This window comes from Amphiura filiformis, chromosome 2, assembly GCF_039555335.1.
Source record: "Amphiura filiformis chromosome 2, Afil_fr2py, whole genome shotgun sequence".
NCBI classification, from domain to species: Eukaryota; Metazoa; Echinodermata; class Ophiuroidea; order Amphilepidida; family Amphiuridae; genus Amphiura; species Amphiura filiformis.
The window spans coordinates 53990385-54134563 of record NC_092629.1 but is presented as its reverse complement, the minus strand read 5'-3'; the positions used below and the strand labels follow the sequence as shown (position 1 = coordinate 54134563).

Below are 144179 nucleotides of genomic sequence, written 5' to 3'. Positions count from 1 at the left end.
TAAGACTAGGTTACATAATTGGCTATATCTTCACTTGTATACCTACGGCATACTTGTGTCATTCTATTTTCAAAATTGTACAAATTTTATTGTTACACCCTGTATGTGTGTATTTGGGGCGTGAGTTTCTAGCAAAGATTCTATTTCTACGATCTCCATCAAATTTGGTTATTTTTTACTCAAAAGAAAAGGTCCCTGTGCAATTTAAGCCGAAATATCAATGTAAATTAAAAATAAATCAACTGGCTAGTTTGGACGTTTAACCTGAATTTCTATGGGGAACTTAATGTTTGAAATACGATACACAGCGTCATCATCCCTATATCTTCGTGTCAAAATTGCCATGATAGTACGGCGAATCTTCTCGTTTTTCAATAGCTATGCATGGCGATTTTGTTCGAGATAGGCCGAGCGACTCAGGATAAGCATACCATTTACACCATACGACTATCATATTTTCTATTCTACACATTATTACGATTTGTGCATGCTCTAGTACCCCATATGATGTTGCTATTACAAGAAAATTCGATTTGTGTTCAGGTAAAACCCAGATTTTGCTTTTAATACACTACCTTGAAATTAAATACACTAATTAGCGGTCATTGCTGTGTGATGTGGATATATCACTAGAGGAAGTTTTGGATGAGAAAATGGACATTTTGATGAGAAACGGCCAAAATGATGAGAATTTAATTTTCTCATTCTTTTGGATGAGAAAATAATAATGTTTATTTTGAGCGGTGATTAGCAATTCTCACCAGTTTTAATAAGACAATAATGATTGACACACACACCAGGAAGTTTCTCATCCAAAAGAATGAGACAATTTAAAGTCTCACCATTTTTGCCGTTTCTCATCAAAATGTCCGTTTTCTCATCCAAAACTTCTTCTAGTGTATTTTATTGCATTTTATAAGTAACGATTTTTAAATCGTAAATAAAAATTGTGATATATTTAATTTTGAGAATTTACAATTATATAAAGGAACACTTTTTAACCCATTCACCTAAGATCCAGGTGCTTGTATAGAATATTCAATCACCGTGTCTATAACACAATGCATATGTAAACTTTCTTTATCTGTGTCAATAATAGAGTATTGATTTCAATAGAATTGAATACATTTTGAGTTTGTACTTTACCAGTGAGCGATCTAGCTATCGATTTCTAGCCAATCAGATAGGACTCCTTTTCTTGCGTTTGGTGAAATTCCAATCGCCCGTCGCTCACCAACGGAGTATGGAGCTGTATGGAAAAATATTTATAATATAGGGTGTTGACACTGTGCGATATTATGTCAATATTGCTCCGTGGACCTGACAAACACAACGAATGTTGATGTAGGTGTAAATTTGGACATCAGGTTTGAAAACATTTTGACAATTCATCTTTTTGACCTTTTCACCTCTGTGTGTGTGTGGGGTGGTGTGGGGTGGGTGATACGCAGTTTACACAGTTTATAAAAACTATGCATATCAACAGGAGTTGTATGGAGTGGAAAATATGAATTTTATATGATGATAGTTATGCATTCTGGGGATTTGGAGATATATCAATTTAAGACTAAAATGTTAGTCAGTAAGTAAGTAAATAAGTAAGTTAGATAGACCAATATCGGCTGATAGCATTTCATGGTTCAGCAAAAATATTCAAAACAACAGGTGTTGTATGGAGTTGAAATTATTCGCATTCTATTTTTGTTTATATCTATTCCAAAATACGGCATCAGGCTTTTACCAACAGCGTTACCTTTTCACCTCTCAGTCTCCCCATGTGTGCGTGTATTCGACACGCTGAATACCATTTCATTTAAAATAGAGTCAGCTTTAATTTCTACTAAGCTTCATATTTCAAATATTGCACATTATGTTTATGGGGCCAAAAGATGGCGTGATCCTACACTATGAATTTTTTACACTGAAAATCACACTGATATCTGAAATGAACACTGAAAATTTAACACAATGAACAGCACCACTGAAAATAACACTGAAATAGTTCTTTTGTTATTCTGTATGCAAATAACCATTATCCAACCACACTGAAAAATGGACTGAAACTCCTCTGAAAATTATTGGCCAGTCATTAATCCCACTGAAATGGATTTAATCCCACTGAAATGGATTTAATCCCACTGAAATGATCTGGCATTTTCTGGAAATTAGTGCCCTGTATCATTGCTCATTATAGCAGACAATAGCCACTTGATATACCACTAAAAAATACACTGAAATACCACTGAAAACAATTTCAGTCTAACAATTTCTTTTGTTTTGATGATTTTCAGTGTTACTCTGTCATTTTCAGTGTGATTTTCAGTGTAAAAATTTCATAGTGCTAACACGTCTGGTTATCAAATTATTCAGTGAAAAGGTTATATCTGAATTTTGCAGTTGCTAATTGATACAATAACATTAAAACATCAATTGGCACCTGTCAATTTCATAAATGACCTATTCACTGATTAATCGGATTACCAGGCAGAATCTTCAATGCATTGTTCAATTGTCCTTTACCAGTAGACTTCGGTTGTATATAAACTGCTCAAATAAAGAAAGTCCGCAGTCATGTAACCCGTTCTACATCAAAACCTGATCTTGTTATGACAATTTGATTGATAAAGGCGTGTGCAGAATTTTGTTAGCTCAATTTGATACCAAATTTGCTACCCAAAACTCTAAATTCACAGAGATTGATACCTGTATATGAAATTTGGTGCATTTTCAAAAGTTGCAAATTAAAAACGGAGCACGCGGATCTGTAGGTGAATAGCAGAGTACGACCATTAACATAGCCCGAAACAACCGCTAGGTCATATCGATCGCATCGTGCCCTTGTATTCATCAGTAAAGCACTGTAACAATCCATGCGTTTTAAATTAACAATTGAATAAAGCGCGCACTTCGGATAGTCGACATGGGTTCATCGTGGGCAAACAAGCTTGACCACATTGCCACGCTAAGCAATTTCGACCGCGTGTATCGTTTTGATTTGCAACTTTTGAAAATGCACCAAATGCCATAAACTGGTATCACTCCTTGTTACTGTTGAGTGTTTGGTAGTAAATTTGGTATCAAATTAGAGCTAACAAGATCCCGCACACGACCGTATCAATCAAATTGCCATAACAAGATCAGGTTTTGAAGTAGGACGAGTTACATGACTGCGGACTTTCTTTATTTGAGCAGTTTATAAATGCGCTTTTATAAATGCGCACGTGACCAGATGGCCAGCGCCATATTTGCATTACATCACTGTCAATCACTGAAATGGCGACCACTGAAGGAGTGGCTACAGTTGTGACCTTGTTTCGTGGCTAGCACTGGCAAGGAACATTGGCTGGAGGTTCGATGCTATAAATTTGCAAGGATAAATCATGGATATCAAAGGATCATGATTATTGCACAGCACCCCCATGTACAAACACAGCTAATGTTTATTTATTTATTTTTATTTATTTATTTATTTATTTATTTATTTATTTATTTATTTATTTATTTATTTATTTATTTATTTATTTATTTATTTATTTATTTATTTATTTATTCGACGAAAAACGAAAACCCTGTTCTATTTTGAACAAATTGGGAAACAAATTTTTCCTGTACAAATGAATGCCGACCCCAAATTTCGGAAATTTCAGGAAAATTTTTTTTTGTATTTTCTCAAATTGAAATTTATTTACAGATTTATGTGATTTTTTGGGTTATTTAAAAATTTCTTAAAAAAATACCAACCGACCGACCGACCCTACTTGAAAGGTCCGTTCGCCCGTACAACAGGGTTTCTCTCTTTCTCGCCTTACTTATAATCTTATAAATATTATTTGTCCCCCCTTCCCCCAACCCACCCCTCCCCCCTTTTACACTCATAAATTAATTGTTTTTTTGCTAACTTTCCCCTTCCGTGTAAAGTAAAACTTTATAAGCCGGTTGAATCAAACTGAACAAAATTGACGTATACAATTACAATATACCATGACAATAATGTGTATGACGAGATCTAACTTACTAGCTGAATAAACCTCAAACCATGCATCACATACGTGATTGTACGTCGTATTGTCATATAACGTATGAGCGTGATGTATAGTATACGAGTCTTCCTCAACATCTTCCAGCCGGGATGATTAGATCATGTACAGTCATCTACGTGTTTATACTCTAAATTGTACGTCAAAGGGTGACAAAGGGTGTACAGATTACCGATTTAGCACGGGGACACAAAAGGTGCTTAAAACACATTTTGAATTTGTTTTTTGTCCATTTGCGAGCAAATGAGTAAGTTAGAATTGAGGAGGTCGGGCGGGGACATCTAGCCTATTAGTTTGAGAGGGTCATTATACCGAAAAGGGCTAAAGTTATAGTTTCCTCAATTTACGTTATAATTAGAGTTAAAATTAGGGTCAGAGTTATGTTCATTGGCGGCGCTACGGGGGGATACTTATCTTGACTCCCAAATAAATAAATCCATGACCCCTTCCTTCCGAAGAAAATGACAGCCCCTAAGTTCCCTACGTGCAAACATTATCAAATAACATCATCGGCAGCTACCCAGTTCTGACCTTAATGCCAGTAAGAATCACATTTCGTCATCAATATGGCCAATTGCCACGCCCATTTAGCACGGAAATAATGAAATATAACTTTTTAAATCAGCTATATCTAGCTTTTCCGTCATACATTTTTTTTGTCCGTAATGGAAAATCCAAATAAAGAGTTTATGTTTCGGGTCAAATTATTTTGCCCTTTGCAATCAATGCCACTATTTTGCAAAACCAATTTTCCTTGTAACCTGTCATTTTCGCCTATACTTTTGCGTGTGGAATTTGTGCACATCCGGGTACCTTACATCGTTGAACACGGTATGGCGACTTGTAGATGTCACGTGCGCATTTATAAATGCGCATTTATATATACCCGAAGTCCACTGTTTACCCAAACTTTACGTCTAAGAAAATGTTATGTTCTTTGTGTATTATTATGCCTTGAAAGCCTCTTGTATGCAAAAGAGCGTTGATTAATTGGTTTACACACTGAATTCGGCTTAAATCATGCGCATGATTTTGTTTGCTGTTACAATGCGATCAAATCCAAAAAACAAAACAAAACAAAAAAAATCATGGCACAAAAAGAGCTGAAGCAAAGAGACATGAAACCAAACAACAACATAACCTAATTTGATCCACTCTTAGTCGGAATTGAGAGACTACCCATGGACTACTATTACTCCGTACATTTAATTATTGATGTTGAATCCACAGGTCTCTTGTGTAATTGGTGGCAAAGTTATGAAACTTTCATTTATCAGGTTTTTTTTTCAGTTTTTTAATTGTTTTTTCTCCTAAATGTGTGCCTCAGTTTCATTACTCTTTCATTTGACACCACTTTGGGGGTCATACTTTCAGAACATTTCGAGATATGAAAATGACCCAAAATATGAGTATTGACACGGGTCTTATTGAGGATTATCACTCACGGTTGGGAACTTATTTTTAGTATATTCTTTACTGGTTCCTCTTTCATTTGACACCGCCCGCATTGGCATACCTTCTGGGCATTTAGAGACATGTCAATTTAAGACTAAAATGCTAGTCAGTAAGTAAATAAATAAGTAAGTTAGATAGACTAATATGGGCTGATACCATTTCGTTTTTTCTGCAAAAATATTCAAATAACAGGTGTTCTATGGAGTTGACAATATTCGCATTCTATTTTTGTTTTTATATACCTCATCCAAAATACTGCATCAGGCTTTTTCCAACAGCGTTACATTTTTGCCTCTCAGTCTCCCTGTGTGTGTGGGATACGCCGTTTAAGTTTCTGGGCCAAAAAGATAGCTTCTTTAAAAGGGCATTTCGTGATCCACAGCACCATCCCCCACTTTTTTCAAAAAAGTTGAGATTTTTATACCACTGGAAACCTATGTCTAAATAATGTTTATGTACAAAAAACTTCTTGCAGATTAATTCGTTTAACCCTAACACCCATAGATACCACAAAATACTACGATGAAAACCACTGCGCATGAGTGAATCCCGGGGTCTGCGATGACGCAATCACCCTGAGTGTTAAATGCTCACGGAATCGTAGCTTTGCTCCAAAGCCAACCTATTTTCCATCCAATTGAAAGAAAAATGAAAAACCATGCCATATGCCCTCTGACACTAATAGTAAAGACCAGCTCTAGGAAGGAGAAAACCCCCAAGCAGGGCTTGACCAACATGTCTTTGGACCTTGAATCGGTCATCTTGTCTGTAGAGGAGGAACCGGGCCTCTTAACTGAAGACCACATTACACTTATTGGTCGTCTTGCGCAAATACCTGCACTAACCAGTCTATCGTTCACAGTTTTCCTGGTTACAGGTGCGTATATGGACCTCAGCCTTTCTGTTTGTAGCCGAGATGCAGACTTCGTGCGGCCATTGCAGCAAAGTCTCAGGAGAGATCGGTCTTCCCTGGCGGTTGTCTTTCGAGGCAGACCTGACCTTGGTCTAGGTGCAGTAGTTCCGGTCTCTCGACGTCTCTTCAAAATTTTAGAGACGGCACCTTGTTCAATTCCTAAAGCGGCACCAATATCCTTCTGTTTGTAACCGCGATTACGTAAGTCAATGACGCGGACGTATAAATCTGCGCTCATCTAGTAGCCTATGATCAAAAATATCGTATGCAACAGTCAGATGCAGCAAAGTAAAGCTGGTTTCTTCACACCGTAATACAAAAGCCAATGTAACCTTATGAATCATATCGCTAAAATAACTGCGAAAAGGATGCCCGATGGTTCATTGGTCAGGCATAAGAAACCATTGTCCTACATTAGGTATTGTGTGATATGGAATGGCAGTGATGTATCGGACTTTTTGTTGGACTCGGACTTGGCTCGGACTCGGACACAAAAAGACTCGGCTCGGACTCGGACACAAAAGGACTCGAAGCCGAGTCCGATCCGAGTCCAGTCCAATTAAATCCATGTAAAATGTGAAATGATTATCTACACACAATAGATCTCAGATTTGTTGACTTCACTTATTTTGCCATTTTCCAAAATAATGGGGGGGGGGGGGCTGTCAAATCTGTGATCTGTCGTATTCTAATATCCACCAAATTATTTAGATTTATCTGTCACTTAGCAGAATCATATTATTCTTATCATTAAAGAAATAATTGATAATTAATTAAATGCATAATATTTGGAATATATAGAAATATCTAAGAGTTCTTTCATGGAACTTTCCAATCCATTTAACTTCTGAAAGAGAGAAAAATGCACATTGGACCATACTCTGTAAATTGGTACTCATCCATACAGGGCTATAGGATGTCTGATATACACTGTGCCTGTAGTTTGTGTGTGCTCACTACTCACTACACATTTGTATGGGACAAATTTTAAAAGATGTTTAGAATTAAAGGAAATACAATTTCTGATAGCATTATTATTTATTATGACAATTAAGATAACGATGATGACAATGATGATAACGATGATGATGATGATGATGATGATGATGTTATTTTTCTTTAATGTATTTGAATACATTGCAATTCATTTACATGTATGCTGCACGCAGCCTAGTGACACTTCTCTAGTCCCTGGTTGCCAGAACTGAGAGTTTATATGTAGTGTGTCACACACACACCCCCACCCACGGTTGAGCGGCTAAAATAAATTCTTTGAAGGACATGATAATAGGAGGTAAGTAGCAGGATTCTGGGTCGCAATTATTTGTGCGACATTTGGCCTTATGTATATACTTCAATTTTAAAAATTAGCGGAGTAAATATTACAATTGTACCTGTGGAATATGTCAACATAAATCAGAATTGGCCATTTAGGGCCAAATGCTAGTAAATTAATTTCCGGAAACACCTTACACCCGGGATACTAATTATTGTATACCGGGAAATACGTAAAACATTTCCAATACTAGTAAATTACTGGTTACATACTGGTTGGGCAGTACTTAGAAATATTTTTAATGTTTGTTTTTTACAAGCCAGCAGGTTTCCATAATTCCCTATTAAATAATTTCAACAAATTTTAGAAAATGGCATGCGCACTCAGCCAAAGTATATATAATTATATTTCTCTAATCCGTGAGTGTGTGTGTCTTTGATTACCATTATGTCCATTTAATACAGATTCCCATAGTTAATATTTTCGAGGGAAACAAAAAAGCAACCAACAATACAAACAAACAAACAATAAAAAAACAACCAAGTATTTTAAGAAGTAAAACATTTCGCTTTGTTGTGGTATTATTTATTCTATAAACGGTATATGTGTGTGCAAATTGAGGGCGCTATATTTTATATATAATGTAGCCCAATAATATAGGTTATTCCTAACATTTCATGACAAAAAGTCTTCTAAATATTTCGTTGTTATTTGTTACTCTTTTGAGATCATTCAAAAAGATTGAAATATTATATATATTATTCATTTACCCCTGTATTACCTTATGTGCCCTCCAGTCACTTGTGGTCAAATCCAAAATACATTTACATCTTAAAATGTGTGGGTATACGAGGTATTGCTGGTCGAAGCAGCCAAAAAACTAGATTTTCATTATATTATTGAAAAATAACACTTTGGTGTTTTGCAACGGTTCATTCTACAAATCATATACTTTGAAAACTTCCTTAATTTATTGTTGTTAATGAGTTATATGTACGTTTTACAAAAGTGTTGTTCTTTCAGCCCTCTTTACAACTCAAGAACCACAGGACCTACAAAAGTAAATCCGTGATATTTGAATTCTTCTACACGCTATAAATTAAGGAATGCAATTTTTTATGCTTCGACCAACAATACATCGTATACCCTTAAACAGCTGTACTAAAACGAATTTGGCTGATTCCGTTTAGATGTATGTGAGCGCATGTTAAAACATTACCAAATTTAAGGAATAGTAACGTTACCAACGGGCAAGGCGGAACTGGCCCCCGTGAGATGTTTCCCCCCTCCCCTTCTTGCCTTACTCTGTGGGGCCACCTTTAAGATTTTAGATTTTTCTATTTATACTTAGAGCCCATTTTTGACTATTTTTTCTATAAGTTTTCTCCTTGAATGTTGCATTATCCCCCATGCCCCCTCCCCGCCACGCCTTTGCCCACCCATGAAAAAAGTGCTGGCTAAGTCACTTGAAATATGCCAAAAATCAGGTATGAAAAAATTAACCAAATTCATTTAATAAGATCATACATTATGGCTTAAAATATCAAGCTTCAACAACGATACCTTTGTGTAAGATACACAGTCTGCAAGTTTGTAAAAATTATGCAAAACAACAGGTGTTGTATGGAGTTCAAAATATTCGAATTCTATTTTTGTCTGATATAGTCGTAAATACTGCATCAGACTATTCACTAATGCGTGTGTCAGTTTACCAGTATGCAAAATAAAATCAGCTTTAATATGTATTGGTATGTAAAGAAACCCTTAATCATTAGCTTTAAGGGTAGAGACAATAGAAATTTTTACCAAAGTAACATATTCTTGTTTATACCATGATATTGTTGTATCTCAATACTATCACAACTTCAGCTGTGTAACTTACCTAAAAAGTAGTTCTTTTAATTAAAAATACAATAAATAAAATCACTCTGCGCTTGTAGTACTGACCAGACTATAGTAATATTTTTTTTCTTCTGTGCACACGATACAATATTATGCAATACTAGCAGCTAATATTAATCACGCTTCAGTGGCAAGTACCTCTAACTGGTATTGAAATTTGTCTTGTCCGGGGGGCGCTCAGTGGCGTTATTTTCTAGGGTCTATGGTGAAGGTGACTGATGCGTAGTAGGCCTATGTAGGGCTGTAAAAAACATGTTCAGTGATTTCATCCGGAGAATGTAGAAATCCATGAATCAGCAAAATTTAGATTTTAGCACCTTGCCCAGCACCTTTGTTAGTTTCGATGTGCAAACATTAAGCCCTGTATTAAAGACAAAATAAGTTATTTTACATGAATCTGTAATTTCTCTACTCAGTAGAGAAATTAGCTACATGCATTTGAACGGGGCTTCAACTTTATCAATAGGGCCTACTGCTGCTTTCCTCGGTTCTTGCCAAAACGTTTTAAAATATCTAATGACAATTTTAATGATTTATCCTTCACTTTTCGGCATTTTATATACAATTTAAATTTGTTTTACCATTTTATACTTTCGCTGATATCACTGAATAACTCATAAATATCACCCAGAACACATGGTTTGCCATCCACCACCGTACCCCTCTCCCCCACCCCCACACACACTTTTTTCCATTGGATCTATCGTCATCCTATTTCAGACGCTTTTATTGTTTCATTTACAACTTTTATTAATGATATTTATCACTAATGATGTTGCCGAATAGTCTTTTGAGATTAGTAGGCCTCATTCTCATATAATTGAAGTGCTCCCCCGAATAGCAAGATAATGGCATGCTTATGCTTAGTTTTGACATGTAAGAATACAAAATGATTTCGTGAGTTCTTAATGGGGAGTTATAAGCTCCATTGCAAAGTGAAAGCAGAGCGAGGTGTGTGGATGTGAGGGGCGTGTGTTGTGTTTATGGGGGAGGGGTGGGTGATAACAGCTGCCTGGTATCATTCAACATTTCACTGTTACCATGGTTACGGCTTGACATTTGAAGGCAGCGGGACATAGGATGCTCTCAGGAAAAACTTTTACCACCTGATGAACAATCTCAAATGCTCTACTTTGCACCAACATGACAGTATAGATTAGGCCCATGAAAGTCAATTCCGAGTTTATCGTCACTTTTTTTCCAGGTTGGTGAGGTGACTTTTTCATTTTCATTATTTCATCAGATCTCATTATTGACCTAAAATGCGTGTTGATTTAAAGCCAAACTCATACATTTGATTTATAAACATGTTTTTTATATGGGTTAGGACTAGAAAAGTTAGAAAAGAGCCTGGTTTTGCATCCAAGTTATGAATATATGTTTTACAAACGAAAATATATGTTTCCAATTGCTAAAACTGGTGAAAACACTGATACTTTGGAAATAATGAATTATTTATTAGGCATTTTGAAAATTTGACGCGGGTATTTTTGGTTTCCAAAAAGTGCGGCGGGCGGAATCGACTTTCACACGCCTTATAGGAAATATATTCCATCAGTTAATGGTTTTATAGTTTATTATTTCGGTTTACCAAAAATGAAGAAATAATATAAGTAATAACTGTAAAAAATGGTTTATGTCCAGTTGCAGCCAAAATAATGGGATAAATTAAAAAATAAAACGCACTATACTATATCTTGGAGCTGTACATAGCGATATTCCTAAACCAACAAACCTACGGTATAACTCACGATAATAAACTCTCTTTTTTCCCATTCATTTATCTAATGTAAATAACAAAGAGACGCTTATTATAGGGCCTACGCCAGACTGAGCACAGCTGTTGCAAAATTGATCAAGGTCCAGGTGGTGGTCGCTGTGCATTCTCTAAATTCAGTAAATTGCCATAGTCAACCGTGTAATTGAATGGGATTATTTTGAAATTTTAAAACGCTTGAAATATCACAAACAAATAGGCCTATGTTAATAAATAATATAAATACATGCTAAAACTGTTGGGGTTCGATAATGAACCCCACAAAACTAACTGAGTATATGGAAAATACCATACGGCCGGGCGGTTTCACAAGTTGCCGGCTCTATCATGCCACTCGCCGCCTGTCAAGATCCAAAAACTTCTGAACACATTACCACAGACATTATACAGTAGGATCAAGGACGTTGGTTCGAATCAATTGTTTAAAATCAATCAATATATATATGGGAAAGAATCAGAATTCCAATACGCTCAGTGCATTCTGTCAGAATCGGAAAGGACAACATATTGACACGTTGTAACTAGGTGTTAACGTATGACTGGTGGAGTGCGCAATTTTGCAATATTTTCGCCATTTTACAATATACAAATATGCTCATAAGTTTGCCAATAGCAAAGATCAAGGATCTGGAATAAGTCATAGTTGAACCGGAATATATTTGCCAACTATGTTCTACGTTGGAGGTAAGTTCATAATGTTCTTCATAGCAAGAACAGTAAAAGCACTGGCAAAAATGCAACTTTTTACTAAAACGCCATATTCCGCGATAGTCCATATTTACATGACTTTGGCGAACACTTTTGGTTCTTGTTTAAATTCTACCGATAGCACAGTCGATCTAATGTTATCTGCGGTTAGAGGACAGTTTAGAGAACTCGTTTGGCTGGTTGTTTGGTTAAAAAACAACATAATTTTTAAAATATCGGGATTCAAGCAGGCGACCCGCATGCTGTGCAAAAGACGTTACAAATTGTCAATGAAAGAGCTTATAAATTAAAATCACGGACATTAAGCTCCACAATAGCCATCTACATTCCAAGCGGAAACGCTTTTCAGAAACATACCCATCTTTTTTCAGCAATCGCTGAAACCTAAATATGCAATTCCAGGCGATTTGTAAAAATAGCGTCAGCATATTTGACTATGAACTTGGGACACCGAAACAAATGCTTGCATTGGTGCCAGACCTATTATAATGATACGATAATTAGGCCCCCAATATTGGCTTTCATTTTAACCATTATTTATTGAACTGAGATTTTTACTTTTTGAGAAATTAATGAATTTATCGAAAAACTTTTCGGAGATCGTCACCTTACCAGCTTCACCCCTTAATGAATTAAAACAATTATTTCAATCAGCTCACAGAAATGTACCGTTTTTTACTCCATGCATGAACATCAAACATAATTCCCTAATGATAACTTTAAATTAACAACTTTATTTATGGAACAGGCTTTACAGGTCAGCTTATGTGCTTAAAGTCGGGACTTCTTTTGCTATACTTGCAATTACTTACTTTTTCTTGTTTATTTTAAGATGATTTTATGATGATTAATGATGATTTATGATTTTAAGGTATTATGTTTCTAACTTTCTAGCTTCTCGCTTCTTTTTATTTATAACACACATAATTTCTTATAGTGTGATAAAAGGTAGCCCTGAAAAGAGCTGTTTGGTTTGAAGTGAGTTCTCTGTGCGGCTCTACCCTCTACATGGTTGCCTCCTTGACAAATACACGTTTCAGCCCTGGTCCTCATTGCATCAATTGCATTATGCCGGGTACTTGCGAATGCAGCGCAGCAGCAATACGGTTACGAAGATCTTGGAGGCTAACTGGTGGTCTTCGCTCATAGACATTGCTTTGGATTTTGACCCAATGGAAGAAACCAAGTGGCGGAAGGTCTGGTGATCTTGCAGGCCACTCCACATCTTGACCTATCCCAAGCCCTTTGTGTGGAAACAGCTCCTGAAGCCGACTCTGACTCGGATGGTGCGATGGGGTGAAACATAACCGCTCCCCATTCAAGTCACTGTCAAAAACACAGAGCCAATCAAGGTGTTGTTGCCAACCATAACAGCAAAAATCCTCACTTTCCGACGATCGATTGGCCTATTTTCAAATTTGAAAATTATATTCAATTGATCTGATTGACCCACCCTTGGAAATTTAAATCTGTTAGATATCATGAATTGACGTCGATTACACTAGTGAATGCGTCACTATGTCATTATCTTTCCATGTTATTAAGGGAAGGGGTATGGACGTATGGACAGTATTTATTGTGTGACATTAGAGCACATCAGACATTTCGAATTGCATTCTGAATACGAAGAATGTCATTCTGATATCAAATAATTTTGATTTTTGAAATTCGCAATGTAATACACATTTTATGGCAAATCATTAAAATTGATATTTTTGATATTTAACAGTACTTGAAGTAAACTTTATAAATCTGATGATTTATACTTAAAAAGTGTATGTAGGTGGGATGAAAAGCCAACGATCAATTGAAAATGTTGACCTTTCGTATTGAAGATTTTTTTCTCCCAAAACACCAAAAAAAAAAAGGTCTTTTGGGAAAATAAATCCATATCTCCAATATAAAAGGTCAAAATTTTCAATTGATCGTCGGCGTTTCCTCCCAGCTACATACACTTTAAGAATATATCATTAGATTTCTAAAATTTATTTCGAGGACTGTTATATATCAAAATTTGAAAAATATCAAATTTTAATAATTTGTCATAAAATTTGTATTATATCGTGAATTTCAAAAATGAAAATTATTTGATATCAGAAAGACATGCTTCGTATTCAGAATGCAATCGATACGTCTGAGGTGCTCGCATGTCCCACAAAAAATACTGTCGAAACGCCATAAACGCTCATTCTAGATCCCTTAACAATGTGTTTCATTTCAATCATTTAAATCTCCGTGGACAGAGTGAATAAAACCGGGTATATTTTTTTATAAAGGCATATCTTCAAAAGTTGTGAGCCGATTGAAAAAAAAGTGTAATTTTAAAGAAAAGGTGAACAATGATGGCGTTGTTTAAGGGATAATCACTGGTATAATGGCATTAAAACATCGGAAAAAGCGTAACAAATAGCAAGGAAACTTTCAAAACAATTTTTATCAAGAAATTTAAGAAATAACTTATATTTATTTGGCTAAATTAAATTTAAAATAAATGTAAATAACGCCCTCAATTTGCACACATGTTTACAGTTTCTGGAATAAAAATTACCATAAAAAAACAGAAAAAGAATCAATAAGTTCATAAAGAAAATTTATCTTTAAAATAGCTAAAAATATATGTATATATTAGTGCGATAGCTGTTGGTAATGTCCAGGTCTTAATGTTTTATTAGACAATATAATAAATGACCACATCAAACAACGTGGATTAATTTTTTTTCATGCCAAAATATATTTAATCAACTTTTTAGAAATTGGAGAAAAAGAGGGTTCATTTTTTTATGGGATACCCTGTATTACGTTCATACTTTGCTTTATTTCAAAGGAGAAACAACATGTAGGCTGTCCTTTTCGACCCATCTCCCCATAACTATTATTTGTTCTCAAATAAAGAGACAAAGACGCATTTTAAAGACACATTTATTTCTTTATTTCCATGATTCCCAGTTGTTTATTATTTGTCTTGATGTACGTATACTGACGAATGCTGATTGATGTGAACTGCGGTAAAGTAATTCGCTTAGTGCGAATAGCGACCGTGGTAAAGCGGTTTCGACACTTTGAGAATTGGATAACTATAAACTTCCCTTGCATACACTTGGAGACATATTTTCGTGAAAAATCTTTGTCTGGTTAAAAAATCTCACAGATTTATCCCTGATTTATCGACCGATCACAGATTCTCCTAGTAATAGTGATACAGTTATTATGACATCATACGTAAATAATGACAAACTATCACCATCAACACGATCAAAATTTGAATTTAAAATGTGCTTAGTTGCTAATACAATTACCACTTCCAGCAAACACAAAACGTTTAAAAAAAGAAAATGTTTATTATTGATGAGATTCATCAGGATCGTTCAAAGTCAAATTAAATAAATAAGTTCTGGTACAGATCCAATAGAAATGAAAGTACTCACTAGATATATTTCAGTTCCTATCAGGAACCTTGTTCACTCTGCAATGACTGTAGTGTTTCTAGATATCGGCAGTCCTTAGTGACTGTGATGGTGTTGAAACATTGGTAGGTTGCAGTTTTGAACAAGGACGAGGGGGCATACAAATTGCACAGAATCTATATATGACCAGCTCATCTCAAAACGGCAACCTACAAATGTGGCAACTAAAATTTGAGTGATCCTGCGTGCCACCTTGACTTTGTCACCAAACAGTCACCTTCCATAGTGGTAAATGTATTAAACTGGTATTTGGAGCATATTTTAAACAGATTAATTGAGATAAGAAAAGCACACTTGTCAATATGCCTTTTGTTTGAAGAAAATCGGATAATACGGTTTTCAAAATATATCAATTTATATTTTCTTTATATCTTATTGTTTTAATCAATAATCAATAAAGTTAATGAGCTAAAATGACTGGAGAAGATCATTATCATATAATTTTTGCCAATTCTTTGCTAAAAATCCATGAATAAACGTTCAGGGTACTTTTACTTGTAATTTGCATATTTGCATAATTAATGAACTAAGTTGCATAAATGCAAATTAATATGCAAATTAGGGCGGCTTCACTATATAATACATTACAACATATTAGAAACACTTTGACCAAGTTTCAAGGCAAAAGTATGGAAAATAAAAGTACCTTGAACATTTATGCATGGGTTTATTAGCAAAATATTGTCAAAAATTACATATTAATGAGCTTTTTTAGTCCTTATAGCTCATTAACTATATTGCTTATTGACAAAAACAATAGGATACAAAGAAAATATAAACTGGTGCATTATGTAAACCGTATTTCCGATTTGCTCCAAACAATAGCATATTGATCAGTGTACTTTACCCCACTCAACTAATATTTTTAAAACATGTTCCAAGCATTTCCTAATTTCTAGAAAATGCCTCCAATACCACCTTAAGATCGCGGGCAGCGATCGCCCTCGATAAGTTTCACCTCACACATGGTCAGAATTTTATCGTCACCAGGAATAGTTACACTGACTTCTGTGGTCAATTGGGTCTTCTTACAATTCTTTGTGATCACATCGGAGTTTGTATCATCTGCGGTTACTGTATTGCATTCATTATTCATCGAGATGCCACCGTTAGTCTCCTTCTTAATATTTATCACTGCTCCTGCCAGTCTCTCGCCTAAACGTAAATAATATTAAATATTTGTTACTCAGCTAAACAACAACAACAACAACAAAAGAAAAGAAAAACAAAAAACGACTGTTCAGTGCAACTATCAATGATCACTACGGCACTGATTAATTGTTGTGTGAAAAATCGGAAAAATTATGTGTGAACAACAGCTTTAAGTATCAGAATCATTATACATGTTTTGAGTAGATTCTCATTGGATTTTGGGAAAAAAAGAATTAGGTTTCTATGTCATTTTCTACTATATAGTCCGGCTGTTGGCCATATTAATCTTGTTTTTGGTGTATTTTAAGCAATATCAATCAAAAACAAAACCTACACATTTCCAATATTGTCTATTTCTTGTGTCTCTAATTCTACGCGTTGTGAGTTTGGTAAGAAAAGGCTACTAAAAAGTAATACCTGACTCTCGTGTCCTCTACTTACCACAGCAATCCTTGCGGTTATAAATGACCACTCCTGCCAAGCATTTAGCCTCAGCTAGTGTTATCTTCCACCACGGATTACTTTCTAGTCCTGTGATTACATCAAAAGAGCAAACGAAATAAAATAACATGATATCGTTCTATATGGTTATGCAAGTACGAAGGAGAATTGGTATTTAAAATGTCAGTAACCAAGCAGTTGTCCAAATGACACAACAGCAAAATGCACTGACATGGAACACCTTCCTGGACCAAAATTCACATCCCAACAGATTTCTTTTGTTGGGTTCCAATCATTCGCCTGTGAATGTGGTCCCGGAAGCTGTTCCGTGTCAGTGCATTTTACTGTTGTGTCAGTTGGACTACTGCTTGGTAACTGACATGTGTTTAGAGAAGAGTATTGAAGTTATCCCGTGTGTATTTTTTGTTCATTTTTATGGAGAGGATTTTAAGATATGACCTTGTGAAAAATTATAAGTTTCTTTTTGAGGCCAGTTTACATTCATGGAAAATTAAAGGAATATGCTGGCCGAAAAATCGAGGACGGAGTAGGTGCTGCGACGAAATAAAGACACAGGGTTCTAAAATCCTAATGAACATGCAAATTCAAAACTGCAGTTTGCTCGATCACATGGTCTATTAATTTGTACATGCGGTACGTACATTTCCTAACAGTTTTAAACCATCATTGATATTATTTATGTCGCCTAAAATTCCTGGCTTTACATTTGATTTGTTCGGGTTTTGAGATTTTTAACCCAGTTCCCATTTTCTCCCTTTTATGAAACTTACCTGTAAATGTACACCTGGTGCTCCAGAAATTCCCATTGGTAATGCCATTGATAGCACGAGAAGCATACCCGTACGCTTTAGTACTACTCTGTGTAGCAGTGGCTCCGGTCAAATCAATATCTGTCGGATATAAGTAACGTAACATCCATTAGATCTCATATGGCAACTTTTTATTCTAATGGCTGAGAGCAGTGGCGTATCCAGGTTTTCGGAACCGGGCAGGGGGGGTGGGTGGGGGAGTTGGGGTTGGAGTGATGCGTGCACAACTTGTAAATGTACCGAGGAAATAATATTTTTTCCGACGGAAGCTGTGAATTGTTGACCCAAATTTTTTTGCCCAGTGCGGGCCTCAAAAAATCTAAAAAGTGGGGTGGGGGACCAAACTTTTTCCAACAAATTGTATAGTGTTTTTACGTTTATATCAACATCCGTCAATGTGCTAACGTTAACAGCCAAAAAGGAAGAGTCTTATCCACAATTTGAAGTATATTAGCGACATGTTCTTTAATTCTCGCGTCTCACAATACAATGCGCCGCCAGCGGTTACTCTTGGCAGTCAAAATTTTGACTCCAGAGTCGACATCGCCGTTCCAGCTTCTATTGAATTTTAATGATCCTGTATTGTATTCGTATTACGCGGGCTTTGGATGTCGACATTTTCCCATGAAGCACTGCGTATTTTGGCTTTGACATCGCGAACAGGTGCAGAGCGGCTATTATTTATTCCACTACCTAAGAACGGACATTTGAAAGAGTGCGCCAATCAACGGACCATCTGTCGGACAATGCATGTGTAGATATCACATCACATGTCTTTTGACCTTCTGTCGAGCTCGGCAATGTTTTTTTTTATGAATTCTGATGCATAAATTAATTATTCAAATCCAAAAGATATGCCAAGATTGAGAAAGATTATGTGGTTTTATTTATATTTTTAATATATTTCTCAAGCCGCCTGCTGCTTTGTAAGATCATGAGGGTCTTAGTGAACAAGCTTTATAGTCTTCGTGGTCCAGTAGCTTGAAAATGCAATGGTTACCAATATATTTTTTTATTATTTGCTTGTTATATGTTTGTTTGTCTTTCAGGAAAACATTACGCAGTCGCTTAGTATTATTTATAGGTAGGTAGAGCCATTTGAATAGAGCTCATTTGGTACACAAAGTATACATTACTATTCGCCGGGTAGAAGTGATGATGTAACAGGGTTAACTTCTATAGCATTAGATGAATATATACAATTATCGCCCTGCACTACAAGCACTGCGTTGTGTTTAGCGATATATTCAACAACAAAAATTATATTCATCTATGGTAGTTTATCCTGTTACATCATCACTTCTACGACGAATTGTGATTGTTGACATTTTGACCAAAACACATGTGTATTTATGATTTGCCAAAAAGAAACTTACAGAATAATGCCTAAAAGTATCATTTTTGAATCATTTTGTCATAAACACGATTTTCCACGATGAAAGACACGCGTAACAATCTTAAATAATAATACAGAATTGTGATGTAAAATTCCGTACAGAGGGTATTGAATACGACGTGACGTCTCTCATGACAGAGTCACTATCATTCAAATAAAAGTCTGGCCCCCATAAGGTAACAATAAAACATGTGTTAGGTCTGAATGGGCGCGGAATCGATCTAGAGACCTGTCTCTCTGTCATCTTAAGCAACAGGGTGTCCCAGAGTGAACCATACCGGGAAAGTTGAATTTTGTTAGGTATGAATAGCATTTTTATCAGTCGTATTGTTTTGAATTCTAAATATTAGAATATATAATATGTTTAGCTTTCTTAGGAATTTAAGATTTTCAAAATCGAATGTTTCTAAAAAAGTTACAACATGTTGCGAATGTTGTTTGAAAATATGTAAAATTAATAACCGTTCAGCACAAAGTTATTTGGAAAAAATGTTTTGCAGCTATTTTTGTAATATATCGATTTACTTATGAAGTTACGAAGCAACCCTTGCATGTATGGTATAAAGGATTTGTTAAGTTTGAGTCACCTTATGCTATTCCTTCTCAGTTTTAAAAAGAATTATTGCGTGTGTGTGAGTTTCATTATTGACTTGCTATTCGCTGGCGAAGTTGTGTAATAATTGGATTAATTACCATAGCAATAGATGAAAACTATTTTTGAATATACCGCACTGCACTGGTACGTTCAGGCGCTACCTCTGCATTGAGCCATATCATGCTGATCACTCGCACCTGTAAGATTAGTATCTTTGAAAAGACAGGTATTGTATTCAATCTATGATTTGGAGACATACACAGGTGATGATTACAACCTGCTTGTAGTGCAGCGCTATATATTCAGAATTGTTTTCGCCTATTGCTATTGTAGTTAATCCAATTTATTACGTCACTTCGCCAGCGTATAAAAATATAGAGACGATTAGTCCTCAGTATCACAGCATGTCCATATGTGACTCCTCGGCACAACTGAGCCCGGATGTCGCCAGTGCCACTATTGAGATATGCTCCATCGAACTTAACAATAAACAATAGGAAACAAAGGATTTATTGACTGTTTTATTGATTTTTCACTACTTAAATGTCAAGTACTATAGACATGATATACATCATTTTAAAGCTAATTTCAAGCAGAATATTTTGGTTGAATATCTCAAAAATGATGATTGGCGACTTCAAGGCTCAGTTGTGCCGAGGGGTCACATATTTGCAAACCCACAGCTACGTAACGGTGAGGATTAAAGTTGCAGCAAGGTTTCTTAGAGCAAGTTATATGCGGTAAAAATTGTGGTAAAAAAAGTATGTTTTCAGCAAAATCGGGATTAATATTGTCATTTAATCCAATATCAAAATTAGTCAGTATTTTAAGCTCTACATCTGTGCCAAATTTGGTGTATTTCCTATGACAAATGGATGGTTTCTACTTTATATTGTAAAGTACAACCGGGCGATAGTGATAAAGCAGCAATGTCTTATGAAGCATTTTCGCTGTAAATTACACACATGCAGTTTTTGTCAGTTTCAACAATATCAATATCACGTCAAAACGAATCAAGTTTTTTCAATGCATGTATTAACACAATAAATAGGTGACATGTATGTCTTTGTATTTCACGTACTAAAATTAAAAACACTGTTGATTTTTTTGTTCAAACACGGTATAGATCATTCTGGGACACCCTGTTTCTTAGAACTGTCCTCCAACAGGGCTGGTATTTCAATTGTTTACCGTTCCGGTTAGTTTATTTCATAAACTTCATAAATTCGCCTAATAATACAATAAAACAGGAAATCGGTTTGAATGGTTGTGGAATCGAACTAAGTTGGTTTATTGTATTGTCATAATTCGAATATGGACATGTAGGAAGGTATCTCTAGAAGCCTTTTCGCCAACAAAAAATGGAACTTTGTTGAAAATAACATGTACGAAATAATAGTCTACGAGGCTGTGAAATCAGGTAGAATTTTCTGTATTGACGAGGTTCAACATGCCTTCGTGGCATTCTGAAGTTGCCAATATCTAGCATAATTCTTATTTCATGGCTCTGTAAATACCTCCACTAGAGGATTAGAAAATCAATCAACACGGACTGCTCGAAATGACCTCCCTCCAAGAACGTGCGTGGGCTAAAATGCATCGCTACGTGTACAAGCCTATTCAAATAATTGAATACATGAATCCAAAACCCACCCAAGTCCATGGGAAGTGATTTTGAGAAAAAAAAAAACCTGTGTATCATTTTAATTCCTTCAGTTAGATTTACCTGGTCAATATGGTAAGGTGTACGTGCAAATGGGTGGGATAAACTGTATTAGGTATGACGATTAGCATTTCAGGGACTTCGTGGGGTTCATTTTAAATTCTGGACTTGGGTGGTTTTTTGAATCATATACAAAGACAATAATGTTGGAATGAGATTACCACTAGTAAGATAATACAAAATAAAGCACACAGTTATGTATGATGTTGATAAGCATTCTGCCATGTAATATAAACCACACACTTTCCTTTATTAAACCCATTTTATTCTTCAAAAGTCACTCTCCAGCAATGAATGTGTTGCAAGTGGACTTTTATACATACTGGATTTCAATCAATGTGTTACAAGACTCAAATTATGGACTTGGGTTGATTCTTTCATACATGCTATTTTTCACATGCTCAATAGACACAGAGAATGAATTTGAGTTGTTCTTCCATATATATGACAGACCTATGTATAGCAACACTTTCCCATGCTTAACTCAATTTGGCCAAAGCATGGACTTGGGTGGCTTTTGTATTCATATATTCAATTTGCTATCTGCTAACAATTGGGCATGCAGCGCAAACCTATCCGCACTTGGATTGTAACGTCCACATACATCTCCCCAAATTCCATAGGGTGAAGGAAATTGTTAATAACCAAACAACTAATCCCCGATTTTTAAATGCAGGAGGAAACCGGAGAGCCCAGAGAAAAACCTGCGAGCATGGAATCGGGATAAACTAAGTGCACATACACTCTAAATTACAGGGATTTTTAAAAATAAGCTTACCCATTTATAAATTATATTATGTGTATAGGTAAGCTTATACAGCAGAAGCACAGACTTGATTTGATTTGAGTTGATTTATTGATAATCCAAGAAAACATACTTACAATAGCAGAAAAAAGCTAAAGAAATTAAATACAAAATACAAATAGTCAACAGGGTCCCTGGCGGATTCCCTAATAGCGAACTAAATCACTTTGAAGTGGGTCTCCAATAACCCCGTTGACGAAAAAGAAAGATATTATATATAAGAAAACGCGATTAAAAAAAACCCGCACACACAACATATTACTGATAAAGGTACATACAACTACGCATTTTGCGCGAAAAAGAAAACAAACTAAAAACAATTTCATTGGAGACATCATTTTGTTAGGTGGACCATAACCTCGGCGATTGAAGATAATGTTCACATTGGGCCTTCATGCACAACAATGTAAGCTTTTTCATGGAAGTTATATTCACTGACATTGGCAATTACAGCATCTGGGATGCCATTCTGAAAAACAAATTCGTCCATATCACTTCATTCATTCGCTCGCCACCACACGAAATCGCAAAAGAAAGATGGCGGCTGAGCAGTCCAGGAAAACGTTTCGATTTGATCACGTGTACGCACCATCGCGTTGTGATTGGTTTAATGTTTAAATCTTTCGAAAGATTAAAAAATAGATTTTCTTTTTCCCGATCCCAAAGAAAATTTAAATCAAACCCGCGTAAAATAAATCTTAAAGACTTAAAAATTTTCAAGTCTCAACTTAGATTCAAATTTTAAGTCTTTCTAATTTAGAGTGTAGGCCTAGAGTTATTGGGCACGGCCGAGGCTTGAACATGTACATGTAGATAATAAACCTAACTTACAAGTTTGTGATCTCCCTTCTAATACGACCAAGGTGAAACACGCATACACGTAAAGCAACTTCATTGTGTGTCTGGTTGTCCGTATCCAGTAACTGGCTATGGTTTTAAGGAAAAAACAACAGAAATTCTTGTGTTTAAAATACCTGTAGAAATCCTACAGAAAATTCTACTTTTTAATATACACAGAATGCTTGTTATATCTAGAGTACTAATTAAGCCCGCTTAAACAACAAAAATCGGGAATTTTTTTGTTTGTCAAATACCTACTGACATTCAGTGCTATATGTTTGCTTCAACAATTTTATTATTGTTTTTCTGAAAATCACATTCATAATGTACGAGTATTATTTGTTGGGAGATAAGTGCATTATTTTGTCTAATTTATCGAGCAACACGTAATACGCGTTCATTAACCTATTTCATGCATGAGAAGAAAAAACACGTGATTTTTGCTGTATATATAACAAAATTATCACTAAAAATGTTAGAAAATACAAGCAACGATAATGAACGCGTCAGAAAGCACTGGGCGTAGTACGCGGGATGTGCGCCCGTGCAAGTTATAAACAATCAATACATGGTTTGGATTTTTCTAACGCTTGCTCTGATTGGTTATCTCTATCTAAAAGTGTATGAAAACTGCATAACTGTACCAATGTTAATATAGTTAATTCTTTTATATTACAAATGTATCCAACAAACTCATATGACTTTGAGTGTTCTTATTGTTTACCGTCTTCTATATCTCCACAACTCGCGATTCCCTGCTCTCCGATAGTTGTACATCTCAGACATAATATTATATAGTAAAAACATTTATACAACATAACCTACTTGGTTTTATAAAACTGATTGCAAAAAATGAAATTATTTTAAAATTACACCAAGCCAAATTTGCCACATCAACAATATGCCTTTCGCATGTTGCACCCAAACTAATATTTACATGTTATTTATCATTACAAAAAGTACAAAAAAGGTATACACATTTTAAATATCTCGGCGGCCAGCACCCCAAATTGGGCTGGGAAGTGGCAAGAAGGGGCAGGACCTGCCAGTGGATGCTTCTCACCCTTGGCTTCTCCATTATTATACTAGCTAATAATAGGGTTGGGCGAATCTGAACTTTTTTTACAAAACTAATTTAAAACGAGTTGTTTCTATGGCCAAATTTAGCGTAGAACACAAATCCGTCAAAATGTTTGACCTCCGATGACGTTTGACCCCCCTACTATTCAAAAATTCAAAATGGCTGCCAAAATGACATCTTTTTGCTTGTTTGTGCCATATTTTAATAGATACATAGCTTCAATGTGTCTTGTTTTATATTTTTGGGGTTGAGGAACACAAATGTGACACTTTTGAGATGATTATCTGTACCCTGTACAAGTTCCGTCGCCAAAAATTCATAATGGCTGCCAAAATGACGTCATTTTGCTTGTAATAGCTTATTTTAGTAGATACATGACTTCAAATAAGTCTTTTTTATATGTTTTTGGACTTGGGAGCACAACTTTGACACTTATAAGAAGAACTTGAGTACCCTGTACGAGTTATCAGTTGCCAGAAATTCAAAATGGCCGCCAAAATGATGCCATTTTGCATGCAATAGCACATTTTGACAGATACATGGCTACAAATAGGGGAGCACAAATTAGACACTTCTAACATAATTAGCAGTACCATGCACGAATTATGAGTTGCCAGCATTAAATATCATCCAATTTTGTTGAAGAAAACTGCTGAAATCTACTTCTCTAAGGAGTAGCAATATAAACAGGATTAGTTCACGTGTGTTTACATGATATGTCATTGCATTTGTAATTTCTAGTAACTGTGAGCAACCTGCATTTTGTATTTTACACTAGGATATTTTTCAACAAAGCATCAATATCTGCTAACAAGTTTGATTCTGGTTTCACAGCATTTTGAATGGATTGTCTTAGTTCTTTGCACGAAAATTTCACTACTTTTGACAATGCGAACATCATATTTAGGAAATTTTGCTTCATATTCTAGATTTTTCAGAGGAGCAAATTCCATCTTAGCTTCATTAATTTCTACCGCTCTTGACTCATCGCTTTGAAAGAATGCATTTTAGACTATCTCTCCAACGTATCAATCACCTCGTCAAGTACTACTGCCCCATAAAGTCTGATTTGGACTGGCTATCTTCTGCAACTCATCTTTGATTTGTTTCATTTCGATGTTCAGGTAACTTTCGTTCAAAAAATTAACGTACCCCAGCCCAATTCCGTTCACTTTTGTCGACATGGCTGCCTCTATTATCTATGCCCAGGAGATCCATCAATGGGAAAATGAAAGCACCAATCGGCTGAGAAAAGATCTCAATGCAGGAACGTGGACACCGTCTGCCAAAACTAACTTATTTGAGTTGATATCAACGACAGCATCAAAGAAGTCTATGATGGATACTGCCGACGACACGTGAATTCCTTTGCAATCTCAGCAATCCCACCAAATCTGCTGTGAACCCTTTGAAGCCAGTATTGTCGACACATTTGTGTCTCCATCCATGAAGTTTATTCATTGTAGAGGGATATGGAGTGAGCTGCATGACTTGGAGATAGTAGCTTCGAAATCGCAATAAGGGCCAATGTATGGACACTAGATCCAGGTGAGGTGAACACCTATGGCAGTTTCTGAGACTTTATCAGCTGCATGATCTGCGCATTGTAGCAAGTGGTGGGTCTACGTCGATCAGTTAAACCCGTCAGACATTCAAAACACTTATTAGCAATGCTGATAAACGTCAAAAATGGAAATGCGGGCAAGAAGTTCTGAGAGTGTTTCAGATGTTAAGGAGATGTAGTCCAATTACCCGCAGACGGTTAACATATCAATGCGACTAACCCTCGTGTAGAAAGCAGAACTGAAAATGAAGAAACTTGCTAGAACCATGAAACTTCTATATGCATGAAAGGTCCATCCTGTGACACAGGATTCTATGAATTTGCTGGGTTTGTGAAGGCCACGCATCTGTCAAAAAACAGTGGAGCTGTGTTAAAGAAACCTGTTCCCTGGAAACAGAGTGATTGGTGAAAGAAACACCATTATTGGAGAAAGCAGCGCAAGAAGATATATTGCGGAGAAAGCAGTGCAAGAAGACAAGTGATAGGAGCAAGCAGCATCATTTTTGTGTGAGGATTTCATACGCAAGGATATTTATAAACGCAAGAGTACACTGGACATCGCAGATTTTCGCAGGACAAGTGAATAAGGATATATTACATCAGTCATCCAGAACATTAACATTGCAAGAACTCTAGGATCACCAACAAGAAGACCGCTGGTTAAGTACTGATAGAATAAAACTGTGATTGTGTGATTTTAGTGTATATTGTTGTTATATGTACCAAGCATACTTTATTTTCAATTAAAGACTTAGATTTTGTTAGCTTAATCAAACAGTGTATTTGTGTTGTGCATTCGTGTGAGTTCGGGTAAAAGGTGATTTTGGCCTTGAGTCAGTACGACTCGTAACACATGCCATGTAAACATATGTAAACTAATCCTGCTTATATTTCTACTCCTTAAGAGTAGATTTCAACAGTTTTCTTCATCAAAATTGGATGATATTCAGTGCTGGCAACTCATAATTCGTATATGATACTGCTAATTATGTTCAAAGTAATCCGCTACATCAAAGACATATTTGTATCCATGCACCTGTTAATATAAGCTATTACAAGCAAAATGACGTCATTTTGGCGAACATTTTGAATTTCTGGCAACTGATAACTCGTACAGGGTACTCCAAATCTTCTTATAAGTGTCAAAGCTCACAAATCCAAAAACATATCAAAAGACTTATTTGAAGCCATGTATCTATTAAAATATGCGATTACAAGCAAAATGACGTCATTTTGGCAGCCATTTTGAATTTCTGGCGACTGAACTTGTACAGGGTACAAATAATCATCTCAAAAGTGTCAAATTTGTGTTCCTCAACCCCATAAATATAAGACACATTGAAGCTATGTATCTATTAAAATATGGCACAAATAAGCAAAAAGATGGCATTTTGGCAGCCATTTTAAATTTTTGAATAGTAGGGGGTCAAACGTCATCGGAGGTCAACAATTTTGGCGTGTTCTACGACAAATTTTGCCATAGAAACAACTCGTTTAAAAAAATGATGGTGATTCGCCCAACCCTACTAGTAATAATCAATGTACTAGGATCCATCGCAAGACACAAGGTAGGCTATTGAACATCATTTATACAAATTACACCTACCTGCTTGTCCTGTTTGAGATACTTGAAAAACTCTGGTTGTCTCGGCATGAAGTGACTGATATCAAAAATTTACTTTGATTATATAATCATAATTCAAATCGACAGGTGTTTTGTTTGGAGTTGAAAATATAAGTATTCATAATCAGTTTTGGTTTTATCTATATTTCAAAATACTGCATCAAGCTTTTTTAAACAATGGTACCTTTTCAGTTTGTAAATTATTCAAAACAACAGGTGTTGGAGTTGTATATTATTGTTTTATCTTTTCCAAAATACTGCATTTTTTGATGACGCTGCTATAATGGTGAGCATGCAGAATGCGCTCAACAGCCGAATAGCTGGAGTTGAAAATATGAGTATGTATATTTTTGCTTTATCTTTTCCAAAATACTGCACTTTTTGATAATGCTGCTATAATGATGCAGAATACGTTCAACAGCCAAATAGCATGTTATCCCTGCAAACACAAAACGTTTTCGACATTATTCACAAAAGATTAGAAAAGGTTTCCTGAAAACGTTTAAATGTCGGTTTATATAATGCGTATAAAATGGTATGAAAGTTTACATGACATTCTAAAACATTTTTCGAAAACCTTCTACAAAATATTTCAAAAATGATAATATTTAAGTGTGTGCGAATCCTTTGGTAAAAACGTTTTGAAATGTTTTCATTACCTTTATAAAAATCCGACATTTATGTTAATAAAACTTTTTACCAAAACTATAACTCAGAATGTATCCAGTTTAAAGCGTTTTAAAAACGTTTTGTGTTTGCTGGGAAGCTGTTAAGGGAAGGGGTATGAACGTTTGGACAGTATTTATTGTGGGATATTAGAGCAAAAATTGATATTTTTGATATTTAACAGTACTCGAAGTAAATTTTATAAATCTGATGATTTATACTTAAAGTGTATGTAGGTGGGATGAAAAGCCGACGATCAATTGAAAATTTTGACTTTTCGTATTGAAGATATGGATTTTTTTTCCAAAACACCAAAAAATATTAGGTCTTTTTGGGAAAAAAGTCCATATCTTCAATATGAAAGGTCAAAATTTTCAATTGATCGTCGGCTTTTCCTCCCAGCTACATACACTTTAAGAATACATCATTAGATTTATAAAATTTACTTCGAGGACTGTTATATATCAAAAATGTGAAAAATATCATATTTTAATAATTTGTCATAAAATTTGTATTATATCGTGAATTTCAAAAATGAAAATTATTTGATATCAGAAAGACATTCTTCGTATTCAGAATGCAATTTGATATGTCTGATGTGCTCTCATGTCCACACAAAAAATACTGTCCAAACGCTCAAAACGCTCATTTCAGATCCCTTAAGTTACTTCGAATATCATAAATATATGGAAAGAAGTTCTGTAATAAATATTATGCGACCGGCGGGTTTATACACGCATTTGCGATATGAAGAGCTTAGTTGCAACAGCCCTTAAATCCACGTTTTGACTTCTTGAGAATTTTGTAAATGTAAGGCCTTTTGCAGCTAAACAAATTTACCCCTTTTCTAGAAACCACCTTTGCAATCAGATTTGAGCACATTTGAATATATGAATACAAATCCTACCCAAGTCCATACTAAATTGAGTTAAGTATGGGAAATTGTTGCTATATATATAGGCCTAAATGTATGAAAGAACAACTCAAATTCATCCTCTGTGTCTATTGAGCATGTGAAAAATAGCATCTATGAAAGAACCACCCAGTTCCAGGATTTGAGTCTTGTAACACATTGATTGAAATCCAGTATGTATAAAAGTCCACTTGTAACACATTCATTGCTGGAGAGTGACTAAAAAAAAAAAAAATGGGTTTAATAAAGGAAAGTGTGTGGTTTATATTACATGGCAGAATGCTTAGCAACATTATACATACCTGTGTGCTTTATTTTGTATTATCTTACTAGTGGTAATTTCATTCCATCATCATCATCATCAGTCGGTTGCGGAGCAGGCGACTACAAGCTTTCTCCAACTAATGCGATCTTGGGCAAGCGAAACAATTTTGTTTGGCTGCAGCATCCCTTCAGTATCTCCCAGGAGGTGCTGGACATACTGTAAGTACAGTATGCGCGGCCGTCCCGGTTTCCTCTTCCCATGTGGTGGAATATAAAGCGCATATTCTTTCACAGGCTCGCAATCTTCAAGACGCAGTATATGGCCGAGAAAATTGAGTTGATGAATCTTGACTCTGGCAACCAGTGGAGTGGTGTTGGTCAGGTTGTAGATGAATCCGATCCACACGCTTGATGTTTTGATTCAAAAAACCACCCAAGTCCAGCATTTAAAATGAACCCCACGAAGTCTCTGAAATGCTAAATGTCATACCTAATACTAGTGTATAGTCACCAGAGGGGGTTCCCATACACCCAGTGCTTTTTTTCTAACTTACATTTTTGTAATCATGAAGGTGTCTAGTAAATGAATTTTGATGTTCCCAAAATTAAATATTGTCCCATGGGGTTCATTTGGCAGCTATCTTGGATTCCGACAAAATTCAATTAAATTGACATATAACTTCAACTTCAGGTGAGACTAGTGCTGAATTTCGACAAAAATAGGAAAATATCTGGTAACACTGTATAAACAGATGTTTTTTCTCCAAGCTCAAATGCCTATTTTTTTTATAAGACCAACGTATCATCTCAACATGATGAGGTCGATGTTTCATTTTCACATCTTTATTTTAGGAGTGGATGCCATTGTATTTTGGTATTTTTAAGACTTGTAAAAAGCTGAAAACTATTCACATCTTACAATTAAACCCCAATTTTGGCAACACCCATATGGGTTTAGAACAACACTGACCATAATAACTGATCAAATTTGATATGAAATTAACTTTCTTTCTAAAAATTGTTCCTTGAAAGGGTGAAGTTTCATTTTTACATCATCTAACTTAAGGTGAGACTTGTGCTGAATTTCAAAAAAAATATATAAATGTCTGGTAACACTGTATATACAGATGTGTTTTCCCCAAGCTCAAATGTAACTTTTTCATAAGACCAATGTATCATCTCAACATGCTGTGGTCGATGTTGAAATCGGAGCACTACCATATGGTTTATGAGCTATACAAAGTTGGTATATTTTCATACTTTGAAAAAATTGAAAAACACCCATATTTCAAATAAATGGTATAACCCACCCTGACATCTGTTGATTATTTTTATAGTTTCAATGCGGCATCTAAGGTTTGACCTATTCATACCTTATAAAGAAAACATTATATATTAGTAACACCGACTTCAAAACTTGACAATTTGATTGCTGAAGAATGCAAAAATTGTAAAAATAGGCCTAAAATAGAAATTTGGCTGTTACCATGGGTCTTTTTATCTTTTCAGTTTCCGTAACTCTATTGTTCAGATACGAAAACGCAAGGGATTCAGTAAGTTTACTGTAATCTGACTTCATTGTTAACTCTGAAGTACCAATCAGATTATTTCAATAGAGGTAATTGCCTGTGTCAATAAAGCCCATAAAGGCTGGAGATAAAATAGTATTGAACACCGGTGTCCGACCGCTGTTTTAATGGTCTAGCGCCCTCTCGTGTTTGAGTGATAAATTGATTCACATTATTATGACAAAATGCAAATCCGAATGAAAAGGTCCACTTTTTTCTGTAAAAACGTTGAAAATAAGCCCTTCAATCACAAAAGGTCCGCTTATGAGCCTGTCGCGCCCCATTGCACTTGTGCAGGGCCACAGTGTCGCCCTTCCCTCGTATCAATGTCTATCTCCCTATTTTGCTTCCTCCTGCCCCCCCCCTGATCAGTCTCCCCACTCCCTCCCCGTCCCCGGTCCCTACTCTCTCCTCTCGAGTTCTTCTCTTTCTAGTCTTTCCGTCTCTCCCTCTCCTCTCTTTCTTCCTCACCCCCTCCCACTCTCGCTTGTTCAGTCTCAACTTAAGTAACTCCCTCCCTCCCTCCCCCTCGCGAAATTTATCAGTATGATCCATGACTGAAAATAAGCTCTGCAAAAATAAACATTTAAAATAAACCCGAGTCTTGCATATAGGCCTAACCAATTATCAGATTAGCTTGCCATGAATAGAATACATTATCTTTGCTCCAATGCAAATTCTTTTGTATTGCATTTCAATATAAAACATGATTACCAAATCACCACTTGTACGCGCCTCATTGGGATATTTTAGACGCTCGTTTCATCGCCAATATGAAAGACTTTTGCTTATAACTTGGCAACATGGTTAGTATATATTTCAATGCAAGACTTTTTTACGAGGCACTTACGTCTAGGCGTAAGTACATATACACCAAACACAAGTCAATTGAAGCCGTACAATTTACCGCGAATTTAGGACCGTAAAATTTAGACTCTTCTTTTGTCTAGATTGGCACCCAACCGCACATCTCAAGGTTTTATGTAAAAAATCAATATAACTTACAAAACGAAAACTGAAATTCACGAGCTTCAAATTTTCAGTAACTAACAAAAGGCTAGAATAAAAGATTGGTCATACCTGGGAGACTACCACTTCAGAATAACAATGACTTACAAAAACTATTACGGATACGGAAACAGAAACTGAAAAGATAAAACGACGGCATGGCAACGGGGATATTTTTCCGAAATATATCCCTTGTGTGTTAGTTTGAGGTCTAGGTCCATCAAATATGAAAGTATAAAGAAAATTTATTTTTTGACCGTGGCAACTCTATTCTCAATAATAACAGATAGTTCCTCCTAAAACTACTTTACGAAGTTTACGACTCTGAATGATTTTCATAGATTCTTCGTGGTTGGTATTTTGTCATTCTTTAGACCAAACTTGAACACTTTATCGGAGAATGTACCTGATAGTTAAGACTTTTAGGTTTTTTGCACTTTTTAGCTCATGTTTGACCGTTTTCATCAAAGCTTACCCCTTTGAAAGTTGCATTCCCACCCTACCCCTCCATCACCTTTGCCCATCCTCTGAAAAAGTGCTGGCTAAGCCACTGCAAATATGCCAAAAATCGTAACCAATTTCATTTTAAAAGATCGTGCATTATGGCTCAAATATCAAGCTTTGAAAACGTTTCCTCTGTTTGTTATATACACAGTTTACCAGTTTGTAAAAATTATTTAAACAAACAGGTGTTGTATGGAGTTGGAAATATTTTATTTCTGTTTTTATCTATTCCAAAACGCTGTAGGCTTTTCTCAACAGCGTTACCTTTCATCCTCTGTATGTATGCGTGTTAGATACGCAGTTTGCCATTATATTTAAGATAAAATTAATTTGAATATTAAATAAATTTAAAATAGAATTTTAATTTCTACTAAGCTTCATATCCCAAGTATTCCACATTATACACGAGTGAATGATACGGTTTGACCCTAAAAAATTGCAACAAAAGGTTGTTAAACAGATTTTGGTACTATGGGACCTCAGGAATAACACAAAAATGTTTTAAAAAATCGGGCAACTTGAAATTGATTTTCCAAGATGGCGTCCAAAATGGCCGCCAAAACAATCCTAAAATTAATATTATTTATTTTTCACAACAGAGTTGCAATTTTGGTCCAAAAGATAGCTTCTTTACTCTGTTGTTCAATCGTGTTTTTAGTTATTGGTACGCTCCACAGAGGTCGGTATACACAAGAGTCGCATTGGTGTACATGTTCACGTAACCGCCTCAACTCATTTGCATAATTTTGGAGGTGGGCTGATCGTATTCTGATTCGTCGAACACCTAATTTGCATAGTTTTTGAGGTTTCCATATTTGGGTTTACCTAATTAATTATGAATGACCCAGACATTGTTTACATCATGACGTCATAGAGCTTGTTACTCGTCCGATTCGAAACACGAAAATCATGTGCACTTTTCTGTCCATTAATGTTATATCATGAAAAATATATTTTATATATTATATAAGGAAAATATTCAAACCGATGACCCCATGTTAACAATGGCTAGATATGCTGTATTAATTCAGGAAAGGTCCGACGATTTGTCCGCCATTTTTTCCTTCAGATTTTGAGGTAATTTAGTTGACTTGCTTACCAGTCGTTTTCGTTATCCTAACTACAGGTTGCATAATTGGAAAGTGAACTTCGACGTACGTGATGCGAAAAAGTCTTGCTGTACTTTTTTTGATTCATTTACATGCATGTTTCAGCCGTGACGGTTACGTTTGCGGCCACGCAGCGGTATACAGATAAGCTCATCTAGGTTTTAATAAAGTAAAACATCTTTGGTACGCTCTCTGATAAACAGAATTGAGCGTAACTAAACGCACCAAAATCTAAACGCCACATGCGGAATGATCTTATTCAGCTTGATTTTGATATATTTTGTTACAAAAAAAGAAATCCTTTCGTATTTTCCACTCTTTTGGTCCTCATCCTCATTTCGGTCCTCATTTTATGGTGGTTTTTTTTGTATGTGTGTGAGTGTGCAGGAGGTATATTGTGGGGTACTTTTAAGTATAAGTCTACGTTGTGGGCGTATTTCGACTTTGTGGGGGTACCCCCACAATCAGAGGATGCACTACCCAGCACTCAACTGGGGTCAACTTGCGGTTAGCACAGCTGTGTGAGTGAACATGACACCACGTACTGCTTGCCCACTGCATAGACGTGCATGGTTCAAATTCGAATTTGGACTGATATATTTACAATAAAAACACATTCAAAATGTTGGTCGATTTCACATTTTATCAGAAGGTGTGATTTATCCTTTGCGCATACATCACTTTTGTTCTGAAAGTAATAATGACACACACATAATTCTAAAACAACATCATTTGCACAGAATTCAATGGGATTTGAAAAGTAAAGTGGCAGTTGAAACTCTCGTGATAACACTTCTACAGTGCATGATGGGGCTTCCTTAAATCATCCTCTGCCCCACAATGAAGACATCTGCAAATGGCATTTTAGGGCCTTAAGAGGGGGTAGGGTAGGTCTTAAATATACCACCAGAGTGACACACTGTACATGCCACCATCTGCCATTATGGGAATATCAACACACAGTTTCGTACCCCCACAATGTATGTTCATACCTATTTATACCCCCACAATGTCATGTTGTACCAAAAAACATACAACATACACGAACCCTATGGGGGTACCCCCACCATGTAGCTCTTGCGGGTAGGGGTGTGTGTCTGTGTTTTTGTTTTTGTTTTTTTTTGTTCAAATACAATGTGTTAATTTCTTTCAAAGTATAGAAAGTATATATTTATGTAAAATGTCCACTGTTTGTCTTTAATACACGGCTTTCGGCTTAACTACCAGCATGCTATGTTAGCACATCTATGATGAAAGAAAGACTATAAACTATAAAATTAGACTATAAAATTTAATTGTCACCAATATAATTTCTTTTTGTTTATTTACTTCCTTGCTTGTCTGTCTTTCAGGAAAATATCCCTTTGTGAGGCAGGTAGAGTCATTTAAGTAGAAATATGTTAAGGACACATCCCCTAAGTTGCTAAAATATTAGATAGGTCTACGTGAGGTAATACTAACCAACACTATAATGTATGCATTGCTTTGGCATACGTTTGCTTGTAAGCAGTGGCGTAACGAGGGCTGGTAGCGCCCGGGGCAAGAAACAAAACTGGCGCCCCTATCCCCCCCCCCCCCCCGAGAATATCTTAGATGCGGGCAGTGGCGTAGCTAGTGGCTAAGGATACAGAATCTCCCCATTTTTTGAAACAATTGCGCGCGGAGCGGACGAACTTTTGGACAAATAAGGCCAAAACACTAATTAATTTTGGTTACTAGAGTTGAATATCGGTCTTAAAATGTTATTTCAATTGATTTTGTGCTGAAATACGCGCGAAGCGCTTGAAAATTTTGACTATTATCGCTTGGAGGGGCGCAGAATCGATGCTGAATTGGTCAATTTGGCGCCCCCTAAGTGTAGCGCCGGGGCATGTTGCCCCCCTCTGCCCCCGTAGTTACGCCACTGCTTTTAAGTGGCAAGTGTATCAAACAACTTGATCTTTCCAATTACCGATTTATCTTTTCGTGTAATTGTGATGTGGGTGCGGGTGTGTAGGTTGGATGCGGGGGATGTGTGATAGATAGGCTACTCAGTTAAACAGTTTAAAAAAATTTCAAAACAACAGGTGTTGTATGGACACCATTCGCATTCTATTTTTGTCTATTTCTAAATACTGCATAAGACTTTTCACCCCTGTGTGTATGCGTGCGTTAGATACTCAGTTAACTATTAATTTTTATTTATTATCTTTACCCAGGGTATGCCTAAAGCTGTTCTAACCAATGCCCTGCAATATACAAAGTTAAAACAATTTTACCATAATAACTTTTACACAGCTGAAATAACTGCAAATATATTCATATCTGTTAATTTATAACATATGAATTTGTAAGCACGCTATAAGCAAAGTCATTGTTCATTGAATTTACAACCGTATGACAAAACACAGGCGAAACGTGTAACATTTCGCACAAGATTTGCAATTTAAAGAGAATTGATCATTGCTCATTGAAATGAAGCTATTATGTTGACAATATATTTGTGCTCTTTCATTCAATGACATAAAATCTGAAAATATTGTAAGGATCACTTGAGGTTTTGACTTTTAAACCTACATTTTGGTCAGAAACTGTGACTGAATAGGTCGTTTTCAACAAATTTACTACATTCGCCTTGCTATAAATATTGAATTGTGCTATCTGTTGACGTATTAAAAAAGGTGTTTTTAGGGGTATGTGTTAGCTTTCGTTCGATATAAAAAAAATCTGATTGGAAGGAACACTTGAGGGTTGGACAAAAACCAATCAGAGGTGCCTATTTTCCACTATTCGCCAGCTAGAAGCACAAACAACTCTTATGGTGGATGCCGTGCACTCAACCGAGTAGTGTAAAAAAATACAGTATAGAGACAATTCACTGCTTGTTTGGAAGCTCTTGGACGAAATTGTGTGCTCAGATGTATCGAGGTGGAAACTGTGTATATATGCGTTTATAAGAGAATCGCTTTGTAGCCAAACCTTTCCATATGGTTAATATAAGTACTTCTATTATACATGCACCCGTCACAACAAAATTAAGAGGAGCGCATCATTTATACAGATTGGTGCAGATCTATTTGTACCTTATCTTGACATGTGAAGAGCTCATTTGACAAATCACAACTTAATCATACAATAACGAGACATTGACCTACGATAAACTATAGATAAATGAAAACAATGGGCACGAACACGACGTCAACTTATCTTTAAATCGACATCCATGGCTGAAGACCTAGTGTTTACATTACAATTTATAGTATAGACCCCAGGAATGAATTATTCCTATTTTTTGCTTACGTGTCAAAAGAAATAAGTATCATAATCTCGTTTATTAATAACTGTCCCTCGGGAGTCCCTCAGTAACTCTGTCCAAACAAATACGAATTGCGAAACTATAGGCTCAATGTTATGATAAATTCTATTGTACTGCTTAAAGGCCCATTCATCGATGTAAAATAGCAGGCAATGTTAACACTACTATAAAGGTTCCAACATCTAAATTTTGATGATTTTTGCGATCCTCCGGATACGTAAATCACTTAACAGGCCTTTAAACAACATTAATACGATGCACTTGTTTTAATATTTGTGTTTATTTGTTGTATCTGCGCATCAAACTTCTATTTCGATAAACCGTATATGATGAGGTCAAAGTTCAACAAAATAATTTGTACTTTGCTTATCTGGTTGGTTATCAGTCTACCTGTTAGATCGTTTCGTCATACGTAGCAATATACTATGGAGGTGAGTTGTAACTATACATTTTATACTCTGATTTAATAAGTTGATGTTACATTATGTAAAGGGATTCAGCCCGAGTCTTATTTTTAAACATTTTAACATCTTACTTCCGCTTTATTTATCCAAAATAGATCAAGGTGTTTTGTTTCAAATGTTTTAGAAGAACTCTGTACATTTATGTCATTACGAAATTTGTATTGTTACTACTTGGAATATGTTCTGTTTTAGTAGAATAATTATAGCATATACCGTTTGTGGTGTGATCAAGTAAAATCGGTCTAGCCCTACCACATGGCATTTCTTTAACAAGCTATATACTATGCATGCAAAATTAAGAGAACTGCTAAACTCAGAGACCGCTCACCCCGAGAGGTCACATGCCCAGCAAACACAAAACGTTTTCGACATCATTCGCAAAAGGTTATAAAAGGTTGTCAGAAAATGTTTAAATGTCGGGTTATATAAAGGGTATATTAAGAGTATAAAACGGTTTCATAACCTTAAAAAATATTTTTTGATAATCTACTGCTCAGCAAACAAAAATGTTTTACAGAACACGTTTCAATGTCGGGTTATATAAAGGGTATAAAAACGTTTTGATAATATTCCAAAAACATTCATGAAAACTTGATACAAAACATTCTAAACAGAATGTTATTTTGGGGTTGATAAAAATATTTTGCGAAAAATGTTTGCCCAAAATATTTGCAATAACGTTTTAAAAACGTTTTCATGACCTTTATATAACCCGACATTTAATGTTATTAAAATGTTTTGAAAAAAACATTTTAAGAACATTTCTGTGTTTGCTGGGTTCAAATATTTTAACATAATGTTATTTAAGTATTGACAAATCATTTGGCAAAAATGTTTGCAAAAATAGTTTACAATAAAATTTTTTGAAAACATTTAAAAATATTGTTGTAGTGTGTTTTCATACAAAACGTTTTAAAACGTTATCATGACATTTGTATAACCCGACATTTTAAAGTTATTAAAACGTTTTTACCTAAACCAAAAGCCAAAATATAACTTATATAAAACGTTTTTAAAACGTGTTTGTGTTTGGTGGGTGGTTGTTCAGTTCTCAGGATCGTGTCTTGAGTATAATAGTTTTAAAGCTGTTCTAACCAATGCCGTGCAATATACATGTACAAAGATAAAACGATTTTACATTCATAACCTCATTAATAAACGCGATGCGTGCGATAGTTATTTGTGAAAACGTAAACGCAAATCAAGGCAATTGACCGCAAAATGCGTACTTCTTCGAAAGTAAATAATATTTGTAACATCCGCGAGCGCCGTTTGTGCTTCTAACACGCACTTTTGTTATTGGTCGTCCTGTTTAGCCTGATCTATTTCTGAAAAGGGAAGATGTAAAATCATATATATAATATGATATGTAATTACATTCTGAATACGAAGAATGATATAAAATTAATAAATTTGATAACATTAATTTGATTTTTTTAAATTCGCGATATAATACATATTTTATGTCAAACGATTAAAAGTTGATATTTTTAAGTAGATATTTATGATATTTAGCAGTCTTTGAAGTAACCTTTATAAATCTAAGAATATGTACATATAAAAGTCTATGTAGCTAGGATGAAAAGCCGACGATCAATTCAAATTTTTGACCGTTCGTATCGAATATTTTTTTCGCCAAAACACCAAAAGAATTTAGGTCTTTTGTGTCACATGTATTATTTCATGTGCACTATGCCTCCCACTTCAAAAAGGAGTATTACTAATTAGCAGGCGGGTGACCTGAGCAACTAAAATCTTGTGCATAGCATAAGGGTTTGAAAAAAGATAAAATGGTTAAAATATGTACTAGTAGATAAAACCTTTGTCCTGGTTCTTAGTCTGTATTTCACAAAGAAGAGATCGCTCCTCTTAGGCCAGGTCAGGGGTAGCCTCGTTCACTCTTAGTTTTAACAGTTCAAAAATGGTTCTTGAGCAATCCTGTATGCGGAACCTTAAATGGTTCTACAAAGAACAAAAACAGGGATTCTGGAAAGGCTAGGACCCGGGGCTAGGACTCCTTTTTTTTAGTGTCCACCCAGAAGCGGGTCCTAGATCCATCACTGTTCAGAATTTTTACATTGACCCAGTGACACAGTGCTTAAACTGGGGGTATTGACTTATCACTTTGTTCACTGCAGAAAATACACCAGACCGTTGTACTTCTTCTGGCACTACTTGCCTGTGCCTTAGCTGTGGATGATATCCATAAAGCAGCAGTACGCAGCCGGATGAGGCGTGCAGCGGCAACCACAACACCACCACCTGTCACTGAGAATGAACATGGTGAATTAGACTCCCAGCCTGGTGAGCAGATGCAACAAGAGCCAGCATACATGGAAGATGATGAGCCTTGTGATGAAGATATGATGGATGAGAACAAGACAACAAGGAAATGTAGGTCTTACAAGTAAAATAGTTTTAAATGTTAAAAAAACCGGCTAAACAGTCCGGTCTAACTGTCTGGCCAGGATGCACTTTCTGACTAGTAATGTTGCCGGCGCAGACAACATGGTATCCCACAATACAATGTTCTATTTCAAAAGACATTCTTTAAGGGCATACTACACCCATATATTGGTTTGATTGGGCTAAAAAAATATTTTTTCATTTATAGCTAGGCGATATATGCACGGATCATGTGAAATAACAAAAATGAAAAAAAGAAGAAAAAATGCTTTTACACATTGTAGTAAGTCATTTTAGCCCTATATATTTTTTTGTTTACTGTGTATCCTAGTAACTCAGATCTGTGTTTCATAACAAACTATAATTTATTCTTTTCAACATGTTCAAGTAGGGTACATGAATAGAATACATTAAATCCTTTGTTATACTCTCTATAGAAAATCTATAGTGGTGCATGCAAAATATATAACACTGAATAAATTAAATAAACACTTACACAATGGATGAATAGTCATTAGTCAATTTAATTATATAATGTGTTGTTAGGAGAAGAAAAGGCTATTAGATCACCGTATGTCAGGTTATAGGTCAATTGGTTCAGGACTTCAGGTCAAATTTAAGCATCAATTTTGAATACACATGTAAGAGTCTGTTATATCATAATGAGGAATAATTTTGATATTCTGTCTTTAACTGGATATATATCGAGAAGTGCAAGGTGGATATACTAATATACCTTGGGATGTAAATGGTGAGTACAATTTAGAATGCCTAGTTGAGATGGATTTTACAAATAAATATAAAATAGTTACCAAAATCACAAAAGTTAAGCTTACGGAAAACTACCCAATATGGTGGTATAGGTGACAAGAAATACAATTTTTTTCAACATTGCTGCAGTATGGTTGTGGTAACCTGTTACCTTGGGCTTAATTATGTTTCAGTGAAATAATGTCGCAAGTTAAAAATACAAAATATAGCTCAACATTGAAAATAGAAGCATTTTAACCAGTTCCTTTTTTGATAGTTGTGGAGCACCAAGTCCATGAAGTCATAAAAGAAATCAGGAACCACTTATTCCCATTTTACATATCAACTTTATTTCCCTAACGTGTTAGCAACACATATCCAAAATTTTAACGAAATCCGTTGATAGTAAGCTTTCCAAAATGAAGTGAATTTAAATCATCAGTGATGTACCACCTTTTGGCTTCTACTTTTAAAAGCATGTAAGCTACGTTGAAACCGATGCCACCAATAAAACGAGAAGATTTGCCCCTTCATTTTGCATACCACTTTGTCCAATTTTTTTTTGTAATTTCTTCACAAAATGCAAAAAATGCAAAAAAAAAAAGTGGGTGTAGTACCCCCTTAATAGACCGTTAGTTAGTGTGAATTGTAGACCGTTATCTAGTATGATGCCGGCGCAGGCAATATGGTATCCCACAATACAATGTTCTATATGAAAAGAACATTCTTTAATAGACCATTTAGTTTAGAGTAAAGATGAGGTAAAATATATAATGCTTGCAATGGATGCGCAATCCATAGTAATTTTTAATCAATTTTAAATAAAAAAAGATAATTTGCATATTAATTTAGTTAGTTAAATTATTTTCCTCCTGGTAATTGTTTTTCGCCCTGTGTCAAATTGCCAAATTATATGTAGCTCATGTGTATAAAGGTAAGATTTCCCTCGATCTTTTATAAAAGCAATATGAACAATTTGGGGCTTATTCTGACAAATTCAGAAGATTTACCAAAATATATATTTCATGCGCAGGCAGTGTGCTGCTTGGCCCGGCAATATGTCCTGGGCAACAAGAAGTCGGACCGGATTACTAAAGAAAACTAATTTAACCTACAGATTATGTTAGAGCTGTTATGGAAAGAAACACTGTAAATAAGAAATGTCCATTTGGTTGAGTTGACAGTTGCTTTGAACAAAATATTAGTAAGGCTCATGAACGCTAAACTCAAAAATATATCGACCTCATATCAGATATTTCCGAGAATGGCTTCACTTGCAATCTCACCTGCGTAGAAATCGGACCACGTGTTTTGGCTACGCCCGATACCTAGAGAGCATCTAGCCTTGTTCAAGGCTTTCTAAGATTTTCTCCCTGCTTGAACTATTTTGGGGCTCGCGAAGTCAGTGAGGGCCACAGATTACAGCTATTAATGCTGTGCGTATGCTGAAAAATCAAACTTGAGCTTAGTATTACACTTGGCGAGCCCCAAAAGCAGTGCAGATTAGAAACTAGGATTCAAGTGCTGGTCATGAGGGAGGAAACTTAGAGGGCCTTGAACAAGGCTAGAGAGCATCTTGCATGTGTAATACTGTTAATGTCCATATTCAGAAGATATAATATTTATTTCGTCGTATTTTCTTCGCAGTTTGCTCACTCCAAGGTAACTGGTACAATTCTTTAGGATCGGAAATGATTTTGAATATTTCTACAACTAGCGGCATTATAACGGGAGAGTATCGGACAGCCGTTGAGAAAGGATGGGGTAGTGCAGGTAAGGTAATAGAACCAAACTGGCGCCATATTGGTTGGTTGTTATTATTTATGAAATTAATTGATTGACAAAGGTAAATTATGATAACACATGATTTAGTTGATAACGTGGAAAAACAGTGACATAATCGACGGGAATTAAATAAATAAACAAAATTAGTCACCAGGTACGACATCGCATGGTTTGCGGACTAATTACGCTACCCACTTTAATATATTGCATGGGAACAGCTCATTATTCCGAAGGGGTAGGTCCATAGGTTATGATTAGGGTTTATAACGAAGTCATTGGGCAGTGACCTTCGGGCTATTGGCCTGTATAAACCGTTCTAAATATTATAATGTACTCAGAAGCAGCATCGGGAATTAGAAACAACAATATCATTTTATCATTTTATCTACCACTACGTAATATCCACTCGTAAACAATATAATGGAAGCATGACATTTCATAATATTCTGGACAAAAACAAATATTGCAACCATGTAGTTGGGAAGTCCAATAAATGATTTTTATTTCATCACAGGAGACAGTCATTCCGTTGTCATAGGTCATTCCAGCTCGGGTTCGAATCCCAGCTTTGGAATAACAGTGCTGTGGAATGAAGGGAGTCAGTAACCAGTTGGGCAGGGCAATGTATGATATGCAATGGAGTGGAAACACTGCAGACGACATGGATATTGAGTACAAAAATAGATAGCTGCAAGCATGAATGGATGTCTGATAGGTATGTATGAGTTAGAAGTTGCTTTGAATCGCGTCACCTATGCCGGATTATATTGGAATGGAACAATCATTATGTAGGGAAAATGTAGTGATACCAAGCAATTTGTTATAAGTAACAAGAGGACAGAAAATGTTAAGGGCACCTTTTCTATGTTACACCCTAAAATAGTAACAAAAAGTTCAAATATGCCAAATATCTTGCTAATTGCGCTTGAAACACGTGATTCACAAGTTCAGATTTTAAATATGCGTTCCCCAAGATCGGGTATAGAGGGGGACACACATGTGTTAGCACGTTGAAAGGAAAGCCAACAATTCGTATGTCAATGCCTGGGCGTCAGACGAGTTTGGGGAGACATGTTCGGCACTATGCTATATTGTTTTGCAGTTTTCAAAAAGGTTTTTGAATTTTATTAACTTTGATGTCATAAACACTTTTTATACTTGTTTTTTGTATGTATGTGTGTAAATTTGTACGGTTATTGCTAAATTGTTTCATTGTGTTTGTTCATTTGTTTACATACAGGATTGGCCAAGATACATTTACACGTGAAGAACAAAACCCAGGACCTCGCAAAGCACTCAATACACACACACCGCGAGATTTCTGGAGACATGAGAAGCACGGCGTTATATAACAACTTCGCTATTCACTGGGAGAGGATCTACATACACACACAGAAGCGATTCTTAAACATTTCCACGTGGTTTTGGTTTTATCAAAACGTTTTAATGACATTAAATGGCGGATCGTATAAAGACCATGAAAACATTTTAAAGCGTATTGTAGGAAAAAGCACTACAACAACATTGTTAAAATATTGTCAGAATGTTGTTGTGAAATATTTGTTGCAAACATTTTTGCAAAATATTCTGTCAACATTTGAATAACATTATGTTGGAATTTTTGTAGCAGGTTTATAAAAATAGTTTTGATTGTTATTAAAACGTGTTTTCCCTTTATATAACCCGTTATTTAAATGTTTTCTGGTAACCTTTTCTAATCTTTTGAGAATGTTTTCGGAAACATTTTATGTTTGCTGGATTGATATCCAAAACTGTTGGTAGTATTGTGTTACACAATCGAACATAATTAGATAATTCTCGCAATTCACAATACGATGCGCCACCAGCGGTTGCTCTTGCCAGTCAACTTTTGACTTTCAGGATCGTTCTCGCCATCAATGGATTTTCACGCGAGTATGATAATAATAATGTTGAAATAGTTACACGAAGGATGCGATCAATAAATAGAAAATATACGTGTACTGTAAATGTTGTTTCAATGTGCATTCTCGTGTAACATCATGTTGTTGACATTTAAACACAAAATGACATTATGTGCCTTTGTTGTAATCGTATTACGCTGGTTACGCGACTATTTCGCGTGATGCACTGCGTATTTTGACCTCTCCCAGCTACCGCTGGAGGCGCATCGTGTTGTGAATCGACCTTATAAAAACGTGAAGTTGATTGACCTCAACTTTATAATCAGAATTGAGATATTGGCATCTCACATGTTTTCAATAACCCCAGTACAATTTCGGGTTTGAATTGTTTTCTTTAAATATATGGTGAATAAAAACACAAATGAAAGCCGGCGGTGCATGATTTACTACCCATACTATTCAATTTGCCATTGTTGTTTACAATTTTACAATTTTGTTTCCAATAATACAATTGCCGGAAACAATTTGACTAAAATTAATGAAATTTCGATCAGATGATGTAAGGCTAAAAGCACCGTATGATCAAATTGGACCCCACCCCTTTAACAACAGTTCATCCGGGAACCAGACTGATTAAAAACAAAACAAAAAACAAAACAAAAAAAAAAACCCCAAAGTTTGATGGTGTGTGATTACCGTATCAGTATATAATGGGTATAATTGTTACAATGTTGATCACATGGTTAAAAAAGACGTAACAAAGACGAACACAGGTACAGTTTGTCCACTCTGAAGTACAAAGTGACAACGCGCGAGTATACAGCGAGTAAACAATGCGCAGTTGTGCGTCTCTGCTGCATCTATGCGTGCCTTCAAAGTCGGCACAACATGTGCGTCCGCGTCGCTACTTTGTACTTCAGAGTAAACTGACTGTGCTGTAAGAAGCTGTACAATAATAACATACGAATCAAAATGTGCAATAAGAGATTACTAGTTGCGTTCCAGGCGCAAATAGACAACTTTAATGTTAAAATAATTGTAGCGTGCTTTCACGTGGCGCGTTTTGACAAATCACAGTGCGTGATCTTCGCAATGTCGATAAATCACAGTGCTTAGTATTCAATAATGGGCCGTGAGGGTTATAGAATACCTTTTAAACAGTTATGCTGCATTTCCCTCATTCATCCCGAATCCTACTGACTCCTTCCTCAACTGCAACTATTGTCTAAGTTAATGACTTTACCCAATGAGGAAGAAACCAGTAACTGCTGAATTTATACTGTGAAAATAAACTATAGTTAACGACAAATTCCTTTTCGTTACTATTTTTAAAAAATAGCGTATCTTTATGACGACATAAATATCGCTTGTAATTATATGTTTACAACTATAAAAGTTATTGTCATAGAGGATCACAAAGACTTCTACTTGTAATTAACAATTAATGTATTATGCTTTCATACCTGAACATTTAACTCGTACTAAAGAGATACGAAGCTCACTCTTAACGCCAGAAAAAAAATTTTGATTGTCCATAGATCCCTTCCAAGGCGTAGGGTCGGTTTAAAGGGTCATGTCCAAAACAAGTTTGACCTTTTTCCAGATCTTCCAGATTAGGGTGAATGAGGACAATGAAACTTTTTTTTGGCCTTAACACTGTACAGTTATTCTATCAAGTTGACTAAATAAAATAAAATAGCATGTCTATAAAATGACCAATTTGACATTTATTATAAACACTTCTCTACGCTCATTTACATCAGAGACTTGCTACCATAAAATGAGTGTAAAGTCGAAAGTTGGTAGTTTCGAGACATCCTGGCTGACTAAGATGATGTTCGTTATTTGACACGCGTTTGTATTGTGTCCCCATTCACAAAGGACATAAAAGACATAATTCTACTGGTTTTGACAGGTGCGTAAGAAACAAAGAACACCAACGCAGTAACCAGGGCGTCTCGAAACTGCCAACGACCGACTTTATGCTCATTTCGTGGTAACAGGTTTCTATTCGAAAGGTAGGACATCAATTTAATTGAAAATTACTTCAAGTACACTAAAACGTACCTTTAATCCTATTATTCTGATGGCTTATACTTTGCACAGGTAGTAACCATCAAAAGTTCGACTTAGAATCGTTTTGTCCTGTGTGCGGAACCCTCTCCTAAATTTGTTCTAGATATAACCATTTTCCGGAAAAACTATTTTCTGGGATTAATACACTTTTTGGTTCTATACAGAACCTTTAAAATGGTTCTTTGCCCATGAACAGTTTTAAAGGGTCTCTATAGAACCTAAAAAGATTATCAAACCCATGAAATGATTAAAGCTGATAGAGCATTTTTATTTCAAATTAGAACCATTTATCGGGGAAACGGTTCTTCCTAGAACAAAGGGACTAAAAAGGTTTTAAGTCTAACTTTTTAAAGAGTGCAATGCATAGCTTTTCCCACAATTAGATGATATTCAAGAAGGTGAATTACAATACTCGTAAGAGTAAAACAAAAATGATTTGGAATCCTATCTTCCTTCCCACATCATTGTGTGTTTATTAAACATTTTGTATTTTAAAACGACTTGGAGTTATATCATAAAATAACATGCTCAGTAATAAATAAACCATACATGGCCATATGACATGAGTTGGGACCCTCTTTTGTGACATGCTATTTTCATAGCTGAAAATATCAATTTCGAGATAAATGCATTAGAGAATGAATTTGGAGAAAACCTTCTGATAATTACAAACACTTGCTGAGCAGCAAGACCTTCCCTCTAAGCTTTTAATCCGATAAGCTGATTGTCTATTTGTTTCATGAATTGGAAGACATTCTTTGATGTATTACTGAGCTCAATCATCTGAAATTACTGGAGCGTGAGCAATCCAGGCTGGTGGCTCAGCATAGTATTTTATTAACAGAAGGTTTTCTCCAAATTCGTTTCCTAATGGGTTGTAACTTTTAAGTACCAATTGCAGGCTTGTACGTGTACGAGAATATATACAAGGTGTACCAATTAACTTTTTAATGAACAGGTTGGATAGTTTTGAATTGCCTTTTTTTTTTTTTTTTCAGGAGCATTTTCACAATCTGAGAAGGTCAAAAGCATACAGGGCTTGAAAATGCCCACCAGGAAATATATAGTTTGTATTGGGTGCTATGTTTATATGTATACAGAGTGATCAACATTTTCTTTATTATTATACTAATTGATAACTAATTAATATTTTCAGCAACTGGTTTAACTCATAAATAATCATAACAACCCAGAATAAGTACAAAGTATCTCTTCATTTGACAATTTTAGAGTTATTATAATCTATTCAGAAAAACTGTTTTACATAGAAGTCAACTGAAAAAGGCATAGAGTAACCCATAAACCAGCTCGTTTAGTCTAAATATTGAATTGAAATTACACAAACTACATAATTATTTAATTCTTATATGCTTGTTTCAACCTTGGTGCTACATAATTATGGATTTTATTTTAATAAGTCAACGTAGGGAAAACAATCATGTCATCAAACTGTGCTGGACCCTTTCCATAGAATTTGTATGGCTCCGTGTCCTCACCTCCGTATCTCCTCCAACCAAGGACTTCATCAGCTTAATTAATCATGAAAGTAATTAGCAGCCATGTATAAAAGTAATTAGCAGCCATGTATATAACTTCATTTGGTATCAAATTCAAGAGGAAAATCAGGCCTTCTATTAAGATTAAAATAAATTGTAAACCTAGTCATGTTCCTAAACAAACAAATCAGAACATTTAATTTTCTCAAGTAAAGTGTCACAACTCCAACATATTCGGGTGCCCAACTTCAGACACATGGCCACAAAGGAAACAAGTTCCGTCGCAAAGACAGTATATAAATATCTTACAACTACAAATTCCTAAAATAAATAACCTTAGATTACTCATGCATGAAACAAGAGCACAAAAACATAGAGCACTTATAGCAAACGTGAAATTCGATTAGTTGGGTCTGATTGTCAGGATTGTGATCAGATGAGCTCAGTAGAGCGTGTTACCTTCCTGGCATTGAATAAAGCCGGTACCTATTTGTACATCTGGATAGGGAGAGGCAATTAGGATGAAGAGCCTTGCCCATGGGACTCGAACCCGCCACCTCGAGTTACCTCGCAACTGAAAGTTACAGTCTTAGACCCCTGCGTGCGCCAACCGTGCACTCCAACGAGGTTTTGAGCCGGGACGAAGGTTTTCGCGTATTTGACGTTACTTGGGAGCTGGGTCCAGAATTCACGATCTGCATTATCACCTTTGTTCATAAGTGATTGCTTCACCTTTAGGCGTGAAACAGTAATGCATGATATAAACTAAATCAGATATAGATGACTTCCCCACTGCCTGTTTCTTCTTCTTGTTGGTTACCTAATCCAAGGTCCAAGTCTTCTATGACGTATATTGTGTCCCTTGTGCTTACATCAACTGCAACGTTATCTATTTCATTTACTGGTTGTGCAACTGTTACGTCCGTACTAATGTCTGTAACATCCGTAACTGGGTTGGTCACGTCCGTAACTGAATCTGAAACTTCCGGAACTAAACTAATAACGTCTGAATCATTGTCTGCAACGCTTGCATTGGATGTAAGTGTGTCGGCGTTATTTGGTGACACGGTTTGACGATCCGTGTTTGGAATGTTATTGTCTGTGGTAATCGGTAAGTTTTGGACGGTTTGTGATGGCATTGGCTCCTCAATAAAAGAAGTCTCTTGATTTTGATTGTCTTCATTTGTGTCATAATTTCTTATTGGTTGATTATAGTTAAAAACAGTGTTCGTGGTCCTTGGAGGTGTGTCCTCTCCATCGGATATGTGAGGGCGTGGTTCATCATCCATGACCAAGGTGGGGTTGTCAGAATACGCATTTGGATTTACATCAGCCGTGTTTTGTGCAACTGAAGTATATGGAGGCGGCATATTGGATCGCGGCTGTCTCGTCCCTGCAGCACGCGCTTGATTTGGTATTGTAGGACCCGCCATAAAAGGCCTGTTGTAGCCTAGTCCTACAGGTGGCACGCCTAAGTTGTCTGCACGAGTGCGATTAGAACCCATACGTGGTGGGTACATGTGTGGTGTAAGAGGTGGATGTAACATGAGATTTGCTGCAGCAGCTGCTCGTCGTCGGCGGCGCTTTTCTATACAATATTTCGCGAGTTTCTTCTTGACTAATATAGCGATAATAATAACGAGGAAGATAAAGGCCATACCACCCAACACGAAAATCACAATCAGTTTCACATCTTCGTCGTTATTCGGCTTCGGGATCGGGGCTGGTTGATCTAAAAGTAATCAAAATATATAATAATAACACATTGTATATCTAAAATATTAGAATTTTATTGTTTTCGAGTAGAAGAATATAGGGATATCAAAAACTTTTTTTTCTGTTGTTGATGGCGTGTAATGTCGACCAAGTCAAGATTTGTTTATATTTGATTTATAGCTTTTGTTCTAAAGTGTCAGTCAATTTACCGGGGCATGCCAGAATTTACCTATACCTTAATCAGTTCGTAATCGGCGAATTAATATCAAAATATTTTACTTTGAGAATTTTCAGAATTATTACAAATAATCAATTCAAGGCTTTTACTTTGTTTACTTTCTTTAGCACAAAATAATGACAAGACAACTATTAGCACTCGCGGGTCTACTTTTCGGCGTAGTGGTGAAAGCCTAACATTACTCGCCTATTACGAGCTGATCAAACTATATTCAATTTCCATAAATTGAACCATAGATAAATCAAGATAAATTGATCATAACATACTAATTCCATCTAGGGTTTCCTCTATTGCATGTGAATCTTGGAGATTGATGAGTATTGATTAATTATTCTGCTTTTAACTGACATTTGAAACAAAGCGAACTCCTACATTTTTTAGTATTGGGTAATATTTAAACAATAAGATTATACAATATATCTAATATAAAATAATCTTACTCTTGTCCTTACCATGTTACCGTTAGCTAACCCTAACCATATATTTCAGACTATCGGACCCTTTTTATTTTTCTGACTATCAAGCTTTTTTCCAGTAGCAAATCAGACTGGCGAAACATTGGATTAGCGAATTTAAGTTATAGCTAGTGTCAACTACATTAAAGCCTAAAAATGTTTGCTTGGCGTAACAAAAAAAAGGTAGGGTTTTTTATTTATTTATTTTTTCAAGCTGTGAATTGCATTAATTTTTATAAAAGGCCTTTGAACTTTCTTCTTCTTTTTTTATTTTATGTATTAAATTTAATTTTGTATCTTTTTTGCATATTTTTAGGATCGGTCGGGTTACGATGTTTTTGAGAAAATATTTCAAACCTTGTGCTTTTGATGTTGAAGTTTATGGCTAGCACTCAGAGCATGAAAATGAGCCAAAATCATTATGGCCTTTGACCTACCATTACAGGAATTTAGCTTTTCGTCCTCCCCATCTCTGCAATTTTCAAATCCGTCGCAAAGTTGAGATTTATCAGGTAGACACAGATCATCGCAGTAGAAACATAGCACAGCTGCAACAAATCATAAAAACTTCACTAAACATGGAGAGGATCAAAATTGGGAGCAAACTGGGGGTAAGAGTGTTCAGGGATATGACTCTCACATTTAACAGTATGCGTATAATATAAGTAATATATGCAGAAGTATATAAAGTACAACAGCAAGTCAATATCTATTCGTGGGGAAAACAATTTAGCTGGAAAAAAATATAGGCTAAGCCCTCGTGAAAGACAAAAAAAGCATTAGATTTCACTACCTGAAGAGAATTGATCAAAAATTGAATTCCCTCCTGAGGTTGGTACCTGTCAATGAGTTGACCAGATCGCAAGGTTGTCATTATAGCTGAGGCAGTATATAACACACATGGTCAATGAGTGACATGAAAATGACCTTGTGTGGTATTTAGTTCCCAGGAAAGTGAGTTTTGCCTGAGGCAATTGTCAAATGTTGATCCCTCGCTCATATTACCGCCATTTGGTTGAGAAAGGGGGTAGTGAGACAAGATCCATTCTGTTCAGGCAGTGATACCTAATGGGAAAAAATAGAAGAGCAAGGTTGGGAAGTACATGGATTTCTTCGTGCTCAACAAAGATCTCACGAAATTGAAAGTTGGAACAGCCAGGAGATGATGTCGACATTATACGTAATACCACAATGTGGTTAAGATTCGCCCTTAAAATATGACACCACAACCATAAATGTAATATTCAAAATAAATCATGTTTGTTTGGGGTACAAAAACTTGCACTGCTATTTCATCCTAGTGACAATATCGCCTCATATTTACATAGTTGACATTAAGTATGGTTTTGTACGTTTGTGGGCACAGGTAGGTCACTTCCATATTCGAATGCCTCCCCGGGGCAGACCCCCTTCCAGACTAGTGTTGGCACTTGGTGAAGAAATATTCCATACTTAATGTCAAGCCTGCTAGTTTGTGATTCAAACTAACATGTTAACTTACATGTTCTCGGTGAGTAAGCAGTGTAGACAGCACCAAAACTTGAGGTGTATGGTGACGTTATATGAAGTTGCAGTAACATGGTGTTAGTGGTCGACCTATGTGATATAAAAAGGTAAATAAACGATGAAAATTAAAAAAAATTAAAACTACTTGACATAATCTGATTCAACAAGATCAGTGATAAAACAATGTTTGCTTGCCCTTCACCGACCGACTCAAAATTGGCCAAAATCAGGGAGGGTCGGCCCTTTTCAAAAACAAAAACAAAAACAAAACAAAAATACATTTTAGTTTATAATTTTATTGGTTTTTTATTACTTTTTCTGTGTTTAAATTTAAATTTATTTCAAAGCTTAATTTGGCCACAACATTTTGTTAAGAAGAAAATCATGATTGTAAACTCATAAAACATTTCATAACTGCTCATTCCTGCATCCATGTTTCCACTAAACTTTGCAGCTTATGCCTGTAAGTATTAAATAATTAGTCACCTTATCAAATTGAATTTATTTCTATGGTGTGTCATGCATATTGTCGGTCTAACATAATAACACACTGGTAACAAAAGTTATTATAGGGGCAAGAAATCCAGTTATACACTGGAATTCCAGTGACTCAAGACAAGCGGTACGTTATTCATGTTATTTATGACAAGAAAAGAGGTACCAGGCACTAAAATGTACCTCATTTCTTAACATTATATATAATGAACCACTTGTCTTGAATCACTGAAATTTCAGTGAAGTAATTGGATTTCTTGCCCCTATAATATACATAACTTTTGTTACCAGTGTTTAGTTATTTTTGAGAAAAATGCAAAATTAGTCACACAATTTATCAGGGGGCGTAGTACCATCTTAAAACATGGTTTACAATGCAAGTGTGGTTTTTGCTTTCATTTAGTTACCGATAGAGCTTCAAATTTCTAATTTCTTTTAGGCCGATACCTTATGTTATTGTTTTTCTTTCCTGTTATAGTCGTTGTTATAGTATTGTTGTTTACGTTGTTTACCTGATGTGGAATGAAGGCACTTGTTGTCCACATATACCATTAGGGAAACCTAGCAAGAGGCTCGTAGTATTAGTACTCCCGTCATAGATACGTAAACTGGCGTCGAAACAAGTGTCCAGATTACCTAAATTAATTGGAAATAAATACATAAATAAATAAATAATATAAATAAATAAATAAATAAGTACATAAATACATATTTCGCTCCTATATTTTATAGTTGAGCACTGTATCTAGTGATGGTTTCACTATAATTTCTTACTATAAATAAATACATAAATAAATAAATAATATAAATAAATAAATAAATAAATAAATAAATAAATAAATAAATAAATAAATAAATAAATAAATAAATAAATAAATAAATAAATAAAGTAAAATAACAAAAATATTATTTAAACAGAAACAGAAGAAAACAATCTTACTTGCAATAATGTCGATGTCAGTGAAGCGGAAGTCAATTAATGTACCAGGCGGTGATGTGAGGAGTATATTGCAATCTTTCAGATCAGACTCATAGAACTGCTTACTGGAGAAGATTTCACCACCAAGAGTATTGAAAACAGTACGTTGATGACATACAAAATTATAACCAGGCTGGTTGGTTGCATGACCCATAAAAACTGTAGGAAGATGGGTACATGGAAAAGAAAAACAAGAAGCGAAAGAATAAATGAGTTGATATATGATTTTGCATGTTAACATTAAGGACGCCCTCGGTGGTTTCACATATAGGGCAAAAGTGACACAGCATTGTCTGTGGCGGACCACATAATTTTCTTTTTTTTTTTCAAAACCCAACTTGCAAATGTGTTGGTTTTTATTTATATATATGGTATATCTGCTTATACATGTCATGTTTCCATTTGTAAATTCATGTTTAATTGTGTGTGATGCGTAATTCTTCTTTCCCCTCATATTGATGATTAAGAATAACGATTAAGCATCATTAATTTGACCTTGCGCTAAATTGTAATGTTTGAATGTTTCCACATGTGCTAGTGTGAGTATCAAAATGATTGGTACCCATCGGTTTCCAGTTATTATGGACAAGACTATATATCATATCACAACCAATTGCAACATAGGAGCTACCTTATTTAAAGATAAATGTTATGAAAGGTTATAAAACTATAAATCCTGGGCATTTCAAGACAATCCAATGCTGCATAATTGAAGAAGCAGGCTTGTCAAAAACACCAAAAATGATAGGTACCAAGCATTCTGATACAGCTTGTATGATGCATAAGCCTCTTCCCTTGTTTGTATGGTTATATTAGGCTGGGGTAAGCATCATTAATTGATCTCGTACACTGGTATAATGTAATGTGTTGTTTGTACTGTTTACCCTGACTGCTCATATCCATTATGTTGTTGCATAATACAGCAGTGTCTTTGGCAGACAACATAACATCTTTTCAAAACTCAACTTGCCAAAAAAAATATTGTTTTAATTTTGTGTTATTTTTTTAAAGCTAATATACCTGAAGTTAGTATTTTCATAATTTTGCTTTGAAACCAAAGTTAACTACGGCACCCACATTTGGTTGCGTTTAATGACATGATTGTAACCAAAAGTACCCCATATAATAACGATAAAAGTCAAGCTACTTACTTTTGTCATACGAAGACACAGCTCGAAATAGCAATGCAACCAATATCACGTTGAACATGTTGAAAACAACCGTGTGTTTGCTATCATTAAATAACACTCTCCGCAGCATGATTAATTATTATCGTCGCATTTGATTCTTGATAAGTTTTTCTGCTTAACTTTTCTGGGTATTTTCCTTACTATAGAAAGTATACTGTTTGTATCTCGATATCGTCAAGTTTATTATATGACCACAAAACAGAGTTGTTAGTTATGAGTAATTTCATGGTTTGTAAAGAAATACCTTTTTATTTACGCATGCATGTTGTACAGCGTTGGTGGGTTTGATTGGTGTTGCTACTAATTACTCATAGCAAAATGACGACACACGTGTAAAAACCTGAAAACAGCCCAATTATTGCGCTCTTTACTGGTAAATTATTGTATTGCAAATACGAAACGAAGTTAAACGCGCTATACTGCGATGCTAGTTCAAAAATGTCTATCGCTTCTAAGTTGTTGTTTTGGAAACGGTCCGTATTATTCGTCAGACTGTGATTGCTTTATAGTAGCGACTAGAGTATGAATGGGGTATTGCAGATGCAGGAAAGCGTACTTATGCATGGTGTTTTGTTCTCCAGGTGCCGTCTAATTGGACGGGAAAATTGTCAAGTTGGCAACTTGGTTAAGTTCTGTGTTTTGGTAAACTTGGCAGGGTCAGGTTGAAATTCGTCTTTTGTGACGTTATTTGGGCTTTTCTTCAAAATATGTCAACCGTGCAACGGTAAAGGTTGAATCATAGAGTTTACAAGTCTGGAAGGTACTTTATTAGAGTGACAAGTTTTCCGTGATTTAAAACACTGAATTCCGCGATATTCCGTGCTTGGTTTTAAATATCAAATTCCGTGATTTTCCGTGATGTAATTTCAATTCCGCGTTCACAATCTGTGACTAAAAATCACATTTCACAAATCAAAATTAAATATAAGCGTATATGTCTAATCTATGTCTAGTTGTTTTAAGGTTATAACTTTGAAGACAGGTTTCATTTTCATTATTTTTACCTCACATTCTCATTATTTTTTCTTCAATTTTTTCTCAAGGAAACACGTTTTCCGCGAATTTCCGTGTTTCCCGTTTTTTTCTTAAATTCCGTGAATTTGTCCGTTTTTTCCGTGACATGGAAAACTTGTCACTTTACACTATATAGAATGGCTATATCGCTGTATCAACTTTTTATTTAATTTCCACTCTCCTTCAAAATGATAATTCTGAAGAATAATGATAGTTATTGACAATGCAATATTAACGTTTATGATATTTAACCTGATGGTATCAACTACACGATGTTCTTGAATAAAATGTACCAGTTAAAAATGGTCAAAATCCAAAATGAGAAGGTGTCGAGCCTACGTACCTTAAGGGATCGGATAGCAACATGTGCCCAGTAATTTGTATGGGACCTCAGAGCACATCAGACACACCAAATTGTAATCTGAATACGCGGAATCTCCTCCTGATATCAACTAAAAAATGTATATTTTTTAGATTTTTGATATCTAACAGTTCTCAAAGTAAACTTTATAAATCTAATATGTATATTAAAGTGTCCATCATAATATGAACATTTTGAACTTTCGTGTTGAATATAAACATTCTGTTCCATAAAAAACCTAAAAACTGTTTTGTTTGTTTTTGTTGGGAAAACATGTTGAGCTCTCACTGTTTAATAAAAAAAATTGAAAATTTCAAAAAGTGATTAAATCAACTTCCTCTTTTTTTCGTCAATTTTGATATAAATCGAATACATCAGCAATTTGGAGCAAGGGATAAATTCAGCTCTCACTTTTAAAAAAAAACTTTTTAATATTAAAGAAATTTACAATTTCGAACAAATAACGAATTCGGCTCTTGCTTCTTTCCTCACTTTTCAATATAAAAAATAAATTGAAAATTTCGAGCAAGTGATGAATTCAGCTCTCATATTTTTCATTACTTTTTAATACAAAAAATAGAAATTGCGAATTTCGAACATATGATGAATTCAGCTCTCACTTTTTTCACAACTTTTTAATATAAACAAAAAAGAAATTAAAATTTTCGAACAAGTGATGATGTCAGTTCTCACTTGTTTCCTCGCTTTTTAATATAAAACAAAGAAATTGAATATTTCGAACATGTTATGAATTCAACTCTTACTTTTTGATATCACATGTGCGAAATGATCAGTTTCTTTGTTTTATATTAAAAAGTGAGAAAAACAAGTAAGAGCTGAATTCAACCTTTGCTCCCAAATAAAAATTAAAAAAATTGATAATTTCGATCATGTGCTATACTTGCTTTCCTCACTTTTTAATATAAAACAAACACACAAATTATAATTTTAAACAAGTGATGATTTCAGACACATGTACAATATGTGACTTTTCTTGTATGTAATTTTGACCCGACGGACACGTGATGCACGCCTGACGGACATCTTGTGTGTCTTTTTTTCCATCTTGTGTGTCTTTTTTTGTTGTTGTCACTGGTTGTTGCCTGTGTACCTTTTTCAATTCCTTTAAAAACGACATCTATACACCTCTGTACCCCCCCCCCACAAGATCTTTCTTGTGTGCCTAGACACACAGGAAAAATCAACACACAAGCATGTTTTGTACTGAAAAAAGACACACAAGCATAGCCTCGTGAGAAGCAATATCCTCACTTTCTCTCAATTAGTACGTACACGTGCAGTTGTCATTGGTAGCGTGTCTGTGTATAAGCCCTAACAATCAACATTATTGTAAAACAACTAATTATTTCAGCCTATATGCATTTGAATTTGGCAAACGTATTTTGTATCCTGTGCTTTAACTAATTATTTAAGTTTAAAGTAACTGACATAAAATAATCTTAATAAGATCGGAATGCTTCTTAAAAGAAGTTAGACGTGTGCCAATTCTTTGCAGTTGGTTACCATGGTCACTGTGATGTAAGCAAACGTGTAAAATTGCATGCTTGTTGATTTACCTTTTAATCAAATTAAAGGATTACGATTGGTTGTGCTTCATTTGCTAAAACAGTTTTATCCCAAAAACTAATGCTGTATTTTTGTTTCTTTTGTTTTTGTTTGTTTGTTTGTTTGTTTGTTTATTGTTTTGTGTGTGTATTTTTGTTTGTTTTTATTTTTGTTATTTGTTTTGTTTTGGTTGTTGGCATTAACATTTTCTTAACATTTGGTTGATTACCGAGTGATTTTCATATCACATTCACCCATCATCCATAGACAATCCGTTATCAATTTTTGACATGCTAAAAACTATAAGGGACTGAGCAATAATAATGAGTCGGAGGGGTAACATAACATTTTCAAATAACGTGCCAAAAAATGCTTGACCCCTCGTCCTTCCAAAAATTGCTTGCCCCCTTCTTGGCCTGCCAAAAAGCATTTACCCAACCCTCTTACCATGTTAGGGGGTTCTCAAACTTTAAATGGTCCGGAGCGTAGCGAGCGAGTAGGACATTTTGCATATTTGAACGTTTCTGTATGTTCAAATAAAAAGATGCCAACTTAAAGGAGGATTTCGTGATCCTAGCATCCTCTTTTTATGACATTTTTCAGTAGATATCCACGAAAAAAGCTTATTTCCAAAATTTCAGTTGATTCCGATTTTGCGTTTGCGAGTTATGCATGATTATGTGTATTACACTGCTCCATAGACATGTAATAGTTGTAATTTCGTTCTGGTGCACCAGAACGAAATTCAAATTTGGCGATATTTTGCTAAACGAATTAATCTGCAAGAAATATTTGGTACATAAACATTATGTAGCCAGAGGTATCCAGTGGTGTAAAAATCTCAACTTTTTTTGGGAAAAGTGGGGGGATGAGGCTGTGGATCACGAAATGCCCCTTTAAGTAAATGTTTGCAAAAATTTGACTAGCTAATCGATTTACACGTAAACATGAGACAAAGCCCTGATCATACAACTGGAGTTTACCCGATTTTAACTTATGTCTCAATAAATTATGCTCAAAGGACCATTGAGAATAATACCTCAAAATGCTCTTTTTCTCAAACAATGCTTTTTTTTTTATAATAGTATGCTAATATCATATTCACATTACGTAGGCCGGTTTTGATCTTGAAAATTGCATTCGCTGATGATACTTGTCATGACCAGTGCACCCCCCCCCCTCACCCAGCAGACAACAAAGGGCTTCAATATTTTCATTTTAGTGGACCTCCCTTTTTGAACTATTATACAATTATATTATTTAATATTAAATTCAAAATATTCAGCATTAAAATGGTTGTTTCAAACATTCTTTAGGACCTTTTTAATTAAAGGAAGCGCTATCAATGCTATCGGTTGCCATGATTATGACCTCGCATATATATACCGTTTGTATCCGGCGTTTTAAAGTGTTTAAGTATTTGTTTTCAATGTGGTACATGTACATGTATTTGCTTTTCCTCATTTAAGGGCTGGGGTATGAACGTTTGGACAGTATTTATTGTGGGACATTAGAGCACATCAGACATATCGAATTGCATTCTGAATACGAAGAATGTCATTCTGATATCAAATAATTTAGATTTTTGAAATTCGCAATTAAATACACATTTTATGGCAAATCATTAAAAATTGATATTTTTGATATTTAACAGTACTTAAAGTAAAGTTTATAAATCTGATGATTTATACTTTAAGTGTATGTAGGTGGGATGAAAAGCCGACGATCAATTGAAAATTGTGACCTTTCGTATTGAAGATATGGATTTTTTTCCCAAAACACCAAAAAAATGTCTTTTGGGAAAAAAATCCATATCTTCAATATGAAAGGTCACAATTTTCAATTGACCGTCGGCTTTTTCCTCCTGCTACATACACTTTAAGAATATGTCATTAGATTTATATAATTTACTTGAGTACTGTTATATATCAAAAATTTGAAAAATATCAAATTTTTATAATTTGTCATAAAATTTGTATTAGGCCTATATCGTGAATTTCAAAAATGAAAATTATTTGATATCAGAAAGACATGCTTCGTATTCAGAATGCAATTCGATAGGTCTGAGGTGCTCTCATGTCCCACAAAAATACTGTCGAAACGCAATAAACGCTCATTTTAGATCCCTTAATACCATTTAATACTTACAGAGTAAACTCAATACAATAATAATAAAAAAAAATACGTGAGGGTCAACATTTATACTTCTAACTATACGCCAAACAAAACGTTGCAATTCACGGTCCACCGGGTTTGACCCCCTTGAGGCGATTTAGAGGAGAATTCAATAGATTCGAAGAATAAAGTCTCCATGAATTATTATTAAAAATACTGCACGACTGAGCTAGCACGATAATAGTAGCTTGCTAAACACGGGCAAAGGAAGAATATATTACTATGTGAAACTAGTGGTCATTTAATCAAATACGAGATAATATAAGGTACGTTTTATAAGCTTTTCTAGTAAAAGACTGTGTCTGATGACACTCGTCTGATGATAATGATTTTATATAATTGCAATTTTAATTTAAGTGTCTCGGGTCATTTTCTACATCAGATGTAATTTACGGTAGCTTGCTTTTCACATTAATGATACACTATGTGCTTATTTTAGTGCAGGCTGAGTAGGCTATATGTATATTTAGGTTTATTTATTTTTTATCTACGCTTAATACCGTAAATACATGTGATAAATGAGGTGATGATTATATTAATATCGTTGCATGATAGGCCGCAATGTGTTTCTGTAGACCTATAATGAGGAAGATATGGGGAGGGGGGGGGCATGGTGTTGGGTTGAAGTTGAATCACAAAATCATGATAAAGTTCCTTTTTTTTTAATGCCTTTATGGCCCGGCTTACTGGTCTATCAGGATGGCGAATATGACAAAAAGTTATGTTAATTGTGCATATATAGTCGTCTACATGCATCACATACTGTCAAGGGAGTGTTCAAAAATACCTTGGGACTGGAAAAACATGCATACGATGTTTGGAGTTTGGAGGGGGGGGGGGTAAAGGTTTTTGTCACGTAGGGGGGGGGTGTTTAAACTTTAAACAACAATAATCCTAAAGCCAAAAATACAAAATAGCCTGAAAGTAGCGCGTAAATGTCTCGTTTAAACCGGAACAAAAGTACATGGCAGATAAGGGTATTTGATCATTGATAAAATCATTACAGGACAATGAACCCTGAGATATATAATGTAGTGTCAAAAATTGTCTTGTCTAGGACGTAACTTAATGTTGCACCATTGTTGCACTATTTGTCCGTTATTTTTGGTATTTTATCAATAGCATGTATACAATGCAATTGCACATGAATAATAATTTACGTATCATTAATATATGTTTCCTTTGTCCGTTGATGTAAAATGGTACATTATAGGGGAAGGGGGCAAAGCCAAATTTACATACCCATTTGTCAATTGTCTGTCCTATTTTTAGTCGTTTTAATGACACTTTGCTATCTGCCGTCCCCGCTTGGGGGGGGGGGGCAATTTTATCCAACTCCCTCTGGATACGTCCTGACCCAACGAGCAGGGATATTTTTAGAGCATTTTTATAAAGACGCCCATGATTTTGTGACAAAATCTGCTTGCTCACCCCCCCTTTTTCCGCTCGCCAAAATTGTCTTGCCCCCCCCCCCCCATCCCAATGTTACCATCCCCCAGTGCTCATAATTATTGCACCGATAAATTAAATAATAGCAATGTAAAATACAAGAATGATCATAATAATAGTCACACTAGGTAGACTTTTAGGGAGTGTTGAGAAATACTTTGGTGGTGGTGGGGGGGGGGGTAAATATATTTATCATGTTTAACTAATCAGACCAAGACAACATTTTGTTTATCCATATTTCCAGATAAATATGTTAGCATCGATTGTGCTGCCTTTGTGCGTACCTGTATTCCTATACATCATAGTGAATCTCCTCCTCCCAGACAAGACCCCACGTCACGGAATCTACGCTACCCCAGGAGGGAAATGGTATTCACTCAAGTGGCTCTTGATCTATTGTATGTTAAAGTTGAGACATAGGCAAATGACGAAGCAGAATAAACTCTGTGACAAACCTGGTGATGCAGACCAAAAGAGTGCGGGATTTGGAATCAGAAGTCACAATACTGGGGCAGAGATGGAGTTGTTTACAGATTTAACTGATAAGCCACACGTAAAAATAATGTTTGTTTCTTCTTCTTTTTCTTTTGACTGCCTTATACACTCTAAACTAGAAAGACTTAAAATTTAAATCTTAGTTGAGACTTGAAAATTTTTAAGTCTTTAAGACTTATTTTACGCGGGGTTTGATTTAAATTTTCTTTGGGATAGGGAAAAAGAAAATCTATTTTTAAATCTTTCGAAAGACTTAAACAGTAAACCAATCACAACGCGATGGTGCGTGCACGTGATCAAATCGAAACGTTTTCCTGGACTGCTCAGCCGCCATCTTTCTTTTGCGATTTCGTGTGGTGGCGAGCTAATGAATGAAGTGAATTGGACGAATTTGTTTTGCAGAATGGCATCCAAGATGCTGTAATTGCCAATGTCAGTGACTATAACTGCCATGAGAAAGCTTACATTGTTGTGCACGAAGGGCAAAATCTTTCTTCCATGCCTATACACATAATATAATTTATAAATTGGTAAGCTTATTTCCATGAAGGATCACACTCGGCCACTGATGCAGTGACACTGAAATTATTACTGGCACTGCAGACTATTGCTTGAACTTTATGAAAGAAGTAGTCCTGACTTGGTATTACTGCCGTGAATAGACGTATTGCTTGATAAGAAGTCGCACAGACTTGTATTTAATATCGATATTTAAATCCCCATAAAGGTTTATATTATTTTGAAATAAATCCCAGATATGCTTAAAAGTAAATCTTAAAGGACTTGAATATTAAATCCAATGGACTTGCTTTTTTAAATCCCTGTGGGACTGAAATTTATAAAACTTTGTAAAGACTTATTTTAATCCTATATTGATTGGTCCCTAACTACAGTCTCTGAAAGTTTTGAAAGTAAGTCTTTTGGATTTGAATTTAAATCCCTGTAATTTAGAGTGTAGTCAATGCTTAATTTGCACTCTTTATATGAACTAAACTAACCCAGCAAACACAAAACGTTTTCACATTATTCGCAAATGGTTAGCAGAAAACGGGTAAATTCGGCTTATATTGCATACCCTTTGATATTATGTTTCTTGAAAGTTTATTTCTATTATTTTAGTCACGTTTCTATAGGTCATTATCTTTTGAGTGCAGTCCTGAGGATTTGTGTTGTTGGGTTTCACATGTCACATGTATCAATATGTTTTAATAATATTAATTATTGCATTTATTTATTTATTTATTTATTTATTTATTTATTTATTTATTATTTCTTTCTTTCTTTCTTTTTTTATGTAATTTTGTTGAGACATTTTCTCTTATTCGAGACAAAACAGGAAAAGAAAAAAGAAAAATAGACCGACACATTATTACGTGTTTACTTTATTCTCCTTCTTCTTCTGCATTATCATAGATTGGTTTTATTTTATTTATTTATTTATTTATTTATTTATTTATTTATTTATTTATTTATTTATTTATTTATTTAATTTGTTTCTTTGTTTGTTTATTTATTTACTTATTATTTATTTATTTATTTATTTATCTATTTATATATATTTTTTTATGTAATTTTGTTGAGACATTTTCTCTTATTTGAGACAAAACAAGAAAAGAAAAAAGAAAAATAGACCGACACATTATTACGTGTTTTCTTTTTTTTCCTTCTTCTTTTTCTTCTTCTTCTTAAAAAACAACAACAAACAAACAAACAAACAAACTGAACAAAAACAAAACAAAACTAAAACTGATCTATATTCTAGGACGCGGTTATTGTGTTCTCAAGCATCCTTTTTATCATTTATTTTAAAATTATGTTGTTTTCAGGATAACAACTCCGTTTATTTATATGGAATAAATCCAGTTGATGGAACCTGGATAGGTGTTCGGATCGCTAAGCGTCAAAATGGCGTCCGCGAGGTGTGGTTCTTCCTCAGGTTACCCGGATTGAATTACGACCTGTTGTTGCCACAGCATCCTGATACGATGGTACCCGACGTCAACTCAAACGGGTTTGAAGGAGCTGGGTTGAAGATTGAAGTAACGGAACCCATGAACACATGGAATATTACTTATGAAGGGAATTGCAGGTAAATGGTATAGATTAGACAAAATTAGGTGTTGTGTGTACCCTTGGACTGATCAATATTTATGCGAGGAGGGGGTGCAAGCAATGGAAGATGTGAGGGGAGAATCCGAAAACCTTTTGGGGTCGTGAAGGGGGTGAATCCGAATTTTTCATATGGCACGTTGGTGGGCAACGGAGTACATGTGTAACATATGCACGTTGGTGGACGACGGAGTATAGGACTTTTTTAAAAAACATATATGTACGTTGGTGGGCAACGTAACCAGTACAAATCGTATGCACGTTGGGGTCAACGGAGTACGGGACTTGTGTTGGACCATAAGGAGGAATAATCAGTTTTTAATTGGAAAAAAGTTTGGGAAAAAAGAATCAGATTTTTTTTTCTCCAACCCCCACGTCCCCCACATTAAATACTGAACCGTCCCTGTTATGCATACTAGTACATTCAGGGTATTATGAGTTTAAAATGGGATATGCGCTATTTTTTTCTGGCTTTTTTTGGGGGGTGGCTTATTTTTCACTGAATAGTCCTGTGTTGTTATAATAAAGTCTTAGAATAAAATTTACCATTTCTGGAGTGATCTGATATTGAATCTATTCTAAAGGAATGGAGTAAAAATGTTCAGAGTCATGTACAAAGATTTTGAAAAAGCTCCTTTACTCTAAAATTGGAATTGATGTTCACGCCCATGACGTTACAACATTTGGCGAGTCTTTTCACTCTAATTCGGATGTAGAAAGACATTATACACGTAGAAAAGGCAAACAGAAAAGATCGGCAGGATAAAGCAAGTCCAAAACACGTAACTTTTTTTTTTAAAGCGCAATGATTTATAGTGGCGCTACGCACGTTGATCCGCAAGCCTCAGCACATTTTACAGGTTGTCGCTGACCACTATGGCCCCACATCTTTCCGTAATAAACAAGATAATCTGCCAGCGTGTATATCAGATGTTTTCCAAAAATGTAGAGGATCTGGAGATTTCATAGGTCTTACAACTTTTTCTAACAATATATGATTTTGAGGCTAATGCTTTGAGAAAGTATTAATGTTTACCCTTTGATTTCAGGTTAGCATCCAGACGTTGCTCAACAGATCAAGAAGGTGATAACCCAGATCAAAAAGGTGATGGAAAATTAGTTTACGTGTCGTGTTCATTGAAGTAAGTAACACTAATACTACTCTCAGGTTGCTCTATGAGAGAATAACGTGTCAATTTATGATCACAAACAAATTTTCTAACAAAATATCATAACGTTCAATTATAGACCTGGACAATACCAGCAGCTATCATACTAATATACACATATATTTATCAGCTATAATTTGTTAACATGGATTTTTATTTCTATATATCAAATTATACATCTTTTTCTGCTTTTGTGGTAATTTTTATTCTATAAACTGCACATTTGTGTGCAAAATGAGGCGCATTTACATATATTTTAACAAGTTTTTTGACAATTTCCTTCCCACTTGTTACACACTTTAAAATAGGTAGTCAAAATGTTGACTAATTTAGGGGGTCAATTTGAAATAACCCGGATGAAGTCAAATTTGACCACCATAGGGGTCATTTTCAGTTGTTGACATCATTTTTAATTGACCCATAAAAGGGTCATATTTAAATGACCCCCAATATAGTCATTATTTGACCCACGTTCCGGGGTCATTTTCAAACCGGGACCCCCAAATGTAGTCATTTCAACTACTTTAGGGGTAATTTTCTAATTATGACCCCCGGATATAGTCATTTTTTGACACTAATAGGGTTATTTTTCAAATGACTCTGTTAGGGGTCAAATCATTTTTGTTCCTAAATGTAGTCATTTTTAACTACAATTTGGGTCAAATCATTTGACTTCATCTCCGGGTCAAAAATGACTTCAATGGGTTTGGTGCATAGTTGACCCTGCCATGGGGTCAAAAATGACTACTTTAGGGTCATTTTTGACTACCTATTTTTAAGCGTGTAGCTGTTGTTTTTCTGATGTTCTAATACCATTATACAAGTGTTTACCCCTTGTAAAGATGCAAACAAGATTTAAGATCAATCGCGCCATCATGGTTCACCAAATAAAAATGACTACTGTTTACGTGTTATCAAACAACCGTGTATGACATTAAGTGTTTATGTTCTTTATAAAATCAAGGGATTGGTGCAAGAAGGTCATATAGTGTGTCTTGTCTCAAGTTGAGAATAACACCAGGTTGTGTTTGTAGTGGCAGATTCGAGTCAGTGCGTTTACGCGGTTGCGTCGGCAGTGTATGGACTTATTGCCCTTCTACACGTGTGCATACGCCCCGCGGGATTAGGTTAGCGAGCCCGATTTAGTAAATACCCAACAAACACTTATATATAATTCAGATCAAATTAATTATATATTGGCAAGTTTAGTAGGATTGTACAGTAATTTAACATGCAAAACATAAAGCATGTCACTCAGGGCTTCAGAATCTAGCTTACTACATGTACAATAAGGTACACACTTAAAAAATAGGTAGTCAAAATTTTGACTAATTCAGGGGGTCAATTTGAAATAACCCTATGAAGTCAAATTTGACCACTTTAGGGGTCATTTTCAGTTGTTGACATCATAATTATTAAATAGACCCCTAAAAGGGTCATATTTAAATGACCTCAAATATAGTCATTTTTTGACCCACGTTCCGGGGTCATTTTCAAACCGGGACCCCTGAATGTAGTCATTTCAACTACGTCATTTCCTAATAATGACCCCCGGATATAGTCATTTTTTGACACTAATAGGGTTCTTTTTCAACTGACTCTGTTAGGGGTTAAATCAATTTTTTGACCCTAAATGTAGTCATTTTTAACTACATTTGGGTCAAATCATTTGACTTCATGTACCGGGTCAAAAATGACTTCAATGGGTTTGGTGCATAGTTGACCCTGCATATGGGGTCAAAAATTACTACTTAAGGGTCATTTTTGACTACCTATTTTTAAGTGTGTATAGCAATCTTTATATAACAAGTCCCTGATATAATGACAAATACTTTAATATATTGTTCGTTTTGCTGATCAGTTTTTATGAAGTATTATCCAAACTTATATGTCGTATTTTTACAATTATTTTTAGATGGCGAGCTACTACACCATATGTTAATTTTGACACAGACATAAGTCTCAGATTAATGGCGCAAAACATAGCCAAAGAAAAGTGGACTCGGGAATTCTTTGATAACATGAAAAGGTATGTATATAATTCTTTCTTCTAATTTTACCCTATCTAATAAACTAATTAGAACGGCATAACAGTTCAAATGGCAGCCATGTTGGTGAAACAGGCTTTGAGTATTTCTGAATTGCAATTGAAACACCTGTTTGAATCACGCTAAATACACCGTTAATAGCTGCTTTAAGATTTTAACCAACACGGGTTACTAGGTGAACTACACAATTACAGGGATTGTTGAACAATCCCTGATCATTCATATTATCAAAGACATAGATAAAAAGAATTTATCGCGTCTGATGTCACTGTTAATTACGGTCCTTGATTGGTTTACACAGGTTAATAGCGAGTAAAAGGAAGGCCGATTTATCTGGTGCCGATCGGAGAAAAGGAATAGCAGAAAATGGCGAAAAATTACGTACTTTTACAAGGCAAAAGGCAACTTTTCTAGGCATTGTTGACATGGTGTCTTCGCAAAAGAAAGTTTCCTACTATAAAGACCTAAACTTTTGAGATGGTTTGTATGTTTGATGGTGCAAAATTAACAATAAGGGGCCCGGTTGTACCGCCGCGTGCAGCAAGTCATCATCACGGCACTTGTAAACAAACCGTGCTCGAGTTTGATTGACAGATGACGTCAGACGCGATAAATTTTGTTTATCTCGGTCTTTAATTATAGCTAAACTACCTCTTATTATATTTGAACTGCCATTGATCACTCTTGTTGTTGAACTACCTCATATTACAGTTATTGTTGAAATACATCTGGTCACAATTACTACTGTTGAACTACCTCTGATCACAGTTATTGTTGAACTAGCTCTGGTTACAGTTAGTTGAACCACCCGGTCACTGTTATGTTGAACTATCTCTGATCTCAATTACTGTCGTATTATCTCTGATAACAGTCACTGATGAACTACCCCTGATCACACATATTGTTGAGCTACCTCTGATCAAAGTTATTGTTGAATAACCTCTGATTATAGAACTGTTATTGTCGAACTATCTCTGATCACAGTTATTGTTGAACTACCTCTGCTTACAGTTACTGTTGTGTTACCTCCGTTCACAGTTACTGTTGAAATACATTTTATTACACTTACTGTTGAATTACCTCCGATCACAATAAGTGTTGAGGTATCCCTGATTACAGTTACTGTTGAACTACCTCTGATCACAGTTACTTTTGAACTACCTCTGATCGCACTTATTGTTGAACTACCTCTGATCACAGTTACTTTTGACCTACCTCTGATTACAGCTACTGTTGAACTACCTCTGATCACAGTTATTGTTGAACAACATCTGATTACAGAACTGATATTGTCGATGTACCTCTGCTTACAGTAATGTTGAACTACCTCTGGTCACAGTTATTGTTGAACTACCTCTGATTACAGTTACTGTTGAACTAACCCCGATCACAGTTACTGTTGAAATACCTTTGATCACAGTTTACTGTTATGCTAAGTCTGGTCACAATTACTGATGAAGTATCTCTGGTTACAGTTACTGTTGAACTACCTCTGATCACAATTACTTTTGAACTATCTCTGATCACAGTTACTGTTGAAATACCTCTGATCACACTTACTGTTGAACTCCCTCTGATCACAGTTACTGTTGACCTATCTGTGATCACCGGTATTGTTGAACTATCTGATCACAATTACTGTAGAACTATATCTGATTACAATTTACAGTTACTGTTCAACTACCTCTGGTCATAATTGAAGACCTGAGTGCAAGAAGATCGTAAGTCCACTTGGCCCCTCAACATGTATACAATACAGTACGTATAGTTTCTTAGGGTTTTATCATGTTTAATACATGTTCCAGGGTGAAAACATCATGAAAGGTTGTGAAATATTTGTTTTGGCCCCTGAACATGTATAAAATATTACCAAACTATACGAAACTATATCGCAACTTTAGTGTATACATGTTGAAGGGCCAAGTGGACTTACGGTCTTCTTACGTTCAGGTCTTCAATTACTGTTGAAATATCTCTGATTACAGTTTACATTTGCTGTTAACTACCTCTGGTTACAGTTAGAACGTCTTCTGACAATACAGACAAACGAACAAAGTTTGATTCCAAACAGTCAAAGTCTCAGCATCACCCAATAATGAGGGCCGATCTTTCCCCAGACAAACAAGTACCTAGACAACCGACTTTGCTTCGCGTAGTGAAGTAAACACTGCATAGCAACCATTTTGACAAGGACGCAACCCGGACGCAAACAAGCAGACATGTTCGCGTCTACGGAACATGTTGCATTTGACGCAGGTGATAACGGCACAGCAATCACGCAAACGAGTGGGTCAGACATGTATGCGATATTTCTCCGTGCCTAGTAACTCCGTCAATCCGTCAATATCACCTTGGATACGGGGCTTCACCTCCCGCTGTGGTAAGGGATGGGCAGTCATAGGTCTAGCTGGTATGTCTATGGATCTTTCCATGAAAAGCGACAGGCGAACTGCTACGCACGAACCGCGTATTTTTATGGTCTTTCGTGTAAACGCAAAGACACGCATAGCTCTATCGCGTATAGACGAAGGCACGCAACGCTGGCGTGATTGTAAGACATCGGCCCTCATGAATATGCGAAAATTCACAGCATAGACAAAGGGACTGTTAGAAAATTGTCTGCATTAGTCTATGAGCACAGACCACAGTTACTATTGAACTGAAATGCATTTTATAACCGAAAGAAAAATAGATAATGATAATGTCATTAAAATTCATACTTTTATAAAAATAAAAGAAAAAGAAAAAGCAGGTCCTTATCGTCAACAGCTCATTCTCGTAAACGTGTTTGATATTTCTTTATAGATTACACCAAACACACTACGAGCAATTTGGTGAAATGGCTGGTAGTGTTAATATAAGCGGACATCCAGAACAGCACGTCACTGCACGAGGTGTCAGAGATAGGTCTTTTGGTAAGTAAATATTTCCACAAAGAAAATATCTTACCCTTCCCATAATCCTTTGCAACATGTTGCACCACCATGTAATCGAATGGCGATCTTATTTCTTACCACAGGCTGCCTGTACAGTACGCTTTTTATATTGAGAACAGACTGGTTAAACATAGGTTCCCAGCAAACACAAAAACGTTTTTAAAACGTTTTAAACAAGTTATTTTTGGCTTTTGGTTTAGGTAAAAACGTTTTAATAACATTAAAATGTCGGGTTATATAAAGGTCATGATAACGTTTTAAAACGTTTTGTATGAAAACACACTACAACAATATTTTCAAAAAATGTTATTGTAAACTGTTTTGGAAAACATTTTTGCCAAATATTGTGTCAATACTTAAATAGCATTATGTTAAAATATTTGAACCCAGCATACACAGAAATGTTCTTAAAATGTTTTTTTTTTCAAAACCTTTTAATAACATTTAAATGTCGGGTTATATAAAGGTCAGGAAAAATGTTTTTAAAACGTTATTGAAAATATTTTGGGCAAACATTTTTCACAACATATTTTTTCAACCCCAAAATAACATTCTGTTTAGAATGTTTTGTATCAAGTTTTCAAGACTGTTTTAGGAATGTTACTAAAACGTTTTTATGCCCTTTATATAACCCGACATTTAAACGTTTTCTGTAAAACATTTTTGTTTACTGAGCAGTAGATTATCAAAACATGTTTTTTAAGGTTATGAAAACGTTTTATACTCTTAATATACCCTTTATATAACCCGACATTTAAACGTTTTCTGACAATCTTTTATAACCTTTTGCGAATGATGTCGAAAACGTTTTGTGTTTGCTGGGTTATTAGTCAATAAACTATTATACCATTTATATAACCTGACGCTTAAACGTTCTCTGACGGCATTTTCTGCCCCTAAATATGTTCGCAACTAATCACAAAAACACCATTGCAGGAAAGGGAGTTGGAACCAGGTCTTTAGGGTTGGCATAGGCTGTATTACGCTTGTACCTGAAACCAAGAATTATACGTGTATTATGTAGTGTATTGGTAAAAGTATCTCACGTGATTAAGTATTTGTGCGCCTAAAGGTATTATAATTGAAGACCTAATTAAAAAGACTAGTTTGCGTCTGACGTCAGCGCAAAGGCGCGGTGTGATCGACCTGCGCAGATCGACATTTTGGTCCAGTTGACAGGACGTCATACGCAAACTAATATTTTATAATGAAAGACAAAGATAAAGACAATTTATCGCGTCTGACGTCACCTGTCAATCAAACTCGAGCACGGTTTGTTTACAAGTGTCGTGATGATGACTTGCTGAACGTGGATTTATAACCGGGCGCCTTATTGTTAATTTTGCACCTTTCGACATGCAAACCATCTCAAAAGTTAGGTCTTTATAGTAGGAAACTTCCTTTGGTGAAGGCACCATGTCAACAATGCCTAGAAAAGCTGCTTTTTGCCTTGTAAAAGTACGTATTTTTCGCCATTTGCTGCTATTCCTTTTCTCCGATCAGCACCAGATAGATCGGTCTTCCTTTACGCGCTGATTAACCTGTGTAAACCAATTAAGGATCGTAATTGACAGTGACATCAGACGCAATAAATTGTTTTTATCTCTGTCTTTAATTATAATTCTATTTACGATTATACTTTCTTTCATTTCAGGTCCACGAATGTGGGACCAATTTTATTCTTATTGTCTGCTCTTTGCCCAATTCCAGGTAAGATATTTTAATATCTTAAGGTGGTACTACACCCCCTGATAAAGTTTGTTACTAATTTTGCATTTTTCTCAAAAACAAAAACAAAAAAAACTACACACTGGTAACAAAAGTTATGTATATTATAGGGGCAAGAAATCCAATGACTTCACCGAAATTTCAGTGATTCAAGACAAGTGGTGTGTTATTATTTTTTTGAGAAAAATGCACAAAATGGTCACAAATTTATCAAGGGGTGTAGTGTGATGTGCCCTGAGTAATTTAATTTCATGATTTATCTTTGTTTACAAAGTTACATGAGTGATGACATTTTGGGGGAATTCCCCTCTCAAATTGAGCAAAACAAGTTGAATCATATCTAATTTGGAATATTTGGAAACCCCTGAAAGTGATGTAATGGAATTCCCTAAGGAAGTGATGTAATGAGAAAGGTTAATGTTATAATTAAGACTTTGGAATTCCCCAGATTGAACATAATGTGAAGGTAGTAAATGGCCCATAATAGAATGGGGTTTCTCCAATGCTTGGGATATAAGAAAATGTAAACACAATTATGGTCACAGTTGATAGTGTTGATCTGGGCTATGCTTTCAGTCCAATTCCTTCAAAGAAAGGAAATTGCAAACCAGAAATATTTTATGCAGTCAAAGTACTACTATTTACCAGTGTTGTCGGAGAAGATCTAGAATACGTCAAAGAACGTTATTCTTCCAAGAAAGGAATATATATTCTTCTGTCGACTTGCTGAAGTCTGGTGTTTTGATTCAACGCAACTGTCAAAATAAGTGGGGACAACTGCATCGCAGTCCTGCTTCCTGAAGATATTGTGTGAAAGGTGGAAATAGCACCAAGTTTGGAGAAAGCAGCGCAAGGAGTTTAATATTGGAGAACGGCGCAAGGAGTAAAGTGATTTGGAGAACTGCGCAAGGAATTACGAATGTGTTTGGAGAACGACGCAAGGAGTTTAGTACTTGGGAGAAAGTAACACCATTTTCGTATGAGGATTTTATACGCAAGGATTTATCAATGCAAGTGTACAAAGGACTTCGCTGATTTTCGCAGGACAAGTGAATAAGGATATATTACATCAGTCGTCCAGAACATTGCAAGAACTTTATGATCACCAAGAAGAAGAATGCTGGCTAAGTACTAAATAGTTGAAGAGTGATTATATTTGATTATTATGTATGTGCATTTGTTGTCATATATTGTACCAATCATAACTGGCTTTCAATTAAAGACTTAGATTTTATTAGCTTAATCAAACAGTGTATTTGTGTTGTACATTCGTGTGAATTTGGGTAAAAAGTGATTTTGGCCTTGAGTCAAGTACGACTCGTAACAGTAGTACCACCTTAGAATATTCCAGAGATGATACCGATTTTGTTGAAATGAGCAAAAAATCCACTAGAATTATAATTATTGCAACACTGGTTCATTTTTTTCAAACCTGATTTTTTGGTATATTTGTAATGTTTACACATGTCCCAACTTGCACTAAAATCATGCAGCCAATTTTGTTGTTTGTAGGTCATCAGAGCAAAGTTCGACATAAAGTCATAACTCGTGAATTCATGACTTTATGTCAGAACAGCATGTTAAATAGCCAAAATAAACACTAGGGTTTCTTTCACTTTACCTTGTTATTTTAGTTCAAATTGGACAGAAACACTTCCCGACAATTATTACTAGTAACATTTCAACATTTAAAATGTGACGGTAATCGTGCATTAAAGCTTAAAGAATGTATTTTTCCTTGCACTCTCCTTCTTGTTTTTTTTTATTTGGCTTCAACTTGCTTAAATCAAACAATTTTATAGATTTATATTATTCATTAAGTTCATTTTATTTTTATAGGACGGGACTTCGTTACATGCAGGCTCATTTTGCGTACCCAATATATTTTCTCAGTAAGTATGGTGATGATGATGATGATGATGATGATGATGAAGAAGACAACAATTATGATGATGATCATCATAACAATGACAATAATTATGGTGAATTCGGGTGATGATGGTAGTGACAATGATGATGATGGCGATCATGATGATGTGGATAATGATGGTGACGATGACAATGTCGATGATGATGGTGATGATAATAATGATGATGATGATGATGATGATGATGAAGACAACGACGACGATGATGATGATTATGACAATGGCAATGATTGTGATGAATTACGGTGATGATGGTAGTGACAATGATGATGGTGGCAGAGACGATGATGATGATGATTATGATGTTGATGATGTGGATAATGATGGTGCCGATGATGATGATGATGATGATGATGATGATGATGACGGTAACGAGTGTGGCTAATACATCCTATGATAATGAAGATAGTGATGACAATGACGATGATACCAATAACGATGATGATAATAATGATGGTGACGATGACAATGAAAATGATGATGATGATATTGATGATGATGATGATGATGATGATGGTGATGATGATGATCACAATGATGATGACAATGATTGTGGTGAATTGCGTAAATGTATCCTATAATCCTATTTTTTTTCAACATTGTTTTTCCCCAACTAGTTTGAATAGCGGATTTTTCATCAATAAACAAGGAGTAATAGTCAAAACTGTATCGTCGACTCTGAGTCTTCCCGATCTGATGCCAGAGACAACGCCACCCAAGACATTTACTTTCGATATGAAAATGGAAAGTACGTAAACGACAATATAATTCTAAAATTACGGTGGCACGCAGGATCACTTAAAATGGGAAATGCTAGACATTGTTCTGTATTGTATAAAAAGTAATAACCTAAAATATCCAAAATTTTGGTCAAAACACTAATATGCAATTTTTGTCAATTTGGATACTTGGGGTTAGTTGTTATGGTGGACCGAAAAAATTGGCATGGAAAACCAAATTTGACGCTTTTTTCAAAAACTATTAATTTTTGTAGAAATTTGCCGTGCTAGATGAATTCTTTGTAGCATTTCCTTTCTGAAAATGCACACAATGTCTAAAATTTCCCACTTTGAGTGATCCTGCCTGTCTCCTTAAGAAAAGGTTTGACTACAAAAACTATTCTCTTATAAATGCATCTACGCACAGTTTCCACCTCGATACACCCGAGTACACACACCATTCCTGCACAGAAAGTCTAGTCTCCAAGCAGGCTGTGTTGTACTACCCGGTTGAGTGCATAGCATCATAAGAGATGTGTGAGATCTAGTGGAAAATAGACATCTGTTATTGGTTTTTGCCAAAACCTCAAGTGTTCCCTTCAGACAATCAGATTTTTTTTATATCGAACGAAAGCTAACACTTCCCCCTAAAAACACTTTTTTTACATTAGGTCAACAGATAAAGCAATTCAATGTTATAGCAAGGGGAATGTGGTAAATCTGTTGAAAACTACTTATCCAAGCATATTTTGACCACAAATAGGTTTTATAAGTCAAAACCTCAAGTGTTCCTTACAATATTTTTCAAATGTATGGCATTAAATGAAAGAGCACACTTATATGTGACCAGACCCATTCCATGTCAACTCCAGGGATGTGCACCGCAGCACCTCTTCAATTTTTTTCTTTTTCTGTGTGGTGGTAGATATTGATGAGAAAGTACAATCCCGAAAATGTGAGCTTCATACTCCATTTCGTTTTCCGTGGCATCAATTTGAGAATTTAGAGGTCATTATACATGCGAAATCAAAATGTGTACAACTCTATGGAGTAGGCTTTAAACCTGAAAAGTGATGTGTTGAAGCCATCGAGTACCAAAGCCAATATCTCTCAGAAATGATGTCCAAGGACATATCTGCAACATACCTGAAGTTGATGGTGGGGCAAAATGTCTGACATTGGTTTTCAGGGGGGTCAAAATGTACAAAAAATGTACAATTGGGGTTTTGCATGGGTAATATCTCAGCTAAAATTATTCGAATAGGCTCAATATTGGATAAGAGTAATGTCCTACCAAAGGGCTCTGACTGGCCAAAAATTGGACGGTAAAATTATTTTTACTTTTGGAGTTCTGACCCCCCAAAGTTGGTCCTGGATGGACGTAGTTGCATTTTCAGGGCCTTATATCTTTTAAAGTAAAGGAGTTACAAGTTTTCTGATGCCAGATTTGAATTCTACCTAAATAAGTACCCCAGGATACATACTTTTCAAAGTTGTAAAGGGTTCCCTTTATACATTTATGGACCTCCAAACGTCGTCTTTCGCGTTGCGACACATTTTTTTATGCTGACCTCCCTAAATTTCAAATTGATGCCACGGGAAAACGAAATGGAGTATGAAGCTCAAATTTTCGGGATTCTACTTTCTCATCAATATCTACCACCACACAGAAAAAGAAAAAATTGAAGAGGTGCTGCGGTGCACATCCCTGAGTTGATATGGAATGGGTCACCATCAACATCGAAACGCTCGTAAAGTCGGCCCCTGGTCAATTCTGTTTTCTTCCGTGTTTAGAAAATATATATCATAAGCTTTACAATGAGAGGACATTCCTGAACCTCGTTGACTTGGGGATGATTTGAAGTGACCGCCAATTATGACCATTTGATATTTAATACCAGCAATATAGAAAAAGAGATATATTGAAGCACCAAAATAATGTACCTTTTTACTGAAGGAGCAAAGTTTAACAAGCCATAACTCCGCTTCTGGATATCGTTTGAAGTCAAATGATATATCATTGTAAAGCTTATGATATATATTTTCTAAACACGGAAGAAAACAGAATTGACCAGGGGCCGACTTTACGAGCATTTCGATGTGGATGGTGATACATATGCTTATCAACCTTTATTGTTTCCTATTGTTAACAGCTGGCGCCACATACAGCTTCACCGTCGATATGGAGTCAAGCGTTGTGCTCATCCCCGATGATAAATTGGACATCAAAATTCACGAGACTAAAGCAGCATTTACCATGAATGGAATACCAGGACACGGTATCGGTGAATGGTTAACACGGCCACGATAATATACGGGGGTAATCTTAACAAACATGATGAGTTCAGAAAAATGTATTGTCAACTTATACTGTTGTTTTATAATAAGATGATAAATACCATATTTTTTTAGAATCAGTTTGATGATATAACAAAAAAGAGCATGTTTTTAAGAGGTATGAGCAGAATAAGCACATGATGAGCTCATAGGCTTCAAAGTGAATATACATGATCTATGTTCTCAATTCAGAGTTTCAAATGGTGACTTATTCAAAAGCGCGTCTACCGTATAATACTCGGTAACCAGTACAACACATACAGAGGCTCTGGAGACGCTCGAGCACCAAAATTTAAATTCTTGTTGAAAAGCGGGAACATCTCCTTAGAGGTTTTGGCCTGAGCATTATGAAATCAGAGCGTCACACCATACACCAAAATGTAAAAGACACGGTAAAAACCTCAGCAGTGGTCAACAACTTGACCCGCCTGGATGCAAGAGAACTAATCAACATTACAATTCCAGCATTTGTGAATCGTTTATATTCTTAATTTGTTGTTTGTCAAATGTGTCTTTAATATGTTAAAGCCATATTATAACATTTTCATACAAAATAGATTAGCATTTATTTTTATTTTTGAGCCGAACAACTACGGCAAAGCAAAGAAAATTGGAATTTACTACCAGCGCATAATGTCGCCAATACGTACCACTCCTTCGGTCATGTTATGGTACGACCCTTTGTTGTGTAGATCACCGTCCCGCACGCCGTGTGCATACTGTATGTTATGAACATCGTAATAATAAAACGCCGGTTTCGTCGTTTTATTCAAAATCTCGGATTTTGACAAAACTACAGCACCTAGAGTCTTGATTTTTTTGCAGGGTATATTGGTTTAATAAAGTACAACATAAGCGTGTAAAAAATGAATTTTAAAAAATCAGTGAGGGCCTCAGCAAATGTTATAATAATGGCTTTAATATGAAAATGTTTATTATTGCCTATGCTTTGTATTTTGATGTAAACATTGTTAAACAGATGTCTCAGTACTGTATTTTTGTTTTTTTTTTTAAATTTTTTGCTTCATAAATTATGAATAAATAAAAAATAAATAGATTTACAGTGGAAGATGCTACGTATAATGCTCGTGAATGTGCTTTGTGCATTAAGGCACCACGTACAGTTTGGTCGTATAATGCTATCGGTATTCCGATAGGTAGATAGCGATGGCTCCAACGACGTAGATAATCATAGATCGCGGTGCTCGAGCTAGGACGTTGCCGTTTCATTGAAAATCACATACTGAGGAGCCCGTTACGAAATACAGGGACATAACAAAAACAACACCAAATACTACTAAAATGGTAACTTAATTTACTTTAGCATGTATAGATTAATAAAATTAAATAAATTACATGTTTTAGCACATTCAACTTTACTGTGTACCATTGTTTTGTTAAAACATTGTCGAATAAATAAAGGCAAGCACGTTCCTAAATCTAGTTCATTCGTCCCGTTGCCTATTTCGCCACCACAACGGCAAATGAAGCCAAAAGGTGGCTGAGATATAGTCAACACTGACGAAACCTAGTTTGTACTGGATTCAGAGGATGTGCTTACTTTTAATTCAGCAATGAGTTACATAAAATGAGGATACACTGGGAGATGTAATGCGTTTAAATACATGATTTGTTCTACTTCGTCCATCTATACACTAAAGAGTAGATCTCTTGGCTAATTTTGTGAGATTTTGTGCTGCTTTTCAAATCGCGGTTTATTTCATAGCAGGCAATTCAGGGTTTGATTTATAACGAACCGGCAACCTTGATCAGACGACTCACCAGTTCGGCAAGGAGGGTGCTCTATCTTTATTTACCTCGTTGGTTAGCTCTTTCTATCCTATCCTGGATATGCATATAATTTGAAGTCAACCTTTTCAAATCTCTCTGTTATGGATCAATTTCATTTTGTAATGACTGGTGGCAACCACTGTCATAGGGGTTGTCAAATTTGCCTATCACACCCTGAATCTCCGTAAATCACTAGTACTCTATATCTTGTATTCTTGTAACAGTACTGATATGTGTATGCTATATTTTTATAGATGTTATATGTAATTTAATACTGTATGTCACTCATAAACCAGTTTTGGGTGGTCTTTGTACATGTATACAGAGTATAACATTAATAAAGGTTACACTATTAAACTAAAATATAAATGCCAAATAGAAAGAGCTATCGGTACCCTTCGATTGGGGCACCGATTGCGCTATAGGACCAGAATTATAATATGTGTTGCCTTGGTGTCATCCCGATGGTACGAGAGGGAATACTGGTAGAAACCCAGACGTCACTCACAAAGACGTTTCGGTAACTTACACGCCTCTTGGGTGTCGCTGAAATGTGGGGTTATATAAAGGGTATAAAACATTCACAAACATTTCGACAACTTGCTGCAAAAATTATTGTTTAATGTTATTTATAAAGTATTGACAAATGATTTAAATGACGCTTGCATGACCTCGTGTATAAGTCAACATTTAAATGTTATCAAAACGTTTTGACCAAAACAACTGAATAACATGTTTATAACTTTTTAAAACAATGTTGTGGCTGCTGGGAAGCTTCTGAGATGTAACCAAAAGGGACTCGAAAAAACCCAAAAAACACTGCGAGGTAAATGTTGTAAAGCAGAACAAGAACATCTAATAACCTTATTATATGTTTACTTGAAATTGTAAGATATTTGAGGACTCTTCGATGGTATTATTTATTGGATTTGTATGTATAAACTCGTATTTATAAACTCAATAAAAGCCTGAGTTTGACGGACTCCTGTTGACTTTCATTAGTGTTTATTCCCCCCCCCCCCTCCCCTTCTCTTCTTCTCCATATCACATTATCCCGTCCTTGAAAGAGTTTCAAGGATTACGCTACATAATTATCATAACTATGATATAAATGGAACATACTATACTAAAGTTTATTAATTATTTATCATGCAAAGCAACATTTAAGTAACATACTATTTTAGCAAACTATTTTAGCAAATTCTTATAACAATCATCACGTTTTATCCGGATTCTGCAGTGGTTTATGCCAGTCCTAGATTTAATAATGGTTCGTTCAGGTAACTGCTGTGTGAGTGAGAAATGGATAAGAAAATAATTCGCGGTAACAAAATACAAATACATTAAGAGGGTATGTTTTGTTTCCAAATAATATTTTTTTTTTCATTTTAAAGGGCATTACGTGATCCACAACATCATCCCCCACTTTGCTCAAAAAAGTTCAGACCACTAAAAACATCTGGCTACATGTACAAAAGATTTCTTGCAGATTAATTTATTTAGCAAAATTATCGTGGAATTTGAATTTCGTTCTGGTACACCAGAACGAAATTACAACACATTGTCTGTGGAGCAGTGAAATTATAACAATGCATAACTCGCAAGCACAAAATCGGAATCAACTGAAATTTTGGGAATAAACTTTTTTTCTACTGACAAATGTCAAAAAAAAGAAGAGGTTAGGATTACGAAATACTCATTTAAGCTTAAAAAACGTGTGCTTTTAACTCCCTGAGCACTACCTGCCGATGTAACATTGCCTCTGATTGGTCAATTACATAATATTTTCACTTTAATCACCAATCAGAATGGAGCTTTGCAAAAAATTCATCCCCAACTTTTTTGTGTGGTGAAATAATTCTAACAATGATGCTGATTGGTCCAATTGATAATGAAAATTTCTTTTTGCCCAATCGGCAGGTAGTTCTCATGGGGTTTTAAAGAGAGTTATTCTCTAAGACTAAATTAGTATGCCTACCTCTATTAGTAACAATTATCCTCGCAGCATATCTTGTACGGTATATTAGCGCTCCTTGTATTGTCACCCAGTGACGAAACGATGAAACTTGGCATCGATGGACGCACGAAGCATTCCTGGCCAGTCTTTGCACTTGGCGGGAGGGCGATATCCATATTACCGTCTGCGCATGTATAGTGTTCTTCGATGGGTGCAGATCGGGTGATCGTAATGGGCGGAGGAAAGTCCGTGGCGGGTTGATTACCTGCTTGAACAGCAATTAAAACATAAAATATTTTATAATTCGTCAGTGTTATCTAATTGGTCGGAGCCATAGTGACTTATATAAATAATTCACGAATAGGATATGTGAAAAGTACGATTTTACAACCTTGTGACATTTTGGAAATAAGTTCCATATGTCTCCTTTAATTACACATTGCGGAACATTAATGGCGTGATCGTTTATAAAGGTATGACAATGCAAATCGCCTACGTTTTCCCTGATTCTTTAGGCAGGTGTAAAAGACTTTTTACTGATTGCTGATCACTGATTGACTGTCTAACATACGGTACTTATGTGGTAACACCGACAATTATAATTCGTTAAAACATAAAGTTAAACAGGCTTGACCACAATCATTTCCCTTCAGTAGTATACTTTTTCGCGCCTTTACTAAACAAAGAAATGTGACCAATCTTTGACAGTTCTATCCAACATTAATTTTCAAACAAAAAAGTATAATAATCACAAGTATCAGTCACTAGTTGATAATAAGACTTACTTTCAATATGCACTATCCATTCTTTGGCCTGTGATGACAATACACAACTCCCAGGTTCCTCATCAATAGCAACGCCCTCATTAATCTGTAGACGGAAGGAATGTGTACCTTCGATGGCGACATTCAGATGTACATCGAATTCTATGAAGTTTTCTCGAAACATCACTTGTCTCGGATCAGATGAATCGATCCTGCTAGCGACTTCACCAGATTGGTCCAAAAGAACTATGTACACTGGTTGATGTGGGCGACGAACCTGAGTTGCGACAACGAACATGCATTAGTTATGAATGAAAAGGAGAATACATTATACCTTTGACCATTGACCTTTGACCTGCAAATCCATAGCCTCAAAGAGAACTTATAGTGTTAAATTACAACACAAGCTGTGCCACTTGACATGCTTGTCGGGCCATGCAATTAAAGCCATAACATTTTCTGTAAAAATAGAGTAGTATTTATTTGCCATAAAATGTTAGCTTCTACTGTCAGATATGCCCGTTTTAATTTTGAAGCCAAACAAGTGAAGTAAAGCAAAGGAAATTGGAATTTATCGCCAATGCTTGTTACTCCCGCGGTTTTAATACGGCACGATCCTCTGGAGTGTGTGTGTACGTACTGTGTTATGTGTTATTAACAACACATAGGTGTTCGACTAATATTTCCATCGTAATAATAATAAAACGACGGTTACTACGTTTTATTCAAAATCTGTGATTTTGACAAAATCACAGCACCCAAAGTCTTGATTTAAGCAAAGTATCTTTATTTATTAAAGTACATTACAATCGTGTAAAAACTAGAATTAAAAAAAAAATGAGGGCGTTCTCCTCAACAAATGTTATAATATGGCTTTAAGGGGAAGTAAAGTTGTTGTTTTCTGGATGCCTGCCACGCGATGGTTCATCCTTCGTAATACAGTTAAAATCTTGAAAATTGTGACGCGTCATGTCAAAAGGAGACACTTTTGGGCAGGATCGTAAATGGAGAAATAGCCAAAAATCTACCCGGGTGATTTTTTCACAATTTGGGTTTCTTGCGAATTTGTGATGTTATTAATGTTACAAATATTGGCCAATAGTTTCAGACCGGAATATAACTGGCATCTTGTATTTTTTGAGACATTTTTCAAGGTAATTCCTACTCTCACCATTGTCAATAATATTTTTAAAGGCTGATATCTCAATTTCCAATTTTATAATACCATAACTTAGGAACTCAATATCTTCGCTTAGGAATGTCCGATTTCATTGGGGAAAACGGCGTTGTGGAGCAAAATATCTCTATATTTAAGATAGGTAAAAACCTCAAAATTGATAACCTGCCCAAAAGTGTCTCCTTTTGACATGACACGTCACAATTGTCCCATTTGAATGAGAGGAAATAACATAAACGTAACGTTTACACTCAAATTTACTTTTACCATTTTACCGTAGAATGCAAACTTACTGGTTTGTTAAAAATAATAATCCAATTCTTGAGAGACGTTTTTCTCTGATCCCTGGAAGGATTGCTCGAGTCTGCCAGAGGGTACAACTCATCACCGGTAACTACGTTAAGAGTTATATACGACCAACCGCTTGAGAATCTAAAAACAGAAACACGTACCATCACCAGTAATGGACCTTTGACAGTAGCCCGAACAAAGGTATTATTAGAGTAATATTGAGGGTTCAGAACCAGAAAGCCGTAACTCACTATGACCAGCTCTCACAAAATGAGCATAAAGTTGGCTCCTGCTTTGGTCTTCAAAAATCAATATTTGCTCCATAATGACTTTTGTTTTCTTTTGAATTTGTCATGATTAATGGACTGTATCTTTATATTGCCCTGGCTACTTTATGCTCATTTATGCCTTACGTATTAACACGGTGACATCAACAAGCTGACTTAAATTCAATCCCAATGCGATCTTCTGACAAGCACACCAAAACCTGTCGGTCCGAAGCCTTCTGTCTACAGTCTAGGGTAAATACGATATTCATCCTTTTCATGTGGCTGTTTTTCGTCCCGGATTTCCAATTCAAAGCCTGCGTAGGCCCACTGCCTTTACTGCCATGGGCTATTCCAGTTGAGATCGATGTACCCATGGAAGACAAAACCTTAATCTCTCACATATGGACTGGTTAGTGATACTTACGTCCCTGAGTTGGTGACTCCGTTTGAAATCAACACACATGTGTGGGAGAAGATTAAGGTCATGTTTTCCACACCGGTGTATGGATTTCAACTGGAGTATTCCAATATCTTCTCTTTATCCTAAATTTTCCGTGAAAAACTTACCCTCTCGTATCAACAGCATTGAAGCCCACGTTGTGTCTACCAATGTTGTCTGTTTGTGGCGTCCAAGTAAGTGTCAGCGATTTACGTAATGGGTGCCCGCCTACATCAAGTAACGGAGACTCGATCATCCCCATGGGTTTGATAGATTCTATACGATCAATTCTATAACACAAACAAAATATATTTAAAACCAGGGTAATTTTGAAGTAGTAGATATGAAGGGAAATTGTCTAGTCGATTTTTAACAATTTGGTTAACTGAGAAGAAAAGGAGAGCATTGGTTGTTCTTGGAACAACATTGGTCTCAAATTATTCTTGCAAAAACACACCATGAAGTTGTATTTAATAATAATAATAATGATGGAGCGTATTTATACCGCGCAAAAATCATCAACAAGATCCCAGGGCGCGAAAAAAAAAGGCAAATGAAACACAGTGAAACACAAAACCTTAAGATTCAGGGAAACCATGTTGGAAAAAAAATGAGTTTTAAGACTACATTTGATTTGAGCGAGAGAAGTGATTTTGCGGATGGTGCTGGGAAGGGAATTCCAAGCAACAGGGGCAGCATAACTAATTGCTCAAGGTTTACAAGCTCTGGAGTCCGATAATACGACGGGTTCTTTTTTTTTTGTTATGATAAAGACAAGGCAAGGACGAAGCACTTAACTTGTTCAATCTACAAAGGACGGATTGAACCATGAAAGGGTAACGGACCTGGACTTCGTTTATGACATCGCTCTCTTTTCAGAAGAAATATAGCCTATACAACAAGCTTAACAACTACTTAAAGGGGTCGAAACATTCGTTGGCAAATTCGGCATAAAGATGAATGCCACAAAGACAAAGTTCATGACTAAATAAAACCAACAGGTTAAGAAATAGTGGCAAGAAGCTAGATGAGGTAAAAGACTTCAAATATATCAGAGCATGCATGGATGCAATATCTTGAAGTTTGCTCTACCAACGAAATTCAAACTGAGGGTCTTCCGTGAGTCTGGTTTAACATGGATGTGAAGCCTGGACACCAATAAGAGCTGTATTTCTGTTACATCCAATTGCTTGGCAAAGTGTACAACATCCACTGGAACAGCACACAAGGAACAAAGAGCTGTACGGAAGTTTCCATGACTCACTGAGAAGAACTGAGAAGGAATGACGCTCTTCGCTGCACACCCGAATAAACCTGTCGCCAACCTTATCAATTGGATACCCAAACATGAAGCAAGAAACCCTGTTAGATCACACCTTACATATAATGTAGATATGCTCAAGTATGTAACTGGAATGGAAGCATAGGACCTGGGAACTGCGATGTAGTAGGTAAGTAAGCAAGCTTCGGTTTTCACAAATGAGGTGTAAAATTAAAGAAGACATCAAACGGAATATTTCGACTTACGAACAACAGGGGTTATAAAACTAAAAAAAGTAATTACACCAGGATGTCAGTAATACTACTTACGTTGGACTTTCAGCACCCACCTCTGCCACAATGGTTATTTGAAAAGGCTGATTGACTGCAACAGTTTTGCAACCTTTTTCTGGTAAGAGGATTATTGGTGCCTTGCATGTTGAAAAATCGGTGCTTACTTCTAAGAGGAATGATTGAGAAATCTTGCTAAGAGGGTCGCCATATTGATCAAGATCCTCAATTATTACTCGTACAGCATATAGCCCAGCTTGTCCGGTAGCATTGAACAACAGTGTGCAGTTAGGCTGAAAATGGGACATTAAATTATTTAAGTTACGGACAACGTCTGTAAACAAGAGAATGAAAGTAGACCGTTACAGCCAGGGGCGCAGCTAGCGGGTGGCCTGAAGGTTCAAGGACCCGAGCAAAAGCGAAAATGAAGGAGTAGGGATATGGCTGATAAATGATATGTTAAAAGGGCCCGTACTGATTCTTGTCTATGGGCCCCTAGGCTCTTGCTACGCCTTTTAGAACAGCAGCCTCGTTCATACTTAAAAGTATTGTATTTTAAATCCCAGGTTTTAATCCAAAATGGTGACATCAAAAACTAAGTTATAGTTATTCACCAAATAATTACTATTGACGTGATATTGACCGAATGGAGTCATGGCCTCTATTTTTAAGGAATCCGACGTTGTCATTACTAATTGAATCACGAAACATCCCTCCAAAGCCACAAAAGCTTTACTTACATATATTGTTACGTAATCAAGCTCACCGCACACTGTATTCCGATCACCCTCATAACACTCGCCTTTACTAGCGTCAGTATACCGGCAACGATACTCATCGTCATCAGGATCGGTAACTGTATATTAAGAATGAAACTATCATTATTTAGCAACCATTGAGAACCATTGAGAACCATCGTCACGGTGCATTTAATCCATGTACTAGCGAGTAACTTGTGCCTTCGGTAGCTTTTTGTGGCCATATGCAGGCTTTATTAAAGCCATATTATAACATTATCATACAAAATAGATTAGCATTTATTTGCCATAAAATGTTAGTTTTTACTGTCAGATATCCCCTTTTATCCCCTTTTATTTTTGAACCGAACAACTACGACAAAGCAAAGAAAGTTGGAATTTACTACCAGCGCGTATGTCGCCAATACGTATATCACTCCTTCGGTCATGTTATGGTACGACCCTTTGTTGTGTAGATCACCGCCCCGTACGCCGTGTACGTATTGTGTGTTATGAACATCGTGTATGTGTTCGACTAATAATTCCATCGTAATAATAAGACGCCGGTTCCGGCGCTTTATTCAAAATCTCGGATTTTGACAAAACTACAGCACCTAGAGTCTTGACATTTGCAAGGTATATTGGTTTAATAAAGTACAATATAATCGTGTAAAAAAATGAATTTTAAAAAATCAGTGAGGGCGTCCTCAACAGCAAATGTTGTAATATGGCTTTAATGATCACTAGCTTTTTCGTCCGCACCCGTTTAGTAATATCAATGTGGTTGACAAGTCATGTTCACGTATTATTAATGGAGGTGAATCGATACTATTTACGATACAGGGTGTCCCTGAAAGAACTCTATCGTCGGGAACTGACTTTTTTGGGAATTTTAAAGCATAAACCAAAAACATAACTTGTTAAACGATGTGGTTGAGGAATATAACAGCTAACACAAACTTTTTGAATTTTGACAATTGACCGCTCCGTTTTAGTTTGAAGTAAAGGAAGTTGTTGAAACTCCCTCACTTTCAATCCCTTCCACGGACTCAAATATCTATCAATGACAATAGACGCATTATGCGCTGATGATGAGCAATGATTTAGCACTCCGAATACAGATCATCCATTGATATTTGAGTCCGTTGGAAAGTTTAAAAATATTTCATGAACGGTTGACGATTATTGTCAAAATTCAAAAAGTATATGATAGCTGATTTTTTCCTCAAGCACAACATATTTAGTTATGTTTTATTGTGGCGTTACACTATCCAAACAATCACGTTTCCGACGATACAGTTCTTTCAGTGTACTATAAACGTACCTGCTATTTCAAGCCAGTAATTACACCCTTGATGGAAAAGTTGTAATGGTATGGGTGACGTGATTGGTGACGAATTAAGCAGTCCGTTGTCTCGCCGCGGGTTAAGATCAATTTCTGTAATCATCCGCCATCCTAAATTATAACCAGGAGGGACGTTTTTAATATCACCAACCCAGCAGCATGTATTGTAGCTAAGAGAAAAGGTGCGCAAATCTTTATAAGTTATTGACTTAAATAACATTTTAAAGCACTAAAGGTACACGATTATAAACATTATAAATGTTGGCCATTCTGTTTTGGGTTTGGGGGAGTACAACGTCACAGGATAACAAAGGGTACTTAAACAAGTTTGTATCGAACAATACATTACATACTAAGATTAAATGTTACCACTTAACTATACATATTAAGGTTCGGTCAAGCATCATTAGTCGACCGAAATATGGAATGAATTTGGGTCGATTGCCTAATATTCCGACGATACACTATGATTCTCAGCATGCTGTTCTTCAGAAAATTAGTATTCAAAGAAAAAAGACTTAGTCAGTGAGCTACCAAGATCTCAAGTTGCATATATTTGATTTCTATGTTTTTGATGGTTCATGCAATAAAGGTGTTTGCATAAAAGCTATGTCTATAACTAAAACATTGATAACTAAAAAGCGGATTGTATCATTATTTTGAATTTATAAAATCAAGGTAGTGCAAAAATTACACTATTATTTTTTTTGTCGTCTTTTTTTTTTTCTTTTCTTTTTTTTTTTTTTTTTTTTTTTTTTGCAGAGGGTCCGATTCTAATTGCCCATTGCATAAGGTTTCCAAACTAGCAGGAGAAGAGGTCAGTTTCGTGCCATGGACTATTTAGAACAATGAAATGAAAACGTACTAAAGCACGGCTGTCTTAGTGTCTTCGGGAACTGTCACTTGTAATGTCTTGCCACCAATATCCCAATCCCCTCTTTGGTTGAAATCTGTACATTGCCAATATAAACCTTCTTTGTACGGTGTCCCATTCACGCATCTGCAGATATAGAATCAGATTAAGATAAATATACCATCGCTGAGCGACGAGCGATTGGTGTTTGACCAATGAGGAAGCACGCTTTTCCCAACCCAACAAAAAGCGCGCTACTTCATTGACTAGAAACGAATCGGTCATCGCACGGCGATGGAGCATAAATTCAGCTTGAATCATGACTCAAAATAAGAAGAATATGTGAGTCTTGAATACACTGCTCTTGATAGCTTCAGTAAGTCCAACAGGATTTTTACTTGTTTCTGAAATAAAATGTTTACAAGTTTGTCATTCCATCAAACTAGACAATATATGACCCATTTGGGGAGTCGGTTATTTAAGAAAGTGAGTTTAGCCTAAAGCCTGTCAAATGTTGACAGTCAGTAACACGTGTCATGCTGAACGCAATTTTGGCGACATTATTGTTAGGGTAATTAGTATTTTCAGTTATGAAGTGGTCAAATTGGATAAACAACTTCAGGTCAAATAGAACAAATGTTAAACAGGAGTTCTGGACTGGACAAATTTTAATTATGCTCGATCCGTGGGAATCAGTTTCCGTTTTAGTTTATTTATTTACCATGACACGGATAAGTCCAGCAAACACTGAGGTAACAGGTGGAACTTACTCATCACATACTAAGCTGCCTATTGTCTTTAGATTATCCATTCCAATATGACGACACACATCATGACCCGGTGTCGGGTATTCATCAGCGTCCAGCACACGAAACCCGTTGAAACCAATGCTGAATGTCACCTCTGCCTGTAAATTTTACAATAGAAGAATTGTGTTCAGTCTTGAACAGGTGCAGTTCTATGCACTTTTCACATATTTTAATGACGTCACATTCTATATCTAAAAAATGACGTTTATGAATTGTACATGTTTATCGATATATTATGTTCATTGCCCATCTTGGCCATACTGCCCCTGATTCACTACAAGACATTCTTGACTATCTGGGTGATGTACATATAAATCATTTTGTGATTTTGCGTAAGATGTTAAGCTTACCCTATTATTTTCATCAAGTGGTCTCCAATTAAAAGACCCACCTCGGAAATGAGTACCACGGACACAGGTTGTTACTCCAAGCAGCATTAATACCACTGTAAGTGATACCTTCATTTTTGCCTCAAGAAAACAAAATACAAAAAAAAAAATTATTTATTTCAATTGGTGAAAGGTACTTAGATTACGGATATCACGCACATCATACAGATTTACCTACAATTATGCAAATAAGTGTTGGGACCCTTTCTGCACAAAACGCGACCCAATTTTACTCCACAGGCACCGTCTGGTACTGATGAAAAAATTGCTCGGGAGGTAAGGATAACGTTAACCGTGGTGTAGAACAATAAAAACATTGTTTGAACGTTGGTCCGGGCGTCCGTCAACATTTGCGTGACTGAGGATGAAAAGGATGAGTAAAATCTTTTTCCAGGATTGCAGATATAGCGTCTATATCAAAACATGCTGAGGTCCAAATACAAATAATAAAAGTTAAAACTACAGTCAGTCCACTACACTGAAGTACAAAGTACCGACGCGGACGTAGGCATTGTGCCGATTTTAAAGGCACGCATACCTGCAGCAGAGACGCAACACTACGCACTGTTTACACGCTGTATACGCTCGCGTTGTCACTTTGAACTTCAGAGAGGACACACTGTATAAGGACTTTATTTGTTTACTCGAATCAAGTGTCCGTAGAAAGCAGAATAACTCAAAACAACGGCTTTCATTCTAAATAGCCCATCAATTCAGTTCATTCCAAGTTTGAAAGAATGATCATTCAACACATTGCACACTAGTGGTTAACTGGGCTTCATATTTTGTTCGGTGAAATCCTTTTCGTACTTTTTAAACAATCTGTGCCTTGCAAACATGTTTAATTTGAAAACCTGTACGATATTAAAAATGAAAGATTGCATGCAAGATGATGCTCGGTACTTGTAAATATATTTTTTCGCTAATGTTGATATAAATGTTGCATAAAGAATTATTGCATAAAGAATTGTAACTGGCTTAAAAAAATTTCTCACACACATTAATGTTTTTGGAATATGTCCAAGAAATTGTAATACAAAGTTTAAATCTTTTAAAACTTAATATAGCATGGTATCAAAAATCTGTAAGCACGGTGGCTCAGTGGTTACGGCCTTGGACTCATAATCTGAGAGCGTGCTCGACGTGCGTGGGTTCGATTCCCCATGGCACCACCGTGTTGCGCCCTTGAGCAAGGCGCTTTGCCTCGCTTGCCTCACCCCACCCGGGTGCAATGGGATGCTGTTAGGGGTAGTCACAGTCGTTTTATTGATGGACACTTGTAGACTGCAAACGTGGTTCCGACATATTCTAATAACGGCGGAATAAATGTAAAGCGCTTTGAGGCTGTTTACGGCATAAAGCGCTATATAAATATCTACATTTTTTCATTTATTTTTATTTTTATTCTTTGGCAAGTTAAAATATAACATATTTGCACAACATAAAGAATTGAAGTTGAAATGGTTCCAATTGCAGAAATCAAAGTTTTCTCGGACAAACTGTTATTCATCTTCAGTGAAAGCATGAAAGACATAACACCGTCCGATTATAAAATAGATGTGGGCTAAATTTAACGAGATACACAAACTTTAGGAAGCGTTGAGCGAGTATGAAAAAGCATGTTGATCAAACTTGGAATGAACTGAATTGATGCACGCATTATGTAGTCGTTCATTTCTTCGACCGAATCAAATAACATTTTCGCATGTGATGCCCAAAAAAATGAGCTATGCGCTACATTTTAATTTTGTTGATTCTGATGTCTATATTTCTAGATTTACGTTCAATTTTATTCGCTCGGTAATGTTCTCTGTTGACAAGGGGCAGTCTTCATTGAACAGCTCTTCCTCAGAGCCAACACACCTTTAATTTAGCAGATAGGCGAGGTCTGCTTGTTTTCTGTTGACAAGGGGCAGTCTTCAGTGAACGGCTCTTTTCAGAGCCACCAAAACCTTTATATTAGCAGATAGGCGAGATATGCTAGTTCTCTGTAGACAAGGGGCAGTCTTCAGTGAGCGGCTCTTTTCAGAGCCACCAAAACCTTTATATTAGCAGATAGGCGGTCTACATGTCTCATTCTTAGGTACTTTGTCCTGAAGAAGTCAGAGCTACTCCTGACGAAAGCTTGACAGTTCTAAACTTGTCCGACGGCGAACCCGCTAAAAACCCACTAATTGTAGTTAGTCCTGTTACATCATCTGTTCTACGGCGAATACCGCGTGAATTGTATAATGCTTAATGTAGAGAAGTTGAACTAGTTAAATTTTGGCATTCCCCCGTAAATTAAAGCCATATTATATTATATCCATAAGAAAATAGAGTTGTATTTATTTATGTTTTTTTTTGTTTTTTTTGTATAAAATGTTAGTTTTCACTGTCAGATATGTCCTCTTTTATTTTGGGCCCAAACGAACGAGGCAATACAAAGAAAATCAATATATAATACCAGCGCATATATCACCAATGTGAGCCACTCATTCGAACGTGAGTCGTGTCGGTTCTTTTGATATGTCACGACTGCCTGCACGCCATAACACGTACTGTGTACATCGTAATAATAAACTAGCGGTTTATTCAAAATCTCGGATTTTGAAAAAAAACTACAGCACCTCAAGTCTTGAAGTACATAACAATAGTGTAAAAAAAAACCACAGAATTTTAAAAAATATTGAAATAATATTATAATATGGCTTTAACCGACACTTAAAAACAAATGTTGTATACCACCAACAAAAAATATATATTCGATATTTGAAATCACATTAAAAATAAATAGACGCTAACGAAATTCCTTCACAATATATGGGTACCATGTGATTTAGCTCAGAAGTAAAAAAAAACAAAAACAAAAAACATGTTCGATATGTTCAATTAAAATATAGGAAAGAGTTTGATACATACTTAACTTAACCGTTGGTACTGTATAGCTGCAGACACTAGCTTCGAGGCCAGTAGTGATATTCTTTCTGTGGTGTCCGTTCGAGGCTAAAATTGGTTTGTCTTTGGTCCAAGGCATGTGTTTCCATATCACACATTAATATGATAGCACAGATGGTTGGAATATAATATTGTTGTTTTGAAATAAAGGAAAAGGTAGAACATGATACGTGTATAACCAAAAGAGATTAATTCAATATGGTCATTAATATGTCCATATTCACTGTACCGTTTGTAATAATTAGAACAGTGGGTTTGTTGGGCTATTGAAGACCTGAGCGCAAGAAGACCGTAAGTCCACTTGGCCCCTCAACATGTAGCCTATACACTAAAATTGCGTATAGTTTCGTATAGTTTGGTAATGCTTTATGGGGCCAAAACAAATCTTTCAAAACCTATCATGATGTGTTCACCCTGCAACATGTAAATATTATAAAGCCCTAAGAAACTATACGTAACTTTAGTGTATACATGTTGAGGGGCCAAGTCTACTTACGGTCTTCTTGCGCTCAGGTCTGAAACGTGTCTTCTCATGAAAATTTAAAGTCATCTTATATGCAGCTGTATAGTAAAGTCTACGTTATTTTGACAGACTGGTCAAATTTAGCGGTGTTTCAGTGCGGTTGAAATAACAGAAATGGAGCTCCATCATGGTCTATTTCACTGTAAAATTAAACGGGTTACATAAAACAAACTGTTTCACCCCGTTGATGACGAGTGATGGCATGGCAAGCAAATAATAAAACATATCTTTTTTTATTTTTCGGGAAAAATATTATGTAAAAATGTAAATTGATGTGTGTTCTCAATTGTTTTTACACATCTGACCAAATTTATAGCATCACACATCTTCGAGTTCAGGCTCAATGGTTCATTATGTAGTAACTTTTAAAACTTGATTTCTTTCCGGTCAGAAGTTACCCTGGAAACTTGCTCACTATAAACACTAGCCGTATTTATATGTACCGCACATCGATATCCTTCTCTACCGAAGGATATTGGCGCGATATATTTGCACTATAGACACATGAGGATAAATTGTGTGCTGTATTACCGGAAGTAGCAGCTTCTTCATGATGCGTAGAATGCGCGCAGGACATTCGGAACGCTTCTCACCCTCAAGAGTGAACAAAACAGAAGCCGCCATGATCATACTGTTGAATGGGCTGTTTATATCTCGCGCCACAATATTTACACATTCCCCGTGTGACCTCGGGGTCATTGCAAATGTACGGTAATGTACGTTAGTTGGTATATAATTTGTGCAGTAACTGTGTCTCACTATATACAGCAAAAGTTTCGATGTATAGACGAATCCAACGAGCCAAGTGATGGTCAGAATTCAGTCGGTCATTACTGGGTCCCGTCTGCACCAAACTGGTGTTGTTACTGCACAATTGGGTGGATTAAATCCGCTTAAAAATCGATTTTGAATTGTTTTGTGTTGTAAACTTTCATCATTCTCTCTGTCGTTTTATATTTTCTGTTTCGGGAGCTCTAATGTTCAGAAACGAAAACGCAAGGGATTATGTGAGTTGATCTGTTCCTTGAATTCATTGTTAAGTTTGAAGTACCAATCAGTTTATTTCAATAGAAGTGGATGCCTGTTGTTAATAAAGGCTGGATAAGACAAGATTATGTAACACACACAGTGTGTGGAAGACCGGTGTTTTTAGTGGTCTAGCGCCCCTTTCGCTGGTCAATGAATGACAATAAATATACATTTAAAGTAGCTTGAGTCTGGCAATTTTGCTTGAAGCAATTATCAGATTACCAATTCCAATGAAAGAAGTCCAATTAGTTTCACTTCAACGCACTTCTTTGGTGTTGCATATTACCAAATTTTAAGGTGTATTTGGGACGAAAATAATTCCCCGTTTCATCTCTACATAATCATATGACCGATTTTTGCGCGATTGCACGAACAAGTATACGCAATTCTTGGCAAACACTGATTACTAGCAATTAATGTATATTTCTACGTTGGAATATTTTCACGAGCCACTCCCGCCTAGACTGAAGTACCTATACACTCAACGCAAGTCAATTGAAGCCGTACAATTTATCGCGAATTTACGACCGTACAATTTAGACACTTCTTTTGTCTAGATTAGCATCAACCCTCTCATCTCACGTTTTTCATGTCAGAAATTAACATAACTCCCGAAACCGAAACAGAAGTTATTTTCGTTCATCTTTTCTCTCATGAAAATTTAAAGTCATCTTATATGCAGCTGTATAGTAAAGTCTACGTTATTTTGACAGACTGGTCAAATTTAGCGGTGTTTCAGTGCGGTTGAAATAACAGAAATGGAGCTCCATCATGGTCTATTTCACTGTAAAATTAAACGGGTTACATAAAACAAACTGTTTCACCCCGTTGATGACGAGTGATGGCATGGCAAGCAAATAATAAAACATATCTTTTTGAAATAAACGGGAAAAATATTATGTAAAAATGTAAATTGATGTGTGTTCTCAATTGTTTTTTACACATCTGACCAAATTTATAGCATCACACATCTTCGAGTTCAGGCTCAATGGTTCATTATGTAGTAACTTTTAAAACTTGATTTCTTTCCGGTCAGAAGTTACCCTGAAACTTGCTCACTATAAACACTAGCCGTATTTATATGTACCGCACATCGATATCCTTCTCTACCGAAGGATATTGGCGCGATATATTTGCACTATAGACACATGAGGATAAATTGTGTGCTGTATTACCGGAAGTAGCAGCTTCTTCATGATGCGTAGAATGCGCGCAGGACATTCGGAACGCTTCTCACCCTCAAGAGTGAACAAAACAGAAGCCGCCATGATCATACTGTTGAATGGGCTGTTTATATCTCGCGCCACAATATTTACACATTCCCCGTGTGACCTCGGGGTCATTGCAAATGTACGGTAATGTACGTTAGTTGGTATATAATTTGTGCAGTAACTGTGTCTCACTATATACAGCAAAAGTTTCGATGTATAGACGAATCCAACGAGCCAAGTGATGGTCAGAATTCAGTCGGTCATTACTGGGTCCCGTCTGCACCAAACTGGTGTTGTTACTGCACAATTGGGTGGATTAAATCCGCTTAAAAATCGATTTTGAATTGTTTTGTGTTGTAAACTTTCATCATTCTCTCTGTCGTTTTATATTTTCTGTTTCGGGAGCTCTAATGTTCAGAAACGAAAACGCAAGGGATTATGTGAGTTGATCTGTTCCTTGAATTCATTGTTAAGTTTGAAGTACCAATCAGTTTATTTCAATAGAAGTGGATGCCTGTTGTTAATAAAGGCTGGATAAGACAAGATTATGTAACACACACAGTGTGTGGAAGACCGGTGTTTTTAGTGGTCTAGCGCCCTTTCGCTGGTCAATGAATGACAATAAATATACATTTAAAGTAGCTTGAGTCTGGCAATTTTGCTTGAAGCAATTATCAGATTACCAATTCCAATGAAAGAAGTCCAATTAGTTTCACTTCAACGCACTTCTTTGGTGTTGCATATTACCAAATTTTAAGGTGTATTTGGGACGAAAATAATTCCCCGTTTCATCTCTACATAATCATATGACCGATTTTTGCGCGATTGCACGAACAAGTATACGCAATTCTTGGCAAACACTGATTACTAGCAATTAATGTATATTTCTACGTTGGAATATTTTCACGAGCCACTCCCGCCTAGACTGAAGTACCTATACACTCAACGCAAGTCAATTGAAGCCGTACAATTTATCGCGAATTTACGACCGTACAATTTAGACACTTCTTTTGTCTAGATTAGCATCAACCCTCTCATCTCACGTTTTTCATGTCAGAAATTAACATAACTCCCGAAACCGAAACAGAAGTTATTTTCGTTCATCTTTTCTGTAGGCAACAAAAGACTAGAATAAAAGGATTGTTCACACGTACCATGCTAACACTTAAAAATAACAATGAGATCCGAAACCGAAAACTGAAACCGAAACCGAAACAGAAAAGATAAAACGACGGTTTGGTCTACGTGTAGACTTCTCCGTAGTCCACTTGCCATTGTGCATATTCAGAATTTACCTTTGCATTTTTAAAAACTCCGATTGTTTGCACAATTGATAGATTTTCCTGATCTATTCAGTCACCGTACGCCCTCTCTTAGTTTGATACCCAAGTGGACTACTGACATTCGATTGCGGTCAAAATGCTTAACACAGGCCCCTATGGCAAGAATGTCGGATTTTTGGCCTACGAAGAATAGCATGATGTAATGCATTTCATATAAATTAACCAATTGTGATGCAGCATTTGTGTAGGCGGGGCCTTACCATTTTCCCGATAGTAATCAATTTCATTTGCATTATTGTGACCTCATTTTATGTTGTTCCTGTGGTGTTTGGCTCTCTTGCGGTAAAACTTCAAAGTTTGTTTATATGTGATGAACCAGTGGAAGAAATACGTTCATGCACGTGTCATGTGTGGTACAATGTACGTGTGTGGATAAATCCTGATCGGGTAAATAACTTCAAATGTGTGTCTCTACCGGCTATAAAATATACCTAAATTAATTTATAAACATAATTATTTAGCTCCGCTGTTTAGAGACGGACCATGACATGGCCAATATCACCCGAGACTTCTTCAGGGAATTCTGCTGATGAGGCCGGGTGCGATACAAAACAAACTGCGATTCATCATGCATTCTCACTAGGATGTGAAAATTGTAAACTGGCTCAGGAAGAAGTCCTTCATCATTCCATGGCTGGTAAAGACGTTTTCACCATTGTACCCAGATTTTTAGCAGGGGGGGGGCTCACAAAATGGAATTTGTTGATGACCCATTCTTTAGGTCAGAAAATTTTGCCAAAAATACCTAGTTTCCTGGATTTTAATGACATTTTTTCACTTCACCTGAAATTATTAGGGGGGTGAAGAGTATTCTAGCCCCCGGGTTCCTAAGCTACCAACTAGATATAATATGCGAAATATATTTTCTACCAAAGCAGCACCGTTTGCTAGCACACAATTTGAGTTTACCTTGGGAAGCAAAATATGAACGCATTTACATCGATAGTTCTAGCCAGGGACAATATTGTCTTCAAGGAAAGAAATTATTCGCGACACATGGAGGACGATTGTGCGGATTATTAAATTATTGTGGTAATCATTTCTTTAAAGATAAATATTTCATAATAACGGGAAAATAAGTTCATGCCTCTCTTAATCCGTCTATATTTGTAGCTATTTTAGAATTTCGGACATGAGGCTCTTTCCGTCTTTCGGCATGCCATTAAATATCAAAAGCACCTGAAGTAACTAGTGCTAATTAAGGGGGCCGGCATTTTCTTCCAAATTAACAAAACATCCGCGTCAATAAAATTGCGACCCCCCTATTTCGGCAACAAAATTTTATGCCCCCCCCAATACACCTTAGCCCTTAAACAGACTAAAATTGTATTGAAATCAGTCTTTTTGAATTAAAAATAAACAAACTATCTCACCAAATATTTTATGACCCCCTATTTTTCTTTCCGAAAATCTATGACCCCCCTCTTCCGAAAAAAATGCCAGCCCCCTAAAATAACAGAAAAGTCAACATTGTGTTGTGATGTGATCTTGCCGGCCTATTTTTAAAAACAATGTCCTGTCTCATGCCAATATTTTGCACTCAGTTGTGGGTTTGTCACCGTGTGTGCACTACACAAGTGAGGTTCGTGATACCTGTAAACAGGCCAAGATAGATGCTATATGCAAATTAGGGGTATTTTCTCCTGCTGATCGATTTTGGCAAATAAATTGCTGCACTTTCCCACGGGGATGACAAATAGTTGGCGTTGTATAATTTGACTTTTCCATACAGGTATTTCTTATTTATTTGGGTTATTATTCGATATTTATCACAGTAAATACAAAATATAATCTTGATCGATTTGTACCACCGTTGATTTTTCTTTAAATAAATTGTATTATCTTTTGCCAAATGCAAGAACCCCTGTACAATTATGGACGAGACGGAAACTATTCGCTGTTTCTGATTGGTCAAGGGGTGGAGCCAATTTTATTCTCATCGTAGCGTCACTGACTTAACCGCAATCGTTTGTCCATAATCGTATTTTTCGTGAGTATTAACGTGAGCAATTCTCCAAAATCATGAAAATAAAACAGACTGCTAGAAAATCACTGGTAGGCATGAAGGGAGCCCTCTTTCAAAAAATATTTAAAAAACAAAAGTGAGGCAGGACACAAATGATTGCTTATAGACTATTTATTACATTATATTATCGAGATTGATAACATAGGCCTATTTCTAAATTTCTCAAAATTCGACTATGGCATAGTCTAGTCTACGTGTAACACGGGTGATGGAATGCAATTTAGTATCTCCGACAAGGCCACGTCATTTCACATTTCAGGTGGGATAGACTTAAGGGGGGCTGCTATGGCTGCCATTGAGGTGTAGGAATGCGTGAAAATGGATTCGTTTATAGGCTATGCAAAGGACTATCGTATACGGTATACTCAAAACTCGGTATAGTCACTATAAACACGCTGATGCCTACACGTGTATTGCAGTCGATTTCGATTACATCCAAAAGAAGGCCTGTATAATGAAAGGCATGTTTTGGCACTGAATTAACCCGCTATAATGTAATCAAATATTTGATTTGTTTTCGGTTTGTTTGTTTGTTTGTTTTTCGTTTTGATGCAGGGCTACCCTTCAATTTAGTGTTTTATTTACTACTGTGTTTGTCTCGCTGTTGTCAAACGTAACCAAATAGATAAAAACATTAAATAAACGTAGTAAATAAATAAATAAACAAACACACAACCTAATAAATAAAATATAAATAATAAATAATAATTCCAAGCTAGAGTAAAACCAATGATAACAGTTCAAGAAACAGTTCTGTAAAACTGTTATTAAATAATAAATAAATAAATATATACAATAAATTAATAAATAAGTAAATATATAAATATAAATTAACAAATAAATAAAAAATAAATAAATAAAAATAAATAAATAAATAAATAATGTTTGGTTTGTATTTTGTACAATATCCTCTCTACAGTTGGGATGATGTACTCCATGATATGAAGCTGAATTTATACTACATCGCTGAGAGATAGCGATTGGTTTTTGGTCAATGAGGTAGAACGCTTTCTGTTGCTTTGGGAAAAGCGCGCGCCTTTGATCAAATGCCAATCACTCGTCGCTCGATGGAGTATAAATTCAGCTTAAATCGTCAGCATCCAATATATAGTGTGACACTATTGGCTTCAATACTAGATACAATAATAGTTTTAAAAAACAACAACCAAGGGTTAAACCCAAAGATCACATATAGGCTATACTCCACATAACATTTATTTCCATAAGTAGTATTATCATTACAGTTTCTTTTAGATATATTTGGTCGCTCTGCATCTTCTTTGCAGCTTTAGACATGCCTGTTTGGTTTTTTAATATCTTTGTTTTTAATTGTTAAAATTGTATTATTGTATTATTATTGAGTTATTGTACAAAAACCACATTTGATCCAAAATTGAGGTTTTTGTAGATAACACAAACTATACATTTTTTAATCCTTGTGATAAGATGAATAATCTGGTATATTAGTATCTGTCAACAAGATTGGAGCATTTTAAAAATGTTACCCCTGTATGACATTTCGTGATCTCTAGCGATTACCAGGGTCAAATCCCAAACGGCTCCACGTCTTAAAACTGGACATTGTACTTCATGTGTGAAAATTCTCACGCTTCTAAAAAGTACACAATGCTTTAGCTTAGCAGCTGTACTAATAGGAGAACAAAAGATGATAGAACTAGGCACTAGAAATATATTAAAGGACGGTTTGTTCTCTATTACGCGATTTGTAGTACAGGAAGCTTATGTCCTCGATTATGGTGAAATTGTATTCTGTCTTTAACGAAGTCTATATAGTAATGAACATAGCGTTTTGGCATTACGCTGTTTGTTTGTATGTTTGTTTGTTTGCCTTTAATTCCTACCATGGATTGCATGGTTATTCATGTCCGGTAACGGCTGTATAGCTGAAAATTGAAGGAAAAAAAAGAATTTACTAAAAGCAGACATGATCACATAAATCAAGAAGTTAAACAACACTATTACACATTTTTCTATGGAAAATGACTAATTTTGTACAGAATGTTCTCATATTCAGAGCGCTCTCAGTTAAAAGCCAAAACTACAAGACAAAACTAAAAAAAATAACCGATATTTACCTGAGACATTCCTTCTTTCAAAATACCTTAAGGTTGGTCTGAACCCTGGTATTATGGACACTTTCGGGCCTCATAATTGCTAAATTGTTGGTGTAAAGTATATAAAGTATACATATTTAGATATTTTTATCTATTTTTTAAAAATTAATAAAAAAAAGATTTGGCCCAAGAATTTTTTTTTAGGTTGCACAAATAAAAAGGTGGGCCAAAAAACCGTTTTTTTAGAATTTGGGGCCAAAAATGAGCATTTTGGCCCAAATTTGACCTCAAAGATGAACTTATCAAGTCTTTGCCATTCTAAATATGCATACTTTTATATACTTTAGACCAACAATTTAGGAGTTATGAGGCCCGACAGTTTCCATAATTCCAGGGTTCAGACCAACCTTAACAAGGCAGTATGCCCTCGAAACTAAAATATTATGGCAAAAACAAGAATATTCCCCATTATCCCCACCATTTTTTCTCTTTCAAAGACGTTTCTTAAGCTCGTCATATTGTCAAGGTCGCCACATAACTTAAACTGGTCAGTTTCAATTAGCCATTTTCTCTTAAATTCGCCAGCGACGATTGTGAAACTGTTCGTAGTTTATCGCGTGGGAATTCAAAGTCCTCACTTAATTCGTCACTTAAATCGCCCTTATCTCGTCCCCTCGTCGTAGTATATTGCATAAAACATGTAGTAAAACAACCTGTTCGGAAAGTGTAAATTGCTCTCTTAGATGACACGTGCTAGCGCCTTGCTGAATTCGACAGTATTGTCGCGCGATAACAAAAAAAATCCGGACGCAGTAATAGTCAGTGTGATAAATAGAGCCCGTCCGCACGTCCGAGATGTACTACTTCTTTGGACGTGCTATCAAGTTTACCATTCACTTGCTTCAGTTAAACATGTTAACTTGTGGAATACATCAAAAGAGACGTATTCCACGTCCAATGAAAAATGCGGCTGGAAATTTGATGAATTATGGGTTAATTACTCAGAAAATCAAAATTGCAAATGAGAAACATGTAAGAATGACTTAGGCATTTAGCGTAGCAGGCTGACGATATGTGTAACTGAAGCAGGTGAATTGTAAACTTGATAGCACGTCCAAAGAAGTAGTACATCTCGGACGGGCTCTACTTAAGCATTTAGCGTAGCAGGCTGACGATATGCTAAATGCCCCCCCCCATTTTTTTAATCGAATTTTATAGTGTTCTGATTCCGCAAATCACTTAATAGTCGTTTAAAAGTCCAAGTTTTGAGATCATTTAAATATAATCATTTAATATACAAATATTAACAGCCATCTCAAGAACCACTGCACCAATACTATGCTTGTTTGTACCTATTTTAATGCTTTTTTTCATGCTGTTTCCAAATATTGTCATGAAAATGTACAATTATGAAATTTTTGATATTCTATAAAAATTTGAAACTAGTCGTTTGCAGTTGACACCCGCGTGGAAAGAGTTAATGTGCCAGATGCTTACCATTATAGAGTGAACTTAACAGTTGTATTTGTTGCAGTTTCCTCCGCAGCATATCTCATAAGGTATATTGATGGGCTTTTTAGTGTCTTCTCGTGTCGGAACAATGATGTGGTCCGTCAAAGGACGTATTTCACATTGCTGGCCAGGCTTAATACGTGCTGGCGCCGTTACATTCATATAACCTTCGGCGCATTTTTGGCGTTCTTGGGGAGGTACAGGTGCAAGTTTGGTGATGGGTGCCTGGGTAAAGGCAGGCTCGTTACCTATATATTAACAAACATAATCCTTATTAGCTGCTTACTCATCAGTGGAGGAAAATTGAAAGGCTTTAATGTCGTTAATTACTCATTTTTTCCGGCAATTAAGAATATCAACGGGGGTATTAATACACGTACACTGACATGCATTGTAAGTCCCTTAAGTAATCATTATAAGTTATCCAGCAATCTAGACCTAAAATGATCGTCGATTCCATTATTTAAATTAATGATAAGCCACTATGGAATATCAGACATGATGCAGCCATGTACTCTCGACAATATTAAGACTCGAGCTCCATGCATATATTTTTTTCGAAAACACTACTTTTAGAATTTCGACTTGTTATAGACGACAACCCCTTCAAATTCAATTAGAGAATAAACAATAGGAGTTTTTATTTTGGCTATCCTCTACTGTGTGATAGACGACAGGCAGGTCCAATATTTTGAGTAGTGGATGCCGGCACGTACTGATAACGCGTGCGAGTATTCCGCACTTCGTCTACGCATACAACGCGATACATAGGCGCACCTCTATGAGCGTGTTACGCGTTATCAACACTCATGATGACGTGAGTCGTCTATCGCCTGATAGACGACACCGAAAATCATGCGATTGTCCAATCAGATTATGTGTGTACGTTATAGACCACTCTCACTGACTAAGAATTAGGGGCCTGAGGTACGTGCATGCCCCAAAGCTCTGCCATTTTTTCACCCTGATGTGGCAGTGACGTCATCGCGTTGAAGCATCTGTTTCACGCGGCATCTACACGACGCCTTATAACGTGTGCGTGTATACGCCAGCGCTTTTAGCGACCGCTGGTGATTTGAACTTGCGCCTAATGACATACGCACTGATGTCACTACCAGATCAGGGTGAAAAATTATATAGTTACGTCTCTTTCAGTTGTAGCAAAGTTTCTATAAATGATTATTCGCTTATTATTATAATTCGGTCATAATTCGCTTCAAGACTCACCTTCGATATTAACCGTCCATTCCGTTTCTTTTGATTGCATGACACAATTTCCAGGTTCCTCATCAATAGCAACGCCTTCATTAACCTGGAGACGGAAGGACTGTGTGCCTTCGATGGCGTCATTCAGATGTACATCAAACTCTATGAAGTTGTCTCGAAACTTGCATTGTCTTGGATCAGATGAATCAATCTTGCTAGCGATGTTCCCAGATTGATCTAAAAGAACTATGTACGCTGATTGAGGTGGGCGATGAACCTGTATAAGGACAATTTAAATATGATAACTACTAATTATTTATGGTTTGTTGAAGCTTTACGTTAGAGGCTCCTTAAGGTTATACGAGGTATTAATGGTCGAAGCAGCCATAAAAATCGATTTTCATTATCTGAATCAATATATTATTGAAAAATAACACTTTGGTGTTTTGCAAAAGTACATTCTACAAATCATACACTTTGAAAACCTGCTTAATTTATTATTGTTAATGAGTTATGTACGTTTTACAAAAGTGTTGTTGTTTCAGTCCTCTTTACAACATAACTCAAGAACCACCGGTGCACCGGACCTAGAAAAGTATATATGTGATATTTGAATTCTTCTACACGCTCGCTATGAATTGAGCAATGCAATTTTTGCTGAAGCCCACTACTATTCGCAAGATTCTGTGAACTACATTTTTTGTTGCTGCTTCGACCAACAATACATCGTATTACCTTAAAGTATTAACCAATTCTTCTGGGCAGTGTTAGTTAACCAAAAAAATGAACTATACGGGCTATTCCAGTGGAAATCCGCACATCAAATCATAAACTTGGCTACAGTAGATGGGAACTTCTTGTTAGGTGATTGGCCAAACTATAGATTTATTGGTTGATATTTAGGGGTGCATATTTGGACTCAAGTGCACTCAAGTCAAATCCATTGGTCAGTGTAGGGAGGTGTGCATAGCTCAATTGAGATTGTTCAGTCTTGTTCCAGGGTGAAAACATCATGAAAGGTTGTGAAAGATTTGTTTTGGCCCCTGAACATGTATAAAACATTACCAAACTATACAAAACTATACGCAACTTTAGTGTACACATGTTGAGAGGCCAAGTGGACTTACGGTCTTCTTGCGTTCAGGTCTTCAATTTTGTGTCTTTGAATGACAATGGAAGAATGATGTCAAGATGCATTTACAAACTTGCTGCTATCAATTAAGTCATCTTTTCTTACCGGCCTATTGAACGAAATAGTCCATTCCTTAAGAGAGGTTTTGGTCTGATCCCTGGATGGATCGCTCGATTCTGGCATAGGGAATAGTTCATCTCCGGTGACCACGTTCAACGTGATGAAAGACCAAGTACTTGCGAATCTAAAAACCGATAAACAGGATAAACATGAACTAGTTTAGTATGACTCAAAAAGAAAGGTAGATGTCACTTAGCGCCAAATTTGCTTTTCAGTGTAATTTTCGTCCACTATATCAACTTAAACATAATTTCCAAATCGATAAAAACTGCACATATTTATGAAAGACGAAAATTTATCACATTTTGGAATTATTTTCATACCATATAAAAAAAGGTTGGTCAAACAAAGTTGGGGGCGCGAGTTGGCTCAGTGATTCTTCCCTCACATTGCATCACTGAGGTCCCGGGTTCAAACCCAGATCGCACCTGCTTTATACCGATTCCATGCTCGCTCTCGCAGGTTTTCTCCGGAATCTCCGGTTTCCTCCTGCTTAAAAAGATCGGTGATTTTTTGTTTGGTTATCACAAGCTTCCTTCCCCCGATGAAATTTTGGGAGCTGCACAGATAATTGGTGGATGTTACAATCTAAGTTCTGTCTTTACCGCCGCCTTCAGGAACTCATCATCACGACACTTTTAAACAAACCTTGCCTGAGTTTGATTGACAGATGACGTCAGACGCAAACTCTTTCACATTATTCCACTGAGAACTTACCTCGTACATCAACACCACTGAAGCCCAAGTTGTGTCTACCAATTTGGTCTGTTAAGGGCGTCCAATTAAGGGTGACTGCCTTACGTAATGAGTGACCTTCAACATCTGCAAGTGCAGATGTAATCATACCTCTCGGTTTGTTAGTCTCGATGTGGTCGATGCTATTCAATAGAAAAAGGAGAACAAAGGAAATTGGCTTTTAAACCGTATTATTAATTTAGATTCTTAAATACTTGAGAACGTTGCTGCAATCTTATTGGTTCTTAGCCTACCCGTGTGATTTGACACGATATCACACGGGTCAGCGCGTACGTGTGCATCGACGCAATACGCGTACTCGCTATTTGAACCAATCGGGGGCGCATAGGAACAACGGGACTGATCGATTTTTAAGCCCTATGTAATTCCTTGTAAAATGCAGGATTTAGTTTGATTAAAATTTGTAATAGTTATGATATTTTATTTGAATTGATGTGTTATTAAGAATGAGAATAAAGGTATTGTTTTTAGCCGCTGTCGTGCATCTATCGTCTCATATAAAAGGGCGGCATCATTATTTTTGCCGTAAGAAAAACTCGGCTTCGCCTCGTTGTTTTACTTAAAATAATGATGTCGCCCGATAGATGCACTAAAATCACTAATAGGACTGACATTTTCTCTGACTTACGGTAGTCTTGCAGTAGCCGCCTGTGCCACAACATCAATGTGAAGGTGCTGATTAACTTGAACGGTTCGGCAACTTTTTACCGGTTCTATGATTTTCGGTACTTCGCATGTGGTAGAATCAGAGCTTACATTCAGGAGAAATGATAGCGAAACCTTACTCAAAGGGTCGCCATATTGGTCAAGATCCTCTATCATTACTCGTACGGCATAATATCCAACAGGTCCAGATGTATCGAAAAGTAACGTGCAGTTAGGCTAAAAATGTAAAAGACAATACTTGCTCAACAGACAATGTCACTCAGAACGCTAGTTAGTCCATGGCTATTGTTATACAAGACACACTCAGTCACTTAATTAGGCATTGGAAATGATCGAAGTCGGTGTTGAAATAAGCAACATTTTTACTTACACCTTTTCACTTCATGATTAATTTTCTCGGTTAAATGAAAACCAATAACTTTCATTTATTCGGTAAATATACCTATAATGCTTGGTATTCTATATTTTTTTCAATCACAAGTGTTAAACTTAGGCGTGAAATGTAGGCTTCTAGTGTAAGATTTTCACAGGCTTCAACTTGCCCCATGAGCTTTTTGGAGGGGTCATCGTTTTTGATTTTTCAGAGTAACATAATTCGTTAATGAAAGATATTTCCCACGTTCTAAAGCACATCACATAGGGGCCGGCTATATCTCATAGTTTTGTCAGAATTTCGTGGTTTTTTTTTTTTTTCAATTCCGACTACCAATTTTGTCAAATCAACTCACGAATGTACCCATGGATGGGTTATTTAGCAAGCCACAATGGAAATATCGATTATTTCTGCTGGTTATATAAGAAATGAAGTAATGAGACAAAACTATAATATATAGACCCACACGAGGTGGGGAAAATTTTTCTTTAGCAAACTATATTAGTTTGAAACGCAAGAAACTTTATTCCAGAAAAAGCTCACGGGCGAAGTTGAGGCCTATAAAAATCAAACATCTTAGACTAAAAGACAGAATTTCATGCCGAATTTTAACACCAGGATTTTTTTAAAGCACCAGGTTTTTTATCCGATATCATTGAAAAAAAAAAAAAAAATCTTATTTTACCGACCAAAAAATTAATTTCAAAGCAAAAAGGTGTGGCAAAAAGGTGTATCTCTGAATTGTGCTGATTTAAACATTGTATCGATCGACCTTTAGTACGACTATGCATAACAACAAGGGATGGTGAGTAGCGTTCTAGGTGATATTTATTTAATTGAATATCATTTGAGGGATCAACGTATAAACTCGCTGATCGATAAAAGTTTAAGATACTGATCATCGTGATTCACCTTTTAGGTAAACCCCATGGGCCTCTGTGTGTGGCCCGCCCTGATGTCATCAGTAACGTAGTAGGGTCTTATTTAGGGTATTCTTGGCCGCGAGACCAGTGGAAGGATTGATGGTTGCTAACGGTGGACTAACTCCAGGAGGGGTTTAAATTCATAATACAGGGGATTGCGGTAATGCATATCAAACTGTACGTCTGGACACAAGAATTACAACCAGTATCAAATTAATATATGAATACAAAACCCACCCAAGTCCATACTTTGGCCAAATAGGGTTAAGCATGGGAAATTGTTGCTATACATAGGCCTGTCATATGTATGTCAAATTCATCCTCTGTGTCTATTGAGCATGTGAAAAATAGCACATATGAAAGAACCACCCAAATCCAGTCTTGTTACACATTAATTAAAATCCAGTATGTATAAAAGTCCACTTGTAACACATTCATTGCTGGAGAGTGACTTTTGAAAAAAAAAAAATGGGTTTAATCAAGGAAATTGTGTGGTTTATATTACATGGCAGTATGCTTATCAACATTATACATACCCGCGTGCTTTATTTTGTATTATCTTACTAGTGGTAATCTCAATCCAACATTGTTGTCTTTGTATATGATTCAAAAAAACACCCAAGTACAGCATTTAAAATGAATCCCCACGAAGTCCCTGAAATGCTAATCGTCATACCTAATACTGTTTAACCCACTCATTTACACGTAAAACCTATCATATTGACCAGGTAAATCTAACTGAAGGAATTAAAATGATAGACATGTTGTTGTTTTGTTTTTTCTCAAAATCACTTCCTATGGACTTGGGTGGGTTTTGAATTCCTATATTCAAATTTCCAAAGGGCAATCATAACGGGTCACAATTTTGAAATGCTCCAATTTAAATAAAAATGGAAGACGCTGCAGACCCGCTGCGGTAAGACGCTAACAAAATTAGCCTCTGTGCCTCTGTGCCACAACCTTTATTCTTATGTACAGAAACTATATTTAAATGCTTCGTAGAAAGACACACTAATAATCCTCTATATTACCTCATGTTAAATGTCATATTGCTTTAACGTTTGGCATTTCCACGGTTGATGAAACAATATGATTATTCCGAAACTGTCAAAATCTTGATTTTGATTGATCGTAGCTGTGCAGTGGTGACGTAGGTTAGGCTTTATTGAATCCACATATTTCGTTTTACTTACGTATATTGTTATATAATCAAGCTCTCCGCACATGGTGTTCTTATAACCCTCATAACATTCACCCAGAGAGGCGTTAGTGTACCGGCAACGATACGCATCGTCATCAGGATCAGTAACTGTGTAAAAATATACGAGTTACTTCTGCATTATACAGACTTGACATTTAATATGGAATATTTTTTCGCAAAATTCCAAGACTGGTCTGGTAGGGGTCTGCATAAACCGCACGGGCTAAATACTATTTGGGGTGTGCCGGGAGATGGTGTAAATGTACTTTCCATTAGTTTACATTATGGCGCTCATAATGTAGTGAATTAGCCTAAAATGGCGGATTTAAGGAGACTGAATTTGATTTTTGTGGGGGTAGAATTTCTGAATTTGAGCAGCATTATTCTGATATTATCAAATTTATTGAGGTTTGAGGCAGGGGCTATTTTAACGTGCCTCACTGTCACGTACGTGACGAGATAAAATATTCGTGCAGTGACAATTAACAATCCGAGAAGATATGCTTTAATAGTAGACAATGGTAGAGCCTTTCTTATGGTCACATTCAGGTAAAAATGTCAATTTTTTTATTTTTGAAACGCACTCTACTTCATCAACACTTTTATCTCATTGCACGATCGTGACAGTGAGGTACGTTAAAATAGCCCCTGGTTTGAGGCGATATTTACTGAACCTAAACACCAATAAGTGTTCGTCAGAACTGAAATGCACTTGTAATCTACCAGTTTTGAAAGTGGAGGAGCTTTTAAAATATGGCTTTAAAAGTGGTACGCACTCAGGAAGTCTGAATGGCCCCCTGGGGCCAAATTTTATAAACGTACTGTACACAAAGAAACAACGTGAGTTCATTGGACAACAAGGAATCCGCGCAGTTGTTTTGTTCCGTAAGTTTAAAACATTTGACCCCAGTGGGGCCATTCAAACTTTCTGAGTACGTACCACTTTTAAGAGCCCTATTTTTAAGCTCCTCCCATGTTCGAAAAATTGGTACATTGCAAGTGTATTTCAGCTGTGATGAATGCCAGTTGCTGACGAAGTTTAAGAAATATCACCTCAAACCCCTATAAATTTGATATTAACTGAAAAATGTTGCATAAAGTCCGAAATTGTGTCCCCCACAAAGCTCAAATTCAGCCTCCCTAAACCCGCCATTTTAGGCAATTTCACTACATTATGAGCACCATTATGTAAACTTATGGAAAGCACATTATCTATCAGACAATTATTTTACACCATCTCCCGACACACCCTAATATATATTTACTCCGTCCAGACCAGTCTTGAAATTTTGTGAAAAAATATTCCATATTAAATGTCAAGTCTGTAATTCTACGTCATAATATTTAGAGAGGTAACGATACTAATTTTTTTTTTTTTTTTTGCAATCCTGTACCTAGACTTCTCCGTAGTCCACTTGCCCATTTTGCATATTCTGGCTATTACATTTAATAATAAAACTCTGATTGTATTAATTTGTGTGCAATTGATAGATTTTCACATCTGATCTTTTTAGTCACCGTACTCCCTCTGTTTATTAGCTTCCCAAGGATTTTATTTTACTCGGGCTTTCGCGAATAAACTGGTAAATTCCAAAATCAGTATTGTTCAGTATTAAAGTGAGCCATTATTCAAGATATGTTGCATTCAATAACATAAGTATACTTACTTTTACTGTCACTAATTATATAAACTCTTTATGACCATTTTACTATAGGTTTTCCCAGAGTATTTCGTACTTGTGTCATTGATTTTCATACAAAAGACATTTCAATTTCGTCCCGAAAAATCTTCGAGCAAGAAACTCCAGTTCAATTTCGCTATTGTGCCATTAGATTTCAACATTGTAGCATTAAATTTCGTGTTTGTGACATTGATTTTCGTCAAATTGCAGGTCAATTTCGTCTGAAAATGCGTAGCGATCCCTTTTGCAAAAGCAAATTCGTCATTTGTCATTGAAATTCATTATCGTTTCATTTAATTTCGTCTCATATAGGCATAAATACATGTTAATCTAGCGTTCATTTTGGGGGTTTCTTTTAGGTCTGTTTTGTTTTGAATATTTTTAAATATATTTTATCTTTTACTTATGCTTATGTGCCATTATAGGCTTTAATTTCTTTTTACCTTTTTAATCCAATAAATTGTTACAAATATAAGCATGTTAAAGATTATTCTTGAAACTGATATAAGTACAAAACATTTTTAAGCAACCTTATGTGCAAAAGAGATCCAAAATATATGTCTTATTTCACTCAAAAAAAAAATGCCCAAAACAGGCTTTTCTAAGAATGTTTATGGTAAACATGTAAGACGACTCAATTTAAAGAGCATGTTAACCAGTGTTGTAGTCGAGACCGGCCTATCCGAGACAAAGACCGAGACCGAGACCAGGCAGTCCGAGACCGAGACCAAGACCGAGACCGGCTGGTCCGAGACCGAGACCAAGACCGAGACCGGCAGGTCCGAGACCAAGACCGAGACCGAGACCGGACTTAAAAGTAATATAATCAGTGAACAATGGTACCGCACGCATTAACATTTAGGAGGTGGAGGGGGGGGGGAGGTCAGGGAATCACATGTTTTGTTCGGTTTCAAAACGTTTCATAACCTTTCCTAAAGTGGACATTTTAACATATCTGGTAACCATTGCGAGTCTTTTAAAATGTTATGAAGAAAACCAAGAAGGATTTATGTTTTGCTGGGATTAACTGTAATGTTACTACTTTTTGAATGATGTATATTACGATTATTTGGGCATATGCAACAAACTATAATGTGCTGCTTAAAATAGATTTTAACGGAGCTGTAAATATAATCTACAGGATTCTGGTCCTTCTGGAGTTTGAGATTGAATTTGTTTATGATGAATTTATACAATATTTTAAACAATTAATAATTGGGCCTACATGTAATTATAAATAATTGAGTGTAGGTCTTGAGGTTAGAATTAGAATGATTGACGATTTAGTTAACTTTTATGATTCAATTCATGAAAACTGTTTAAGCAGAATTAAGGGCTACTAAATGACCAGAATGGTGCTATTTTACCGGTCTCGAACCCGGTCTCGGACCGAGACCTCGAGACCAGGAGGGCCGAGACCGAGACCAAGACCGAGACCAGCAGGTCTCGAGACCAAGACCGAGACCAAGACCAGGCCTAGCTGGTCTCGAGACCGGTCTCGAGACCTTCAACACTGATGTTAACCTCTTTCATTCGATACCAAATTTGTAGCACTTGAAGTTTTCAAGTTCTGAGCTTTTTTTGATGTTTTGGGTCATGTTCCTGTTTGCTTGGAAATGCTTACTATATATTCCTTCAGATTGTTCTATGTATACGGTAGTTTTTTAAAAATTCTTTAACAATACTCTATTCTTTATATTCTTCTTATGATCTTTATGCATTTATTTCATTTTCTTATATAATTTTAGGATTATTTAAGGTTTTCCTTTTCAACTAAGAGTAAGAACTTCAACATAAACTAAAACGAACGAACAGTCCTTTTAAATAGGCATATTATACATCCATTTAGCACCTGACGAATATAAATGACATTTGTATTAAAATGAATGACAAAAGACGAAATTGCTTTTACGATTCACAAACCATCGCCACGCGAGACGAAATTGACCACAGATTTGACGAATACCAATGATACAAATGTGAAATATACTGATCAAAATATGAAATTCAATGACCGAATAATGAAATTGCTTTTGAGTTTGTGCGACTACGATTTTTAGGACGAATTTAAACTGTCCTTTTTATGAATATGAATGATATAAGTGCGAAATACTCCGGGAAAACCTATATTAATTATAATACACATCAGTATAATCAGGATGCGTTCATCAAGGTTAATAATAACACATTTTTACTTCAATCAAACTGTACCGTGTGATAGACGACAGTATTTTAAGTAGTGGATGTCGGCGCAGTTCAAAATTAAGTAACTGTCATGAAAACACCCCTACTTCTGAAATAAACGAAACTTTTTTACCGCGCTCTCGTTCCCGTATCATTATAATTATATAGAACGCGCTACATAAACGCGCTGCAGTTGCTGCCGTCAACCGTGTGATAGCCGGCATGCAGAAACCAATGCCACAGCCACTGATCAAGTATTTTATAACGTCTATTATGATTTATCAAGTACATTATAATTAATCGGTTGTTTCAACTAGTGAATTATTTTCCTTTTAATTGCAACATCTGGTTTTCTTTTTTCTATTAACTATATATAAATATTCAGTCTATAGGTACTTGCATGAAAAATGACACCCGTTATATTATGAAACCTTGAGCTCGATTTATAGAAGCCGCACCATTCCACTTGTGTGTTAGCTTTATTACCTTTCTTACATAATAATGCAACAACGCTTTATACGCAATTTCATGGCATCTGGGAAAGTGCTCTACAATATTTACAAAAATATATTATAGTAATTATTACCAACATAAAAAGCAAAATTAATACAATGTGGTAATTTCTTCAATAATGCTGGGCTTTGAATAAGTATGATGGATACCACAAGAAAAAATATTGAGAACGCATTTTCAAATTTGTTTAATGTTATTGCATTTATATTTAATGTTCTCATTAGGAAACGAATTTGAATTCAGATGATTGAGCTCAGTAATACAGCAAAGAATGTCTTCCAATTCATGAAAACAAATAGATAATCAGCTTATCGGATTAAAATCTTAGAGGAAGGTCTTGCTGCTCAGCGAGTGTTTGTAATTATCAGAAGGTTTTCTCCAAATTCATTCTCTAATGTGTAAACGTTTTATATTTTCAAAACAATGTTTTCGATTTTCGATTGGCACGCATCAACAACACTGACTGAGAGTTTAAATCTAACACTTCCTTTCATGCAGCAGTATATTAATTGAAAAATATCACCACTATAGTTTTAAGAGCCAAGAGATTGAAATATATTTTTTCTACAATAGCCATGGCCTTTCTTCGTCATCTTCTTCCTTTCCTTAATTCGAACTTCTTAAAATAGCTAACTTTGCTGTGGTAAAATGACAAATTACCCTGGGGTAACTTCGGTGGAGTAATTTTAATTTTAAAACTGGAACTTACGTTTTGTAACTTGTGTCTGGGGTCACCAGATTTCACCCAGCACATAGCCTGCTGGACTGGTCACGTGACAGACGGCTAGATATCGTCTTGATAGCATGGGAACGGGCATTCACTCGGTCGGACATCCGGGAACATTGTCCCCTTCGTCCCCTTTACACAAGTGCGCGCATAGCAATCAACTCGAGAAAGGGGAACTGCGCATGCGCACACTGGTTTTACAAGGCTATTTCCCCTTTGTGACGTCAGCCCGACCAAGATAATGAGATGAATTTACGTGACCAGTCCAGCGTGCAATTGCCTGATGAAGTCTGGTGGTTCCCGACGCAACGTAGCAAAGTTGCACAAAGTTCCAGACTTAGAATTCTTTGCAAAATTATGTTTACAACTACAATCTGTCAACTCTGAAGTACAACGTACAGACGCACCCCCACACATTGTGCCGACTTTGAAGACACGCATACCTGCAACAGAGCACTACGCACTGTTAACGCGCTGTATACGCGCGCGTTGTCACTTTGTACTTCAGTGTGAACAAACTGTAAGCCTACTATTCATTCAGGAGCATTCACTCATTAGTTTTCTACAGACAACATCACGTACCTGGTATTTCCAGCCAGTATTTGCATCTAGTATGAAACAGTTGTAATGGTATGGGAGATGTGATGGGTGATGAATTTATCAGTCCGTTATCAAGTCGTGGGTTGAGGTCAATTTCAGTATTCATTCGCCATCCTAGTTGCGTATGCGGCCAGACGTTTTGAATTGGGTTGACCCAGCAACAAACTTGGTAACTTAAAATAAAAGTGAGAGAAAGTTAAAACAAAAATAATAATAATAATGCTTCCATTTTTAAGTCTCATACTCTCGCTCTTTCTCCTTATCAAGAAAAACAAGTCCAGCTGTTACATATAGAACTATCTATTAGGATTATTTTTTAGAATACATCATTTTGCGTAATAACGCGTTAAAGAGTTTCAAATCCAGACTTTAGCAGCATATTGAAGATTAATTTTGCCAATTAATAGCCCACTGCGAAACGCGTAGCTCTATTTTGGTCCAAACACATTTGTCAAAGCGGGCTAAAAAGGACGATGCACGTGACAATTATTGCTATATCTTCTTTTTTTTTCTTTTTATCAATTTTTTCTATTAGGATTTTAGGTGGGGGTGTCATCTATGGAGAAATGTGGATGGGACAAGCCCCCCCCAACCCACGACTGCTACCTATATATGGTGCCCAGATTTCTCAATAAACTTATAACCCGTGTAATATTAGGTTCAATTTAGAGAACGATCCTGATATAGTGTTTTAATGCCACAATGTTACTCGTGTTTCTTAAAATGATCGAAAGCAGTAAATACGTACTAAATCACAGCTCTCTTGGTGTCTGCCGGAACTGTCACTTGGAAGATTTTACCACCCATGTCCCAATCACTTTTCTCGTTTAAATCTGTGCAATGCCAAAGTAACCCGTAATCGTACGGTGTCCCGCCTACACACCTGTAAAGAAATTTATAAAATATGTTTATATTAAATTAATATCTAAAAACGATTTATTTGAACAATTGATATAATTATACAGCAGGTAACTATTGCGTCCGACAGAGAACGCAATACGAAAGTCTGGCAGTACAAACAGATTGTACAAGAGTAGCGTAGACCAGGGATTTTGAACTAAATGGGATGGGCGACTGAAATCACGTGACGATATGTGGAACGTTAAAGGTTTAGTAAATTAGGTCACCCAGACACTCTCACCATAGACCCTGAAATGCTCTCACTGATATAATTTACGAGTTGTAATAATACTGGTAGGTAAAAACATTGATTTGTTAAACTATTGTCGATTCCAAATTAATAAATATAAGACATAGTATAGTACTTTTCTTCGGCCGATATGATGGTGATTTTTTTGAGATAATCTACGCATTACATTCCTGATTTAGCCAGAACGATGTAGGTCTATTATTCAGTGCGCATGGTCAAAGGTTCATTTAGACTAGCCACAAACTATCCGTTGGAAACCCTATTAACGTGGAAACAAACAAGGACCATGCGTTAATAATTACAAAATGGCGGGTGCGTGTATCCCAGGTCGAACCATGGGGTGCTGCGACATTACCCTTATCAGCTCTCACCCTCCTGCGTAGACATAGTAGAAGAGCAGTAAATCAAGGACCGGAATAGTTGACCCATTAGTGAAACTTACTCATCACATATTAGATTGCCTATTGTTCTTAGGTTATTCGTTCCAACATGACGGCAAACATCGTGGCCAATTGTCTTCCATTCACCTGGCTCCATTACCCGAAATCCATTGAAACCCATGTTATATGTCACCTCCACCTGCAATGGTAAAAGAATCATGGGTAAAGGTGGGATGGAACAAATTTCACTAGAACGCGTGAAATTGAGGCAAGCTATACATCGATTAAGAATATTGATAATTTAAGTGAAAAGACAATTTTGATAATAATGTTTATCACATTAAAAAAAAAGTTTAAGTACCACCTCCAGAATATCCTCCTTGATAAAAGACTGCGTCAGAGCACTGTTGTTTGGTCCTATAAAACGTGTCATTAATTACTAAATGAGAACATTGAGGGCTCTAATTATTGTAATCCTACATCTTGGAATAGATGCATCGGGATTGTATAAAAGTCATAAAGTTCGTTAATTATGTAGTCAAATCTAATTTTCTACTCACGGTATTAGACAGTTTCGTCAACCAGTTCGGTTGACTTCTTCAGTAATGCGATGATCCGCCTACTCTCCCGCGAAATTTCTCATTCCTCGGGTGCACAGTTCTTAACAGCGGATCATACATGTGATTTAGAGAGTAGATGCCCTCAACCTGGTTGACGGAACTGTCTAATACCGTGAGTAGAAAATTGGATTTTACTACATAATTAACGAACTTTATTGTAAGCCTAATTTACATATTGGAGGTGAAGATTTATTAAAAATGATAAATGATATGAAAAGCACCATACAGATGCCTAAATCACGAACCAATAAGTTTTAATCAAAATGATTAAATCCCTAAATTTCTACATAATCAATAATTTGTGTGAATAAATAGAGAAATAAGTAGATTAATATGCGAATGAAGAAAAAGTAGCATCATAAATAAAGCACAATTTCAGGTAATATGAATTTAATAAATTTAATTAATCATCATTACCCAAGACTAAAGTAGAAAATTAAAAGTTTTGATTTTCAAGTTAAATAATGTTACAACCCAACAGCACTGGGAGGGTCTAAAATCATAAAATTTATGCTATCACCACTTTAAAAGAACATTTTGCTGTTTAACTGTCGGCGTTCGATCAAACTCACCATAATATTGGGGTCATGACCCCAGTGACTCTTTATTTTACGAAACTTTATGAGTAACAATAATTTTTAATCAAACGCAATTTTGGTAAATACGTGTTTTTAATCTTCTGTTCTATTTTACTGTTTGTAAAGATAGGACAACTAACATTTCATCCGATAATATATCGTATTAAATATTAACATATATTAAGGCCCCTAACGTGAAGGAAATTCCATTATTGGGAAAAGTGAAACATATTTTATTTCTGTTTGTATTACATTGCAAAAATGTTTTGCAATGTAATTTTGATAAATGTTCCCCTTTTAGAGTCCAAATCCAGAATAAATTTGCGACCAAATAAATGGCTAATAACATGATTATTGGTTATTTCTTCATGTAATTATACACGAAGTTAGGGATAGGGTTATGGTTAGGGTTAGAATTAGCTTACGCGAAATAATTTCATGAAGGGTCGACCTTACAGCTGCATTAAAGGTCCATTCTGTGATTTGCTCATCCGAAAAATCGTAAAAATCATCAAAATTCAGATTTTTGTACCTTTGTTATAGATGTGCATAGCCTGCTAGTGGTTCATTCGAACCCGTGTATTTCAGACAAAATAAGGCATTTACATTTAATATGTAATTTATATACTGACCATATGCTGGGAGTATATAAATTAGCTACATGTATTTGAATGGGGTCTCAACTTTGACAACACTGCTGTTTTCCTAATTTTGTTGCCATTTTTTTTTTCATTTTAAAAATACCTAATGACAATTTTAATTACTTATCCTTCACTTTTCGGCAATTTATAAACATTTGTTGGCACTTTCGGTGGGATCACTGAAATGGTCTTTAATCAATTCACCCTGAAGTGACTAACTCCAAAAAAAAAAAAAAGACAAACACAAGTCCTTCGCTATTTGCATGATCCTATTTCATCATGTCAAAATAAATCCAGAGTCAAACAGTGGTGTACCTTATGTTTATCTACCTACCTACCTGATTCGGCTCATCTAGTGGTCTCCAATGGAACGACCCACCCCGAAAATGATGACCATAGACAGGGGCTGCTACTCCAAGCAGTAAAGCAATTGCCACTACTGATAACGACATGTTTCTTCAAGAAAACAAGATATCATGAAAATACGAAATGTAATGTACTACTATTCCACGCAATCCAAGGCTGTAAAACTTATTTTCTGAATACATAAAACCAAAATTCATGGCCGCGAAGTATGACTTAAAGAATGTATTTACCTAATGGTGTCTTTACCAGGGAACTTGATTAGGGAAACGTGAGTTGAATTACGTCACGATTCTAATGACGTATCCTAGGTCTAGACAATAGGCGCCATTAGCGGCCATTTTGCTTCCTACATGACGTTATTCACGTATCGTAAAAATTCAGTACAAAAATATATTAGTTAACAGGTTCAGAATATTAAATCATGTGTTGAGCATACGCTATATTCTGTAGTAAATCGATGGAATGTGATGATGAGCAACGCACTGCGTGGTTTATTATTCTATTGTGTCTGATTTGAGCGCTGACATAATTGGACAATGTTGTCAATCAATATCCATGAGAGTGTACAGTCAACGTCCAGTTTTCGAAATGTTTTGTCTACGTAAGCCATAAATAAAGTAGGTAATGGGGCTACGCATCCTGCACAAGAACAAATAAACAATTGGGGAACGATTGCCAAACAGTTTACCAAACCAAAGTGTTACAATTTAACAAGACAACAAATAAATAAAAATCTCGACCAGCACACAACCGAACTTGAAAAAAAAGCAAGGGAATGTGCCGGCATGGGATTCGAACTCACGACCTTCCGATCTCTAGGCGGACGCTCTATCCATTAGGCTACCAGCTCCCACTGAAACGGTGGTTAAAACTGGGTTTAATGTAAGCAGTACAGATATACAATACACACAAATAAATATTAGTACAGGAGATCATTACTGGTGCGTAATAGGTTCCCCAACATAATATAAGTAAAGTAGCTAATGGGTCTACGCATCCTGCACAAGAACAAACAAACACAATGGGGAACGATTGCTCGCTACAAGAAGAAACTGAATATAATCAATAAGAAAAAAAGAACAGTTTACCAACCCAAAGTGTTACAAATCAACAAGACAACAATTCAAATAAACACATATCCCGACCGGCACACAACCAAATCTGAAAAAAGCAAGGGAATGTGCCGGCATAGGTTTCGAACCCACGACCTTCCGATCCGGCTAGACGGACGCTCTATCCATTAGGCTACTAGCTCCCACTGATAAACGGTGGTTAAAACTGGGTCTAATGTAAGCAGTCGAGGTATGCAATGCGCACAAATAAATATTGCGCAAGTGCACAAGTACAGGAGATCATTACTAATGCTTAATCATTTCCCCAGCATAATACAAGTAAAGTAGGTAATGGGGCTATGCATCCTGCACAAGAACAAATAAACACAATGGGGAACGATTGCACGCTACAAGAGGAAACTGAATATGAATAATAAGAAAGAAAGAACAGTTTACTAACCCAAAGTGTTACAAATAAACGCAAATCCCGACCGGCACACAACCCAACTTGAAAAAAAAAGCAAGGGAATGTGCCGGAATGGGATTCGAACCCACGACATTCCAATCTCTAGACGGACGCTCTATCCATTAGGCTACCAGCTCCCACTGATAAATTGGTTAAAACTGGGTCTAATGTTTTTTTAATTTACGATATAATACACATTTAATGGCAAATGATTAAAAATTGATATTTTTGATATTTAACAGTCCTCGAAGTAAACTTTTATAAATCTAATGATATATACATATCATTCGATTTATAAAGTTTACTTCGATGACTGTCAAATTTTAATAATCTGTCATAAAATTTACGAATTTCAAAAAATTCAAATCAGAGTGCAATTCGATATATCTGATGTGCTCTCAAACGTTGCTGCTACCAGAGCCGTTAAAATGAATTTGGTCATTTTTTTCAAACCTGATTTTTTTTATCATAATGTTTATACATATCCCAACTTACACCTAATTGGATTCAGCCAAATTCATTGCGTTTCTAGGCCATCGGAATAAGTTTGAATAAAATACGTTTAATCCCCATTTAGAACACCACAAGTTAAGCGGCTACGATATTAAAGGAGTTGTTTTTTACTTAAAAAAACTTAAAATGACCAACAAAATGTCCTTATAGTTGCTACTAATAACATTTTATAATATTTGGCAAAAATATAACCAAATTACAATTTGACTTTTGAGTATTTCGTGATCCTAGCATCCTCTTTTTATGACATTTTTCAGTAGATATCCACGGAAAAAGCTTATTCCCAAAATTTCAGTTGATTCCGATTTTGCGTTTGCGAGTTATGCATAATTATGTGTATTACACTGCTCCATAGACAATGAGTTGTAATTTCGTTCTGGTATACCAGACCGAAATTCAAATTTCACGATATCTTTGCTAAACGAATTAATCTGCAAGAAATATTTTGTACATAAACATTATGTAGCCAGAGGTTTCCAGTGATGTAAAAATCTCAACTTTTTTTGAGAAAAGTGGGGGGATGAGGCTGTGGATCACGAAATGCCAGTTTTAAATCGTCTATTTAGGCTTTAGCCTAATCCACATAATATTGATGCCCTGTTAACATCTTTTAGAAGAACTGAAGAGTGTCCTTTTAACATTACTAATATAACACCTGTCCCATTGCATACAGTCGATACATAAAATCTTTGGTTAAGAAATTAGCAGTGCCTTATTGTACAAAATGACATTGTATTACGACTTACCTATTCTTCTGCACGAGTTGTTACAAGCCGATTCATAAAAGTACGACAATCACGTCGTACCTCTGTGTCAAATCTGTTTAAGATGAATCTTTATGACACATTGTTTTTATCCCGAACAGATAGATTAAAATTGTGTGCAATAAATTAAAAGGTTAAGAATGACAAGCAATTATGGCCGCTATGGGTAGTTATTAATCATTGCACAGATGCCCAAACAAGTGGAACGAATAGGCACATTACAGAGCGTCCCAAGAAGAGAAGCACCCACACATTATTGTAAAAGTGGATTTTTTTTTTTACGATATATTTACTTTCACACTTTTTCGCATTACAAATTTCTACCGCAAAAATGACAACGCACGAATATATAGTACACCTTTTATCGTATAAGTTAATATAAAGAAACGTAGAATCGAAAATTTAAAACAATGGAAACAGTTCAAATTTGGCAAAGCGTGAAAGATTAATCATGCAAAAATATCCACTTTACAGTATAGTTTTAACTTGCAATTTCATTTGAACAGTAAAATGATTTAGAAAATTATATCTTGTAAAGCACATGCTGCAAGATTCGTGTATCCCCAAATACCCGCAATTCATTGTTATGAAGAATGTTTTTGTTACGTAGTGGTATGTATCCTAGACTTCGCTGAAGTACATTTGCCGATTCTTAAATTACGTACTCGGAAGATTGAAATCTTCCGAGAACCTGCAGACTCTGGTTATTACATGTTTACACGGAACACCGATTTGTAGTAACGAGTGTGCACAATTATTGATAGATGTTCCATATCTGGTCTTTTTTGTGATCATACTCCCTCTGTTTGCTAGATCCTCAAGTGGAATATGGTTAAAATGCTAAACACATGCGTCTATTGAAAAACCGTGCGGAAAACTGGACTACTAAAATTAGCCATGATGTAATGCATATTTTAATGGATCTGACTTGTAATTTGTTCGCATGTCCGCATGATCGAAATCTTCCGGGTACGTTCCATGGCCACTATTACTACATAATCATCTGTGGATTTCACTCTCACTTAGTGCGTGCAAGTATGTCTTGTACTTCCATTCTTGGTGCTTGCGGTTAGATTGGATTGATAACAAATGGATGGCAAGTATGATTGAGTGTTGGGGACAAAGCTCCCGGTCAAAATTCTACACAAAATTCACAGTACGATCAATAAACGGTAGATCCCAATCTTTCAAAAATTATAATTATAATTATGCCAAGATATGTTGCATTCGATAACATTATGGTCATTTATTGAATAATTTACTGGTGATTAACATCTGCATAAGTTTGAATTTAACTGAATGCGTATATCATGATTAATAGCATAATAGTGTATTTATCTAAAATCGACTATGGCACCATGCCCGTACGCAATATTTCAAGCAGTTTTCAAAATGTGGATCTTTTCCCAAAAAGAAATCGCCTGCATGCAAAAATAGATTTCACTTCCCCTAATTTGAGATTTCTAATCTTGAAAAGTGGACTGGGGTGCCCTGCATATGGGCTTGTATAAATCGATACCCTACCACTTATCATTTTGAGACATGCTGTACTTAGAGCACATACCCCAATACATCATACCAACAGTCATTCGCAAGTGGGTCTGTGTTTCCTATCAGACATGAGATATGGACCATATTATTACAAAAATCTCCAACCAAGTGCAACGGAATGGACACGCTCACTATATTAAAGCACATTCTCTATTAGTAGACATTTTCAACAGTCATTTTTAGTAACACTTGTGTGCAAATTTAAAGCCATGTTATAACATTTCTGTAAAAATAGATTAGTATTTATTTTCCATAAAATGTTAGCTTTTACTGTCAGATATGTCCCTTTTAATTTTGAGCCGAACAAGTGAGGTAAAGCATAGAAAATTGGAATTTACTACTAGCGCCCATACATGTTACTCCCGCGGTTGTAATACGGTACGATCCTCTGGGTGTGTGGGTTGTATCCCGCACGCCGTGTACGTACTGTTTCCATCGTAATAATAAAACGCCGGTTCCATAGTTTTATTCAAAATCTTGGATTTTGACAAAACTACAACACCTAAAGTCTTGATTTTTGCAGAGTTTCTATATTGACTAAAGTACATTACAATCGTGTAAAAACCAGAATTTAAAAAATTTTTGAGGGCGTTCTCCTCAGCCAATGTCTATGAAACTTTAAATCATGTGGGATTTATCGGAGTCTGCTTTCTCACCCAAATGGATGAGAAATACTGATCATCGTGTAAACAATCTGACACGTTGTTTTAAATTTAAAATAAATCACACGATACTAAGTTAAGCATTCCCTGATCAGTCCGGCAGGGTTAAAAGTTTCAAAGGAATTATTAAATTAACAATTCTCATCGTTTTGTCAACTTCTTTTTTCTACGAATTCTCATTATGAATTTCCGCTAGTGTAAGTATAGACGAATCCAACGAGCCAAGTCATGGTCAGGATTTGGTCGGACATCTTTGGGTAGCCGCTAGCACCAACCTGGTGTTTTGAGCGTCCAATTGTGCAAATAAAAGCCGCCTAACACCTAGAGAAGATGCAAGGACGAGGAGGGTTAATAGAATAATATATATAATAGAGATAATTCCGTAGGTAATCCCATCGCATCTATTCATACATAGTCCTTTTGTTCGCAAGTACATCAATGCATAGATACCACGTGTAGTTAATCCGATTATTATGTATTAAGGTGTAAAACGGGTGATGGAATGCAGTTTAAAATTTCCGCCAAGGCCGAATCATTTCACATTTTGAGTGCATTGTAGCCGACGGCTACCCAACTAAAGGCTGCTAGTCAGGTGTAGGAATGCGTGAATTTAGATTCGTCTATATTCCAAGCAAAACATTTTATATCTAAGTGCAATTATAAATGCCAGGTATATGCGTACCATCGAATTTGACGATTTCCATTACGTAATCAGGTTCTGCTAGTAACCGAAAAATTGAGCTTTACAATTTACAATGCATTGTTGGACAGTCTTGGTACAGTTGTATTCTGGCCTATTGGGAAAATGCTTTAATTATTAATAATTTATACACTCTTAGATAGCGCGAACCAATCAGAGCAATCGTTAGAAAAATCCAAACCATGCATTGATTGTGTATATTGTGCACTCGCGTACTACTTGCAGTGCTTGCAACGCGTTCGCGTCGCGTAGGCTTGATTCATTTTGGGGCGGGTTGATGCATTTATATTTGGTTATGTTTTCCAATACTTTTAATGATAATTTTGTTTTAAAAAACAGCAAAAATCACGTGTTTTTTTCTTCTCGTGTATGAAATAGGTTAATGAACGCGCATTACTTGTTGCTCGAGAAATTAGACAAAATAATGCATTTACGCTGATGTTGATGCGTCTAATACACCCCCCCCCCCCTCGGGGCTCGTACATTAGACGCATCAAAATCAGCGCGCGTGCATTATTTTTGTCTAATTTCTCTCCCAACAAGTAATACGCGTTCATTAACCTATAATTCTTTTATTAAGGTAATACGAGGGGGTATCAAAAAGTTTTAGAAATCGCCCAGAAGTGAAAGAGCTATATCAATGAAATTTTGTCAGTACAATAACTGGTCCTTATGTACATTATGGTCCAAAAATGGTCTCATAGGTATGTTTACTTTTTTACAGGTGGCACTAGATGCCAATAACCTGCTGCCCCAGTTACTGCGCATAAACTGCAAGATTGAGAAAATTGAGGAAAGCAGCATTATTAAGATCCTGCTTTTGAAGAGTTGCAGTGCCTAGAAAATTGATGATGAAATGAAAGTTATCTTCGGTGGTGATTGTGATATGTCACTGTCGCTTTTTGGAAAAGGAATTTTTATTTCATCACAGATTTTCTGGGCACTGTAACCCTTAAAATGGAACTTAATCATGCTGCATGCCTCAATTTTCTCCATTTTGCTGGTTATGCGGTTACATAGGCAGGTAGTGACATCTAGCTCCTGTAAAAAAAGTAAACATACTTATGAGACCATTTTTGCACCATAGTGTACATAAGGACCAGTGATTGCACTGACAAAATTTCATTGATATAGCTCTTTCACTTCTGGCCGATTTCTAAAACTTTTTGATACCCCCTCGTAATGTTAAAATAATCAATTTGTCCGATTACAATATACAGTAAGCAAAATAATTAAGGTAGCATTTGTGTTCACCCCTGTATATCCTAAATAAAGACAAATGTGTCAAAATTAAAGACCTTATTTGTTATTGGCTGAGAATTAAATAAACGGTGATCCAAAACCTAATGAAGATACGAAATGAAAAGTTGCACTTTTGTTGTCTAATCAATGAAAGCACGACGCTTGCTTTTCCGGCTAATCAATGAAAGCACGGTGCTACTAGTTCTCTTGTTCGCGAACGCTTTGTGTACAAATCAATAGGGCGTGCAATGTGGCAAACTGCAGTTTTTAAATTTGCATCTTCCTTGGCTTTTTGGATCGTCCGTCGTGTCTTTATTTCTTGAACATTGTCAACGAATGAGGTCTTAATCGAGCTAAAAGATGCAGCTATTGGCTGTTGGTTCCAATTATGACATATGCCTTTGTTTAGGATATACAGGGGTGAACGTAACTGGTACCTTAATTATTTGGCTTACTGTTTATTTATGAACCGTGCCAAACATTTGCCAAAGTGATCCCACAATGCGACTAATCTTTCATGCATAGCAAGTTTCAGTTCTTTCTATATTCAATTATTGTGAATACAATGAATAGTTCTGAAGCTATTAACGGCTATGGTACTTTTTGTGAAGCCTTTAGAATGCTGGTATTATTATAAAATAGATGATGGGTCGTTTATCACATACCTTCGGAGGCAATCAAAGAAATAATACTAACTAGGGTCTGTGGAAAGATTCTCGGACTATTATGCAATATACCCTAAATTCATGTTTGTGTCAAATCCAATTAGATCATTATTAGACACTTCCGCCATCTGGTAGAGGAGATAAATATTTTTCAGAGAACACCAAAACGAATAAAATCCGATGCCCAACGATTTCCTGGAAGGTATTGCAGTGATATGCAGTCCCAACGATTTTGATATTTTGGTATAACCTTTTTTTTTCACTTCCGACTACAATTTTTTCAAAATCAACGCGTGAATATACCCGTTGATGATTCTGCATGCCACAATAAAAAATATCGATTATTATTGCTGGTTGTATTGAAAATACAGTACTGATGTTGGCACGCGGAAGTGAAAAATAGTGACATCGAAAATTCTGACAAATCCGTATGATGTGCCTTTAATATAGAGTTGGGAAAATCCTTCTTTATCGAGCTATATTAGTTTGAAACGCTAAAGTTAACCAAAAAAAAAAAATCGCACGGGTCATGTTCAGGTCTGTTAAAAAATCGTACACTAAAAGACACAATTCCATGCTTAATTTTGACTTCAAAATATATCCAAGTATTATAGTTTTATCTGACAGTACTGAAAAAAGTACATGTACAATCATTGTTTTGTTTTCTATGACAGAGAAAATAAATTTTCAAAGCAAAAAGGTGTATCTCACAATGTGTTCAACATGTGCGATATCTTCCAGCTCGACTATGCATAACAATAGAGGGTGGTCAGTAGCGTTCTGAGTGTACTGGTCAATTAGAGAATAAACATTAGATATGACAGATGACTGGTAGGTCCAATATTTTTAGTAGTGGATATCGGTGCAGCCAGTATCCACTACGATATTAAATATAATCTATTGACAAATTAAGTTGGCGTCATAAAAAGTTCCACTTAAATAAATGAAACTTGTTTACAATTTTACGTATTCAATTGTGCTTACTGCAAGTACGTTTGCGTATTATGCGAAGATTCTACGGCATACAACGGCCTACATACGCGCACCTGTACAAGCATGTTACGCGTTATTAATACTCGTGATAACACAGGGTCGCTTACGGCCTGATAGACAACAGATGTTGCATGAAGTATCATTATTGTATCACATGTAGTTTATTTAGAACACAATTATACTATAGTGCCTACAGCTACAGCTCACAATTCTCACACAACAGCTCTATAGTTACTGAACATGTTCATCAGGACTGTTATTGAAAATTGAGACGAGTTTCATAGTTCTAGTCCAATAAAATTTATTGTCCAATATTAATTTCAGCTCTCATCATCGCTACACCAGAAATTGGGTGTTGTTCGCACGCTCTTGGATAGAAAAAATAAGATCTGAAGATAACTGAAGATCGAGACAAGGAAGAAGAGGAAGTCACCATCAAAAAAGCGCTAAGTAACTGCGGCTATCCTTCTTGGAGTTTTGAGAAAGTGAAACAACAGATGGATACACCAAAGCAGAAGAAGAAGGCAGTTAAGAAGGATGAAACCACCAAGTCAAAAGGCCTTGTCGTCATCCCCTATGTAGAGGGAGTGCCGCTGCTATGAAGCCTCATTGCACCCTAAGAAACATGCTTGTGCACCCTAAAGATAAAAGGGACCCGCTCAACACCACTGAAATTGTTTATTCCATCCCTTGCAAGAATTGCAATGAAACTTATGTCGGTGAGACGGGGAGGAAATTCGGTAAGCGACTTGAAGAACATAGGGCAGAGGCGGATAAGGCGTATGTTAATGTTTGTACGAGAGCAAACAGAAAAGCATCTCAATCAGCTACCAATAAATCAGCCATCACAGACCATGTTCTCGAGAAAGACCACATCATTGACTGGGAGGAGGCTAAGATTTTAGGCAAAGAGGCAGACAGATACAAACGATGGATTAAAGAAGCAGTGAAAATCAGACAACAGGGCACCACCATGAACAGAGACGAGGGGCAATACAACCTAACTCACGTGTTTGACGATCTCCTGAAGAAACCAACTGGCAACCGAGTTGCTAAGCAACAACGAGTTGTACACAGAAGGTCGTCACAACAACATCAGTGTTGATAAAGAAATCGTGACAGATTTCGAAACGTCCACAGTAAGTGCTGTTTTATTGGACTAGAACTATGAAACTCGTCTCAAAGCTCTCTAGTTAAATTTGACCGTACACCGCGAATCAGCCGTAAAGTCGGCCCGGTCAATGTTGTTTTATTTCGTGTTTCGTATATCATAAGCTTTAAACTGGAATCATTTGACTTCAAACGATATCCAGAAGCGGGGTTATGGTTTGTTGAACTCTGCTCCTTCAACAAAATGGTACCTTTTTCGGTTCTACACGTGTCTCTTTTCCACATTGCTGGTAATAAAAATATCAAACAGTCATAATTGTCGGTCATTTCAAATCATCTCCAATTCAACGAGGTTCAGGAATGTCCTCTCATTGTTAATTGTTGGTTATACAATACTAGACAAAATACAGCATTTAGCCAAAGCAAACAAAGACTAGAGCTATTTTAGGATTCTATAGAAATAGGTAGAAGACTATTATCCTCTTCAGCAGTAGGATTATTGATTGGTTTAAACAGTGTTTGACTCGCGCTATCAAATGAGAAGCATGTCGCACCAAATGGAGGTACCTATGAATACGGCCTTCACGCACATTTTACACTGTAACTCAGAATACAATTTGCCGACTTTACGCCTCATTTATTTGTTATATTTATATTTTTTTGGCTATTACACTATACTAACCAGCGAAAGTGGTTGGTGATCTTACACAAGCAGAATCTCACTTCTCACTTACACTAGTATATGCATTCCAACATTCTAGATGCAGTGACGTAAGTGGCACTTACGTTAGTGTAGCATTCTAACATTTCAGATGCATTTGACCAAAACGTCATTTTCACACGTAATTATCAAAATTGTTAGAATTTTTAGAATAATTCTTTACTTGTAAAGAATTGTCCAGACAATCAAGTCAACGCCACATACACACGAACATTGGGCTATTCCAGTTGAAATCCACACTACCCCTATGGAAGATTTTGGAAATACCTTCCTCAGGGGGACAAGTTTTTCAAATGTAATTGGTCAGAGTTAGGGACCGTCCATAATTTTCGCCATTTTCACTTACGTACAAAGCGTACGTAAGAGGGAGGGAGGGGGTAAAAATCCTGGGCATGTGTACGAAAGAAAAATGGCGATTTGTTTGAACAATAAAAAATTGAAAGTGAAAAATTGTGTTATTTTTGTTCCAATATGTTATTCATAAGTTATAACAAATGCCCTAAAATCGGTTCAATTCGTTTTAACAATTTCTATAACATGCCATGCAAACAATGATTTTCTCTTTAATTTTGAGTCTAATATGCACAGTGGTTCTATTTTACATTATGCTTAATTTATTTCATACCAAAATAATTTTTTTTTAAGCATTTTCTATCTGCGCTAGGATCAATGGCAGCAAAGGTTCTAGTGTGGATTGTCACTGTTGCGACAAAAAACCGATAGTTAAATTGCAAGAACATACACCAAACATGCCAAAGTGATGCCCCCTGGTTCCACCCTTATTATGATGTGATCCCGGGGGTTCTTAGTGGAAAAAAGAGTATAGGATGTTCAACAGAATTTGGAGTGCATTGGTCATTTAGTTTAGATTCGGGCTGCATTTTATATTTTTATATTTTAATTTATTGATGGCTTTAATTTTCATGAAAATATGGTTTAAAATGATTTTTTTTTCCAGCATTTCTCAACTTATCTGTAAAAACCAACTGTCCTCCTGGAACACTAATATAACCCTAACGCTAAACCTAACCTAAACTTTAACCTAAAATCGAACCCCAACCCTAAGCTAACATCTCAATTTTGCTATTAGTGGTAGGCCTACTCGTGGAAATCCTTCGCCATTTTATTTGTACGTAACTCGAGGGAGGGAGGGGGGTAAAAAGTTACGTACGCTTTGTACGTAAGTGAAAATGGCGAAAATTATGGACGGCCCCTTAATCATTTTGATACCCATACTACCCCTGTATTATGGCTTTACCTATATCTTCCACAATGGGGGTAAGTATTTTAAGTGGAAGGTTATTTCAATTGTCTATTCAATTTAAAATTCATACTCCCTCTGTGGAAAACTTTAGCTAAATCTTCCAGAGGGGTAGTGTGGATTTCAAATGGAATAGCGCATTACAAGCAAGTAACCAAATTATGACATTATACCGCATGCAACACAAAGTAACACGAAAAGTTTAATAAAGCACAATATTTAATTAGCATGCATTATTATAAGGAATATTTTAACGGATGTCGAAATGTTGCGGTCGTTTATTCATTCCATGTATTCCTTCGCATTATGCGACGGTTCTGTGGACGAAAATGTAAAGAAAATTAGCATTTGTTGTAGCATAAGTACAATGTCAGAATATGAGATCTGCTACCGTAAAAATTCGATTATAAATACAAGAACGAAGTTTTAAAGTAGATTGTTAACTTTTTCATTTCTGTTTCTTTTTATTTGCAAATATATGCAATGTAAATTAAAAGAAAAATGAAAAAGTGAGAGCAACTCGTTAATAGGCACATTATGCTTAATCGACTTTTTACGGTATTTAGTTTTTAAATATAAATAGATTTGTATACAATTGCCATGGACGAAAGAGTAACAGACCGCGTAGAACCAGTCAAATTCCCTTTTAATATATATATGCTGTGAGTTCACGCATATTCATGAGGGTCGATTGTTCGATCGTGCCGTGTTCAACAATCACGCCAGCGTTGCGTGCCTTCGCGTATACGTGATAGAGCGTTGTGTGCCTTCGCGATTAGCGATAGACTGTAAAAATTATCATAACAGATATTGGCAAAGCCGGTGTTGAAAATCTTTCTTTCATATTGTTTTTGGCGATTGATAAATTGACTAAACTTGATGTTTCTGAAAGCTATTAATATCCTTCTAAACATGTAAAGCTCATTTTCGACCAGGGTCAACATGTGACTGGGCTATTACGCAAAAAATGTTCCCTGTACCCATTTCGTTTTAGTTCGAATTTTTAGCATACCCCCCCCTCATAACCCCCCCCCCCCCCCCAAATCCTAATAAAAAATAAAGCTATGATTTCCCTATGCATCTTCCTTTTTAACCCAAACAACACAGTGTTTTGGATCAAAAATCAGGATACAATTAAAACATTTTTATGCACTACGTGAGCACTTGCCCATTAAATACCAAAATGCACCTTCACCTTGGGGCTAAAATAGTTTGAAATTGAAATTTTTTCGCGCGCAAATGTCCCAGCACAAAATATACTCGTCTTCCTCTAAATTTTAATGCCGCCGCCACTGGGTTTGGGAAAAAAGAGGAGTTTTGTGCCAAGTGGTGGACGAGTGGCGTACTTCGGCTTGTACAAGTTCTGCAGGTATTTCGGAGTTTGCTGCGAACTGACGCATTGATGTAAATCAATTACGAATTGAATTATGAAAGTCAACTTTTGGCATTTTGAGATATAATTAAGCATTAAAGTTTTGTTGCTAAGCAATGGAGGAAAGTATGGAAATAAAATTTAAATTTGATATGTACGTTGGAAATGTCTTTAGCACATGAATGTGTTCTTGATGATTACGGAATATTGATTATTGATAAAACCAATAGTATTGATTTTACACCATCTTATATTTTCTGACCCTTAGCAACATCAAAACTGCTAATAATTCAATTTCGCCAAAAATGTGACTTGGGTATTCTGCAGCTCAGCTCTTCATATAAAATAACGACATATTCTATGAATATCAATCTAACTGTTTCTAGAACTACAAAGTATCCACATATAACCTAGCTTGCACTGATTTCACAATAAATATAACATATATTTGTGGTATACGTTTAAACATACATACAACCTATCTCTAGAAATAACAAATAATGAAAATAAAAAGCCTCATTTCGCATTATGGTTTTCAGACCACTTACAGGAAACAAATTTAGACAGAGATAAAAAGACTAAATCGAGTATGACGTCAAGGCAAAGGCGCGCCATGATTGGTTGCCGACCTGTGCAGCACGGCATTTTCTGTCTAGTCATACACGCGAACTAGCCTTTTTATCTCTGTCTTTCATTTTATGCCTACCTGAAGTTACAAGTATTGGGTGCAAGTAGTTTCACAGCACACCTCATACGGTACATTGACGCTACTCGTGGTGTCTCCCCGTGACGTAATAGTGAACCTGCGCACCAAAGGACGCACGAAGCATTGCCGACCGGCCTTAACATCCTGTGGTAGGACAATATCCGCATAACCGTCTGCGCATTTGTAATGCTCTAGGTTGGGATTAGGCTTGGTATCTGGGGCCTTGGTGTACTGAGGCTCTTCACCTATTGGCAATAACGAAGTATTGTAATGTAATTGTTCTAGTAATAGTACAGTTTTTCACCAGGGAGTGTCAGAGAATGTAAGGGGCTATTATTTTCTTCGGAGGGGGGGGTCATATTTACAAAAATTCGGCGCCAATCAAATTGCAACACAAACATCACCCCCCCTTCACCGCCACCACCACCACCACCACCACCGATACACCTTACCCCCTAAACAGGTTAAAATTGTATTGAAATCAGTCTATCCGTGGTGATCTTACATTTTGGTCACCAAAATATTATGACACCCCTATTTTTTGGTGTAAAAATGACCCCCAGTATATTTGATAAAAAGACTAAATCGAGTATGACGTCAAGGCAAAGGCGCGCCATGACTGGTTGCCGACCTGTGCAGCACGGCATTTTCTGTCTAGTCATACACGCGAACTAGCCTTTTTATCTCTGTCTTTCATTTTATGCCTACCTGAAGTTACAAGTATTGGGTGCAAGTAGTTTCACAGCACACCTCATACGGTACATTGACACTACTCGTGGTGTCTCCCCGTGACGTAATAGTGAACCTGCGCACCAAAGGACGCACGAAGCATTGCCGACCGGCCTTAACACCCCTATTTGTTTGTGTAAAAATGACCCCCAGTATATTTGGGACCCCCCCCTCCGAAGAGTTTTTTAATGATAAATTATTCAGTATTTTATTTTTATTTTTACACAGAACATATGTGACGTGGTAATCGAAAGGAGACACTTTTCGGTTTACAGCAAGATTCACTTACTTTCAATATTCACTGTCCATTCACTTGCTTGTGACGATAAGACACAATTTCCGGGCTCTCCGTCAATAGCAACGCCCTCAGCAACGTGTAACTGAAAGGCCTGTGTGCCAGGGAATTGGACATTCAATAGTGCATCAAACTCAATGAAGTCGTCATGAAACGTGACTTGTCTGGAATCAGATGAATCGGTCCTGCTAACGACGTCCCCCGATTGGTCTGTAAGAGTTATATATGCTGATTCAGTAGGGCGTCGAATCTGTGTTGTGATGTAAACAAGAAATGTCTCGTATTAAACCATCATCGCTTAGCAAGGATAAATATCAAAAAAAGAAAACGGATATTACGTTTGATTGCATGTAAAACTATAGTAATTATTAAGTAAAGGTGAACACTTATGGCGCTATTTATCTTGTTTTCATCTTTACAAGGGATAGCTAGACACTGGTATAATGGTATTAAAACATCAGAAAGGGAGCAACAAATAGCAAGGACATTTTCAAAATAGTTCTTAGCATGAAATGTAAAGAACAACTTTTAAAATTAAAATTATGCAGTTTAAACACTACCGAAAAAAGCAGAAAAAGATGAATAAATAACTTGATAAAGAAACAAAAATCTATGTTGAAAATAGCTAAAGAATATATGTATATATTAGTGTGATAGCTGTTGGTATTTTCCAGTGCTAGAATTAAACATAATAAATAATGGTTTGTAAGACAATTTAATCATGATCACATTACGCAACCGTGTTCCAACATCTAAAGTCTGCACAAAAAGAAACTCAGCTGTTACAAACACGCTTATAACTAGTAATTGTTTCCACAATATTTCAACATAAAAAGAAGGATGAATTATTTACGCGCATTTTGATACCAAATTTGTCAAAAGTCGTTCAATATTAACAACACAGTTGTGCTTTTATAGAAAAATAGCCTAATTTAAAAGTTGCAGTTTACATCGATCAATGGTAATTATGCCAGCACGGTAGCACGTAAAGCTCGCCATTATCTTCACGCTTATTTTCAAATCAATACAAATAGCTGCAACTTTTATATTGGGTATTTTTCTTTCAAAACATTGCTGTATTGTCAATATTGAACAAAATTGGACAAATGGGGTATCAAAATGCGCGTAAATAAATCATCCTTCTTTTTATGTTGATATGAGTTTATATAAATGGCAAATGCGATTTAAAACAGGGTTTCCTGACCCGGAAACACTGCTCGACCAAGCAAAATGTTTCCCGCGCAGGCAATCATGGCAATGTACGCCTTTGAATTTGAAATTAGCAGTTTTTTGGCAAAGTAACCCCAAATTCTTCATGGCCAGACTGAATAACTGAGAATAACTGACCAGGGCAAAGTTTACTTTTGTACACTTGCTTTTATTCTATAACATGTATAAATGTGGTTACCCAAATAAATTAAATGGAAAACAAAATACCGATGTCACTGCTTGACCATACAGGAAGCGATATTTTGTGGCGGCTCTGTAACCGCTGTGCACTATGAGGCTCAGGGTAGTACGCAGCCCATGGGTGGCACTCAACATAAATGACCATACGCGTAGGCTCCCCCACAAATACCCCTGATTTTGGACTGCGCAACTCTCAAAGACCATGGAATTTGGACCAAACAGAGCACTGAATGACCCTTGATTTTAATAATGTCAGCTCTAAAAGACCCCTAAATTGCCCATTCCTCGCATTTTTTTCAGGCGATTGTCAGCTAAAAAGCCAGGAAAGACCCTTAATTCTTACTTTTCGCAGCTCAAAAAGACCCCTTTTACATGTTTCCAGCCATTTCAAAATTATTTATTGCATTTTTACATGCATACTGAATTATACGTCCGAGCGCACACAAGAATACTGTTCTGGCGCAATAAAGTGTAATGATGGTAAATTTAACTTGACACTCTTCTTTTCCTCACAATCAATATTTCTTTTCATTTAGATTTTAAATCATACTTCAAAGAAAATATAAAACTATGTTGGTATGCCTCATTTCCATATGGTTTCAATGTAAAAGGAACTAAGACTGGATTGGGCGTAAGACCACCTTTTTAAATATAGCAGCTCACGCTTGGGTAGTTCTGACCTTTGGCGGAAAGGCTGCAAAGTGAGCAACACGATGTGTAGCTGAGTGTGAATGACCATTTGAGTATTTTTTCTAAACCACTGAACTGGAAATTGTGCAATTTGTCAGATAACATAGGCTTATTATGCCCAATCCTACCATCGAAATTAAATTAAAAAGCTTAATTAATGAATCCATCCAATAGACAAAAAATTTATCGGGAGAAAAACGTTTGCTTCCATTAATTGAATTGTTATTTTTTTCTTACTGATTTATTAAACATTATAGTCCAGTTCTTGGTTCGGTTCTTGGTTTGATCCCTCGATGGATTACTTGATTCAGGCAGAGGATAAAGTTCGTTAGCTACGTTCAAAGTGATGAAAGACCAAACACTCGCGTATCTAAAAAGAGAAATAGTTTAGAAGGCAATATAATCAAATTAGTTTGATCTTTCGATCGACCATGCTTCGTCAATCCTTATTGTTTATAAAATTAATTGCGATTACATACGAATCTGCACATATGAATCTGTACATGTAATGATATCTAAGGCGGGCCCCTGGACCCCACCCGTGTAGCCCGCACCTTACACCCCTAATCAGACTCTATTCGGGGGATCTGAACAACCTGGCTCGCCACTTTCAATGTGCTGCGCACGCCACTGGATAAAACGATGTGCTGTCCAAGGTTTATAGTTATACAGTCGTGTAAAATTAAGTATATATTGAGGGCTTAAAGCCAGAAGCAGCTATGTCCATTTGTTTTCTCAATTACATGTTACTCATATCGGTAACAAATGGACGGTTAATTCTGCCCTCCATGAGAAAATGTAAGTGACTTCGGGGTATATGCACTTGCGTCTAACTGGTGTTCATGTGACCATGCATATACCCCAAAGTCACTTGCATTTATCATGGAGGGCATAAATTAACCGTACATTTGTTGCCGAAATAAGTAACATTTAATTAAGAAAACAAATGGACACAGCTGCTTCTGGCTCTAAGCCCTCGATATTCCGGCCTAAATAGCTCTGAACAGAGACCTTACCCGTCTATGTCAACAGCACTGATGCCCACGCTGTGTATACCAAGTTGATCTGATTCAGGAGTCCAAGTAAGTGTCATCGACTTATGTAATGGGTATCCGTCTACATCAGATAACGACGTGTCGGTCATTCCCCTTGGTTTGGTGGATTCTATGCGTTCAATACTATAACAAAACAGACACGTACCGCGTTTCAAACTTATTCATTGCATTTCTACATACATACTGAATTATATATATCATATGTGATGCGATCAAGCAGAATCAGTCGGAACTCGGAAATATTAAATTTTCAGATTCTTATAGGCTACTAAATAGCATTTACAAAGCTGCTTTTGCAGAAAAACCCATTGAAATTGGACAACCAGTTCCAAAGATATTAGCAATTAAAGTGTTTCCAAAACAAGAGGAAACAAAAGAAAATATTCGCTTTGTTTGGCTTATATCTCAAAATCAATATTGCCGAGTTCCGACTGATTTTGCTTGATCGCGTCACATATAAAGATTGCGTGGTTGTTGGTACTTATTTTGGTATCACTAGATACGGGAGACTCACCATATAAACTGTTTAAAAAAGCGCAGTGATTTAAAGTGCGCTACGCACAGGCACGACGCCTAGACGTTGATCCACAAGCCTCAGCACACTTTACAGGTTGTCGCTGACCATTACGGCCCCATATCATTCCATAAACCATTTAACAACCAAACATGGACTTTGCAGCTTCAAAATCGCATACGCTAAACATTCCACAAATGACCATCGCAACCGTCAGCTCCCCGAGTTTCGTACGGGTTACAACGAGACAATAAGTAGGTTGTTTGCCCAGGGGAGTTTCAAGCTAAACTCAATTTCTCCACGTGAACCACTACCAGGGTTCAGACCCGCAACCCCTCGCATCATATATCTATCCATTAGATCCAAAATTATAGAAATAATTATCTGATCTCAAAATAAAGGTAGAACAGAAGTAGTGCGTTCGTACTTTAATTGAATAAAATCGTACTAGAATTACTCCCGAAGTACACTGGCAGTACACTTGCAGAGATACCAGATAGCAAAGATAATTATTTTGATCAAAACGGCTTATACATAATTGTTGATCAGTTGTGGTCACGTGTCCAGTTCGACAGCGTATTTTGTAAGGAAATCTGTGAAATCCATTTAAATTTTACTGAATATTCCATGACTTACGGTTGTGCTCCAGAAGCAGCCTTTGCCAGAACATTCAGCTCGAAAGGTTGATTTGTTACAATGGCCTTACATCCTTTTTCTGGTGAAATGATTTTCGGTGCTTCGCATTTGGAGTTATCAGAGCTTACATTCAGCAGAAATGATAAGGAAATCCTGCTCAAAGGATCTCCAAATCGGTCAAAATCCTCAATCATCACTCGGACGGCGTAATAGCCCGCACTTGCATCACCAGTAGTATCAAAAAGTAACGTGCAGTTGGGCTGAAATTTCATAAGAACATAATTTATGTCAGGTGAAGACCTTTCTTATAATAAATTGATCTTTTGAAGCTCACTCATGATTGAGGGAACTTATTATCTAACAAACTAAAAACAAACAACAACAAAAACGCCTAGACCTTGATCCACAACCATCCGCACACTTTACAGGCTGTCTCTGACCACCAAGGCCCCACATCATTCCATAACCAATTAACAACACTCAGATATGTGCTGCTTAGAAGCACACACCCCAGATATTCCACAATTGACCTTCCCAGTCAGGAATTGTTTCATACGGGTTACAACGAGATCATAGCAGTAAGTTCCTGGAAGCTAACTATTTTTTTCCACGAGATCGTAGCAAAACCACTTGACTGCTTAGCTCAATCGAGCCCGATAAATTTACATTTTGCAATAGCAGCCACAAAACTGCCATTAACTTATAACAATCACGATGTAATGCACGCATTGAGATGACATGTAACAGCCTCTCAGAAAAATGCGCCGGGATAATGTTGGAACAAAATAACGATAATATGTGTTCAATCAAATATAAATTTGACCCTGATATTTCTCCAATCTGGACAAAGTAATCAAAAACTGAGCTGTTGCATGTTCAGAATGAACAGGCTATAGGTATTGGCCACGTAACATAACAATTTAGTGCTTTATGTTTGGTGGCTTTTCATAGCCACCAAACCTTTTACATTGGCAGATAGGCGAGTTCTGTTTGTTAGACAAGGGATAGTCTCCAATTAGCGACTCTTTTCAGAGCCATTAGTAGGCAAGGAGCAACCTACTCCTGACGAAAGCTTTGCAGTTCTCAACTTGTCCGACGGGTGAACCCGCTAAAGTGTATAGTGATTTTTGGTCATTTTTTTGAAAATTGGCACATATGTTTTTAATGATGTTCTCTTTCATTTTTTCTAAGTCTCATCAGTCATAATTAGCTAATTAATTAGTAATTAATTAATTAAATGTGGCGTATAGTTACAAAGTGACATTTTTGTATTCCATAGTGGCGTATCGACCATACGCCACTTTTTATACACATTTTATAATTATGAAATATCGGCAAAAATGAAAAACATCGTATGTCATAGTGGCGTACACGTATCGGACCTATACGCCACTATGGAATACGAACGACGAAAAGTAACGCCATAGGGATTACACGGCGACCGAGGTGGCGTACGGTTAACGTTAGGTTAGGGTATTGCGTTTTGTTCGTTTTCCATAGTGACGTATAGTTTTATTTTCAGTTTGCCAGCAAAAGTAGGTATTTATTTCTTTTGAAAATATATAACAATAAAATCTATTTAGTTTACTACAGAAATTTCACATCATTTACAAAATATAATGAATGTCTGATTTACACAACTCGATTTTAAATTGGCATTTCTTCAAACCCGATTTTCTCGAAAAGTTGTTTATTCGCGGCGCCCCGCTATACGCCACTATGGAATACGGACGACGAATTAGCCAATCGTACTTACAAATACTGTAATATATTCAAGCTCTCCACAGACGGTACTGAAGCATTTGTTGGTAATATCACAATATGGCTCAAAACACTCGTCTTTGACAGCGTCAGTAGCTCGGCATTCATATCTGTCACCATCCGGGTCGTTAACTGTGTATTAACAAGTAGTACATGTAAAATGAGGCATTTCCGGGCACGACCGGAAATGAAGCAACAGCCAAAACTCCCAGACAGGGTGATTTTTATGGAACTTGAGATTTGTGATGCTAATGATATTTAAAAATCTTGTTTGAAAGTTTCGAACGGAAATGTTATATGCAACTTGCATTTATTGATACTTTGATCACTTTTGCAGAAAACATTTTACTTTAAAAGATGGTATCTCATTTTTGACTTTTAAGACGACTTCGGAAAAGGGAAAGATCTCTTTTTAATAATAACAATTTAAAATTGACGCTTGCCCAGAAAACCCTTTTTACATACCACGTCTTATTTATCGTGAATATCGCATACAAACGAATCCAGGATTACCAGAAACCGTTCTCATCTTTAGATTATATTTGAAAATTGCTAAGTCATTATTACATGTTTCTCATTTGCAATTTTGATTTTCTGAAAAATAAATCCATAATATTATCAAATTTCCAGCCGCATTCTTCATTAACTGGTGGAATACATCAAAGGAGATTAATTCCACAAGTTAATGAAGAATGCGGCTGGTAATTTGAATAATTTATGGGTTTATTTCTCAGAAAATCAAAATTGCAAATGAGAAACATGTAATAATGACTTAGGCAGTTTTGTTATGAGTGTGACGATATTTGGTATGACTTTCAAGTGTATAAAATAAGGATTTCAAATCTAGAGTATCTCAGAAAATGTTAATGTTATGCTTATTTTGTAATGTAAGAACTGCTGTGAGTTAATGATTAACTCTTGTACGCAATATAATATACCTGGTATTTCCAGCCAGTACTGACAACCCTTATGAAAAAGTTGTAATGGTATGTGTGACGTGATGGGTGACGAATTCAGCAGTTCGTTGTCAGGCCGAGGTTTGAGGTTAATTTCTGTATTGAAGATGATTTAAAAATCATCTTCCATCCTAGGTGTTGATGTGGAGGGACGTTTTCAATTGGGTTTACCCAGCAGCACTCTTCGAAGCTTAAACAAAAAACGAGAGAGTTTTCGTGGCAACAATGCTGCTTCCGCATTTCACCTGTACATATCGAGGGCCTAGAACCAAAACCATCTATCTCCACAATTACATGTTACTCATTTCGGCAACACATGGACGGTTAATTCTGCCTTCATAATATATAATATATATATGTAAGTGACTTCGGGGTCATTTGTCTCTAACAAACTGTTTAAGGGGTACTACACCCTGTCCAATTTTATTGCCTATTTTTGCATTTTCTCAAAAATTATAGCGCATTGGTGACAAGTAAGATATGTATATTATAGGGGCAAGGACTACAACTACTGCACTGGAAATTTTATTTCGGCACAGACAGCAGTTGTGGAGTTGCAGTCAAAAATGAGGGAAACCAGTATTGGTCAATAACTACTTGCCTTGAGTTGCTGAATTTTCAGAGCAATAGTTATAGTCTTTGCCCCTACAACATGCATATCTTAATTTTCACCAATGCGCTATAATCTTTGAGAAAAATGCATAAATAGGCACAAAATTGGCCAGGGGTGTAGGACCCCCTTAAGTGACCATTCAAATACATAACCGTACGTGCAGGTCAAATATAAAATACGTTTCCGAGAAAAATGCGCTTAAAGGATATGCTATTAATAACATAGTCGGTAAGCCTGCAATATTATCTCTCAATTGACCGATTCCATTTAAAATTGAAGTTAAAGGATTAAAATGTAACTTAAAAGGGCTCAGTTTGATAATTTATCTTTGTTTACATTTTTTTTAAAGTTATTCCATGAGAGATGGGAAACCTCCTTGCAAGAGTCGATGTGTAATGACATTATGAGAATTTGCTGTGCTATGCCACAACAGTAAACAAAGTCAAGACTATTTATGGATGGGGAATCCCTGAAGTTGTAAAGTGAATATGACAGCATATTGGAATTGCCCCCATGAAGTGTTGTTACGTGAAAGGTTAATATTTATACTTAAGGCTTGGGGATTTCCAGATTACATATGTGGTGAATGAAGTAATGTGATATTAATATAATGGGACTTTTGGTGTTTGTATTATAATAAAATGTAAACACAAGTCTTCACTGTTTACAGTTTTGTTGTGGGCTAGTTAGTGTGCTTACAGTCCATGTACCTTTAAAGAAAGGAAATTGCGAACCAGACATATATTTTGTAGTCAACGTACTACTATCAAGTAATATCGGAGAAGACATAGAATACGTCAAAGTGCGTACCTCTTGCAAGAAAGACATATATATTATATTCTTATGTCGACTTGCTTAAGTTCATGAAACAACACATTTGTCAATGTAAGTGGAAACAAGGGGATAAAAGGCAGACCTGATTTCCATTAGAAAATGTGTGAAAGATGAAAAGAGCACCATTTTGGAGATTGTTATCTGTGCGAGAGTTTTATGCGAAGGATATTAAAGTCTTCAGTGGACTTCTCTGAACAGTGACAAGTGAATCAGGATATACGAACTTTGAAATCAACAGCAAGAAGAAGCTGCTGGTTAAGTAACATTATTAAACATAGTGTATTTGATTCTGACTGATTGTATGTATTTGGCCATGTTTTTAAAATTTGCGACCTCTTTCGTGACATAATTTTGTCATAGCTGAAAACATCAATTTTGAGATGAATGGTTATACCATTCAATGTACCAATTAACTTTTTAATAAATATGTAGTATAGTTCGGGAGTGTTTTCTCGACAATCAAATAGAGCTTGAAAAATCCCACTAGAAAGTATACTTTATATAAGCTGCGATGCTTGCTTCTTTGTATACAGGGTGATAAAATGTACTTCATAATCATACCTAATTAATTATTCAAAAGGTTTAATAAGTGTTAATTAGCTGATTAAATATTTAACAGTAACAGCCTTCAGTCATAAATAATTATTCAAAACCATAAAGAATACAATATCTCTTTGTCTGTCACTTCTAGACTTATTACTTGCAATTCTAAACATTGACTGTTTTACATAGAGGCCTATGAGAAAAAAGCATTGACGAGCTCGTTAGTCTAATTAATGAGATCATGAAAGAACGTTCCTGATGAGATGAAATTACATTATTATTTAGTTGCTACAATTACTGACGTCAAATTGGTACGAAATAATCATGAATTTAAGTTTTCAACTGAACATAAAAGAGAAAAAAGTATCATCAAACTGTTATTATTGTTTGCATTGACTTTCTATTGTACCTTGTCCGACAATCCATGTCATACCAATCCGCCACCCTGCAAGTACGTTTGCTTAATTGATCATACATTTAATAAGGCACCACATTCAATTTGGTCGTATACAACTATCGGTGCCCGGTTACGTACCGATGACTCTTAACATCACCTCCTGGAGATGTAATACATTGTATCAAGCATAATAATAATTAACATTTGCATAGTGTTATTGTTTTTAATTTAAATAAAAAAACGAATGCACTGTACAACTGTTAAGGGTACGATAAAAAGTGCCACATGTAGCTCTTCGGGCACCGATAGCGCTATAGGACCAAAAAAGATGTTGTACCTAAAGCATTAATGGAAAATCCTGGTTTTCATTTTCAAAATATCGTTATGATTTCATTTTTTCAAGAAAACTATTACGCTGTCATCCTTTCGGGAGTCCCAACTTGTGACACATGACCATTTATGTTCACTCACAAGTTTATTGTTAAATCATACTTTACTTTTGATTAAGGGGCCGTCTATAATTTCGCCATTTTAAGTTATGCACAAAGCGTGCGTAAGAGAGGGAGGGGTAAAATAATGGTATTTTCCCAACATTTTATTCATAGCTTAATAGCCTAAGAAAAGGTACCCCCGCACCAAATTTGCATCTTATATATATACGCCCGCAGTAAGGTTTCCACAGAGTATTTGGATCAGTAGTAGGCCCCTACTCATGGCAATTTTTTCGCCATTTTATTTGTGCATAACTCGAAGGGGGAGGAGGTAAAAAGTTACGCACGCTTTGTGCGTAAGTGAAAATGGCGACAATTATGGACGGTCCCAAAAAGATTCAAATATTGTTAACTTAATCAAATAGTGTGCTTTAGGGAAAAACATGTCATTAACGACTCGTAACAATATCTAGATCCAAACTTACGCTACTATGTGAAGCGGAACATATCGGACTCTTGGTGTCTTTTTGTATCTTACGCCACGTCATTCACCATTATGTGAAACGGACATTTTGGGTTTTCGGCTTGCTTCTGAAGCATACGCGACATTATTGACGGATGATGCTGATTATGTGCCTAAAATGTCATTAAATCCGCTAAATATGTTGATCGTACGTCAGTTTGTTACGGATTCTTACAGGATTGCTAACATAGGTCAATTAATTAATTAAAATCTACGGTATAGTTGAACGACCAGCGATATCATTATTCTTCTTGTCATGGTCCCACTTAAATATACCAGTGGGTCATAGTGGTGCTGGCCCCTCTAGTATGAGGTCGATTTTGTGCTCTCACAATTTATGTGTTCAAAAGATGTAAATAAGACAATAAAAATACATACTAAATCACCGCTGTCTTTGTTTCCTCTGATACTGTCACTTGGAAGGTATTGCCACCTTTATCCCAATCGCCTTCTTGGTTGAAATCCGTACATTGCCAATGTATAACGGTGCCATGATAGTCAGGATCGACATGGTACGGCGGCTTTGTCACACATCTGCAGATAAAATCAATGAAAATTATAATCGGTGATTCTAATCGTGTTGATTGTAATCAACGACTTAATTAAAACGACTAGCTTGCGTCTGACTTCATCTGTCAATCAAACTTGAGCACGGGTTGATTACGATTGTCGTGATGATTGAGTTTCTGAACGCGGCGGTAAAGCAGCGTGCCTTATGTTTAATTTTGCAGCTTCAATTACATACCGTCTCAAACGTTAGGTCTTATAGTAGTTGGAAACTTTCTTTCCTGACGGTAAAACGTCAATCTTTTTCTTCTTCTTCTTCGGCCCCCGTCACTACTGACGATTGGTTACCATCTGGCTGCATCTCCTTATCTCCTTCTTCCAAGCTGTTCTGTTCTGAGCTAGACGCTTGGCTTGCACTATGTTCATTCCTGTCCATTCTTTGATGTTGTCAAACCATTGTTTCTTCTGTCGTCCTCTCCTCCTTCTCCCTTCAACTTTTCCTTCTATTATCTGGAGTGCTAATGCACTGCCACTTCCTCTGAGGATGTGACCAAGGTAGGTTAGCTTTATTGTCACCAACTCTCCAAGCAGCTGTCTCTTCACACCAAGTTCCTCAAGGATGCTTCTGTTTGTTCTTCTCTCCTTCCACCTGGTGTTTAGCATTCTTCTCCAGAATTCCAGAACCACATTTCAGCAGCAAGCACCCGTTTCTCATCTGCTTTGGTTATAGTATAACCCTCCAGCCCATAAAGAGTACACTCCATGTCAATAATGCCTAGAAAAATTACTTTTAGCCTGGTAAATGTACTGTATTTTTTCGCAATTTTCTCCGATTTCTTTTCCCCGATCGGCACCAGATGAATCAACCTACGTTTGCGCGCTATTAACCAATCAAGGGTTGTGGGAAGTTTTATTGATAGTAATGTAAGACGCAAACTAATCTTTTTCATTATGTCTTAGATTATAACAAGATTATGTGTTCAATTAACTTTAACAAAATGTAGGTTTTTGAAATATTCAAAACTAAAAAGTCTAAAAAAACGTTGACAGGCTCGCATTCTCGGCATAAGTTCTCGCCGAAAATAAATCAACTAAGCCATTGCCGCTGATGGTTTCTACATGAATATGAAATGAATTACGATTTAACACTTATGTAGCAAGGGGGAGTTTTAGCATGGGTCCTTCAGGGACCTCCCCCTTGCACCCCCTTAGTAACAGTAAGTAAAATATTGAAGATGATTCAAACTATGTTGATTTTCTTTCCGTCCAAAACTGGTA

The 144179-nt window shown here is 36.1% G+C and overlaps 6 protein-coding genes across 6 annotated transcripts; 2 read left to right on the top strand and 4 right to left on the bottom strand.

Annotated features, from left to right (window-relative positions):
• Positions 1 to 37335: 37335 nt before the first annotated feature.
• On the top strand, positions 37336 to 43683 carry LOC140171634 (avidin-related protein 2-like). Its single transcript, XM_072194925.1, is given in 6 exon segments — positions 37336 to 37341; positions 39513 to 39768; positions 42178 to 42303; positions 42830 to 42910; positions 42913 to 43030; positions 43556 to 43683. Coding segments are annotated over 6 exon segments (699 nt in total). The 3' UTR covers positions 43668 to 43683.
• A 3040-nt stretch (positions 43684 to 46723) lies between these two features.
• Positions 46724 to 54464, bottom strand: LOC140146385 (uncharacterized). The gene is made up of 6 exons (XM_072168221.1): positions 54311 to 54464; positions 53121 to 53318; positions 52693 to 52816; positions 51681 to 51775; positions 50617 to 50727; positions 46724 to 49502 (listed from the first exon to the last, which is right to left on the bottom strand). The coding sequence occupies exons 1-6, from the start codon at positions 54417 to 54419 to the stop codon at positions 48541 to 48543; spliced, it is 1599 nt and encodes a 532-aa protein (XP_072024322.1). The 5' UTR covers positions 54420 to 54464; the 3' UTR covers positions 46724 to 48540.
• A 5109-nt stretch (positions 54465 to 59573) lies between these two features.
• Positions 59574 to 76361, top strand: LOC140146393 (uncharacterized). The gene is made up of 10 exons (XM_072168228.1): positions 59574 to 59731; positions 61159 to 61467; positions 63236 to 63498; positions 64568 to 64660; positions 66603 to 66716; positions 69541 to 69650; positions 71326 to 71381; positions 73239 to 73291; positions 73945 to 74075; positions 76200 to 76361. Exons 2-10 carry the CDS (start codon positions 61165 to 61167, stop codon positions 76355 to 76357), a joined length of 1281 nt encoding a protein of 426 aa, XP_072024329.1. The 5' UTR covers positions 59574 to 59731; positions 61159 to 61164; the 3' UTR covers positions 76358 to 76361.
• A 2578-nt stretch (positions 76362 to 78939) lies between these two features.
• Positions 78940 to 91789, bottom strand: LOC140146392 (uncharacterized). Its single transcript, XM_072168227.1, has 12 exons — positions 91657 to 91789; positions 88717 to 88836; positions 88328 to 88464; positions 87570 to 87704; positions 86684 to 86874; positions 85363 to 85478; positions 84662 to 84915; positions 83200 to 83361; positions 82366 to 82504; positions 80917 to 81172; positions 80153 to 80396; positions 78940 to 79461 (listed from the first exon to the last, which is right to left on the bottom strand). The coding sequence occupies exons 2-11, from the start codon at positions 88828 to 88830 to the stop codon at positions 80158 to 80160; spliced, it is 1743 nt and encodes a 580-aa protein (XP_072024328.1). The 5' UTR covers positions 88831 to 88836; positions 91657 to 91789; the 3' UTR covers positions 78940 to 79461; positions 80153 to 80157.
• A 7221-nt stretch (positions 91790 to 99010) lies between these two features.
• On the bottom strand, positions 99011 to 120141 carry LOC140146384 (uncharacterized). The gene is made up of 12 exons (XM_072168220.1): positions 120007 to 120141; positions 117202 to 117319; positions 115087 to 115223; positions 114243 to 114377; positions 113477 to 113667; positions 107781 to 107896; positions 105254 to 105507; positions 104587 to 104747; positions 103855 to 103994; positions 102639 to 102894; positions 101397 to 101659; positions 99011 to 99728 (listed from the first exon to the last, which is right to left on the bottom strand). The coding sequence occupies exons 2-11, from the start codon at positions 117313 to 117315 to the stop codon at positions 101412 to 101414; spliced, it is 1752 nt and encodes a 583-aa protein (XP_072024321.1). The 5' UTR covers positions 117316 to 117319; positions 120007 to 120141; the 3' UTR covers positions 99011 to 99728; positions 101397 to 101411.
• A 7652-nt stretch (positions 120142 to 127793) lies between these two features.
• Positions 127794 to 139148, bottom strand: LOC140146383 (uncharacterized). Its single transcript, XM_072168218.1, has 8 exons — positions 139036 to 139148; positions 138093 to 138229; positions 136337 to 136596; positions 135148 to 135309; positions 134369 to 134501; positions 132026 to 132281; positions 131008 to 131252; positions 127794 to 129246 (listed from the first exon to the last, which is right to left on the bottom strand). The coding sequence occupies exons 3-7, from the start codon at positions 136528 to 136530 to the stop codon at positions 131014 to 131016; spliced, it is 984 nt and encodes a 327-aa protein (XP_072024319.1). The 5' UTR covers positions 136531 to 136596; positions 138093 to 138229; positions 139036 to 139148; the 3' UTR covers positions 127794 to 129246; positions 131008 to 131013.
• Between the last annotated feature and the right edge of the window lie 5031 nt (positions 139149 to 144179).

Excerpts from the sequence above, each read along its gene's own strand:
- LOC140146385 (XM_072168221.1), bottom strand. The coding sequence starts at position 54,419 with ATGCTGCGGAGAGTGTTATTTAATGATAGCAAACACACGGTTGTTTTC. Across the intron at positions 51,776-52,692 it reads GTGCCTTCATTCCACATCAG|GTCGACCACTAACACCATGT; the intron begins GTAAACAACGTA and ends TATATCACATAG. Across the intron at positions 49,503-50,616 it reads AAAGCTAAATTCCTGTAATG|ATCAACCAGCCCCGATCCCG; the intron begins GTAGGTCAAAGG and ends GATTACTTTTAG.
- LOC140146384 (XM_072168220.1), bottom strand. The coding sequence starts at position 117,315 with ATGTCGTTATCAGTAGTGGCAATTGCTTTACTGCTTGGAGTAGCAGCC. Across the intron at positions 107,897-113,476 it reads ATACTGGCTGGAAATACCAG|TTACTGATCCTGATGACGAT; the intron begins GTACGTGATGTT and ends ATTTTTACACAG. Across the intron at positions 104,748-105,253 it reads GCGGCTACTGCAAGACTACC|CATCGACCACATCGAGACTA; the intron begins GTAAGTCAGAGA and ends TCTATTGAATAG.
- LOC140146392 (XM_072168227.1), bottom strand. The coding sequence starts at position 88,830 with ATGAAGGTATCACTTACAGTGGTATTAATGCTGCTTGGAGTAACAACC. Across the intron at positions 87,705-88,327 it reads GGCAGCTTAGTATGTGATGA|ATGCGTGAATGGGACACCGT; the intron begins GTAAGTTCCACC and ends CTATATCTGCAG. Across the intron at positions 83,362-84,661 it reads GTGGGTGCTGAAAGTCCAAC|AATTGATCGTATAGAATCTA; the intron begins GTAAGTAGTATT and ends TTTGTGTTATAG.
- LOC140146383 (XM_072168218.1), bottom strand. The coding sequence starts at position 136,530 with ATGATTGAGGATTTTGACCGATTTGGAGATCCTTTGAGCAGGATTTCC. Across the intron at positions 135,310-136,336 it reads GCTGCTTCTGGAGCACAACC|TATTGAACGCATAGAATCCA; the intron begins GTAAGTCATGGA and ends GTTTTGTTATAG. Across the intron at positions 131,253-132,025 it reads ATGGACAGTGAATATTGAAA|GTGAAGAGCCTCAGTACACC; the intron begins GTAAGTGAATCT and ends TATTGCCAATAG.
- LOC140146393 (XM_072168228.1), top strand. The coding sequence starts at position 61,165 with ATGTTAGCATCGATTGTGCTGCCTTTGTGCGTACCTGTATTCCTATAC. Across the intron at positions 66,717-69,540 it reads TTCTTTGATAACATGAAAAG|ATTACACCAAACACACTACG; the intron begins GTATGTATATAA and ends ATTTCTTTATAG. Across the intron at positions 74,076-76,199 it reads TTTCGATATGAAAATGGAAA|CTGGCGCCACATACAGCTTC; the intron begins GTACGTAAACGA and ends TATTGTTAACAG.